The 118,779-nt window shown below is 32.9% G+C and overlaps 1 protein-coding gene across 1 annotated transcript; it reads right to left on the bottom strand.

Moving 5' to 3' along the window:
- Positions 1-40,116: 40,116 nt before the first annotated feature.
- Positions 40,117-116,020, bottom strand: LOC141338972 (lysine-specific demethylase 4B-like). The gene is made up of 17 exons (XM_073844583.1): positions 115,948-116,020; positions 110,353-110,456; positions 103,389-103,526; positions 81,046-81,242; positions 77,371-77,606; positions 77,099-77,289; positions 76,894-77,017; positions 69,216-69,394; positions 68,845-69,046; positions 57,443-57,519; positions 57,212-57,267; positions 57,021-57,129; positions 49,477-49,662; positions 49,237-49,404; positions 46,503-46,622; positions 45,327-45,419; positions 40,117-41,539 (listed from the first exon to the last, which is right to left on the bottom strand). The coding sequence occupies exons 1-17, from the start codon at positions 116,018-116,020 to the stop codon at positions 41,195-41,197; spliced, it is 2,598 nt and encodes an 865-aa protein (XP_073700684.1). The 3' UTR covers positions 40,117-41,194.
- Positions 116,021-118,779: the final 2,759 nt, after the last annotated feature.

The raw sequence follows: 118,779 nt of genomic DNA, 5'->3' as shown, positions 1-118,779 counted from the left end.
ATAGATGATGTGTTTAGTTTAACTTGATGTGCTAAAAAACTAAAACTAAAATAAAAATTAAGAAAAACTAAGAGATAATTTACTAAAATATACTAAAATTACAACGTTTTGTAATTTTGTGCAAAACTCACAATAAAAGCACAAAACTCACTCTAGCAGAAATAATTTAAACTTTATTAGTTAAAATTCTAATTTTTTATAAAACAGATGATGTGTTTAGCTTAACTTGACGCACTAAAATAAAAATAAAACTGAAATAAAAATTAACAAAAACTAAATTTAACATGATAAAAATACTAAAAGCGACAACATTTTCTAAAAGTCACAACAATTTTGAATAAAATGGAAAATAAAAATAACTATTATATATTTATATATATATATATATATATATATATATATATATATATATATATATATATATATATATATATATATATGTATGTATATATATATATATATATAAAAACAGACACAGGAACGTACGATTTCTGAAACCGTATATAAAAATGTTTAACTTTTTTTTTTTTTTTTTTTTTTTTACAAATTATGAATATTGTAAATTATATTGTATAATTTTTAAAACATTAAACAACAACAAAATCAGGACTTCATTTCAGCTAAGGTTATTACAGTTAACCTAAAATTATAAAAACCTGAAAGAAACTTAGAGCCCGATAATTTCCGTATTTTTTCTGAAACTTTCCTTTTGGCATTTTTACTTTTAATGCCTTATGAGATTTGGTTCCAGAGATATTGGTATTTCATTATGGCTCCAGGAGTAAATTGTTCAAATTTGCACATTTTCAGTGGTCAAACTCCAAATGTGGGTCAGTTTGAAAAAAATCATTTCTTTTAAAGAGGAATGTCTGAAGAACAAATAATGTTGAAACTAAAGATGTATCTCGTTTCCTTCTGTCAACTGCATTGAACATACCAGTCTGAGTGCCATACTTATTATTTTTCCAAAGTCTGTGTGCCTATAACTGAAGAAATATAAGAAATCCTTATTTTCAAGGCCAACTACATCTTTCAGTCCAAGAGATGTGGAGAGATTCCAAAAGAAAAGTTTCTTAGGAACCAAAATCGAAAATCATATTTTACTTTAACACTTCTTGCGTTACTGCCACACAAATTCTGGAAAAGTAATACATTTTTGACTCAAACAGGTTTGTTCTATGCAATTGTTTTGATAGAAGGAAACAAGATGCAATTCTAATTTCAACATTATTTCTTCTTCAGACATTGTTCTTTAAATAAAATAAGTAACAGCTGTATACAAAGTGACAAACATTTGGTTTTTGATTGGAATAGGTAATATTCAATAATCTGGACATGAAGCCTCATTGAGATCCCCATTTCTCTGGGACTAAATGATGTAGGGTCTTACAAATTAGGATTCCAAAATAAAAGTTTTTTTAACATCTACAATCTAAAATCACATTGTGATATCTATAATATTTTTGAGTTATAGGCACACAAACTTTGGAAAAAGATTATTTACGGCACTCAAACTGGTATGTTCAATGCAGTTGTTTTGACAGAAGGAAACAAAATACATCTCTAGTTTCAACATTATGTCCTCTTTAAAAGAAAAGAATCATATTGTTTTCAAACTGACCCACATTTGGGTTTTGACCGCTGAAAATGCGTGCATTTTAACAATTTACTTCTGGAGCCATATTGAAATGTAAATATCTCTGGAACCGAATCTCATAGGGATTTCAAAATAAAAATGGCAAAAGGAAAGTTTGTCAAGACCCAATATCTAAAAGAGCATTAAGATATATTTAATACTTCTTGAGTTACAGGCACGCAAACTTTGGAGAAGAACTTGAAAAGTGCCGTTTCCCCATTTTTGAATGGTCACCATTGGCACATAATGCAACAAAGATGGCTAAAGTCAACAGATTTTACTAATATAACTTACAATCTCTGTGTAAAAATAACATTATGATGCTGCCATCTTTCTGAAGTCATTTTTAACCCCCTGTAACTTGACTCTGAATCTAAGGTAAAAATTGCCATTTTGACCTCCCTCTACAAAATAGTGGATTACTCAGTAAATATTAATCCACAACATTTAATACTTTGGCTTTCATCACTATACATGTCTATCTTTCTTTCTTTTTGAAATTTGGTTGATTTGACATGGAATGACCCATCCTTTAGACATTCATCTTTAAAAGAAAAATATCATCATACTTTTTTTTTTTTTCAAACTGATCCACATTTGGTTTTTGACCACTGAAAATGCATACATTTTAACGATTTACTTCTGGAGCCATATTGAAACTTCAATATCTCTGGAACCGCATCTCATAGGGAATTCAAAATAAAAATTCTACAAGGACAGTTTGTGAAGACCCAATATCTAAAAGGACATTAAGATATTGTTAATATGTCTTGAGTTACAGGCATGCAAACTTTGGAGAAAAACTTAAGAAAAGTGCTGTTTCCCCATTTTTGAATGGTCACCATTGGCACATAATGCAGCAAAGATGGCTAATTTCACAGATTTTACTAACATAACTACCAATCTCTGTGTAAAAATAACATTTTTCTTCTGCCATCTTTCTGAAGTCATTTTTAACCCCCTGTAACTTGACTGAATTTAAGGTGAAAATTGCCATTTTGACCTCCCTCTACAAAATAGTGGATTGCTCAGTAAATATTCGTCCATGACATTTAATATTTTGGCTTTCATCACTGTACATGTCTCTCTTTCTTACTTTTAGAAATTTGGTTGAAATTACCCAATCTTCAGACATTCCTCTTTAAAAGAACAGTATCATATTTTTTTTTTTCCAAACTGACCCACATTTGGTTATTGACACTGAAAATGCATACATTTTAACGATTTACTCCTGGAGCCATATTGACATTTCAATATCTCTGGAACCGAATCTCATAGGGAATTCAAAATAAAAATGCTAAAAGGACAGTTTGTGAAGACCCAATATCTAAAAGGACATTAAGATATTGTTAATACATCTTGAGTTACAGGCATGCAAACTTTGGAGAAAAACTTAAGAAAAGTGCTGTTTCCCCATTTTTGAATGGTCACCATTAGCACATAACGCAACAAAGATGGCTAAAGTCACAGATTTTACTAATATAACTACCAATATCTGTGTAAAAATAACATTATGCTGCTGCCATCTTTCTGAAGTCATTTTTAACCCCCTGTAACTTGACTGCCATTTTGACCCCACTCTACAGTGAATTTTCATCGTTGACATTGAATTATTTGGCTTATCACTAAACGTCTATCATTTTTTCAGAAAAAAAAAATTGGTTGAGTTGACATGGAATAACTGAAATGCAATTCAACAACTCAAGAGGACAAAAGGTATTAAACGCAAATGCAAATACCAAGACAACTTGTGGTTTCTTAAAAACCTGCTGTTGCTAATTATGTTAAAATTCAATGTGGATATTAAAATCAAGAATGTAAAAAGAAGAAGACCTGAAACATGGCAAAAAAGGATGGCAAAAGTACGATAAACTTGTGCTTATTAAAAGCTCTTTTAACTTAAACATTAATTTATTTTTGCAAGTATTAAACTGCCAAAAGCTATATTAAACACTGCAACTTCCAACAAGCTATGAATCCGAATTATATTTACCACAGGAAGCAACAGGTCAGCATTTATTCCTGCAGCAACATCAAAAACCACTCAAAACAGACCAGCAAGCAAAGTGAAATCCCAGAAGCAGTTCAACACAGCTCTGCAAAAACAAACATTTCCATTTCATCATTTTTTTTCTGGTAAATATCCAACCAGCAGTTGCAGCAACAAAACTTTGATAAACTTGTCTGCTGGATGCTAACTACCTCATAAACAAGTGGTTTTAATTTACACGTCAATAATAAAGCAGCTCAAAACACACCAGCTAGCAAAGTACAATCCCAAAAGCAATTCACTACAGCGCTGCAAACGCAAACATTTGCATTGAAAACAAACCAGAACCAGAAATAAGTAAAGCATCTATATTTAACAAAACAATCAAGCTCTACTTGACCAATGTATCAATAGTGTTTGTTAACAGGACACATGCTACATGTTAACTACTAAACCAAACTGGGGTTTATTATTTACCAATGGTTAATTCATCACCGCTGGTTGATTTGCCACACAATTCAACAATATAGCATTTATTTCAGAAGCAAAGCCACAAAAACGCATAGCTTGCCAGCACAATAGCATACAAACTTAAAATGTTCACCATGATGCACCTTCTCCATTAGATGGGTGTGGCAGGAAATCCTTTCTGATTAGTCAAATCAAAAGTCACATGCTGGTCAGTGTTGCCAATATTTAGCCCCGCTAATGCTAATTTTAACAGAGGAACCCCACCACAAAACGAGTATTTCACCCCCTGGAACACAATTTTTACTGGAGGACCCCCCCTCAAAATACAATTGGGCTACTTTTGGGCTAGTTTTGAGTAGCAATTTGTTCTGAAAACCTGGCAACCCTGATAATGGTGGGAAAAAAGGAGACTGGTTAACAAACCCCACAACTTTACTCTTCTTTACTGATGGTCAATAGTTTTGCGCTAAACACTTTCATATGGATGCCACTGCTTTACTCAACGCTGAGAGGCTTGAACCAATCACATTCATAGCTGAATGGTTAATTACTCTTGTCAAATGAATGAACCCTCTACAATGGGAGTAGATCACGCGCGTATGCGACTAATTCTTCACTCTGGGTGATTAAATTATGTCTAATATTATCCATTGGATAATAAATTATATTTACTCGCCAGTGTGTGAGTTGGATATATTTTGAATCACCAAATACTCAGACTGGGCGCCTTCATTTGTTCGGATAACTGCAATCAAATAAATGCAATCGAAGATGTGAAATAGTCCCGGAACTTCTCAAAATATTACGAATTTAATCATGTAACCTTATTTCTTTAGCCATTTTTGTAATTTTTTTTTTTTACAGGTACATGGCTCTAAAATGCCATTGTAAATCTTGGGTGTTTAACTGCAGAATGTTGTTTCTTGCGCCACCTGCTGGGTATTGTTTGAAGCAGAACATTTAAAAAAAATTACAGGGATCTCCATGATCACACGAATTGCATGCTTCCGCGAGAAAAAATAATGGCATTTTTAATGGCCATATCTGTACGTCAGTAAACAATCAGCATACTAGTTTTAATATTACCACCCTGATGGAAAAAAAAAAAAAAAAAAAAAAAAACGATAGAAACCATTACAAAAATTGCATTGGTTTCCACTACAAATACCATTACAAACATTACAAACCGCCAACTATTAACATTTAAAACCATTTTAAATCTCGCTACAACTTAATTCCTGTAAGTCTGACTTTATTCTCAAAATATTTAGACTTTATTCTCTTATTTCTATGACTTTATTCTCTCTTTTTTTTCAAATATTAAGACTTTAATCTCTTAATCGTAGATTTTTTTAAATGTTTTAACATGGCTCTAAAACACTGTCGCATAATGCTACGCCTTTACTCCCAACAATATGGCTATGACTTTATTCTCGTAATTTGTATTTTGTTCTCAAAATATTAAGAATTCAATCACATAACCTTATTTCTTTAGCCGTTTTTTTTTTGCATTTTACAGGTGCATGGAGTTAAAAAGCCATTGTAGATCTTCTCTGGGTGTTTAACTGCAGAATGTTGTTCCTTGCGCCACCTGGTGGATATAGTTTAAAGCACAGTAATGTAAAAAAAAAAAAAAAACGGAAAACGCCTAAATGCCATGATCACACGTGACGATTTGCATGCTTCCACAAGAAAAAAACGTGCATTTTTATTCATTATTAATCTTATTTCTACGACTTTACTCTCCTATTTATTTATTTTTTCACAAAATATTACGGCTTTTATTTCGTAATTTTAAATTTTTACAATTTTGGCACTAAAACTAAAAAAAAAAAAAATAATGCGACTTTACGACTTTATTCTCATAATTGTAGCTTTGTTCTCAAAATATTATGAATTTAATCTTGTAATCTTATTTCTATACTTTATTTGTTTATTTTATGTGGCTCTAAAACGCCATCGTAGATCTTCTCTGGGTGTTCAACTGCAGAATGTTGTTCCTTGTGCGGATATTGTTTGAAGCACAAAAAAATTCAAAAAAGCGCCGAATTGCAAAAAAAAAAAAACATTACAAAAACTGTATTTGTTTCTGCTACAAATACCATTACAAACATTACAAACCACTAACTGTTAACCTTTAAAACCATTTTAAAGTGTATTTTAATGGCCACATCTTTACACCATTAAAGTTTACCACCCTGATGAAAGAAAAAAAAAAAGATAAAAACCATTACAGAAATTGTACTGGTTTCCGCAACAAATACCATTACAAACATTTCAAACCACCAACTATTAACCTTTAAAATGCATTTTAATGGCCACATCTGTACACCATTAAATAATCAGCATAATAGTTTTAGTTTAAAAAAAAAAAACGATAGAAACCATTACAGAAATTGTATTGGTTTCCATTACAAATACCATTACAAACCACCAACTATTAACCTTTAAAACCATTTTAAAATGCATTAATGGCCACATCTGTAAATCATTAAATAATCAGCATAATAGTTTTCATTTTACCACCCTGATGAAAAAAAACCTAAACAATAGAAACCATTTTAGAAAATGGATGGCTTTCCGCTACAAATACCATTACAAACATTTCAAACCACCAACTATTAACCTTTAAAACCATTTTAAAATGCATTTTAATGGTCACATTTGTACACCATTAAATAATCAGCATAACAGTTTTAGTTTTACCACCCTGATAAAAAAAAAAAAATAAACAATAGAAATTGTACCGGTTTCCACTACAAATACCATTACAAACATTACAAACCACCAACAATTAAAATGTTTGCCTTAGTGTGTTTTGGGACACATTCCACCAATAAAAGACAAAAAAAATACCAGTGATTAAAACCAGCAACCCATTACAAATTCAGTGATGGTTTCTTTAGTTTTTTCAGCAGGGTGTTTACTTATGCAGCATGCACAGAAACGTCCGAAATGATGCAATAGTGCATCATGGGTAAGTCGTGCTGTGGGGAAACTCCGCTTATTTCTGGATTCCGGCTCAAAACTTTTGTTTATAGCTGAATCATTTTTTCCAGAGACAGGTTCGCCCTTGCAAGGACAGTCCTGACTTCGGGGGAAACTTTAAAAAGCTAATTATCTGCAAACTCCATGACGAATTGCTCAGATAACCTTATCCCTGGTGTGGGGGAGAAAAAAAAAGAAAAATAAGGCCATCAGCAGTTCTTAAAAAGGGCCAAAGCTTCCCTTTTCGGGTGAGGAAGCCCAGCCGCGCGGAGGGCGGGAACGGGGGAAAGCGCAAACCATCCGTAATGTTTTGTGTCAACCTGGCAATTAGGAGAGATAATGTGCCTAACCAATGTCATCATCACCTGTGCTTTCCAGAGCAGGGAACATGACTAAATGGACTTCGGTTAAAGGAGGACCGGAGGCCAGGTGCTCGACTGCGGGAACCTGTAATTTGGCCATTATCCTCATGAATAGCACGCTTTTTATAGCGACGCAAGCGCATCCTAGCAAAGAGAGCGAGATCCGACTGCTATCATATCGCACGGACACGGAAGCAAACAAAAAGCAATCTCTTTCACTCGGCCTCACATCGCGACATGATGGATTTTCAATCACGATGCGAACTGTAAATTAAAAACACGTTATTGGCATAACCAGCGGCGTGTTGCTGGAAGACTGACAGGAAATAGTGCATCAGCAAGCAAACATCTCCCCAAAAATGCTCGATATTGAATAATCATCTGCGCTCACACGCAGAGGGAAAATGATTTAAATTCGTTTTATTGACCGAAAGAGAGGCGCGACCGTTATCCGAACAAATTAAGGGCGGGAAAGCGCCCGCTTTGCCCTCGGGCTGCGGGGACTTCAATTACATTTGAGTGCGTGTTTGCAGAACTGTCTGCTGGATTTTCCCTCTTTCCATCTGAGTTCGCACAAATCAATTTGTCATATGCAGGAACATGTATGAGAGGCAATTTATTTTACACGTGCGTGAATTAGGCGTTCCCCACTCCGCTTGTTGACATTTGAGAACTGGAGTTAACGATATTCAGCCTCCGCGTAACGGTGAGCGGCTAAAGGTCAATTAATTATCCCAAAATATTTGAATATGAATCAGGTACAGCGCTCGCTTCGTAATCTCTCCTGGTTGTTTACATGAGGCTTAGTGAGATGAGAGAATTGGTTGGGTATTGTGTTCCTAACGTCTAACCGGATAACAAATTAGGTTAGAAAACAGCGTGGGAACATTCCGGTTTTCTTGTCATGATTACAGTGTTATTTAAAGGGTAGACAAACGTTGCACTAACGTTATCTGAATATTACAAATTTATAAAGGTTACAAAATCTTTGTACTAGCTTTATTTTCTCCCTAAATATTTAGTTATTTGAACATTTTTTTAATATTCTAAGAACGTTAAAATGTCTTTTTCTTGTCTTGATTAGAATGTTATTTAAAGGTTACAAAAATGTTGTTCTAATGTTATTTTCACCCAAAATGTTACATTATTTGAGTGTTTGTTTTTAATATTCTAAGAGTGTAAAAAAATTTCAATTTTCTTGTGATTAGAATGTTATTTAAACGTTACAAAAACGTATTAACATTATTATTGTTATTTAAAGGGTACACAAACGTTGTACTAACGTTATCTGAATATTAAAAATTTATAAAGGTTACAAAATCTTTGTACTAGCTATTTTCTCCCTAAATATTTAGTTATTTGAACATTTTTTTAATATTCTAAGAACGTTAAAATGTCTTTTTTTTTGTCTTGATTAGAATGTTATTTAAAGGTTACAAAAATGTTGTACTAATGTTATTTTCACCCAAAATGTTACATTATTTGAGTGTTTGTTTTTAATATTCTAAGAGCGTAAAATTTTTTCCATTTTCTTGTGATTAGAATGTTATTTAAACGTTACAAAAACATATTAACATTATTATTGTTATTTAAAGGGTACACAAACGTTGTACTAACGTTATCTGAATATTAAAAATTTATAAAGGTTACAAAATCTTTGTACTAGCTTTATTTTCTCCCTAAATATTTAGTTATTTGAACATTTTTTTTTAATATTCTAAGAACGTTAAAATGTCTTTTTCTTGTCTTGATTAGAATGTTATTTAAAGGTTTCAAAAATGTTGTACTAATGTTATTTTCACCCAAAATGTTACATTATTTGAGTGTTTGTTTTTAATATTCTAAGAGCGTAAAAAATGTTCCATTTTCTTGTGATTAGAATGTTATTTAAACGTTACAAAAACGTTGTATTAACATTATTTTTACCCACAATATTAGATTTGGACATTTATTTTTAATCTTCTAAGAAAGTTAAATTGTTACATTTTATTGTCGTGTTGAGAACGTTTTTTAAATGTTACAAAAAGGTTGTAAGAATGTTATTTTCACCCAAAATTTTATGTTATTTGAACGTTTATTTTTAATATTATAAGAGTGTAAAAATGTTTCATTTTCTTGTGATTAGAATGTTATTTAAAGGTTTCAAAAATGTTGTATTAAAATTATTTTCACCCAAAATATTACATTATTTGGACATCTATTTTTAATCTTCTAAGGTTTTCTTGTCGTGATTAGAATGTTATTTAAAGGTTACAAAAATGTTGTACTAATGTTATTTTCACCCAAAATGTTACATTATTTGAGTGTTTGTTTTTAATATTCTAAGAGCGTAAAAAATGTTCCATTTTCTTGTGATTAGAATGTTATTTAAACGTTACAAAAACGTTGTATTAACATTATTTTTACCCACAATATTAGATTTGGACATTTATTTTTAATCTTCTAAGAAAGTTAAATTGTTACAATTTATTGTCGTGTTCAGAACGTTTTTTTAAATGTTACAAAAAGGTTGTACGAATGTTATTTTCACCCAAAATTTTACGTTATTTGAACGTTTATTTTTAATATTATAAGAGCGTAAAAATGTTTCATTTTCTTGTGATTAGAATGTTATTTAAAGGTTTCAAAAATGTTGTATTAAAATTATTTTCACCCAAAATATTACATTATTTGGACATCTATTTTTAATCTTCTAAGGTTTTCTTGTCGTGATTAGAACGTTATTTAAAGGTTACAAAAATGTTGTACTAATGTTATTTTTACCCAAAAATTACATTTATTTATAATATTTAATGTAACGTTACTTGTCACAAAATCTTTGTACTAACTTTATCTTTTCCCAAAATTTTATGTTATTTCAACAATTATTTTTATTTCTAAGCATGTTAAAATGTCCAGTTGTCTTGTCGTGATAGAACATGTTTTAAAGGTTACAAAATCTTTATACTAACATTATTTCCCACAAAATTGTACGTTATTTGAACGTTTATTTTTAATGTTCTAAGCATGTTAAAATGTCAGGTTTTTTTTATCATGATTAGAACATTTTTTAAGCGTTACAAAAATTTTATAATAACTTTTTTAAAGTTTAAAGTTGTACTAACTTTATTTTCTCCCAAAATTTTAAGTTATTTAAACGTTTATTTGTAATATTCTTAGAATGTTAAAATTTAAAATTTTCTTGTCGTGATTAGAACATTTTTAAAGGTTACAGAAATGTTGTACTAACTTTAATTTCTCCAAAAAATTTTAGTTGTTTGAACGTTTAATTTTATATTTTGTAAAAGGGTTAGAACGTTATTTAAAGGTTACAAAAACGTTGTACGTTATTATTTTGTGAATGTTTATTTTGAATGTTCTAAGAATGTTAAAATGTCACATATTCTTGTCATGTATGGAACGTTATTTAAAGGTTACAAAAATGATATACTAACAATACGTTTACTCAAAATTTTGAGGTTTTTGAACATTTATTTTTAATATTCTAAGAACATTAACATTTTAATCACAACAAGAAACTTAAACATGAATTAAAGATTCCATAAATGTTTCTGTGTTCTACTAAATTATTTTCTCCCAAAATATTACATTATATGTTTCTTTTTAATATTCTAAGAATGTTAAAATATCCAATTTTATTGTCGTGATTGGAACGTTTTTTAAAGGTTACAAAAACTTTGCACTAACTTTATTTTCTCTCAAAATTTAATGTTATTTAAACGTTTACTTTTAATATTCTAAGAATGTTAAAATGTCCAGTTTTCTTGTTGTGATTAGAACATTATTTAAAGGTTACAAAAATGTTGTACTAACAATATTTTTACTCAAAATTTTACATTATTTGAACATTTATTTTTAATATTCTAGGAACATTCATATTTAAATTTCTTGTTGTGATTAAAATGTTAATTGAAGATTCCACAAATGTTTCTTACAGTGTTAAGCTAAATAAATTTTCTCCCAAAATGTTACATTATATGTTTCTTTTTAACATTATAAAAATGTTAAAATGCCCAATTTTCTTGTCATGATTAGAATGTTATTTAAAGGTTACAAAAATGTTGTACTAACATTATTTTCACCCCAAATTTTAAGTTATTTGAACATTTATTTGTAATATTCTAAGAACATCAAAATGCCAATTTTCGCGTCATGATTAGAAAGTTTTTTAAAGGTTACAAAAACTTTCTCATAACTTTATTTTCTCACAAAATTTTTAATTTTAAACATTTATTTTTAATATTCTAACAATGTTAAAATGTCCAATTTTCGCGTTGTGATTAGAACGTTTTTTAAAGTTTACAAAAACTTTCTACTACATTTTTTCACAAAATTTTAAGTTACTTTGAACGTTTATTTTGAATATTCCATGAACATTAAAATGTCCAATTTTCTTGTCGTGATTAAAATGCTTTTTTTTTTAAGTTTACAAAAACTTTGTTCTAACTTTATTTTCTCCCAAAATGTTAAGTTAATTAAAATTTAATATTCTAAAACCATTAAAATGTCCAGTTGTCTTGTCATGATTAGAATGTTATTTGAAGGTTACAAAAACGTTGTATTAATGTTATTTTAATGGTATTAAGTTTATTTTTAATATTCTAAGAATGTTAAAATGTCATTTTGTCAGAACATTACTAAAAAGTAAAGTACATTGTACTAACTTTATTTTCTTTCAAAATATAACATTATTTGAATGTTGGAATATTTGAATTTTCAAAGAACATTACAATGTTTAGGTTTCTTCTTGAAACTTAAAACGTTTCTTATAACATTCTACTAATGTTATTTTTACCCAAAATATAATGTTATTTCAATGTTTGTGTCCAGTTATTTGAACGTTTATTTTTAATAATCTAAGAACATTTTCTCTCAATGTTATAAAAACATTCATTAAGTAAAACATAATATATTGAGGACATTCTGTTGTACTAAGAATGCTTTTTCAATGTTATGAGAACGTTCCATAAACATCGCTTTAAGAACATTTTGTCCTTACATGTATATAACATTTAAAAAACGTTAGTTAATGTTAGCTGGGAAGAACCCAAATACAGCATCTCCACTGCAAACACAGGTCTTCATCTCTCACGGTTATTTACTTGAACTCTGTTTGATAGATTTGAGGTGTTGTGCTATTAATATCTTTAACGAGAGACATGACGATATACGAAAAATCAAGAAGCTGTTCTATCAGCATTAGCTGCTGAGTTGAAATTGAATTTCCAGTGTAAAATGAGGTATAGTGATGTGAATACGATCGTAATGCGAGTTCAAAGTGTTTGCGGCTTGTCTAAGCACACACTATCCTACTGCAGAGCTTTATCGTCTCTGATATGAGTGTGTGTGCGTGTGCGGTGTGTTAGTGCTTAGTGGCACCCCTCCGTATTCTGTGAAATGAAATAGATGGCAATAAGCCGGGATTAGGTTAGAGTCAGGTTTAATTCCAGCTTTCAGAATTACATCCGCTGTGAATCCACGGAGGTGATTGCACAAAGCCGCCACACACAGACTCCAGGTCTGACCACATCCTGGACTACCCTCAATATATGCGTTTGTGGTTTCCTCATCCGTATAAACAGATGTAGTCGATGGAAATGCCACGGTTTTACTGTTTTTTTTTTGTTTGTTTTTTTTGTGGCCTCTAAAGTACCTTGGAGTAGCATCTAAATATTATAATAACAAATGCACTATGGTATTTCAATTTTAAACCAAGGTCCTGTTACATGTCCAAAATTCCTTGGTAGTACCAACATACAATGTCCACAAACATGATAATATCATGTTTTGATCACCATTTATAACCAAATACAAAAATACCATGGTATTACCATGTTTTACAATATCTTAGAAAAAGTGCCATGTTTTGTGAGTACATTTGTACCATGGTATTACCATGTCTTACCATCTCTTACAAGAAAATGCCATGTTTTTGGATATGTTCCATAGAAACCTTATGGTAAGTACTTTGAAAACCATTTAAATACCATGATACATGTTCATCACAAAAGTGTCAAAAAGTACCATGGTATTACCACGTTTTCCCATCTCTTACACTATAAGTATCATGTTTTTTTTTCAATGTATTTATTTATTTTTATATGACACCATGTTTTTTTGAACATTTTCTATAGTATATACCATGGAACATGAATATGGTCATCACAAACTTGCCAAAAAGTACCATGGTATTACCAAGTCTTTCCATCTCTTACAATATAAGTACCATGTTTTTTTATGTTTTTAATTAATTAATTAATTAATTAATTTACTTTTACATGATACCATGATTTTTGGACATGTTCTGTAGTATATACCATGGTACATGAATATGGTCATTAAAATGCCCAAAAGTACCATAGTATTACCATGTCTTATCATCTCTTACAATATAAGTACCATGTTTTTTTAGTCTTTAATTAATTAATTTATTCATGTTTACATGATACCATGTTTTTTGGACATGTTCTGTAGTATATACCATGGTACATGAATATGATCATTACATAAATGCCCATAGTACCATAGTATTACCATGTTTTATCATCTCTTACAATATAAGTACCATGTTTTTTAGTTTTTAATTAATTAATTTATTCATGTTTACATGATACCATGTTTTTTGGACATGTTCTGTAGTATATAACATGGTACATGAATATGGTCATCACAAAAGTGCCAAAAAGTACTATGGTATTACCATGTCTTTCCATCTCTTACAATATAAGTACCATGTTTTTTTATGTTTTTAATTAATTAATTAATTAATTAACTTTTACATGATACCATGATTTTTGGACATGTTCTGTAGTATATACCATGGTACATGAATATGGTCATTACATAAATGCCCAAAAGTACCATGGTATTACTATGTCTTATCATCTCTTACAATATAAGTACCATGTTTTTTTAGTTTTTAATTAATTAATTTATTCATGTTTACATGATACCATGTTTTTTTGGCATGTTCTGTAGTATATAACATGGTACATGAATATGGTCATCACAAAAGTGCCAAAAAGTACTATGGTATTACCATGTTTTTCCATCCCTTATGATATAAGTACCATGTTTTGTAGTTTTTAATTATTTAAGTTGTTAATTTTTACATGATACCATATTTTTTAGTATCTAGTATCTAGTATATAAAATGGAACATGAATATGGTCATCACAAACATGCCAAAAAGTACCATAGTATTAGCATGTTTTTTTTATCTCTTACAATATAAGTGCCATGTTTTGTAGTTTTTAATTATTTTTATTTATTTATGTTTACATGATACAATGTTTTTTGGACATGTTCTGTAGTATATACCATAGTACATTAATATGTTCATCGCAAAAGTGCCAAAACGTACCATGGCATTACCATATTTTCCCATCTCTTACAATACAAGTACCATGTTTTTTTAAATATATATATTTTTTTTTATTAATTTGCTTAATCTTACATGAAATCATGTTTTTCGGACATGTCCCAAAGTATATACTATGAAACATGTATATAATCATTGGGAAAAGTGCCAATAAGTTCCATGGTATTACCATGTTTTCCTATCACTTACAATATAAGTACCATGTTTTTTAGTCTTTAATGTATTTATTTATTTATGGTTACATGATGCCATGTTTTTTGTACATGTTCTGTAGTATATACCATAGTACATTATTATGTTCATCACAAAAGTGCCAAAACGTATTACCATGTTTTTCCATTTAATTATTTATTTTTACATTATACCATGTTTTTGTACATGTTTTATAATATATACCATGGTACATGAATACAGTCATCACAAAAAGTGTCAAAAAGTACCATGCTATTACCATGTTTTCCCATCTCTAACAACATAAGTGCCATGTTTTGTTTAGTTTTTTTTTTACATGATACCATGTTTTTTGGCCGTTTTATAGTATATATACCATGGTACATGAATATGGTCATTACGAAAGTGCCAAAAAGTACCATGGCATTACCATGTTTTCCCATCTCCTACAATATAAGTACCATGTTTTTATTTATTTATTTATTTATTTTTTACATTATACTATGTTTTCTGAACATGTTCTATAGTATGTACCATGGTACCATGTTTTTTGGACATGTTCCAAAGTATATACCATGAAACATGCATATAGTCATTGGGAAAAGTGCCAAAAAGTACCATGGTACTACCATGTTTTCACATCTCTTACAATACAAGTACCATGTTTGTTAAGATTTTAATTCATTTATTTATTTTTACATGATACCATGTTTTACAGTATACAATACAATACAGTATATACCATGGTACATGAATATGGTCATCACGAAAGTGCCAAAAAGTACCATGCTATTACCATGTTTCTCATCTCTTACAATATAAGTGCCATGTTTTGTTTTTTACATGATACCATGTTTTTTGGACATATTTTATAGTATATACCATGGTACATGAATACAGTCATCACAAAAAGTGTCAAAAAGTACCATGGTATTACCATGTTTTCCCATCTCTAACAACATAAGTGCCATGTTTTTTTTTGTTTTTGTTTTTTTACATGATACCATGTTTTTTGGCCGTTTTATAGTATATATACCATGGTACATAAATATGGTCATCACGAAAGTGCCAAAAAGTACCATGGTATTACCATGTTTTCCCATCTCCTACAATATAAGTACCATGTTTTTATTTATTTATTTATTTTTTACATTATACTATGTTTTCTGAACATGTTCTATAGTATGTACCATGGTACCATGTTTTTTGGACATGTTCCAAAGTATATACCATGAAACATGCATATAGTCATTGGGAAAAGTGCCAAAAAGTACCATGGTACTACCATGTTTTCACATCTCTAACAATACAAGTACCATGTTTGTTAAGATTTTAATTCATTTATTTATTTTTACATGATACCATGTTTTACAGTATACAATACAATACAGTATATACCATGGTACATGAATATGGTCATCACGAAAGTGCCAAAAAGTACCATGGTATTACCATGTTTTCCCATCTCTTACAATACAAGTACCATGTTTGTTAAGATTTTAATTTATTTATTTATTTTTACATGATACCATGTTTTGGAGATGTTCTATAGTATATACCATGGTGCATGAATACAATCATCACAAAAGTGCCAAAAAGTACCATGGTTTTACTATGTTTCCCATCTCTTACAATATAAGTTCCATGTTCGTTTGTTTTTTGCTTTTTTGGTACATAAATATAGTCATCACAAAAGTGTCAAAAAAGTACTAGTATTCTTTAACCACATTTGAGCACTGTGTAAATACCACAGTATAGATGAAAGTATAACCAGGGTTATTTTTCTGTGTGGAAAGCAGTTCCGTGCTCCTCAGAAACATTAAATAGGCATTTGATAAATAAGTATAAATAATATATGTTGTTGTGTTTGAGCGATGTCTCTCTGGGTAACTTTGGTTAAGCGCCGCAGCTAAGTGAAGGAAGCACTTTTTGCCTTTGAAGATCTCCGGCTGGAATGCAAATGCAGTTTTTAAGTAAAAAATCTTTAAAACCTCCGATTCGTTTGATGCGAGACGTGTTCTCACGTCGGCGTGGATCTTGGCTGCCCTCTCGTGAGAGGAGCACAATGCAGCGAGGCGTTCGGGCCCTGTCAAGCCGTTGGAGCGGGGCCCTTTCGTGAGCGGGGGGTCGACAGATGGAAGATAATAGCATTTCCAAACTTTCCATTTAGAGGATTAAAATGCAGCAGTGGCCACGACCCCCTTCACATTCAGACAGGAGGGACCGCTGAGGCCGGGAACATATGCCTGCTGCGGACAGCACAGCCAGAGGGGCCAACAACACGCGTCCTTCAGCCGACTGACCCCGCAATCTCTCTGGCAACGTTCCTTCCTTCTCTCTATCTCTGCAAGCTGTTCGCTTCAGAGCAAGGCCGGCCTCAAACCGATTATGAGGTTGTGCGTAGATCACCGGTTTTCAGCTGGTTTGGCTTCTGGGCCCAGATTGAATGTTGAAAATGTATAAAAAAAAATTCTACGTTGAAGTCCGAAATGTCTTCCTATCCTGGTTTAAAAGAATAGTTTACTCGAAAATTGAAGAAAATTGATAATAGATTGGTCTTAACCCTCTGGTTGTGTTCGGGTCAAACTGACCCGGAAAAGATTTTCTTTTTTTCCAAAAATACTACTTAACGGACTCAAACTTCTTGACTTTGTTCACACAGGGTATAAGTACTTCTCATAAATAAATAAAAAAATTTGGTTATTTTTCGTGGGTTTTATTTCACATAGTCACACTTGTGGTGTTCCCGGTCAAAAATGACCGGACTCTGAACAATTGCTTATAAATCTTATAAATCTAAAAATTTTGCTATATTATCACCAGGTTTTGGATTCACTCTTTTTGTCAACTTGTTTTCTTTCATTTAGGACTGGTTCTGTGTTTCCATTTCCATCTGATTAATCGTAGGCCTCATTTATCCGAAAGTAGGTACCTCATTTTTTGAGTGAAAACCACATTTTTTTATTAATAATTTTCACAATATGAGATGAAAATTTGCACTGTTTCTCACACTTGTGTGCTTTAATGTTTAATCAGGAATTTTGCTTATAAATGCTTTTATTTTATATAAATATAATATTCACTGGTTTGAGTGAAAAAATCATTTTTTATGAATAATTTTCACAATATTAAACAAAAAATTATAAAAACGTGCACTGTTTATCACACTAGTGTGCTTTAATGTTTAATATCTGTTGAAAATCTAGCATAATGAGAGATTTATAAGCGATTGTTCAGAGTCCGGTCATTTTTGACCGGGAACACCACTAGTGTGCAATTTTGTACAAAATAAAAGCATTTAAAAGCAAACTTCGTGACTAAACATTAAAGCACACTAGTGTGAAAAACTGTGCAATTTTTTTTATTTATTTTTTTAATATTGCGAAAATTATTCATAAAAAAATATTTTTCACTCAAAAAACAAGGTATCTACTCTCAGATGAATGAGGCCTACAATTAATCAGATGCAAATAGAAACACAAAACCAGTCCTAAATGAAAGAAAACAAGTTGACAAAAAGTTTGAATCCAATATTTGTTGAAAATCTAGCATAATGAGAGAGTTATAAGCGATTGTTCAGAGTCCGGTAATTTTTGACCCGGGAACACCACAAGTGTGGCTTTTTGGAAATGTGTACAAAATAAAAGCATTTAAACGTAAACTTCCTGATTAAACATTAAAGCACACTAGTGTGATAAACAGTGCAATATGGTTCCTCTATAAACATTAACCATCATCATAATTATCCACTTCATCTGCATTGTAATTTACTGACCTATATTTGTGAATAAATTTAAACGAGGTATTTCCACACACTTGAAATGCCACTCTTAACACTTGATGTCCCCCATAGGCTATTCCGATTCATTAAGACGTTTACGAACTGCTTCGAACAGAATTACATTACGCTGAAAGATGCTCGTCTGTTCCTAAAGAGGGCAAGGATTCGCACTTCATCCTTATCGCATTATTGCTTAATGGAGAATTATGTCAGAGCATCGTGGCTTTAATTATCTGGCCGGCAAGTCCATTTATAAAGTAGTGAGACCAGAAGCAGGCCGCATCCGTCTGCCGACCGCAAGCCGTAATGAATTTACAAGCCCCCTCACAAAGCAGGGCTTAAAACACGATTACGAGCTCTCGAAAAGAAAGCAGAAGGAAGGCGTGTGGTGTGTTCGTTTCCTTTCAATTAACAAGGAACATAAAAACAAACTTGAAGAGGATGAAAGTTTGTGTGAAGTCACAGAAGAGCACAAGCTCCAGGGAAATTTTTTTGGGGGCAGAATATTTAATTAGGCGTTAATTTAATTAAAAACGTGCACAAAATGTCCTCTGCAGGAGAGCCAGGATACGTACTAAAACCAGTCACTGTATCTGTGTGACATGGAAAAACTAAATTAAATGGATTTCTACCATTATAATCAACATTATAATCAACATCATCAATTTTATGCAATTAATCTCTTCATATACTTGATACATGGTTGTGGGAACGTTGTTTTGAAATGTTTTCAAAATATTTAAGCGTCCAGTTTTCTTGTTATGATTATAGCATTATGTAAAGGTTACAAAAACGTTATTATAACGTTCTACTAATGTAATTTACCCAAAATATGTTATTTGAACATTTATTTTGAATATTCTAAGAACATTTTCTTGTTGTTAAAGTTTACAGAAATGTTCTTACAACATTCTACTAACGTTATTTTAACCCAAAATATAACGTTATTTGACTGTTTATTTTAACAGCGTTAAAATGTTAAGTATTCTTGTTGTGATTATAAATGTTGCTTAAAGGTTACAAAACAGTTTCTTACAACATTCTAACTTTATTTGCACTCAAAATTCAACATTATTTGAACATTTATTTTTTTTAATATTATATTAAAATATTTTTAATATTTTAAGAACATCCAATTTTCTTGCCGTGATTGTTATTTAAAGTTTACAAAAGAATTCCCAAAATGTTCATCAAGGAGAAAAAACATCAAACTATTATAAGAATGTTCCAAGAATGTTGGAGAGCGTTATGACAACTAAATCAAATAGTAATTAAGTTTTAAGAATGTTCAATAAAAATTACTTGAAAAACGTTTCATCCTAAAAAAAAAAAAAAAAACATTAGTGAAAGTTGTGCGAAAGTTGTGAGAATCCAGCTGGTGATTATAGAAACAATTTTTACTCAGAAATTGCTAGTAAATTTCACACACGACTACAAAGAAATGTCAAGTAACATTGAATTAAATGTGAAATTTTGTATAGATAGAATATTTTTCATGATATATACTCTTTAGTCTTTATTTACAACCTCAAAAAAACTTTTTTACAGTGTACTCAAGGGGGCGATAGTTACATTAATATCGCAAACATTGAACTGCATTATTATTCAGATAAGTTACTAACACAATGACTTTAACTAACTTGTTCAGCAAGATTCACGTCAAATTATTATCAATAGTTCACTTGACAGACAAAACTAACCGCAAAGCACTTTTACGTTAACGTTTTTGCGCAAACTCTGAAAATACGAGGAACGCATAAATTTCACACACAATTAAAAAGAAACACTAAAAAACACTAAAAAAAGACACTAAATTAAATGTGAAATTTTGTAGTAGATAGTATTTTTCTCGTAAAATGTACTCTAATAATCTTTATTTACAACTTCGAATCATTTTTACAGTCTCAAGGGGGTGATAGAGTTACATTATTACTGCTAACATTGAACCAGATTATTATTCACATAAGTTAGTAACGTTGACTTTATCTAACTTGTTTAACATGATTAGATTTAAATTGTTATCAATAGTTCACTTGGCAAACAAAACTAACCGCAAAGCACTTTTACATTAACGTTTTTGCGCAAACTCTGAAAATACGAGGAACGCATAAATTTCACACATAATTACAAAGAAACAGCTAGAAAAACACTGAATTAAATGTGAAATTTTGTAGTAGATAGCACTACATTAATATCACTAACATTAAACCGGATTATTCACAAGTTACTAACATTGACTTTAACTAACTTGTTCAGCAAGATTCACTTCAAACTCTTATCGATTCATTTGACAGTCAAAACTATTTTGCAAAAAGTTAGTGTTTTTACACAAACTCTGAGAATACGCAGAACACATACATTTCACACACAAATACAAAGAAACGGCAAATAACACATTGAATTAAAGTAAAGTTTTGTAGTATATAGTATTTTTCTCATGAAATGTACTCCAATAATCTTTATTTACAACTTTGAATTATTTTCACAGTCTCAAGAAGGCGACAGAGTTACATTAATATAGCTAACATTAAAGCAAATTATTATTCACATAAGTTAGTTACTAACACTTGTTCAGCAAGATTCACTTTAAACTTATTTGTAGTTTACCTGACACAAAACTAACCGCAAAAGATGACTTTTAGGTTAATGTTTTTGCGGAAACTCTGAGAATACGCAAAACGCATACATTTCACACAGAATTGCAAAGAAACAGCAAGTAACACGTTGAATTAAACGTAAAATGTTGTACTAGATAGTATTTTTCTCGTAAAATGTACTTCAATGACCTTTATTTACAACCTCAAAAAATACAGTGTACTCAAGGGGGTGATAGAGTTAAATTAATATCACTAACATTAAACTGGATTATTATTCACATTAGGTAGTAACATTGAATTTAACTAACTTGTTCAGGAAGATTTACTTCAAACTGTTACCAATAGTTCACACTAACAACTAACCACAAAAGACAACTTTTATGTTAACGTTTTTGCGGAAATTCTGAGAACACGCAGAATGCACAATTTTCACACAGAATTACAAAGAAATGTGAACACATTAAATTAAACGTAAATTTTTGTAATAGTATTTTTATTATTGTTATTATTCACAAAAGTTACTAACATTGACATTTACGTTAACGTTTTTGCACAAGTATTTGTATTGTAAAATGTATTTCAATAATCTTTATTTACAACGTCAAAACAATTTTACACTTTTGCATTAACGTTTTTGCAGAAACTCTGAGAATACACAAAACGCATACATTTCACACACAAACACAAAAAAACAGTAACAGAATTACAAGGAAACGACAAGTAACACATTTAATTAAACATAAAATTTCGTACTAGATAGTATTTTTCTCGTAAAATGTACTACAATGAACTTTATTTGTAACCTCAAAAAAATAATTTTTACAGTGTACTTAAGGGGGCAATAGAGTTACATTAATATAGCTAACATTGAACCAAATTATTAGTCACAAAAGTTACTAACATTAAGAATGCACAATTTTCACACAGAATTACAAAGAAACGTAAAGTAACACATTAAATTAAACGTAATTTTTTGTAATAGATAGTATTTTTCTTGTAAAATGTACTCCTATAATCTTTATTTACAACTTCGAAATTTGTTTCCAGTGTACTAAAGGGGGCGATAGCTTTACATTAATATCACTAACATTAAACCAAATTATTATTCACAAAAGTTACTAACATTGATTCATCGGTTCACTTGACAGTCAAAACTATTCACAAAAGACGCCTTTTACGTTAACGTTTTTGCACAAGTATTTGTATTGTAAAATGTATTTCAATAATCTTTATTTACAACTTCGAAACAATTTTACACTTTTGCATTAACGTTTTTGCAAAAACTCTGAGAATACGCAAAACACATACATTTCAGACAGAATTACAAGGAAACGACAAGTAACACATTCAATTAAACGTAAAATTTAGTACTAGATATTATTTTTCTTGTTAAAATGTACTCCAATGATCTTTATTTACAACTTTGAATCATTTTCACAGTCTCAAGGGGGCGACAGAGTTACAGTAATATAGCTAACATTAAACCAAATTATTATTCACATTAGATTGAAGTAAATGTGAAAGTTTGTAGTGGACAGTATTTGTATTGTAAAATTGTATTTCAATAATCTTTACTTACAACGTCGAAACGATTTTACACTTTGGCGGTAACGTTTTTGCGGAAACTCTGAGAATACGCAAAGCGCATAGATTTCACACAGAATTACAAAGAAACGACAAGTAATACATTTAATTAAACATAAAATTTCATACTAGACAGTATTTTTCTCGTAAAATGTACTCCGATGATCTTTATTAACAACCTCAAAAAATAATTTTTACAGTGTACTCAAGGGGGCGATAGAGTTACATTAATATAGCTAACATTAAACTGGATTATTATTCACATAAGGTAGTAGCATTGACTTTAACTTGTTTAGCAAGATTCACTTGTTCAGATGCCTTTTACCATAACGTTTTTGCGGAAACTCTAAAAAAAACGCAAAACGCATAAATTCCACATAAAAATTTCACAGAAACAGCAAGTAACGCATTGAATTAAACGTAAAATTTTGTACTAGATAGTATTTTTCTCATAAAATGTACTCCAATAATCTTTATATACAACTTTTAATAATTTTTACAGTGTACTCAAGGGGGCGATAAATTAAATTAATATAGCTAACATTAAACCAAATTATTATTCACATAAGTTAGCTACTAACACTTGTTCAGCAAGATTCAAACTGTTATCTATAGTTCACCTGACACAGAAAAATAACCGCAAAAGATGACTTTTACGTTAATGTTTTGCGGAAACTCTAAGAATGCAAAGAATGCATAAATTTCAGACACAATTACAAAGAAACGGCAATTAACACACTGAAGTAAACGTGAAAGTTTGTAGTAGACAGTATTTGTATTGTAAAAATGTATTTCAATAATCTTTATTTACAACTTCGAAACAATTTGACACTTTTGCGTTAACACTTTTGCGTTAACATTTTTGCGGAAACTCTTAGAATGCGCAAAACGCAGAATTACAAAGGAACAAGTAACACATTTAATTAAACATAAAATTTCATACTAGATAGTATTTTTCTCGTAAAATGTACTCCAATGATCTTTATTTACAACCTCAAAAAATACAGTGTACTCAAGGGGGCGATAGAGTTACATTAATATCGGCAACATTAAACCAGATTATTATTCATATAAAGTTATTAACATTGATTTTACGTAACTTGTTCAGCAAGATTCACTTCAAGCTGTTATCTATAGTTTATTTGACAGACAAAACTAACCGCAAAATATGATTTTTACGTTGTTTTTGCAGAAACACAATGACGCGTGAAACATGCGCTCAGGCAAATTGCGTTGCTCCCGTCAATAATAAACAAAACTTTCTGCAGGCCAAGGGCGCAAACAAGCGCTCTTGTTGTAATCAACAAAGCTATCTGCACTTACCACACACTGGGCAGAATATTAGATTAGACGTTAATTTGAGGAAAAGCGCTCACAGGACGTAAGCAGGCAGATGTCAAAGAAAGGCGAGAGGGCAGAGAGAGCTAATATTCCCGGAACAGAGTGAAAAATTTGTTCACACAGCAGCAAATACAATTTTGCAGCCCCCTCCAGCTCCACGGCAGCAAACAGGAGAAATATGTTTACTTGTTTTAATTTCTTTTTCATGTAATGTTGACCCTGAGGGCTGCAAATATTTCCCCTGCTCTCGCGCTCTCTACATGGTGATTAAATTCAATTTTATTCAAATGAAATCTCCCACTCCGCGCCGGCACACACACTCTCACACACAGATAATTAAGGAGCGGAAGCGTTTTCTTGCCTTCCTCGCTTTTCTCTAATTACAATCCTGTGAGAAATACAGAAGGAAACGCAGCGAAACACGGAGGTTTCCTCGGAGGGGAACGCGCGCTGACAGACACGCGCCATAATAACTGCGCGCGTGATTACAGTTATGATTACACCATGACCCACAGATACCAGGAATTAAATCATACGGCATATTTATCTACATGTCAGACTGTCATTGAGGTTTATAGCACTACATGTACGCACAGAGCCAGCACATCTGAGGCCACATCAAAAAAAAACAAAAAAAAACAAGGGCTTTAGAGAGGCTTCTGTTCATATCAGGCCACTTTTATATGCTTTAATTATTTACAATAAATGAAGAGATGTATCTGTCCGCATATTTATCTATAAACTAGGGTATGTACTGAATATTCAAAGGTTTCAAAAAAAAATGTTGTTAGAGTTGGTAAGTTCGATTTAATTTTGTGAAGCAGTTGCACATTGTAGGTTTTAATGAATTGGCTCAAGACTAAAGCTCTGATCTGTTTAAAAATTACTAGTTTTTTTATATATCTATCTATCTAACATGGGAGAAAAAAAATTTGTTGGATGTTCGTCTAACATTTTTGAAAGTAACTACTTGTTTCAGAATGTTTCGTAACTTTTCCATATTGTAGAGCATTACTTTCCATAAAAGTAACACACTTAGTAACTTTTTAGGGAGTAACGCAATATTGTAACACATTACTTTTAAAAGTAACTTTCCCCAACACTAGTAAGCAGTAGCACAAAAAAAGTATTGGTTACGTACGTAAACCTTGTTTCATGATGGAGGGAATTAAGACTTTATGTTGTGACTTTATTAAGGGTCTAACTTGGGTGCCCGATCCTCTCTGATTGAAGAGAAAATGCCAATGAAACGGGCTAGTGGATTTTGCATAATGCGCCACTTTCCGTGCACATGGGTATAAATAGGTGATAGGTGCATCCACTTATTCAGGTTTTACGCTGAGGAGTAGAGATCACGTCCCTGGCACGGCGATGGTTCAAGGTTGTGGCATGGGGCCATAACGTCTCCTTTCCTCCATCAGGGAACAAGGGTTATGTACGTAACCGAGATGTTCCCTATCTGTCGGTCACTACCCGTTATTTCGTGATGACATTAGGGGTCTATGGAAAGAGCCACAGCTTGAACCCTGTCAAAGCCCTGTGGTGTTACAAATGTTGGCAAGCCGAAGCATGTCGGACAAATGCAACACAAGGACTGCAACCTTTGCAATGCCTCAGTGAAGATTCGCTGACCTTGGCGCCCAAGGGGACCAAAGGTGAACACATTGCAACTGGAGACAGCCATGCCGCTGTTCCTGTACACAGAAGGCATCTTCTGGCAAAGGGATTTCAACCTCTGTGAAAGGTGTTTCGAGTCTTTCCTGTTTGTAGTACAGCATGACAGAATGATGGGGAATCAAGCTATCCAGAGAAGGGCGCTACAGAGGCCACATCCTACCCATAGGAAGGTAACATTTGGAAAGACTGATATGGACTGACCTAAGCCTAGGACAGTACTACATGTGGAATGGATTTCTGAGGCAGGTCCTACCTGAGAGTAGGGATGGAACGCTGCCAACAGAGCCTGACAGAGTGATCTATCAAAGGGAAGACATGGGTTTACCAAAAGGGAAACCTTACCGTGGAAGAATACACATATGAAATTGCCCGCAGGGAACCTAGCTATATGGACACCTAACCCAGTACAGGGGCTGACCGGAGACCCGGGCAAGCTGACACCTACAGTATACTGGGCCTGGCATCAGACTGTTCTGCCAGTGCTGACTGCCGGAGGTGCTGGAGGATGCTTGCTGGAGGGTTCGCTGTCCAGGGAACTTGACTGTGTGAGGGGGAATGGCGCAGCAAGCATGACACCGGCCAATTCCCACCAATTACCTATTACCCAACACACGGGAAGAAACCGGCTCAACGCAGAGACTGTAGAATCTCGCGAAGGTGTTTGGTGTCTCCCAGCCCACAGCTCTGCAGATGTCTGCCAGAAAGGCGCCATGTGCCAGCGCATAGGAAGAGGCAATACTCCGGGTGGAATGTGCCCTTACCCCTAGGGAGCACAGCTCGCCTTGGGATTGGTACGCCAAGGCGATGGCATCCACTATCCAGTGGGCTAACCTCTGCTTGGAGACTGCCTTCCCTTTCTGCTGACCTCCGTAGCAGACAAACAGCTGCTCAGATCTTCTGAAGCTCTGGGCGCGGTCCATGTATATGCGCAACACTCTTACGGGACACAGCAATGCCAAGGCTGGATCTTCCTCCTCTGAGGGCAGTGCTTGCAGGTTCACCACCTGATTGTGAAAAGCAATGGTGGGAACCTATCTAGGCCGGGGTCCCAGGACAACGTGAGTAGGCCGGCCCGAACACAAGGCACTCCTCGCTCACCGAAAAGGCTTGGAGGTCCCCGACCCTCTTGATGGAGGGGAGCACAGTCAGGAGTGCTGTCTTAGCAGACAGGAATTTAAGCTTGACTGAATCCAGCGGTTTCAAAGGGACCCCTCTAAAATCCAGCCAGGACAAAAGAGAGATCCCAAGATCCTCCTTCTGGCACCCCTCAGGAACCTGACGATTCGATCGTGCTTTCCCAGGGACCGGCTGTCCACTGCATCGTGATTGTGCTGCGATAGCAGTCACATACACTTTCAAGGTGGAGGGTGACAGCTTACACTCCAACATTTCTTGCAGGAAGGAAAGCACTACTCCAATTGTGCATCTTCGGGGGTCTTCTCGGCTAGAATAAAAACCCGTTAGCGAACAGACTCCTATCTATCCATCCATCTATCTATCTATCTATCTATCTATCTATCTATCTATCTATCTATCTATCTATCTATCTATCTATCTATCTATCTATCTATCTATCTATCTATCTATCCAATTGTCTATCCATCTATTTCTATCTATCCATCTATTTCTATCTATCTATCTATCTTTCTATCTATCTATCTATTTATTCAATTGTCTATCATCTATCTATCTATCTATCTATCTATCTATCTATCTATCTATCTATCTATCTATCTATCTATCTATCTATCTATCTAATTGCCTATCTATCTATCTATCTATCTATCTATCTATCTATCTATCCAATTATCTATCCATCTATTTCTGTCTGTCTATCTATCTATCTATCTATCTATCTATCTATCTATCTATCTATCTATCTATCTATCTATCTATCTATCTATCCAATTGTCTATCCATCTATTTCTATCTATCCATCTATTTCTATCTATCTATCTATCTATCTTTCTATCTATCTATCTATTTATTCAATTGTCTATCATCTACCTATCTATCTATCTATCTATCTATCTATCTATCTATCTATCTATCTATCTATCTATCTATCTATCTATCTATCTATCTATCTATCTATCTATCTATCTATCTAATTGCCTATCTATCTATCTATCTATCTATCTATCTATCTATCTATCTATCTATCTATCTGGGAACATTCTCAAAACATTCTGGCAATGTTCTCTCAAATATTTCAACAAACATTCTTCTTTTTTTAAATCTAACTTTTTTAAAAATGTAACTACTTGTTTTAGAACACTCAAAAGTAACATTTACAAAATGTTTGCAAATTGATAAAATAGAATGTTGTGAAATCAAGACAAATGTTTTTAAAATATTTAAAACTTAATGGAACTTAACTTAATGGAAACGTTAGCAAAACAATCTTAAAACATACTTTGTTATCTATCTATCTATCTATCTATCTATCTATCTATCTATCTATCTATCTATCTATCTATCTATCTATCTATCTATCTATCTATCTATCTATCTATCTATCTATGATTTATTAGCTGTGGCTCATCTAGTTGATCTGAACTGGCCCTGGTGCATCATGGGTCAAATATCACCCATTCTCTCATTTGCTTTCAGTGTCGTTCTGGCGGGAAGCTGAACACCTGGAGAAGGCTAATCCTGCGTATGCAAGAACAATTACGGCTAATCTCCTCCAGTCTGCTTTAAGCGCAAAACTAAATTAAATGAACGCCGAGTTTATGAAGTTTGTCTTTCTCTCTTTACAACAGCCTATTTTTTGAAGGTCACAACCAAAAGACGGCACACTTGTGCATGCTAGCAGGCGAGCCGAGATTTGCCACGCGCTATTGCTAGCCAATCTAGATCATATAGATTGGTATTTTCAACTCGGAGAAAGACATTTTGTACGTCTGCTAAAAGTTTCATCAACTTTGACGACCTCGAACGCTAATGCTAACCCACACGGACTAAAAGCCACAAAACTCCCATTTTGATTTCACGGGTCTGTCAAGGCTTTTCACAGGTTAAAGGCTAATTGTATCTGAAATGAGGTTTTAAGCAGCAGAATTATTACAGGTCGGAGGACACGGTCCTCCCGCAGCTGATTTGAGACCAGTTTCCTCTGTCTACTATATAACCAGATGTCTGTGGAGGAAAAAAGTTCCTCATTCAGCCACACTTAGGAATTAGCTGTTAGCTAAAAAGTGGCTTAAACATAAATTACTCAAAGGCTTCTTTTGGGGTTCTGTGTTAGTTACTGCAATTAACTTAATATATAAACAGAACAAATGGCCTCATTTAGGTCGCTAGCATGTGTGTGAGTGCGACTAGCCATTTCGGAGACGCTAATAAATAGAGCCGAGCTCGGCGTATCAGATCTCTCATCTACTTCTGGACTAATGGAGCGTTTAGGAGCTTTTGGAGGAGAGGAGCGATTAGTTTGTCGTCCCTGACTGGACAAAGATGCTTCATTAGCATGCCAGTAACTCACGACGCTGTTTTTCATTAAACTTAGAGGACGGCTTATACGTCTTTCTCTCGCCGTCTGTCACACGCACACACAAACTCCACAGAAGAGACATTTGTATTCAAACAGCGAATGAAAACAACTCTCAAACTGTGCTTATGTTCATACTACCACACTACAAGTACTATTTCTGCAGAATGTTTACCATGAAATTAACCACATTTATTAAAAAAGTCTATTTTTTTTTAAGTTTTAACAAATAATTAGTCAAACAAAATGTTAAAAATCTTAAAAGAATGAAAAATAAAATACAGATGCATCTTTTGGATTTAGAGATTTACAGTTAAAAAAAAACTTAATAGAATTATATAAAACTACAAATCCAAAGTATGTTATCTATTTTGCGCAAAAATTTCTAAATTTTTGAAAGTTTTAACAAATACTGGGTCAGAAAATGATCCTAAAAATAATAATAAAATTTAAATAAAACTCTAAATCTAAAAAAAGACAGGAGACACTTTTGCGCAAAAATTGATTAATTTACACATTTTGGATTTGTAGTATTAATACAATTCCATTAAAAAAAAATTTATATTTTATTTGCACTTTTTTTTTCTTATTTGTTAAAATTTTCAAAAATTAAAACATTTTTGCACAAAAATAGAAATAAAGATGCACCTTTTGAATTTAAAATTTTTAAAGTTTTTATTTCAGGTTTTTTTTGGCACAAAAATAGATTAAAGATGCACGTTTTAGGTTTAGAGTTTTTTTTATTTGATTTTATTATTTTTAAGATAATTTTTTGAGTATTTGTTTTGACTCATTTGTTAAAAAAACATTTTCACACAAAAAATGGGTGAAAAAGTTTCATTTTAATTCTATTATGATTTTTATTGGTGTATGATTTGTTAAATCTTTGAAAATCGTAAACTTTTTTGGCGCAAAAATTGATTAAAAGATGCATGTTTTAGATTTAGAGTTTTATTTAAATTTTATTATTATTTTTAAGATCATTTTTTGATTCATTTTTGATTTTTGAAAAAGTGCATCTTTAATCAATTTTTGTGCAAAAAAATTTAACAAATAATGGGTCAAAAAAATTATGTAAAAAGAAAAAAATAAATAAACATTGGAATTGTTTAAATAAAATTCTAAATCTAAAATGTGCATTGTTAATCATTTTTTGCGCAAAAAAGCTTTAACAAAAAAAAAAAATACATCAAGAAATTAAAACAAAATCATAATAAAATAAAAATAAAACTCTAAATCCAAAAGGTGCATCTTTAATCTATTTTTGTGCAAAAATGTCTCAATTTTTAGACATTTGAACAAATAATGAGTCAAGAAAATTATGTAAAGACTTAATAGAATAAAAAAAAACTTAATAGAATTGTATTAAAACTACAAATGCAAAATTTTAATCTATTTCTGTGCAAAATGTCTGTATTTTCGAAGGTTTTAACAAATACTGGGTCAAAGAATTATCTTACAAATAACAGTAAAATTTAAATAAAACTCTAAATCTAAAACATGCATCTTTAATCCATTTTTGCGCAAAAAAGTCTCAAATTTCAGAAGTTTTAACAAATAATATACCAAGAAAAATCATAATAAAATTTAAATAAAACTTTAAAACCAAAGGGTGCATCTTTAATCTATTTTTGTGCAAAAGTTTCTCAACTTTTGGACATTTCAAGAAATAATGAGTCCAAAAAAGTTATGTAAACGACTTAATAGAATAAAAAAACATAATGGAATTGTGTTAAAACTACAAATCCAAAATGTGCATTTTAATCCATTTTTGCATAAAAGTGTCTCAATGTTTGGAACTTAAAAAAAAATCATGCATGTGCATCTTTAATAAATTTTTGCGTTTTAACAAATAAAACATCAAGAAAACAAAATTAGAATTAGAATTAGAATAAAAATAAAACTAAATTGAAATGTTGCATCTTTAATCTATTTTGGTGCAAACATGTCTCAACTTTTGTAAGTTTTAACAAATAATGGCTCAAAATATGATCTTAAAAATAATAATGAAATTTAAATAAAACTCTAAATCTAAAACATGCATCTTGAATTAATTTTTGTGCAAACAAAAGTTTTAACAAACAATATGTCAAGAAATCCAAAATGTGCATTTTAATAAATTTTTGCGTAAAAGTGTCTCAACGTTTGGAACTTTTAAAAAAATCGTAATAGAATTTAAAGAAAAAAAACTATCTACAATGTGCATCTTTAATCAATTTTTGCATCAAAAAAGTTTTACATTTTGGAAGTTTTAACAAATAAAACAACAAGAAAATAAAACAAAATCATAATAGAATTAAAAAAAAAACTCCAAAAGGTGCATCTTTCATTTATTTTTATGCAAAATGTCTCAACTTTTGGAAGTTATCAAATAAAAAACAGATTAAATAAAATTTTAACAAAATAGAATTTTAATAGAATTAAAATAATAGTACAATTGTGCATCTTTAATCCATTTTTGTGCAAAAATGTCTCACGTTTGGAAAGTAAAAAAAAAATTAAAAGAATTAAATCTACAAATCCAAAAGGTTCATCTTTAGTCCATTATTGTTCAAAAAGGTCTTCAAATAATATGTTGCGAAAATAGTGTTGAAAAACCCTAAAAGCTCTTAATAGATTTAAAATATAAACCAAAAAGCATGCATCTGGAAGTGGAACAAATCAAAATAAGTCAACAAATAAATAAATAAATACACAAACTTCAAACCCAATAAGTCCAACTTGATCTAGTTTGATCAGGTGCCACATAAGTGACTCAGCAAAGCCGTTCATTTCCTGTCACATGACAGGTGATCTCAACTTGGCCGGCACTAAATTCTCCTTTAGTATTTCACTGCCCTGATCCGGAATATCAAAGCAGGCCTCGTCTTTCTCTAAACGCATTTTAATATCTGTAATTGCGAATCTGGCACGATCCCAGCGCCCTGCTCTGGACGTAGCGACACGAGTGGAATATCAATGCAGGCCGCCCAGAGAGAGAGACAGACGGGTCAGAGCGACGCTGTCACTTGCAGCTCCGTTGCGCCGGCAGAATTTGTCTTAGGCGGCGCCGGTCCGGTGCCTGTAATTAGCGGGGAGCGCGTTCACATCAAACGGCCCCGCCGCGGCGACGGGGTCACCGGGGGTCACGCAGAAACCCGCTCTTGACACGCTGGCCCCCGTTTCATCTGCTGACTTCAAAACAACTTTCAGCAGCATCAAAGACAGGGATCGAGATGCTGATCACGTCTAACACCACAGAAAGAAATAAAGAGATATACTGATATAGAGGGAGTGAGATAGATAGATAGATAGATCTGTTACAATAAACTCTATATATAAATATACTATTATAAAGTATACTATAAACTGATACATTCAGATACAATAATAATTTCTCAGATATTTAGTACAATATAAACGGATAAATTGAACATTTAAATTTCTTATTGAACCGTCACCAACTGAACTGCAGTGCTTAAGCCTTAAACTATTTCAAATATAGTGAATTAAGCTACAAACTCGGCCATAAAAGCACAATGTTTACATCTAACATGTATTTTGAGCTCCAGCTCGTCAAATTAATAAAGCATTTTCAACTATAGCTATCAGTAAACCGGTTAACTTACCTGAATATGTTCGTAGATTCTGATGTTGACGTGGAAAGCAAATATTGATTTTTTTTTATGTGTAAACATCATACTTTTTTCACTTAATTCAGTTAATCTCATGAAACTAGCGAGATAAGCCAGTAGTAGTACTGGCAGCGTCGTGTAAACATGGCTGAGGACGCGAAACGCTGATGAACGACAAACCGAATCAATTGAGTGAGACATTTGCGCGGGAGCCGCTCCGGTTGATTCAAACTCAATCTCGTGACGTCAAAATTTGGCTTAAGCGAATGACTATCAAAAAACAGTTCAAAGAAGCCATTCATTTCCGAAACTCCGAATCAGTTTAACCATTGAGTCGCACAATGATTCACTGTTATATATCGTGAATCATTTGATTCAAAACTGGGTTTTGATCGCGGATCGTGGATCGCGAATCATTTCAGATCGGGGCTTATAAGCGTGGATCGCGAATCATTTGATCGGAACTTCAGAGCGCGTTCACGAATCATTTTATTTAGATCGAGGCTTATAAACGCGGGTTGCGAATCATTTGGCATGGCGGCTTTTAAAGGGAAAGTTTACCCAAAAATGAAAATTTGATGTTTATCTGCTTACCCCCAGGGCACCCAAGATGTAGATGACTTTGATTCAACAGTAGAACACAAACAAACATTTTTAACTCAAAGCGTGAATCATTTGATCAGAACTTCGGATCGTTAATCATTTGAACGGAACTTCGGATCATTAATCATTTGATCGGAATTTCGGAGTGTGAATCATTTGATCGGAATTTCGGAGCGTGAATCATTTGATCGGAACTTCGGAGCGTGGATCATTTGATCGGAACTTCGGAGCGTGGATCATTTGATCGGAACTTCGGAGCGTGAATCATTTGATCGGAACTTCGGAGCTTGGATGATTTGATCGGAACTTCGGAGCGTGAATCATTTTATCAGAACTTCGGAGCGTGGATCATTTGATCGGAACTTCGGAGCGTGGATCATTTGATCGGAACTTCGGATCGTTAATCATTTGATCAGAACTTCGGATCGTTAATCATTTAATTGGAATTTAGGAGCGTGAATCATTTGATCGGAACTTCGGAGCGTGGATCATTTGATCGGAACTTCGGATCGTTAATCATTTGATCAGAACTTCGGATTGTTAATCATTTTATCGGAACTTCGGATCGTGTATCATTTGATCGGAACTTCGGAGCGTGGATCATTTGATCGGAACTTCGGATCGTTAATCATTTAATTGGAATTTAGGAGCGTGAATCATTTGATCGGAACTTCGGAGCGTGGATCATTTGATCGGAACTTCGGATCGTTAATCATTTGATCGGAACTTCGGATCGTTAATCATTTGATCGGAACTTCGGATCGTTAATCATTTGATCGGAATTTCGGAGCGTGGATCATTTGATCGGAACTTCGGAGCATGGATCATTTGATCGGAACTTCGGATCGTTAATCATTTGATCAGAACTTCGGATTGTTAATCATTTTATCGGAACTTCGGATCGTGTATCATTTGATCGGAACTTCGGAGCGTGGATCATTTGATCGGAACTTCGGATCGTTAATCATTTAATTGGAATTTAGGAGCGTGAATCATTTGATCGGAACTTCGGAGCGTGGATCATTTGATCGGAACTTCGGATCGTTAATCATTTGATCGGAACTTCGGATCGTTAATCATTTGATCGGAACTTCGGATCGTTAATCATTTGATCGGAATTTCGGAGCGTGGATCATTTGATCGGAACTTCGGAGCATGGATCATTTGATCGGAATTTCGAAGCGTAAATCATTTGATCAGAACTTTGGAGCGTGGATCATTTGATCGGAATTTCGGAGCGTGAATCATTTTATCAGAACTTCGGATCATTAATCATTTGATCGGAACTTCGGAGCGTGGATCATTTGATCGGAATTTCGGAGCGTGAATCATTTGATCGGAACTTCAGAGCACGGATCGCAAATCATTTGATTCAGATGGGGCTTTTAAGCACAGATCGCAAATCATTTGATCGGTATCAGAACGCGGAATGTTTATCATTTGATCGGAACTTCGGAGCACAGATCATTTGATCAGAATTTTGGAGCCTGAGTGCATATCATTTGATTTAGTTCTGAACTTTGGAATGTTTTAAGGAATCATTTAATCCAAACTTTGGAGCGCATTCGCGAATCATTTGATTGAAACTTCTGATTCTCAGTTTCTCTAATCATTTAATTCAGATCGGAAGTTCGAAGCACGGATCGCGAGTGATTTAATTTGATCAGAACTTCGGAGCATGGATCATGAATCATCGGATTCATGAATGGGAATCGAGACTTTGGAGCGCGGATCCAGAATCATTGATTCAGATTAGGACTTTTGAACGGGTTTGCGAATCATTTAATTTAGACTGGGATCTAAATTCTTTTCCTATTTTTTTTTTTTTTTACAGTAGGCTACAAATCATCAAACATTAAGGCAGTACAGTTATAAAAACAAAAGAAAAGAAAAAGAAAGAAAAAAACATACAAAGAAGTGTTTTGACACAGGTTAAAAAACGATAAATTTAAGAGGACAGGGTGAATATACAGATGTTTTGTTTAGAGCAGTTTTGACTGCTTTAGGATGAACAGAATTTTGGATTATTTCCGTATACTTGTCTTGATACATATATATATATATATATACATACAGTAGTCATTAAAACCAAAACAATACCCGTTCTTGTCCTAGGGCAACTTTGATTAACTATTTCGATCCACTTCAAATGCTGACTACTGTATATTGGTTCAGTGCTCTAACTTTGAATCAATTCACTGAAACTGACATTTGAACGATTCGTTTAAATGTATCAAACTCGAACTGATGGACATATGGACAAAAGAACGACTCACTTCAAATCTGAATACGCGAATGAGTCTCAGTCACGCTCACGAACGCTGTCGTGTCCTCCGAACAAGTCTATTTATTCAAAGCGCTTTCATAAGACGCTACTTATGTCTTTATGAGCGGCTTTATTTCCCGCGTCCTGTTCTATTATGATGAGGCGCAGCTGCGCATGCTTGATACGCGTTGGTTTAAGTCATCCGAGCTTGAACTTCCACACAAACACACGGAACTAATGAAGATACGCAGCAGGTAATGAACGCAGGTGTCATTTCACATCTCCTCAGTTCGGCCCCTACGGAGGCAGCTGTGTCTCGAAATATCTCCGAGCGTAAGAGGATTCATAACTTTATGAGCAGAGTTTGTGCGCGGTGCATTATGTGATCTATAGTGGCGCCAAACAAATCCTGACTGACGTTTCCATTTTAGTTGTGCGAAACAATTAGCCGATATTTTAAAAGCCTAATTGGTTTTTAATCAGATAAAGGCACATTTAGAGCAGCTAAATGTCAATGAGGCTTCGGTTTGACAAAACAACTCACCACAAGATTAATCTTTTTGCCTCGGATGATTCATGGCGGTTTTTCATAATGGTTTATTTTTAATGGCTCTGGTCTACGAGAAAAGCTTTTAATCTGTTCGATTGTGATCGTTTGAAATAAATAAACAGCAATTTACTGACCTCTGAACTTCAAGAAAACTACTTTTCAAAAAGCAATTTATAAAAGCCCCACGTTTTCAAGTCAAATCTCATTATAGGCCAATTGATTTTCATGACCTTTACAATCGTTTGTGATTACTGGATAAGGATTTGAAGAACCATTTTGACTTAATTTGGGGAAAGCAGGCAATTTGTAAACTGGGTCAAGTGATTCATTGTAAAAACCAATTCAAAAACATAATTTGCTCACAAATTGGATATCACTACACACAAAACCTAGCCAATTAAATATTTTCGAGAAAAATAAATAAAGTCGACACTATACATTTTGTTCTTTTTATGGGTTTTATTTAAACCAGGCATTTCATTGCTTTCCCAGAGGAATAAACACAGTCAAACACAAAGCACAGTTTCACTTCACATTTTATTAGAATCTTTCCTAGTACTTCTGCACAGATAAACATTTGCCATCAACAGTATGCAAGCTGTGGTGGGTTATTTCATTATACCTGCCTCTCGTGACGTTTCCGTTAATGCAAAGCAGAAACCCCAGGAACAGAGGAGTACAAATGCCATCGACACACTGTGTCTAGTGTCGGAGCGGCCGTAGGCGTCACTGGCGGGCGGAAAACAACAAACGGCGTTGAGATGAGAACGCTGGCACTGACAAGGTAACTTCATTTGGGGACTTTTCTTGCATTAAATTATCCTGCATTTTGAACAATTCTCCAAAATCTTTGGCATGCTAAAGTTAATGATAATTCCATCCGGATATGTGTGGTGGCTCTTTCGGTTTAGGGTCGGAAGAGCGTGGCTTCCCCCAAGGCTCTGTACTCTGTACCATTTTGGCTTGCTCCAAATGTTTGTTTCCAAATTATTTAGGGGAAAAAAATATCACACAAGTACCAGTGAAGGAGGTGTGCCGATTGATAATCTGAGCGGTTTTACAAATTATTTGATTTAGATCTGAACTGAAGTGGTTTTGCGAATCATTTGATTTAGATTAGAACTAGGAGTGGTTTGGCGACTCATTTGATTCAGATCAGAAGTTCAGAATGCAAATCATTTGATTTAGATTGGAACTTTAGAGTGGTTTCCCGAATCATTTGATTAAGACTGGAAGTTCGAAGTGTGGATCACGAGTCATTTAATTTGATCGGAACTTCGAAGCACGGATTGTGAATCAATTGATTCAGATCGGAAATTGGAACTTTAGAGTGCAGATCACGAATCATTGATTCAGATCGGGACTTCGAAGCGGGTTCGCAAATCATTTGATTCTGAGCAGGTTTTTTTTTTTCTGATTTCTTTTTTTTTTAACAGAGATTGTGGGAAGGGTCGGAAGAGTGCGGCATCCCCCAAGGCTCCGTACTGGGTCCGTTTTGGCTTTATCTGACTGTTTGTTTCCGAATTATTTAGGGGAAAATTGCACAAGTACCAGTGAAGGAGGTGTGTGCCAATAATCAGAGCGGTTTCACAAATCATTTGATTTAGTTTGGAACTAGGAGCATGGATAGCAAATCATTTTATTTAGGTCAGAAGTTCAGAGCAGTTTTGCGAATCATTTGATTCAGATCAGAAGTTCAGAACGCAAATCATTTGATTTAGATTGGAAGTTTGGAGTGTGGATCGTGAGTCATTTCATTTAAACGGAACTTCGGAGTACGGATCGTGAATCCTTTGATTCAGGTCAGGAATCGGAACTTCGGAGCCTGGATCACGAATCATTGATTCAGATTGGGACTTTGAAGTGGTTTTGCGAATCATTTGATTCAGATCAGGAGCGGGTTTTCTAATCTTTTTTTCCCTCATTTCTTCTTTTTAACAGGGATTGTGGGAAGGGTCGGAAGAGTGCGGCTCTGTACTGGGTACATTTTGGCTTGATCCAAGTGTTTGTTTCCGAATTATTAAGATGAAAATCGCACAAGTACTCAGTGAAAGAAGCATGCCGACCGATAATCAGAGCAGTTTCATGAATCCTTTGATTTAGATCAGAACTAGAAGCGCAGATAGCGGATCATTTGGTTTAGATTGGAACTTCAGTGTGGTTTCGCAAATCGTTTGATTCAGATCAGAAGTTCAGAACACAAATAATTTGATTTAGATCTGAACTTTGGACCGGTTTCATTATTCATTTGATTAAGATCTGAACTTAGGAGCGTGGACCGTGAATCATTAGATTTAGATTGGAAATCGAGACTTTGGAGCGCAGATTGTGGATCATTTGATTCAGATCAAGAATCTGAACTTTGAAGCGCGGATCACAAATGATTGATTCCAAATTATTTAGCTGAAAATCGCACAAGTACCTGTGAAGGTGGTGTGCCAATCAAATTATTTGATTCGGATCAGGAGCAGATTGGCAAATCTTTTCTAATTTATTTTTTAACAGGGATTGTGGGAAGGGTTGGAAGAGTGCGGCTTCCCCCAAGGCTCTGTACTGGGTCCGTTCAAAGTCCCTCTAAGGCAAGTCATGTCACTCGGCAGCCGTCTTTGAAACGCCTCTCAGGCATGCAAGTGCAGCTCCTATCTCTTTGAATGGGGAAACATCAAATTCTCAAACTGTTCACCAAGCATATGATTAAATTTCATTTTTGAAATCAGCAATGAAATCTGACAAAAACTGCCTTATTTGATTTAGATCAGAACTGTGGAGCATGGATCGTGAATCGTTTAATTTGATCAGAACTTCGAAGTGTGGATCGTGAATGAGTTGATTCAGATTGGGAATCAAGACTTTGGAGAGCCGATTGTGAATCTTTTCATTTAGATCGGGAATCGGAACTTCGAAGTGTGGATCACGTATCATTGATTCAAATTCAAAGGTCGGAAGAGTGCGGCATCCCCCAAGGCTCTGTACTGGGTTCATTTTGGCTTCATCCGAGTGTTTGTTTCCAGATTATTTCGCTGAAAAATCGCACAAGTACCAGTGAAGGAGGCGTGCCAATCGATAATCTGAGCGGTTTCTTGTGTCATTTGGGGTAGGTCAGAACTGGAGCTGTTTCGCAAATAATCTGATTTGGATCGGAACTAGGAGTGTAGATAGCGAGTCATTTAATTTAGATAGGAACTGCGGAGCTCGGATCGTGAATCATTTAATTTGATATGAACTTCAGAGCGCGGATCATGAATCAGTTGATTCAGATTGGGAATCAAAACTTTGGAGCATAGACGATGATTCCTTTGATTCAGATTGGAAATCAGAACTTTGGAGTGCTGATCACGTATCATTAATTCAAATCGGGACTTTGGAGCAGGTTTGCAAATCATTTGATTCAGATCAGGAGCATGTTTGCAAATCTTTTATTTCTGATTTCTTTTTTAACAGGGATGTACTGGCTCCACTTTGGCTTCACTCGAGTGTTTGTTTCTGAATTATTTAGATGAAAATCACCAGTGAAGGAATCGTACCAGTGAAGGAATCGTGCCGATCGATAATCGCTCATGTCAGAAGACAAAACAACAAGAATGGGCAAACAATAAAAAGAAGAAAACAAATCCGAAGCGACAATCAGACCCTTTATTTGAATGTGACATGGCATTTGATAAGACTAGAAGTTACACTGATGAATTTTTTTTCCAATTCGCGAACAGGACGTCTAGTATGTACACCTCATAGTGGGTCACGTGACCCAGATCGCCCCTCAGTAGTCTAAGACCTCTATAGCACCTTGAGAAGGCGGATTGCGCATCTGTTTAACATCACCTATGACTATACGCTTAAATGTACGCCACTTCAACCTCTTGAATAAAAATGATAAATTCAACTTCCTCTTTTTTTTTTTTTTTCATCTTGCAAAGATTCACCAAAATAAAAATCAATAAAAATAAAAATCATAACAACAACGGTAATCATAATAAAAAACAGACAGGGTGAATAGTATTCAATATCAACGTCTACCAAGTATGCTACAAAAACAAATCCTCTGGCGCTGAAAAACATTATCGTCGATTATAGAAGAATACACGAAGACGCGCAAATCTATCGTAACACGGATGTGTACGCTAACTGAAAACTGTAGCTTCCGATGCTGCCATAATTGTGATTTTCTTTATACAAATATTAAATCTATGTGACAAAAGACATTTAAATACTTGTTAAATCCCACAAGCCCCGACTAAAACTCTTCCTGTGACCCCCCCCGAACACTTGAGTAGAGAGAAAAATACCTGAAACTGTACAGATATAGACTGTGTATTTGTTCAGTGACCGGGTAGCATGATATTTTGGCTCGAGTTAGAAAAATATTCAGCGCTCGTTAGAGAAAAAAATTTAGGTATAAAGTAAACAGCACATACAGTGGATGATTATCCCATCTGAAAACGTATGGCGGCTCAAAAGAACCGGAGCGAAGGATCGCGGGAAGGGTCGGAAGAGTGCGGCGTCCCACAAGGCTATGTACTGGGCCCGCTTCGGCTTCAGTCTATAATGACACACATGCGTCCCACGCGCACCGTTCACGGGTGGGAGACTCGGATCAGCACGACAGCGAATAAATGAAACAAAGACATGCAGTGGATGAATCAAAAGTCCGTACGAAGCGTCGGCGAACAGATGGTAGAGCGCGGAGGCGCTTCAATACATCGGCTCGACGCCTTGATCGCCCTCTTCTGGAGGAAAGTCCGAGTTAAGGAGAGACTCCATGTAGGCTATGTAGCTGGAGCTGTGGGTGTAACTCTCGCTGGGTTCCGGGGCAGGAAGTGTGGGTGCTGAAACAGGAAGTGAAGCGGAAGGAGGCAGGCAAGGGGCAGTGCTGGTGTTCGAAGTAATACTAGCGGGCAGGAAAGCGGTCACTATTTCTGGAGGTAGCGCCGAGGGCTCGATGGCTAACGTAGGCGGCGGGGTCGGCAGACGTGGGCGTTTCGCCGCTAGAGGTTCGTCTGACGGTTGCGCCTGAGGTTGCTGTTGGTTCACAGTTGCCTGTTGAGAAGAAAAAAAGACGTTTAGCAACAACAATCTGAACTCTCGAAAAACCTTCTGGTTTGACAACTCACAAAAGCCGTAAAGTGTTAAACCTACACTTTGACTTTACATTAATAAAATCTGTGTGCAGAAACATACAGCACTTGGCCTGAAGCCAATCAAAGTGCTTACCAGATGAGACATGACCCTCTTGGGCAGCTCTTGGTTCAGAGAGAGAATCTCGCTGTGCTTCAGTAAGATCTGACTGTTTTTCTGGCAATTGCAAGTTAATGTCACGCAATTCTGGCTTTTTCTGCCAATCGCAAGTTAATGTCACGCAATTCTGGCTTTTCAGGCAACTGCAAGTTTATATTACATAATTCAGATTTTTTTTTGGCAATCTCAAGTTTATGTCATGCAATTCTGGCTTTTCTGGCAATTTCGAGTTTATGGCCTGGCCCAGACAGGGTTTAGACTAAGCCAGGAATAGGCCATTGTTCAATTAGGACATTTAAGTAATTTTTATAAACATGCCTTAGGAAAAAAAAACATGACTGGTGTGCATCTTGAGACAAAACAAAGGCAATGATATATTTTAAGATCAGTAAGTGCAAGTTTCTTTCAGTTAAAATGGCTCAGACTTACATTTTAGTCTGGGACTAGGCTTAAGCTTAACCTGTGAAACCGGGGGTATATCACGCAATTCTTACTTTTTTCTGGATAATGCCAGTTTATCTTACACAATTCTGACTTCTCTCACAATTACAAGTTTTTAACCACATAATCCTGACTTTTTTTCCACATATTATTTTTTTCTGGCAAATGCAAGTTTATTTCATGCAATTCTGACTTTTCTGGCAATTGTGAGTTTATATCGCACAATTCTGACTTTTCTGGCAATTGTGAGTTTATATCGTACAATTCTGACTTTTCTGGCAATTGTGAGTTTATATCGCACAATTCTGACTTTTCTGGCAATTGTGAGTTTATATCGTACAATTCTGACTTTTCTGGCAATTGTGAGTTTATATCGCACAATTCTGACTTTTCTGGCAATTGTGAGTTTATATCGTACAATTCTGACTTTTCTGGCAATTGTGAGTTTATATCGCACAATTCTGACTTTTCTGGCAATTGTGAGTTTATATCGTACAATTCTGACTTTTCTGGCAATTGTGAGTTTATATCGCACAATTCTGACTTTTCTGGCAATTGTGAGTTTATATCGTACAATTCTGACTTTTCTGGCAATTGTGAGTTTATATCGTACAATTCTGACTTTTCTGGCAATTGTGAGTTTATATCGTACAATTCTGACTTTTCTGGCAATTGTGAGTTTATATCGCACAATTCTGACTTTTCTGGCAATTGTGAGTTTATATCGTACAATTCTGACTTTTCTGGCAATTGTGAGTTTATATCGCACAATTCTGACTTTTCTGGCAATTGTGAGTTTATATCGTACAATTCTGACTTTTCTGGCAATTGTGAGTTTATATCGTACAATTCTGACTTTTCTGGCAATTGTGAGTTTATATCGCACAATTCTGACTTTTCTGGCAATTGTGAGTTTATATCGCACAATTCTGACTTTTCTGGCAATTGTGAGTTTATATCGTACAATTCTGACTTTTCTGGCAATTGTGAGTTTATATCGCACAATTCTGACTTTTCTGGCAATTGTGAGTTTATATCGCACAATTCTGACTTTTCTGGCAATTGTGAGTTTATATCGTACAATTCTGACTTTTCTGGCAATTGTGAGTTTATAGCATGCAATATTTTCTTGCAAATAAAAGTTTATATTGCGCAATTCTAACTTTCTGGTAAATGCAAGATTATATCAAGTCTACTTCTGGAAAATATGAGTTTATATTGCACAATTACGACTTTTCTCGCAATTGTGAGTTTATATCACGCAATTATAACTTTCTATGACAAAAGCAAGTTTATGTCATGCAATTCTGGCTTTTCTGGCAATTGCGAGTTTATGGCCTGGTTTCTTAGACAGGACTTAGACTAAGCCAGGATTAGGCCATAGTTCAATTAGGACATTTAAGTAATTTTTATAAACGTGCCTTAGAAAAAAAACATGACTGGTGTGCATCTTGAGACTATAGTGTATATTTAACAATGATATATTTTAAGATCAGTAAGTGTAAGTTTCTTTCAGCTGAAACAGCTCAGACTCACATTTTAGTCTGGTACTGGTCTTAAACCTAGTCTGTGAAACCAGGGGTATATCACGCAATTCTTACTTTTCTTGCAATTACAAGTTTTTAATCACATAATCCTGACTATTTTTCCACACAATTCTGATTTCTTTTCTGGCAAATGTGAGTTTATATCACGCAACTTTTTATGACAAAGGCAAGTTAATTTCATGCAATTTTGACCTTTTTCCTCTAAATTATGAGTTTTTTTTTTTGGCAAATGCGAGTTGATCTCTCGCAATTCTAACTTTTCTTATAATTGCAAGTTTATATCACGCAGTTATGATTTTTCTCTTTGCGAGTTAATATCACACAATTCTGACTTTTCTGGCAATTGTGAGTTTATAGCACCCAATATTTTCTTGCAAATTCAAGTTTATATTGTGCAATTCTGACTTCTCACAATTGCGAGTTTATATCATGCAATTCTGGCAAATGCGAGTTTACATCACGCAAATCTGACTTGTATGGCAATTGTGAGTTTATATCACGCAATATTTTCTTGCAAATTCAAGTTTATATTGTGCAATTCTGACTTTTCTCGCAATTGCAAGTTTATATCACACAATTCTGGATAATGCGAGTTTATATCACACAATTCTGACTTTTCTCGCAATTGTGAGTTTATATCATGCAATTCTGGCAAATGCGAGTTTATATCGCGCAATATTTTCTTGCAAATTCAAGTTTATATTGTGCAATTCTGACTTTTCTCGCAATTGCAAGTTTATATCACACAATTCTGACTTTTCTCGCAATTGTGAGTTTATATCACGCAATTCTGGCAAATGCGAGTTTATATCACGCAATTCTGGCAAATGCGAGTTTATATCACGCAAACTTTCTGGTAAATGCAAGATTATATCACCAGTTCTACATGCAATTCTGGCAATTGTGAGTTTATATCACATAATTCTGACTTTTTTCTGGCAAATGTGAGTTTATATCACACAATACTGACTTTTTTCTGGCAAATGTGAGTTTATATCACACAAAATATCACAAAGTTCAGATTTTTCTCGCAATTGCGAGTTAATATCACGCAATTCTGACAATTGTGAGTTTATAGCACGCAATATTTTCTTGCAAATTCAAGTTTATATCACACAATTTGTATTTTTCTGGCAAATGAAAATTTACATCACCCAATGTTAACTTTTATGGCAATTGCGAGTTTATATCGTGCAGTTCAGATTTTTTTCCTCAGTTCTGTGTTTATATCTCGCAACTACCTTTACTCGCAAATCTTTTTTTTTTTTTTTTGCAATTGCAAGTCATATTATGCAATTCAGACTTTTTCCTCACAATTCTAACCTTTTTCATAATTGCGAGTTTATATCTCGCAACTTTTTTTTCTTGCAAATCTTGACTTTTTTCTTGCAACTGCAAATTTATATCATAACTCGCAACTATGTTATAAAGTCAGAATAGTGCCGATATAGATTCACAATTCTGAGAAATTCAGAAATGTGACAGACTTCTGAGTTTATATCTTGCAATTTTGAGAGAAAAAGTCAAAATTGCTGTCAAAAGTGTCAATTCTGTGTGTAGAAACATACACTACTCGCCCCAAAGGAAATAAAACCACTTACCAGACGAGACATGACCCTCTTGGGCAGCTCTTGGTTCAGTGAGTGAATCTCGCTGCGCTTCAGCAAGATCTGCGTCTCGTCCTGAAACTCCACCTAGAAAGAAATACAGGCCGTTTAGACGCCTCCAATCCATTTTTGTCAGTTTGCTCAGCTACCGTTTTTGTAACACTCTGGAAGAGCAGAATGGAAGAGCATCCAGCAACTACCTAACAAGCTGCAAACTTTCAACCAGTTTGCAATCAACACTCTATTCCAGATCAATTCCCAACGGCTTCAAGACCTGTCAGACTTACAGACATCCAGTAACAGATCGCCCACGGCGGGTGGGAGAGCGTTTGCCGCGTCTAGCAAAGGTAAAAGTGACGTCATGAAAGCGAGCGGCGCTTGTTACGAGTTCCGGAACTCACACGGATCTGATAAATAATGGAGTCTTGTGGCGGAGGAGAGAATCAAGCGCTTCGTTAATGCTGACAGAGGAGTCTCTCAAGAGTTCAGCCGAGCAATGAAACACTCTGTGGGTGTGTGTGTGTGTGTGTGTGTGTGTGTGTTTGGGTTTTAAAGAGAAAGAATCTGACGTGAAGCGAAACTAGTTCATCCAATGTGTCAAACAATGTATTAACATAGTTTGGTAAGCCAAAATTAAGCTTTCCGGTAGTTTTCTGAGTCACTTTTCCATTCTAATGTGACCCAAATGAAAATCAAAACAGTGGCCTATCGCTGCACAAGAACACAACATCACTTCCTGTGACGGAGTGGCACATGCTAGTGAAACAGCAGATGAATGGCGGTCTACTCTTGCCGTCTGCGGTCCATCACACCTCATAAGCTTCATCTACAGACTCCATAAATCCCCTATGCGCCACATCTGCCTAGTTTTCTCATTTTCCCATTAATCTCGCCTCCCTTCTGCTCAATATGTCCGCGGCTCCTCTGTGTATGAGGAAAGCAAACTTTGCACCAAATGTGGGACTCCTGAAACACTCGGATAGGGCTGGGAATTACAAGGAAGTTGACTTAAAGATTTAGGTTCTAGACCTAAAAACTGAGGGTCAATACTAGTTTAACTATATACAAAACAAAAAAATAATTATATATAATAAAAACAGTAATAATACAATTAACTTGTAAAATGGGCGATGAATAAATACAATTAAAAATGTAAGAAATCACAATTACCTGGTAGTATCGGTGGACGTGCTCCTTGATATAAGACGCATTGAGAACCCGTCCGTCGAGTGTCTTGACCACCACGAGTTCGCCCAGTTCTGGAGGGCCGTTCCTCAGGCAGTCGTGACTCTGAGATAGAAATCAGAGATGATGGATCAAACTGACAGCTAAAGCTAACTGGGAACCATAAAAGCCTACAGGCAGATTTAGCCGATCTAGTTTTTAACCAATTAGCATCCAGAGCTAGAACTATGCATTTTAGACATCAATAAGCTATAAGATGCCAAAATTTCAAGAACTTCATTGGATGAGCCAAATAAATGTGCAGAAGTATGGAAATCCCTTTTCCACCACTGAATAAAAAAAAAAGAGAAAAAAAAAAGAAAAGGTAATTGCAACTTACAATTCTGACTTTTTTCCTCGCAATTTGCTAGTTTATATCACAAAATTCTGACTTTTTACTCGCAATTCTGAATTTCTCTCACAATTGCAAGTTTAAATTATGCAATTCGGACTGTTTTCTCGCAATTGAAAGTTTACATGACGCAATTCAGACTTTTTCCACACAATTGCGACTTTTTTCTTGCAACTGCAAGTTTATTCCACAGAATTCAGGCTTTTTACTCCCAATTCTGACTTTTTCTTGCAATTCCATATCTATATCATGCAATTCAGACTTTTTCCTTGCAATTGCGATTTTATATCACACAATTCTGACTTTTTTTCACAATTGCACATTTTTGTCATGCAATTCGGACTATTTTCTCACAATTTAAAGTTTACATAACGAAATTCAGACTTTTTACTTGCAATTCAGATTTTCTACTCACAACTCTGACTTTTTCCTCGCAATCGCGAGTTTATATCACACAATTCAGACTTTTTACTCCCAATTCTGACATTTCCTCGCAATTCCAAGTCTATATCACGCAATTCTGACTTTTTACTCGCAATTTTGTTTATATCTCACAATTTGGACGTTTTTCTCGCAAATACAAGCTTATATATCACAAAATTCGGACTTTTTACTCGCAAATCTGACTTTTCTTGCAATTGCAAATTTATTCCACAGAATTCAGACTTTTTACTCCCAATTTTGACTTTTTCTCGCAATTCTGACTTTTTTCTTGCAATTTCAAGTCTAAACCATGCAATTCAGACGTTTTTCTCAATTTTGTTCATATCTCACAATTCTGACTTTTTTCTCGCAAATACGAGTTTATATCACGCAATTCTGACTTTTTACTCGCAATGCTGACTTTTTTTTCTTGCATTTCCAAGTTTATATCACAATTTTTTTTTCTCGCAATTCTGAATTTTTCCTTGCAATTGTAAGTTTATTCCATGGAATTCAGACATTTTTCTTGCAATTCCAAGTTTATATCACATAATTCTGACTTTTTACATGTAATTCTGGCTTTTCTCTCACAATTGAAAGCTTTTTCCTCGCAATCGCGAGTTTATATCACACAATTCAGACTTTTTACTCCCAATTCTGACATTTCCTCGCAATTCCAAGTCTATATCATGCAATTCTGACTTTTTTTCTTGCAATTCCAAGTTTATTCCACAGAATTCAGACTTTTTACTCCCAATTTTGACTTTTTCTCGCAATTCTGACTTTTTTCTTGCAATTCCAAGTCTATACCATGCAATTCAGACGTTTTTCTCAATTTTGTTCATATCTCACAATTCTGACTTTTTTCTCGCAAATACGAGTTTATATCACGCAATTCTGACTTTTTACTCGCAATGCTGACTTTTTTTTTCTTACAATTCCAAGTTTATATCATGCAATTCTGACTTTTTACTTGCAAGTTTGACTTCTTTTTTCTTACAATTCCAAGTTTATATCACATAATTCTGACTTTTTACACGTAATTCTGGCTTTTCTCTCACAATTGAAAGCTTTTTCCTTGCAATTGTGAGTTTATATCACAAAATTCTGACTTTACTCACAATTTTGACTTTTATCTTGTGACTGACTTTTTTTCCTCTAAATTCTGTTTGTATCTTGCAATATAGACTTTTCGCAGTTGCACGTTTATCATGCAATTCAGACTTTTTCTCGCAATTCTGACTTTTTTCTCAAAATTGTGAGTTTATATCATACAATTCTGACTTTTTACTTGCAATTTTGTTTATATCCCACAATTTGGACGTTTTTCTCGCAAATACAAGCTTATATCATGCAATTCTGACTTTTTACATGCAATTCCAAGTTTATATCACAAAATTCAGACTTTTTACTCGCAAATCTGACTTTTTCTCACAATTCTGACTTTTTTTCTTGCAATTTCAAGTCTAAACCATGCAATTCAGACGTTTTTCTCAATTTTGTTCATCTCACAATTCTGAGTTTTTTCTCGCAAATACGAGTTTATATCACGCAATTCTGACTTTTTACTCGCAATGCTGACTTTTTTTTCTTGCAATTGCAAATTTATTCCACAGAATTCAGACTTTTTACTCCCAATTTTGACTTTTTCTCGCAAATATAGTTTTTTTCTGAGTTTATCAGAAGACAAATGTCGCAATTACCTTTTTTTTTTATTTAGTGGCAGAAATAGGCTTCCATAACCACTTGGCAACCATTATAACAAAAAAAAGCTAAAAAAGCATACCAAGACTATGCATTTTATAAAGCAATACAGCACAAAAGGGCTCTATGTTAGAGTGGTTTTACCAATTAAAATCCATTGTAAATCCCTAAAAAGTGACTATTGTATTGTTGGCATCTCACCAGCAGGTTCTCTGGGAAGACGTTGTCACAGTAGGAGCCGTCGTCAAAGTTGACCTCGTAGTAGTTCTGCGTGCCGATGCCGGTGATGGTGCAGCGGTAGAACCATCCGTTGCTGTTCCTGCCGATGACCTCCTGACCCAAAGCAAGCTCACGCGAGCTGTTTTTGACCTGCAACCAAGGCAGAGCGTCAGTTTGAGGAACACCTTATGTATTGACATCCCTTGTTTAGCGGCTACGCACCTTCTGATTGGTTTGTTTGTGTTTGTGGCAGGTGACGGACACCACGTACGGCCAATCGGCTGGCTTCATGACCACTCCGGCGAGGAGGGCGCAGGTGACGTGGAAGGACGTGGAGCAGTTGTCCAATGAGCACTGGATGCACGCGCCGAAGAACTGCTTGGTCGTCTTGTGGCAGTAGACGCACTTCTGCAAATCGTAACGAAGAAAACGTAAACATGAAATGTCGGTTAGAGCCTTTGTAATATGATACATTTCCAGAATACTCAATTGATTTTATTCATCAGGAAAGGCGATTGGAGACTAAGCCAAATGGAAGTTCAAGACTATGTGCTATATAGCTATTAGGCTGATGGTAAACGGTTAAAAAATAATGCCATTTCAGAAGGGAAGCAGCTTGCTTTCAATAAAAGATTACAAATGTAAACATTTATTAATGTGTGAATAATAATAGAACGTCAGAAACTTTCACGAAGAGAGTGAATTTTAGAAAATAATAAAAGTAATGAAAAAAAAATGAAAGAAAACTAAAGCAAAACAAAACAATGGAGTGAGAACTGGAGAACAAAGCAATAAAACAAAGTAGATGAGTAAAGTTTGAGATCAAACTTTGAAGCTGGCTTGAGAAAACCTATCCTGAAAGTTTGAAGCAACTGTAAAAGCTTAAAGTTTTAAAGATTGCATTTATAAGACAGACGTTGTTCACGTGTTAACTTAATTTTAGCATGATTAGCATGTCATTAGCCTGTTTTAATGTGATTTGCATATTGTTAATATGTTGATAGCATGTTTTAACATGTTTGCTAACATGTTTTTAACACTATTTACACGGTGCTACCATAATGTTACACATGATTAGCATGTTGTTAGCATGTTTCCAGCATTATTAAAATGTTACTAGCATGTTAACATGTTTTTGAAGTGATTAACGTGACTTTAACAATGTTTTTAGAAGAAGTTTCTTAGCATGTTGCTAATGTTTCTTAACACAATTAACATGTTTTTAGTGGAAGTAGCATTTTGTGAACGTTGTTAACATGTTTCTTAATGTGATTAATGTGTTTTTTATGCAATTATGTTGCTAGCATATTGCTAACATGTTTAACATGCTAACACAATTCAGATTTGCTAATTGCTAATTTGCTAATTGCACAATTCGTTTCTAGCATACTTAACCTGTTTCTTAACGTGATTAACATGTTTTAAACTTGTTTTAATGCACTTAGCATGTCACGATGTTGCTAGCATGATTGGCATTTTGCTAACATGTTTTTTTAACACAATCAAGCGTTGTTAACATGTTTCTAGCATGCTTAGCAATTTGCTAACATGTTTCTTAACGCAATTAATGTTTTTACCGTTAACATGTTTTTAGTGCAATTACCATGTTAGCATGTTGCTAATGCAATTAGCATTTTGCTAACATGTTTCTAACATGATTAACATGTTTCTAACGTTTCCTAATGCAATTAACATTTTTTAACGTTAACATGTTTTTAATGCAAGTAACATCTTAGCATGTTTCTGACAGGCTCAGCATGTTGCTAACATCTTTCCTAACGCAATTAACATTACACTAACGTTTCCTAATGCACTTCACATTTTTAACGTTTTAATGCAATTAGCATGTTTCTAGCATGGTTAGCATGTTGTTAAGATAGTGTTAACATGCTTTTAACACAGTAAGTATTTTGCTAACATGTTTCCTAATGCAATGAACTTTTTTGCTAACATGTTTCTTACATGATTAGCACGTTGCTAACATGTTTCCTAATGCAATTAACATTTAAAGTTGTCAACATGTTTTTAATGCAATTAACATCTTAGCATGTTTCTAGCGTATTAACATTTTGCTAACATGATTCTAGCATGTTGCTAACATGTTTCTTAACATGATTAACATGTTTTTAATGCAATTAGCATGTGGCTAGCATGATTAACATGTTACTAACGTATTGATGACATTTTATTGTTTCATTTGTGCTGTTGTTTTTTAATTGTTTTAACACAATTAACATTTTGCTAACATGTTTCACTTAGCTAGAATGTCGCTAGCATGTTTATAGAATTAGAATGTTTATAGCATGTTTTATTGATTTAACATGTTGCTAACATGAATGAAAAAATCCAACTAAAAATGCCTAAAACCAAGTAAAACCAGCTAATTTAATAAAAAACAGCTTAAAATCAGCTGATTCAGTAAAGAACTAGCTAAAACCAGCTAAAATCTTGACCAGCCAAATATAATAAAGCAAGAAACAAAAGAGAACAGAAACAACAAAACAAACGAAACATCAAGCGAATGAACAAAAATGCACAAAAAGAAGACATCCATGTTGCTAGTATAATTAGCATGTTTTTAACATATTGCTAACATGTTTTTACCACAATTAACATTTTGTTAACATGTTGCCAGCATGCTTAGCATGTTGCTAACATGTTTTAGTGCAATAATCATGTTAGCATATTAATATGATTAACATGTTTCTAATGCATTGTTAACATGTTTAACATGTTTCTAACATAATTAGCATGCTAACATGTTTCTTAATGCAATTAACACGTTTTAACATGTTTTCAATGCAGTTAAAATGTTAGCATGTTGTTAACATGTTTTTAAAAATTAGCATTTTTGCTAACATGCTTTGAATGTTGCTAACATGTTTCTTAACAAGTGTTTAATTTAATTTGCATGTTGTGAACATGATTAGCATTTTGCTAAAGTATTGCTAACATGTTAACACAATTAACATTTTGCTTACATGTTTCTAGCATGCGTAGCATGTTGCTAACAAGTTATTAATGTTTTTAACATGTTAACGTGTTTTTAATGCTAACATGAATCAATTTTGTTAGCATATAACTAAGATGTTTTTAAACACAATTAACATTTTGCTAAAATGTTGCTAACATGTTTCTTAATGCAGTTAACATGTTTTTAATGCAATTAGCATGTTTTTAGCATGATTAGCATGTTAACATATTGGTACATGTTTCTTAACATGATTTTAACATGTTAATGCAGTTAGCATGGTAACATGTTGCTAGTATGATTAGCATATTGCTAACATGTTTTTACAACAATTAACATTTTGTTAACATGTTGCTAGCATGCTTAGCATTTTGCTAACATGTTAGTGCAATAATCATGTTAGCATATTATGATTAGCATGTTTCTAATGCATTGTTAACATGTTTCTAACATAATTAGCATGCTAACATGTTTCTTAATGCAATTAACATGTTTTAACATCTAGCATTTTGCTAACATGCTTAGAATGTTGTTAACATGTTTCTTAACACGTGTTTAATTTAATTTGCATGCTGTTAACATGATTAGCATTTTGCTAACATGTTATGTTTTTAACATGGTAAACATGTTGTTAACATGTTTCTTAACAAGTGTTTAATGCAATTTGCATGTTTTAACACAAGTAACTTTTTGTTAACACATTTCTAACATGATAAGCATGTTGCTAGCATGTTTATAGAATGTTATTAGCATGTTTTAATTACCATGAATGAAAAAATCTAGCTAAAAATGCCTAAAACCAAGTAAAACCAGCTAGTTTATTTAAAAAAAAACAGCTTAAAACCAGCTGATTCAGTAAAGAACCAGCTAAAACCAGCTGATTTCACAAAACACAGTTAACAACCTGTTAAAACTAGCTAAAACCAGATTAGACTGTTTTCTAATCTGAACAGGTTTCATTTGAAAATAGCTAGTTTAAGCTTGGTTTGTCCTTTAACAAGTTTCAGCAGAACTTGTTAAGCTTCGCTATAGCAAGGCCAAAGAACAGAAACAACAAAACACCAAGTGAATGAACAAAAACAAACAAAAAAGTAGACATTCATTAATCAAATTAGACAAAAGTGATTTTATCCATCAAGAAAAAGGGCGTTTCAAACCAGAACGGTGTCTGAGTCAATGCTAAACAGCTATTTGGCTTTTGGCTAACATTATTTCCATGTGTCAGCTGAAAACCAAAGTCATTTTCAGAGCGCAGCAGCAGCTCCGATGAAAGATTACAAAGATGAACCTTTACTATTAGCAAATGTTCACAAAGATGGCCCATTTTGACTTAAATCCAGTAATCAGAGAGCAGATTTTGTGGCATTAAAGAGTTTATTTAAAATACAAGCAGTTTTTTGCTAATATCCTCTCAAAAGGAAACATTCTGAGTCCGTTCCTCCCTGTGTGTCTCCTCTTCTCCTCCATTTCCGCATAAACCGTCTCCAAACGTGAGCGCACACACACACACACACGGGGATATCGACAGGAATAAAAATTCTTTATTAAATTGTCAATACTTCATTTCAGCCCCCTGTGGCCAAGCGGCCGTAATGTACGGCGGCCTTTCGATGCGGCGCCGGCTCGGAAATATTTCATCGGCCGGTGAAAGCCTCTGATTTATCATTCGCCGGGGATTGATCGCAGGACAGGCCAACGGACAAGGCAAGAGAAAAGAAAAGTGTGATTTACGAGCGTCGAGCTGGCAGTTATTTATTCATTCATCAAGAGCCGGTGTCCATTTTGTGCGGCGGCGAGCGGGAAGATAAAGCGGCCTGCTTTTAATCTACAAAACGACGCCGTTTCTTGTTCTAGAGTGAAAGTGTGCAAATAACGAGACTAAATGTTTGATGTTCGTTCGTTACTGGCGTCTGCAAGTTGAGAGTGTAAACATATGAATAGTTTTAGAGGTTTATAGCATGTTTTTCATTTCAACATGAGCTGAAGCGGCTCCGGTTGTATATTTGTGCCGACGCATTGAGCAGCGTTGAGACGTGCGGCGGAGGAGGAGAAACCTGTCTATATAATCAATGCAGTTCATTTAGCACAGTGAGGAACGACACCTGATTATTCAGGCACTCCACGTCATTAATAATGCATCATATCCTCTGAGAAAGAGAGAGAGACTGACAGCGAAACGACAAAAGAAAACATGAACTTACAAATGAAAGGAAAAAGAGACTATAGAAACAGTGAAAGAATGAACAAGACGAAGGGAACGAATGAACAAAAGAGAAAAATTAAGCAAATTAATGAAAAAACTGAAGAGAAATCACAAAAACAGGAAGCGAACATTTAAAATATAGAAGAATGAATGAGAATGCATGAACGGAACAAATAAAAGAATGAAAGGGGAAAGCAAAAATGGATTAAATTTAAACAAAAGTAGAAAAACATTCTACTACAATTAACGAAACTACATAGAAATCAGGAAGACAGGAAGAAACAAAGAATAAAAGAGGGAAAGAAACAAGAACAAACAAAAACAAAAGTAGAAAATGAATGAAACTGAAGAATGAACAAAAAAATGAAATGAAACAGAAATAACGAAAGTATTAAAAACAGCAAAAACAAAAAAAACTAATGGAATGAAAAAACAACTGAAACGAACGACCGAAAAATTTATAAATGAACTAAAACAGATAAAGGAAAACAAACAAACAAACAAACAAACAAACAAGTGCAAAATGTCTGAACTGAAACGGCCAAATTAGAACCCAACAAATTGGCAGAAAAAGAAAAACAATGCAAGAAAAAAACAAATTAAACAAACGAGCTAAAAAATATTAAATGCACTAAAACAGAAAAAGTGAAGACTACAACAAAATAGCAAAAAAGAGAAAAACTGTGTAAGAAAATAACTAATGTAACAAACGAACAAGTGAAACGTTTACAAATGAAATAAAACTAAGAAAAAAAAAGTACAACAAAACAGCAAAAAAAAAGAAAAACAACATAAAACAAAGGAATACAAAACAGTAAAATAAAAAACACAAAAAAGTAAAAAAAAAACACAAATTAAACAAGTGAATAATTTATTAATGAACTAAAACAGAAAATGTACAAAAACTCTAAAACAGCAAAAAAAAGAGAGAAAAACAATGTAAGAAATTGGAATAAACAAAAAACAAATGAAACAAACAAATTAACTAAAACAGAAAAAGTAAAAAAAACACCAACAAAACAGCAAAAAAGATAAAAACAAGAAAAAACAAAAGGAATTAAAAAAACAACTGAAACGAACAAGCGAAACATTTATGAATGAACTAAAACAGACAAACTCCAAGAAAACAGCAAATAAAGAAGAAAAAAAACGTAAGGAAAAAACTAAAGGAATTTAAAAAAAGAACGAGCGAAAAATTTACGAATGAACTAAAACAAAAAGCAAAAAACTGCAACAAAACAGCAAAAGAGAAAAACAACGTAAGAAAAAAAAATGAGCAAAAATTAATTGAATTACCTAAAACAGAAAATATAAAAACTCCAACAAAAAAGAGAAAAACAACATAAGAAAAAAACAAGTGGAATGAAAAAAAAAAACAAGCTAAAAATGTACAAATTAACTAAAACAGAAAAACTAAAAACTCTAAGAAAACAGCAAAAAAAGAGAAAAACAACATAAGAAAAAAACTAAAGGAATGAAAAAAAAAAAGAGAAAAAATTACGAATTACCTAAGACAGAAAATATAAAAACTACAGCAAAAAAGAAAAACAACGTAAGAAAAGAAACTACAGGAATGAAAAAAAAAATGAACAAGTGAAAAATTTACGAATAAACTAAAACAGAAAAAAAGATAAAAACAAGAAACAAAAGGAATTAAAAAAAAAACAACTGAAACGAACAAGCGAAAAATTTATGAATGAACTAAAACAGACAAACTCCAAGAAAACAGCAAATAAAGAAAAAAAACGTAAGGAAAAAAAACGAGCAAAAAATAATTGAATTACCTAAAACAGAAAATATAAAAACTCCAACAAAAAAGAGAAAAACAATGTAAGAAAAAAACAAGAGGAATGAAAAAAAAACAAGCTAAAAATGTACAAATTAACTAAAACAGAAAAACTCCAAGAAAACAGCAAATAAAGAAAAAAAGGTAAGGAAAAAACTAAAGGAATGAAAAAAAAAAAAACGAGAATTTTTTTTTACCTAAGACAGAAAATATAAAAACTACAGGAATGAAAAAAATGAACAAGTGAAAAATTTACGAATAAACTAAAACAGAAAAAAAGATAAAAACAAGAAAAAACAAAAGGAATTAAAAAAACAACTGAAACGAACAAGCGAAAAATTTATGAATGAACTAAAACAGACAAACTCCAAGAAAACAGCAAATAAAGAAGAAAAAAAAACATAAGGAAAAAATTAAAGGAATTTAAAAAAAAAAAAGAGCGAGCGAAAAATTTACGAATTACCTAAGACAGAAAATATAAAAACTACAGCAAAAAAGAACAACAACGTAAGAAAAAAAACTACAAAAAATGAACAAGTGAAAAATTTACGAATAAACTAAAACAGAAAAAAAAAAAAACAGCAAAAAGTGTACAAACTAAAACAAAAAAGTAAAAACAAAAATAAAAGGCCAATGAGAAACAGAAAACAACAGTATGAACAAATATGAACAAAAAGAATGAATGAAACAAACGAAAGCACAAACAGAAGAATGAAAGAAAAGCATAAAAACAAAGCAAAAGAAAGAACAAACAAAAAAACTAATGATTATTTGGTAAGTTAAGGAGGAGGCGTGTCTTGACTCACCAGACTCTTCCTGGTGTCAGGGACGGCCGTCACGTCCACCGGCTCTCGCTCCACCGCGTTAACGAAACGAGCCTCGGCCACAGCCACGGCGCAGATCACGTGAACCCACCTGCGGACGGGAGTTGGTTTGTCAAATTAGCTCCTCGTAATTGACATGCCATATGAGAGAAACAGAGTTTGAGATATTAGACCTGTCATCTGTGGTTTTCTTCAATGCTCCTCCTCTTAAACTGCACAAACAGCAGGCCTGCCACCATAAACAAACACTGATTAACACAATAACAACGCTTTATCACAACAATAAACGTGCCATATTGAGGTTTAGTGCAGAGAAGTATGATGTATGAAGTCGTTAATAACAGAATTGATTTGTAACTAGTTGTATGACAAATTCACGTTTGTTCGTTGGTTTTGACACTTACGGCTGTCCATTCGGCTGCAGTACATCGTGAACACGTCCAGCCCTCCTGTTTCGTGTCGGGACTGACGCCGTAACAACCTGACGAAAACAAGAAAAGAAATTTAGCCGTCTGTGAACCATACTAATAAATGTTCGAATTTAATTTATTAAACAGACCGTGTAAGATTCACCAGTGCGTGTCATTTATGAAGATAAAAATCTTCTGTAATTTTACATAAAAAAATAACTTTGACCTCAGTTTGATTTGACAAAAATGAACGAAGACTGAGAGAAAAATAAGAACAACAGACGTAACAAAAACAGAGATCAGCTAAAACTTAAACCATGCATAAAAATTTCAAATAAAAGTAAAAGTAACAGAAAAGACGTCACCGAACTTGGCACTTTTTGACAACTGGCTTGAGAAAGCCTAGCTTGAAAGTTTAAAGCAGCTGTAAAAGCTTAAAGTTTGACCTTTACATAGATATTAGATTACTAGCATGTTGCTGGCATGATTAGAATGTAGTTAGCATTATTCCAACATTTTTCTAGCATGTTTAATATGTTTCTAACATGATTAGCAAGTTACTAGCATGATTAACAAGTTACTAGCATGTCATTAGCATGTTTCCAACATGATTAGCAAGTTACTAGCATGTCATTAGCATGTTTGCAACATGATTAGCAAGTTGCTAGCACGTTTCTAACATTTTAACAAGTTGCCAACACGTTTCTAATATGTTTCTATCATGATTAGTAAGTTGCTAGCATGTTTCCAACATGATTAACAAGTTGCTAGCACGCCATTAACATGTTTCTAGCATGATTAGCAAGTTTCCAACATGATTAGCAAGTTGTTAGCACGTTTCTAACATTTTTAACAAGTTGACAACACGTTTCTAATATGTTTCTATCATGTTTCTATCATGATTAGTAAGTTGCTAGCATGTTTCCAACATGATTAACAAGTTGCTAACATGTTTCCAACATGTTTCTAGGCCGACTAGCAAGTTGCTAGCATGCCATTAAAATGTTTCTAGCATGATTAGCAAGTTGCTAGCATGTTTCCAACAAGTTTCTAGGCCGACTAGCAAGTTGCTAGCACGCCATTAACATGTTTCTAGCATGATTAGCAAGTTGCTAGCATGTTTCCAACATGTTTCTAGGCCGACTAGCAAGTTGTTAGCACGCCATTAACATGTTTCTAGCATGATTAGCAAGTTGCTAGCATGTTTCCAACATGTTTCTAGGCCGACTAGCAAGTTGCTAGCACGCCATTAACATGTTTCTAGCATGATTAGCAAGTTACTAGCATGTCATTAGCATGTTTCCAACATGATTAGCAAGTTGCTAGCACGTTTCTAACATTTTTAACAAGTTGCCAACACGTTTCTAATATGTTTCTATCATGTTTCTATCATGATTAGTAAGTTGCTAGCATGTTTCCAACATGTTTCTAGGCCGACTAGCAAGTTGCTAGCACGCCATTAACATGTTTCTAGCATGATTAGCAAGTTGCTAGCATGTTTCCAACATGTTTCTAGGCCGACTAGCAAGTTGCTAGCACGCCATTAACATGTTTCTAGCATGATTAGCAAGTTGCTAGCATGTTTCACTGTTACTTGCATTATCATGTCAATAACAAGTTGCAAACATGTTTTTAACATGATTAACACGTTATTACCATATTATTACCATGTTTCTAGCATGATTAGCAAGTTAATAGCATGTCATTAGCAAGTTTCTTACATGATTATAACGTGATTTGCAAGTTGTTACCATGTTGCTAGCATGTTTCTAACATTATTAGTATGTTACTTGCATTATTAGCATGTCATTGGCAAATTGCTTACATGTTTCTAGCATGATTAACACGTTAATACCATGTCATTAACATGTTTCCAACATGATTAGCAAGTTGCTAGCACATTTCTAGCATTAACAAGCTGCTTCTAACATGTTTCTAACATGATTAGCAAGTTGCTAGCATGTTTCACTGTTACTTGCATTATCATCATGTCATTAACAAGTTGCTAGCATGTTTCTAGCATGATTAGCAAGTTATTAGCATGTTATTAGCATGTTTCTAACATTAACAATTTGCTAACACGTTTCTAACACGTTTTTAGCATGATTAGCAAGTTGCTAGCACGCTTTTAACATTAGCAAGTTGCTAACACGTTTCTAACATTTCTATCATGATTAGTAAGTTGCTAGCATGTTTCCAACATGATTAACAAGTTGTTAACATGTTTCCAACATGTTTCTAGGCTGACTAGCAAGTTACTAGTAGCTTCTAACATGTTTCTCGCATGATTAGCAAGTTGCTAGCATGTTTCACTGTTACTTGCATTGTGTCAATAACAAGTTTCTAGCATGATTAACAAGTTATTAGCATGTTATTAGCATGTTTCTAACATGATTAGCAAGTTACTAGCATGTCATTACTAAGTTTCTAACATGATTATAGTATGATTAGCAAGTTGTTACCATGTTGCTAGCATGTTTCTAAAATTATTAGTATGTTACTGGCATTATTAGCATGTCATTAGCAAGTTGCTAGCATGCTTCTAGCATGATTAGCAAGTTGCTAACACGCTTCTAACATTTCTATCATGATTAGTAAGTTGCTAGCATGTTTCCAACATGAATAACAAGTTGCTAACATGTTTCCAACATGTTTCTAGGCTGACTAGCAAGTTCTAATATGTTTCTAGAATGATTAGCAAGCTGCTAACATGTTTCACTGTTACTTGCAATTGTTATTAGCATTAGTAGAATGGTTAACATGTTGCTAGCATGTTTAGAATGTAGTTAACATGTTTCTAACATTTTTCTAACATGTTTTTAACATGATTAACATGTTACTTGCACAATTAGCATGTTGCTAGCGAGTTACTAGCAAGCTTCTAACATGATTAGCATGTTATTAACATGTTGCAAAAATGATTAGCAAGTTACTAGCCTGATTAACATGTTATTAGCATATTTAGAATATAGTTAGCATGTTTCTAACATTTGTTCTAGCATGTTTTTTAACATGTTACTTGCACGATTAGCATGTTGCTAACGAGTTACTAGCCTGTTTCTAGCATAATTAACATGGTATTAGCATTAGTAGCATGATTAACATGTTGCTAGCGAGTTACTAGCCTGTTTCTAGCATAATTAGCATGGTATTAGCATTAGTAGCATGATTAACATGTTGCTAACATGTTTAGAATGTAGTTAACATGTTTCTAACATTTTTCTAACATGTTTTTAACATGATTAACATGTTACTTGCACAATTAACATGTTGCTAGCGAGTTACTAGCAAGCTTCTAGCATGATTAGCATGTTGTAAACATGATTAGCAAGTTACTAGCCTGTTTCTAGCATAATTAGCATGGTATTAGCATTAGTAATATGATTAACATGTTGCTAGCATGTTTAGAATATAGTTAGCATGTTTCTAACATTTTTCTAGCATGTTTTTAGCATGAATAACACGTTACTTGCACGATTAGTGTGTTGCTAGCAAGTTACTAGCTTGTTTCTAGCATAATTAGCATGTTATTAAAATTAATAGCATGATTAACAAGTAACTAGCATGTTGTTAGTCTGTTTCTAACATGATTAACATATTATTAGCATTGTTAGCATGATAAACATGTTGTTAGCATGTTTTACAATGTAATTAGCATGTTTCCAACATTTTTCTAACATAATTAACACGTTACTTGCACGATTAGCAAGTTACTAGCCTGTTTCTAGCATGATTGACATGTTATTAGCTTTATTAACATGATTAACAAGTTACTAGCATGTTGCTAGTCTGTTTCTAACATGATAAACATGTTATTAGCATTATTAACATGATTAACAAGTTATTAACATGTTGCTAACATGTTTAGAACGTAGTTATCATGTTTCTAACATTTTTCTAACATGTTTTTAACATGATTAACATGTTACTTGCACGATTAGCATGTTGCTAACGAGTTACTAGCAAGCTTCTAGCATGATTAGCATGTTATTAGCATGTTGCAAACATGATTAGCAAGTTACTAGCCTGATTAACATGTTATTAGCATTATTAACATGTTGCTAGCATCTTTAGAATATAGTTAGCATGTTTCTAACATGATTATAGCATGATTAGCAAGTTGTTACCATGTTGCTAGCATGTTTCTAACATTATTAGTATGTTACTTGCATTATTAGCATGTCATTAACAAGTTGCTAGCATGCTTCTAGCATGATTAGCAAGTTGCTAACACGTTTCTAACATCTCTATCACGATTAGTAAGTTGCTAGCATGTTTCCAACATGAATAACAAGTTGCTAACATGTTTCCAACATGTTTCTAGGCTGACTAGCAAGTTCTAATATGTTTCTAGAATGATTAGCAAGCTGCTAACATGTTTCACTGTTACTCGCATTATCATGTCAATTGCTAACATGTTTTTAACATGATTAGCACATTATTTACGCCATTAGCATGACTGAGAAGTTACTAGCATGTTTCTAGCATGATTAACAAGTTACTAACATGTTGCTAGTATGATAACATGTTACTAACATAGCAAGTTACTAGCATGGTTGTAGTTGCTAGGCTAGGCTAGTTAGTTAAATAGATTAGAAATATTAAGACAGAATGGCAGTTTGAATGGATTAGAAATAGTTCATAGAAGGGAAGCACGATTTAAATTTAAATTTGAATTTTGACAGTTGGAGTTCGAATAGTGTTGGCTCATTTGAACGCTCGTCAATGTAAGTCTATGGGATTTTTATATTTTTTAATCTTACATTTTAGGAAAACTATAAGTCGGATCAGTCTGAAACGATAGAGCACGGTAAATCAGATCAGTCCGAAGACCTGGGCTGAGTTTGGTGGCTCTAGCTTGAACGCTCCAGGAGGAGGAAGAATAAAAATAAAAAGCTTAAGTAGCAGAGCAGTAGCCAATGGCATCCTAGCACGATTTTTACGAATTTTGAAATCAAGCCATCTTATTGAATGTATTCACTTTTAGCTAGAAACACGTTGCGTTTTGAGTCATTAATCGATAAAATATTACTACTTTTTAGGTTTAGAAAACGCAAACAAAACAAAAACGTCGCATTTGAGTCTCCAGCAGAAAATGGCGTTTGTCGCCGCCGCCGTTCCCCGTAATTACCGCAGACTCCCTGCGACCGTAACCGGAGGTGAAAGCTCACGCGGTTGACACGCTGTCATTAGCCGCTCGACCCGGTCTTATCGAAATCGGCAGCTTTCAGCATCGACGGCAGGTAAACACGAACAGCGGGGCGGCGCATCCCAGCCCAGCCGGAGCCGTAATGGAGGACGGGACACAAACACAGCCTCTGGGCATTAGTTTAATATGCCACACGTGATTGTGTTCCAGCGAGACACTTTCATAAGCGCTGCTTGTGAGTTCAAGCGTACGAGCGTTTAGCAAAACCCCCGAAAAAGCACGGAGAGACAGCCAACGCCGACTAACAAGCTGTCTTTCACTTCACGGCCCTCTTCTTCAAGCCTTTGGAAAGCAAACAAGCTGGAGATGCTGCTGCTGTTGCTGTTTGGTTTTTTTCTTTTTCCCTAGAACGGTTTGTTCGGGTCGGTGGCTCGCTGTCGCCTCTGTAAGAGGAAGTGGAGGGAATCCGAGCGTTTAAAACACCTCCGGGGAGCCGCGGGATCTGCTTTCGGCGGGAAATTCATGGCATGGAGACAGTCAATGAAAGCAGTGAGCCACTTGAGGTCGAAATGAAGTGGTTTTGCTATAGAAAAAGGCCGTTTTACTGTATTAAAAGGGTTTTGATGTAGTTAAATCTCTTTTATATACAGTTTTGAATGGCTTATTGTGACATAAAACCAAGAGGAACATGATATTTTTCTTTAAAATATTTGTGATATTATTTTTAAAAAGTATTATTAAAATGATACAAATGATTTAAATAATAACATGAACAAAAATATTAATGGACAAAAAACCAGAAACAAATTACATAAAACATAAGGTGATATACAAAAATAGAAATGATAATAATAAGAATTATTTTATTAAAGGGAAAAAGGAAAAGCAAAGAATTAATGAAATCATAGGGGGAAAAGCTAAGATAAAAAAGACACAAAAAGAAAGAAACAAATAATGACAGATGAAAAAGACGAAAAAAAATGTCCAAAATATGCAGAAACAAACCAAAAAATTAAAAAAAAAAAAAAATCCAAATTACATATAAAAAAAAGTATATATACATAAATATTATAAGAAAAAATTGATTGAACAAATCAAAAAGACAAAAGAGAAAAAAAAATTGCAACAGCAAAAATCAAAAGTATTATTATTATTATTATTATTATTATTATTATTATTATTATTAAAGAAAAAGACCAAAAAGGAAAATTTTTAAAGAAAAAAAATTAAATATGATTAAACAAAGAAAAAACATAAACATAATAAAAAACATAACAAAAATTATTATTATTATTATTATTATTATTATTATTATTATTATTATAGAAAAAATACAAATAAAAAAAATTAAAGAACAAAATACAGAGGGGAAGAAACTAGTGACAAAAAAGTGATAGAAAAAGACAAAAAAGTAAGAATAAACTAAAGAATAAAGCAACAACAAACAGAAAAGAATATACAAAATAAATTATTAATTTACAAAAACAAAAAAAATTAACAAAGAACTAGTTATATGAATAAAATTATTATTATTATTATTTATAGTATTTAGTTTAGTTTATTATTAAAGAAAAATGCAGAAAGAAAAGAAAAATTAAAGAGCATACAGAATGGAAGAAACGAGTGACAAAAACAAAGGAAAGAATGAAAGTATGAGAGAAAAAGGTAAAAAAATAATTAAATATTAACTAAAGAAAACACAACAAATAAAAAAAAATATACAAAACGAGTCAATAAATGAACAAAAGCAATTAAGAACAATTAATAATAGTTAAATGTATAAAAATGTATTAACTATTATTTTTTATAGTATTTATTACTTTATTATTACTAAAGAAAAAACAAATTAAAGAAAATACAATAATACAAAATATAATAATAATTATTATTACTATTATTGAGTGACAAAAACAGAAAATAATGAATATGTCAGAAAATATTTAAATAATTTTAAAAAATTAAAGAAAAAAACTACAAACAATAAATGAACAAAAGCAAAAAAATCTAAGAAATAGTTAAATGTATAAAATATAATTATTATTATTATTATTTATAGTATTTATTTGTTTATTATTATTAAACGAAAACAAATTAAAGAACAAAAAACAGAAGGGAAGAAACAAGTGACAAAAAAACAAAGAAAAGAAAGTATGACAGAAAAAATATTTAAAATATTAAGAATAAACTTAAAGTAAAAAAACACAACAAACAACTGAAAGTAATATACAAAATGAGTCAAAAAATTGAACAAAACCAAAAGAATAATGAACAAAGAAATAGTTAAATGTATAAAAATATAATAATTATTATTTATAGCAGAACAAAACAACTAAAAACAACAGTCAATAAATGACCAAAAGCAAAAATAGAACAAAAAAAAAAAACGACACAAAAGAAATGAAATAAAGATTAAAAATATAAGAATAAACTAAAGAAAAAAACAACAACCAGACAAAAAAAATACACAAATTAATAAATAAAGCGATAGTTATATGTATACAAATATTATAAATATGTATAGTAATTATTATTATCATTATTAAAGAAAAAAGCACAAAGAAAAGAAAAATTAAAGAACAATCAAACAGTTATACGTACAAAAATATTTTATTATGATTACTGTAGTCTTAATAAAAGTTGCATAAACTCTGCCTCCACTAAATAATACAGTAAGTGTAGGCCGCTGAGCGTACCTGCTGCAGTAATAAATAACGGAGCTGACGTCTGAACACAGGTGCACATTATATATCAGCTATTTCAATCAAGCGTGGGTCAGCGGGTGAGATTTACCAGCCAGAAATATCTGTTTCATAAGCCGTGCTTCTTTGAGAAAGCCTGACAGCGGCGCAGGTAAAATATGAGCCACTACTCTTCTGACACACTGACGACTTCAATTAGTTTGACAGAGTGCAAACAGAGCCACGCTAAAGTGATTAGCGCCGCTAAAAGCAGACTAACACGCCAGAGCGATCGCACTTCATAAATCTGAACAACTCGCCGTAATGAACTTACAAACAGCCGCCGGAAGACTATCTGAGCCAAACCCTAAATCTAATCACATCGCCAGCCCACGGCAAAATATCACGGCCGGATGCGTCCCGAAAACACAAAAACATCACGAAAACTCAAACACTGTGGTCTGAACTGTCATTTTCGGTTATAGCCCAAACGGGCCAATCAGAGCGCGGCGTCACCTCGGCGAACCCGGCTAATTGGCTACGCGGCTTAGAGAGAAACCGCTCAAACGAGCCGCTTTCCCGGCTTCGGGAGTTTTTTTTTTTCCTTCTGTGCTCGTCTAAATAAATAAGCGGAGTTCAGCCTGACTGACGGTAAATTGGCTGGAGTGACGGCCGAGGCCCCGCGACAGATAAACACGCGATCAAAGACGTTTATTAGCAAACGCAGACTGAAATATGCAGATTGGTGTGAAGGAGGTGAACAAACAGCCGGAGACCCTGATGTAGAAGTAGACCGAGAAGACGGGATTTTGAGGAAAACTACTTCCTTTTTAAGAAGGTAAGGCAAGAAACCACTCCAAAATGTAGTTGCAATCGAAACTAGATTTAAAAAAAAAAAAAGTTAGACAAACTTTAGTTTGGCTTGAGAAAGCCTAGCTTGAGAGTTTAAAGCAGCTGTAAAAGCTTGAAGTTTTAAACTTTATGGATTAGATGATTAGCATGTTGCTAGCATGATTAGAATGTAGTTAACATGTGAACATTTTTCTAGCATGTTTCTAGCATGATTAACATGTTACTTGCATAATTAGCATGTTGCTAGCATGATTAGAATGTAGTTAACATGTTTCTAACATTTTTCTAGCATGTTTCTAGCATGATTAACATGTTACTTGCATAATTAGCATGTTGCTAGCATGATTAGAATGTAGTTAACATGTTTCTAACATTTTTCTAGCATGTTTCTAGCATGATTAACATGTTACTTGCATAATTAGCATGTTGCTAGCAAGTTACTAGCCTGTTTCTAGCATAATTAGCATGTTATTAGCATTAGTAGTATGATTAACATGTTGCTAGCATGTTTAGAATGTAGTTAACATGTTTCTAACATTTTTCTAGCATGTTTCTAGCATGATTAACATGTTACTTGCATAATTAGCATGTTGCTAGCAAGTTACTAGCCTGTTTCTAGCATAATTAGCATGTTATTAGCATTAGTAGTATGATTAACATGTTGCGAAAGCTTAGCTTGAAAGTTTAAAGCAGCTGTAAAAGCTTGAAGTTTTAAACTTTATGGATTAGATGATTAGCATGTTGCTAGCATTATTAGAATGTAGTTAATATGTTAACATTTTTCTAGCATGTTTCTAGCATGATTAACATGTTACTTGCATAATTAGCATGTTGCTAGCATGATTAGAATGTAGTTAACATGTTTCTAACATTTTTCTAGCATGTTTCTAGCATGATTAACATGTTACTTGCATAATTAGCATGTTGCTAGCAAGTTACTAGCCTGTTTCTAGCATAATTAGCATGTTATTAGCATTAGTAGTATGATTAACATGTTGCTAGCATGTTTAGAATGTAGTTAACATGTTTCTAACATTTTTCTAGCATGTTTCTAGCATGATTAACATGTTACTTGCATAATTAGCATGTTGCTAGCAAGTTACTAGCCTGTTTCTAGCATAATTAGCATGTTATTAGCATTAGTAGTATGATTAACATGTTGCGAAAGCTTAGCTTGAAAGTTTAAAGCAGCTGTAAAAGCTTGAAGTTTTAAACTTTATGGATTAGATGATTAGCATGTTGCTAGCATGATTAGAATGTAGTTAATATGTTAACATTTTTCTAGCATGTTTCTAGCATGATTAACATGTTACTTGCATAATTAACATGTTGCTAGCATGATTAGAATGTAGTTAACATGTTTAACATTTTCTAGCATGTTTCTAACATGATTAACATGTTACTTGCATAATTAGCATGTTGCTAGCAAGTTACTAGCCTGTTTCTAGCATAATTAGCATGTTATTAGCATTAGTAGTATGATTAACATGTTGCTAGCATGTCTAGAATGTAGTTAACATGTTTCTAACATTTTTCTAGCATGTTTATAGCATGATTAACATGTTACTTGCATAATTCGCATGTTATTAGCCTGTTTCTAGTGTGATTAACATGTTATTAGCTTTAGTACCATGATTAACAAGTTATTAGCATGTTGCTAGTCTGTTTCTAGCATTATTAACATGCTATTAACATTATTAGCATGATTAATGTTATTAGCATGTAGCTAACAAGCTTAGAATGTAGTTAGCATGTTATTAGCACGTTGCTAGCATGATTAGCATGCTATTAGCATTGGTAGCATGATTACCAAATTACTAACATTTTGTTAGTATGTTTCTAGCATTATTAGCATGTTATTAACATTAACATGTTGCTAGCATGTTTCTAACATGTTTAAAATGCAGTTAGCATTTTTCTAACGTCTAACATGTTTTATTATTTTTAACGTTACTTGCATGATTAGCATGTTGCTAGCAAGTTATTAAGTTTCTAGCATGATTAGCATGTTGCTAGCATGATTAGCATATAATTAGCATGTTGTTAACATGATTGACAAGTTACTAGCATTTTGCTAGTCTGTTTCTAGCATGATTAGCATGTTGCGAGCATATTTCTAACATTTTCTAGCGTACTCGTTTTGTGTTTTTCTTTTACACTGCTTTAAAATGTTTTGCAAGTCTTTGGCTGTACATTGCAGGACTTTCTAAGTTGCTCTGATCAAACATTTTATGATTTAGTGCTTTTTTTTGTTCAACGCCCTCAAAGGTTTTCTGGTACAAAGCACTTTAAACTAAGGAATAAGGCTGTCAGCGGTGTCTCTAGGAACTTTTAATGTCTTGGAAATCTTCTTGTAGTCTCAGGCTTTCTAATGGAATAAAACTATTTCTTTTCAGTAGCTTTTGTTAGAGCTCTGTCGACTTTGCCATATTTGCTACTCAACTTCATGGGCTAAATGCATGTATGTGTAACACTCCAAGCCAATTCAGTTTTTGTTTTAAGAGTCTCTAGAGGCTTAAATCCTATAACTCACAATTCTATATTGACATTATCACTTTTAATATGCCAGTAAAAGTCCTGGATCTTCAGAAAAGCTTGTATTTGTAAAGCACTGCAGTCTCTGGGGGGTTGAATAGTTTTGATTGCAACTGTACATGTCAAAGCCATGACAAATCTCTTTGGATCATGAGAAGCACATGTGAGGTGTGTGAACTTACTGGCGTGGACCTGTAGGCCGCAGCTACCGCAGGACAGCAGGACGCTGGTGCCGTCGTCGCCGATGTGGGAGTTCGACGGCAGCGGTTCGGTGTTCTCTGCCCCTGCGCTGAAGCACATCTCTGGGACCAGTGGACGCGTGCGACAGCCGACCCGGGATACAAGGCCGGACGTGTCCGAGATGTGGAAGGCATCCTTAACGGGCTAAACACACACAGACACACATGAGAGAGGAGAATTGATTAACTGGAGAAGTAAAGCAACTTCCTGTCTACTAAAGATAAAAAAATAAAGCGTTGAAGTGGACCAGATCTTGTGCTGATAGTCATAAGTTTTATTATGAAAGGCTCTTTCAGGATTTTTTGTGCATTACCTGCGTGTACGGACAGAAGAGCGTGCAGACGGCGCAGTGCGGCTCGATGGTCCCCATCGCAGCGTTGAACTGTTTCTCGGCCAGGAAGTTCGGCGTGCGGTTTTGCCACAGTGCGTTCTCCTCTGACTTCTTGGCCTCTGGTTGGATGCTGCCATTTACAGGCAGCCCAGAGTATAACTCTACAGAAACACAGAGAGATGACACACAGGTGAGATTCACATATCAGAGGAGTAACATGCTAGAATAATTACTATATATAATCTTACAATCAATAAATAACTTTACCAGGCAGATAGATAGATGGATAGTAGGTAGATGGATAGATGGATAGTATTTTGATAGATTTTCGTTTGATTGATAAATATTACTTCGATAGACAAATAGACAGATATTCGTTTGATAGATATATATTTGTTCAATAGATAGACAGATAGATAATGATTCGACATAAATTCGTTCGATTAATCAATAGATATGGGTTCAATAGAAATTCATCAATAGATATCCATTCGATCAATCAAGACATAAATAGATAGACATTTGTTCGATCGATAGCTATTTGTTCGATCAATCAATAGATATTTGTTCGATCAATCGATAGTTATTCGATAGATGGATATTCGTTCGATAAGATATATATTTGTTTGATCAATTGATATTCGATAGATATCCGTTCAATCATTTGATGGATATTCGATAGACAGACAGATAGATATTCGTTCAATAGATAGATATTCATTTGATCAATCGATAGTTATTCGATAGATAGATATTCGTTCGATAGATATATATTTGTTCCATCAATTGATATTCGATAGATATCCGTTCAATCATTTGATGGATATTCGATAGATAGACAGATAGATTTAGATATTCGTTCAATAGATAGATATTCATTCGATCAATCGATAGTTATTCGATAGATAGATAGATAGATAGATAGATAGATAGATATTCGTTCGATAGACAGATAGATAGACATTCGATAGATGAATAGATATTAGTTAGATCGATCAATATTCATTCGATCAATCGATAGTTAGATTGATAGATATTCGTTTGATAGACAGGTATTCGTTTGATTGATTGCTAGGTAGATATTCATCAAATAGACATATTTGTTTGATCAATCAATAGATATTCGTTTGGCAAATATTCAATGGATAGATATTCGTTCGATAGACAGGTATTCGTTTGATTGATTGCTAGGTAGATATTCGTTCGATAGACATATTTGTTTGATCAATCAATAGATATTCATTCGATAGATATCTGTTCAATCAGTCGATAGATATTCATTTGGCAGATATTCAATAGATAGATATTTGTTCAATAGATATTTGTTTGATCGATGGATAGATAGACATTTGTTCAATAGACCGATATTCTTTCGATTGATCGATAGATATTCATTCAATCAATCGATAGATATTCGTTCGATAGACAGATAGACATTCTATAGATGGATAGATATTTGTTCGATCGATCAATAGATATTCATTTGATCAATTGATATACGATAGATATCCGTTCAATCAATTGATAGATATTCGATAGATAGACAGATAGATTTAGATAGATATTCTTTCAATAAATCGATATATATTCGATAGATAGATAGATATAGATATAGATAGATAGATAGATATTCGTTCGATCAATCGATGGATAGATATTCATTTGATAGACATTCTTCCTATCGAGTGAGATATTAGTTCAATAGATGAAAGATATTTGATTGATCAATAGATATTCGTTCGACAGATAGATAGATGTTCGATAGATATAGATAGATTGATAGATATTCGTTTGATAGACAAATATATGTTTGCTCGATCGACAGATATTCGCTAGATAGATGGATGTTAATTTGATAGATATTTGTTTGATCAATCAATAGATATTAGTTCGATAGATATTCATTCGATATATATCTGTTCAATCAGTTGATAAATAGTTATTTTTTCAGCAGATATTCAATGGATAGATGTTTGTTTGATCGATTGATAGATATTCGTTCAGCAGATATTCAGTAGACATATTCGTTTGATTCGACAGTTAGATATCCGTTCGATAGACAGATATTCGTTTGACTGACTGACTGATTGATAGATAGATGTTCGTTCAATGGATACTTAGATACTTGTTTGATGGATAGATAGATATTCGTTCAATAGACAGACATTCGTTTGACAGATAGATGTTCATTCGATAGATATTCGTTCGATCAATATTCTTTTGATTGATCGATAGATATTTGTTCGATAGACAGATATAGATTGATAGACATTCGTTCAATCAATTGATAGATATTCGATAGACAGACAGATATAGATTGATCGATATTCGTTCAATAGATACATATTTGTTTGATCAATCAATAGATATTAGTTCGATAGATATTCATTCGATAGATATCCGTTCAATCAGTTGATAAACAGATATTTTTTCAGCAGATATTCAATAGATAGATGTTTGTTTGATCGATTGATAGATATTCGTTCAACAGACAGAAATTCGTTTGACAGATAGATGTTAATTCGATAGATATTCGTTCAATCGATATTCTTTTGATTGATCGATAGATATTTGTTCGATAGACAGATATAGATAGATTGATAGATATTCGTTCAATAGATACATATTTGTTTGATCAATTGATAGATATCCGTTCGATCAATTAATAGATATTCGATAGACAGACATACATACATATAGATAGATAGATAGATAGATAGATATAGACAGACTGATCTATTGATTAGGATAGACTTTTGTTCAATAGAATGAGCCCTGAAACCGATAGGAGAATATCGGAAACCATGTGATTTTTTTCCTGTTTACACAGGCGTGGGCCAAATCCGATCTGTGCCACATGGGAGGAAAAAAAACGAAATTGGGTCACTTGAACCATGCAGTGTAAATGTGTCCTTAGATGTCTAGAGAAATGCAACAATAATTGTAAAGTGCGCAGAAGCTAAATAATACTTTTAATACGATTCTGCCTGATAGTATACACAGGTTACAGATGAATAAATGATATAGAAGTGAAACAGCTCAGTAAGAGTGCTGTCCTCTTTCTCTGAGCCGTGACTCTACAGACAGCAGGGGAAGCAGGTGAAGATTATTTTTGGAGAGGTTTGATGCCCCTCTGTCCTGTATTTTGCCCCCTACAGTGACAGCAGGCGGTGCGGGTTTACAGCTGTCTGTTCATAACACACAGCACAGACAAATCAATAACCGTCTTTCAGCCGCCCGTCTTATAAAGCGCTGATTGTTAGTGCCTGCTTTCTTTCATACTTTATTGCTTTTGCTCTTTGTGCTCGCGAGCGCACACTTTCACAACAAACAAACAAACACAAAACAACATCTCGCCATCAAACCAGAACACTCCGAAATGAAATGTTCTAGAAACATTCATATTGCAAAAACAGATCCAACTTTTAACAACTTTTTCCCTCAGTGGAAAATCTGCCATTAGACATTTATCTAGGATGGCAAGTTTCTGCTGTTCTCCTGAACTCCGTGTGATGACAAAAGTAGAAGATTTCTCATTTTACTCCATGAAAACAAAAATACAGTGTTTCAAAAAACATCAGAAATTTAGTAATAAAAAAAAAAAATCACATACAAATTAAAACAAGCTAATAAAACGTCACTTATTTAAATGTGAAAATGCAAGTTTTTTACTAACAGTTCTACGAATGTCATTCGATTTTATGACATACATTTGTCAAAATGTCATTCGACTGAATGACTTCGCAATTTAACGATTTTATTGTTTAAATATCAACCTAGAATTTGAACACTTTAGCTATTTTCATTAATGAAACAAGCTAAATAAATTGTAAAACGTAAATTCAACAATTTAAGTAAGAACTGTTTCACGAATGTCATATAATTTTTTTATGGCTATTATTACTGACTGCATTTAAAATAAAAACACACGCAAAACATGTCATTCAAGAACAACTTAACGATTTTACTACCGCCATTGCTAATGCGCTCTATGATTTTTTTTTTTTTATTAAATGTAAAAAATTTCATAAAAATGGTTTTACGAATGTCATTCGACTTGACAGACATTACTACAAACTGCACTTCTAAAACACAAGCAAAACATGTCTTACAAACAATTTTTTTTTAAAATATCATTACGATCAACCTTCAAAACATAATTTTTCTAAAAACAAAGTTATTTCGAACGTAATTTTTCAAACATGCCAAAAACTAGTTTCTGTGCACGCAAGAATTGCTTCATAAACAAATTTACATACATCATCTGATTTTACAAACATGAACAAAAATGTAGGTACATTTATCACAAAACTACACTAACGCAAATTTCGGCATTAAATTCTAACTAATTACACAAGAATAATTTACCATTATACTTTACGGACAATATTACAAACTAAATATTACAAAAAAAAAAAACAAGCAAAACATGTAAATTAACAATAGCTTTCAAAAAATATATCATTACAAACAACCTTTCCTGAAATTTCTAACACACTAAACGCAAAAAAAAAAAAAAATTAACAACATTTTTATGAACAACTATTACGAAAAACCCTCAGAACATAATTTGATTTTCAAACATGCCAAAAAGTTTCTGCGCATGCAATAATAGTTTCAATAAACATATTTACGAACGTCGTTTGATTTTAAGATTGCCACTACAAACTTGAACCATGATCAGAATCACAAGAAAATAGTCTAAAAATAGTATAAAATTAGTTTTTATTTTTCGCCGAACATTTATATTTTATTACGAACAACCTTCAGAAATGCGTTATTATTTGGAATGTAATTTTTCAAACAAACAAAGAACTGCATACGAAAAAAAAAAAAACACACAAAAAAAACGTGATTTTAAGAATACCATTACAACCTTGAAACATGAACAAAACAAATTCAGGTAAAGTTTTAGCGAAAGTATACTAACGCAAATTTCTGCCTTAAATTGAATGAATTATGCAACAACAGTTTACGAACAGTCCATTTTACGGACATTTATAATCCGCATTAAAAAAAAAAAAAAACGTAAATTAACAATACCTTTACGGGGGAAGAAAATCATTACGAATAACCCCAAAAAAATATTTTTTAACGACCAAGTTATTTTGAAAGCAATTTTTGAAACATGATAAATGAGTTTCTGTGCATGAAAGAATTGCTTTAGAAACAATTTACACATGATTTTAAAAACGCCATTATGACCTTCATGCACTTCGTAAAAAACCAAGCCAACGAATAAATTATAGAACAACAGTTTACATTCTATTTTACGGACATTCTTTTAAACCCTCAGAACATAATTTGATTTTCAAACATGCCAAAAAGTTTCTGCGCATGCAAAAATAGTTTCAAAAAACATATTTACGAACGTCGTTTGATTTTAAGAATGCCACTACAAACTTGAACCATGAACAGAATCACAAGAAAATAGTCTAAAAATAGTATAAAATTAGTTTTTATTTTTCGCCGAACATTTATATTTTATTACGAACAACCTTCAGAAATGCGTTATTATTTGGAATGTAATTTTTCAAACAAACAAAGAACTGCATACAAAAAAAAAAAAAAAAACGTGATTTTAAGAATACCATTACAACCTTGAAACACGAACAAAACAAATTCAGGTAAAGTTTTAGCAAAAGTATACTAACGCAAATTTGTGCCTTAAATTGAATGAATTATGCAACAACAGTTTACGAACAGTCCATTTTACGGACATTTATAATCTGCATTAAAAAAAAAAAAAACGTAAATTAACAATACCTTTACGGGGGAAGAAAATCATTACGAATAACCTAAAAAAAAAATTTTTTAACGACCAAGTTATTTTGAAAGCAATTTTTGAAACATGATAAATTAGTTTCTGTGCATGAAAGAATTGCTTTAGAAACAATTTACACATGATTTTAAAAACCCCATTATGACCTTCATGCACTTCGTAAAAAACCAAGCCAACGAATAAATTATAGAACAACAGTTTACGAACATTCCATTTTACGGACATTCTTTTAAACCCTCAGAACATAATTTGATTTTCAAACATGCCAAAAAGTTTCTGCGCATGCAATAATAGTTTCAATAAACATATTTACAAACGACGTTTGATTTTAAGAATGCCATTACAAACTTGAACCATGATCAGAATCACAAGAAAATAGTCTAAAAATAGTATAAAATTTGTTTCTATTTTTCGCCGAACATTTATATTTTATTACAAACAACCTTCAGAAATGCATAATTGTTTCGAATGTAATTTTTAAAACAAACTATGAACTGCATACAGAAAAAAAAAAAAAACACGTGATTTTAAGAATAACATTATAACCTTGAAACACGAACAAAACAAATTCAGGTAAATTTTTAGCAAAAGTATACTAACGCAAATTTCTGCCTTAAATTGAATGAATTATGCAACAGTTTACGAACAGTCGATTTTACGGACATTTATAATCTGCATTAAAAAAAAAACTGTAAATTAACAATAGCTTTACGGGGGGGAAAAATCATTACGAATAACAAAAAAAAAAATTTTTTAACGAGTAAGTTATTTTGAAAGCAATTTTTGAAACATGATAAAACGAGTTTCTGTGCATGAAAGAATTGCTTTAGAAACAATTTACACATGATTTTAAAAACGCCATTATGACCTTCATGCACTTCGTAAAAAACCAAGCCAACGAATAAATTATAGAACAACAGTTTACGAACATTCTATTTTACGGACATTCTTTTAAACCCTCAGAACATAATTTGATTTTCAAACATGCCAAAAAGTTTCTGCGCATGCAAAAATAGTTTCAATAAACATATTTACGAACGTCGTTTGTTTTTAAGAATGCCATTACAAACTTGAACCATGATCAGAATCACAAGAAAATAGTCTAAAAATAGTATAAAATTTGTTTCTATTTTTCGCCGAACATTTATATTTTATTACGAACAACCTTCAGAAATGCATTATTGTTTTGAATGTAATTTTTCAAACAAACTATGAACTGCATACAAAAAAAAACACACAAAAAAAAAACACGTGATTTTAAGAATAACATTACAACCTTGAAACACGAACAAAACAAATTCAGGTAAATTTTTAGCAAAAGTATACGAACGCAAATTTCTGCCTTAAATTGAATGCATTATGCAACAACAGTTTACGAACAGTCCATTTTACGGACATTTATAATCTGCATTAAAAAAAAAAAAAACTGTAAATTAACAATAGCTTTACGGGGGGGAAAAAATCATTACGAATAACAAAAAAAAAAAAATTTTTTAACGAATAAGTTATTTTGAAAGCAATTTTTGAAACATGATAAATTAGTTTCTGTGCATGAAAGAATTGCTTTAGAAACAATTTACACATGATTTTAAAAACGCCATTATGACCTTCATGCACTTCGTAAAAAACCAAGCCAACGAATAAATTATAGAACAACAGTTTACGAACATTCCATTTTACGGACATTCTTTTAAAATCTTAAGCAAAACAGAAATCAACAATAGGTTTAAAAAAAATAACAAAAACGTTTTACGAATAATTTACACCAAAATATGCTTGTGTTTCATGAATCTAAATTTTAAATTTATTTCAATTTCATAGTGAAAGTTTATCGCACTTAACGAAAATCGTTGACTCGGTCATGAAAGCAGTACTCACCCTCATCGCTGGAGCCTTCCTGTTTGACTATGGAGTGAGGCGAACGCATGGGAGGCTTGCTGAACGGATGTCTTCGGCTCTTCTTCACCTCTACTTTCTTCTTCAGCTTCGTGAAAGGATTCGCCTGAGAACAAAAACATTGAACGATAATTTACTTTGATGTGTAAAATCCCTAAAAGCCCTTGTGACTGGAGAAAGCTCTCACCTGAAGGCCGGGAGCGGCTCCGTTACTCTGGGTTTGAGCGTCGTTGGAAGCGAACTGCTCAAACACTTGCTGGAAGGAGAGATCGTCCGGATGCTTCGGCTTCTTCTTTTTTTTCCTCTTCTTCTTCTCCTCCTCCACCACTCCGTTTTCCGGCGGAGGATCCTGGGATTCTGTTTTTCTGTCTTCAGCTGCTGAACGACAACAAAGATGAAGCTATCTGAAGTAAAAAGTACCATCACACATTCAGTGATAAGCCAGTTTCTAGGGTTTACCTTCTTCACGAAGTGCTGCTTCCGCTTCCGCCTGCTCCTGCTCCTCCCTCTCCAGCGCCTCCAGCGTGAGGAGCGCCTCTCGAGCCATACGCTCATCCTTCTGCTGCCGCCGCTGCTGCTCACGCTCCTCCACTTTAAGCAGGTACTCGCTCATGTCCAGCTCCACTCCCTCCTCCGCCAGGGCCTTCACCTCCTCCAGCTTCAGACGACGGAACTGTTTCACCTTTGCCTGAGCTCTGCCATGAACAACGTAAAACAGTAAAGGTCAAATGTCAAGAAAAACATTGTCTGGGCTCTACGAAAAAAACAACGCAAATGGATAAAGTTTTATTTCAAACCTAACATTTTCCCATTTGATCGTTTTTGTTATAAAATAAAACCGTAAACGTCAAACATCAATAATTAATAAAACGTCTACTGCCAAAAAAAAATTATAATAATTTGACAAAAAATTGACAATAAAACATCAAAAATAAAACTTTTTACGATTCAAACAATAAAGGTCAAAAGTCAAGAAAAACTTTGTCTGGGCTCTACGAAAAAACAACAAATTTTTGTTTTCAACCCACATGTTTCCTATTTAAATTTTTTATTACGATTCAAACAGTAAATGTCAAAGGTCAAGATAAACATTTTCTGGGCTCTACGAAAAAACTATGCAAATGGATAAAGTTTTATTTCAAACCAAACATTTTCCAGTTTTTGTTAGGATTAAAACCGTAAAGGTCAAACATCAATAATTAATAAAACGTTTACGGTCAAAAACAAAAACAAATTGACAATAAAACGGCAAAAAAATTAAAATTAAGATTCAAACAATAAAGGTCAAAAGTCAAGAAAAACTTTGTTTGGGCTCTACAAAAAAAAACAATAAATTTATTTAAACCCAAAGCTTTTTTGCTTAATTATTACGATTCAAAGGTCAATAAAAAGTTTTCCCGCCGACCCTTTCCCGCTTGATAGTTTTTATTAAGATTCGAACAGCAAACGGATAACAAACTTTATTTCAATCCAAATGTTTCCCACTTGATTATTATTATTATTATGATTTGAACAATAATGGACAAGGGTCAATAAAAATTCCGCTTAATAAAACATTTTACGATTCAAAAAGTCAAGGTCAAAGATAAAAAAAAAAAAAAAAAAAAAAACTTTGTCTGGGTTCTACGAAAAAACAACAAATTTTTATTTCAACCCACATGTTTCCTATTTAAATTTTTTATTACAATTCAAACAGTAAAGGTCAAAGGTCAAGAAAAACATTTTCTGGGCTTTACGAAAAAAAAAATCACAAATGGATAAAGTTTTATTTTAAACCAAATATTTTCCCAATTCATAGTTTTTGTTATGATTAAAACGTAAAAGTCAAATGTCAATAATTAATAAAATGTTTACTGTCAAAAACAAAAACAAATTGACAATAAAACGGCAAAAAAATTAAAATTAAGATTCAAACAGTAAAGGTCAAAGGTCAAGAAAAACATTTTCTGGGCTCTACGGAAAAAAACAACGCAAATGGATAAAGTTTTATTTCAAACCAAAAATTTTTCCATTTAATAGTTTTTGTTAGGATTAAAACCGTAAAGGTCAAACGTTTACTGTCAAAAAAAAAATATTGACAAAAAATTGACAACAAAACATTAAAAATAAAACATTTTACGATTCAAACAATAAAGGTAAAAAGTCAAGAAAAACTTTGTCTGGGCTCTACGAAAAAACAATGCAAAAGTTTTTGTTATGATTAAAACATAAAAGTCAAATGTCAATAATTAATCAAACGTTTATGGTAAAAAAAAAACAATTGACAATAAAACAAAAAAATAAAACATTTTACGATTCAAAAAGTCAAGGTCAAAGATGAAAAAAAAACTTTGTCTGGGCTCTACGAAAAAACAACTCATTTTTATTTCAACCCACATGTTTCCTATTTAAATTTTTTATTACGATTCAAACAGTAAAGGTCAAAGGTCAAGAAAAACATTTTCTGGGCTCTACGAAAAAAAAACAACGCAAATGGATAACAAAGTTTTATTTCAAATTTAACTTTTTCCCAATTTGACAATAAACCGTCAAAAATAAAACATTTCACGAATCAAAAAGTCAAGGTAAATGATAAAAAAAAAAAAATGGGGCTCTACGAAAAAACTATTTTTTTTTTCAACCCACGTTTCCTATTTAAATTTTTTATTACGATTCAAACAGTAAAGGTCAAGAAAAACATTTTTTGGGATCTATGAAAAAAACAACGCAAATGGATAAAGTTTTATTTCAAACCAAACATTTTCCCATTTAATAGTTTTTGTTAGGATTAAAACCGTAAAGGTCAAACGTTTACTGTCAAAAAAAATATTGACAATAAAAAATTGACAACAAAACATTAAAAATAAAACATTTTACGATTCAAACAATAAAGGTCAAAAGTCAAGAAAAACTTTGTCTGGGCTCTACGAAAAAACAATGCAAATGTTTTTGTTATGATTAAAACGTAAAAGTCAAATGTCAATAATTAATAAAACGTTTATTGTCAAAAAAAACAATTGACAATAAAACATCAAAAGTCAAACATTTTACAATTCAAACAATAAAAGGTCAAAAGTCAAGAAAAACGTTTTCTGGGCTCTACGAAAAAAACTATGCAAATGAATAATGAAGTTTTATTTCAAACCAAACATTTTCCCATTTGATAGTTTTTGTTAGGATTAAATCCGTGAAGGTCAAACATCAATAATTAATAAAACGTTTACGGTCAAAAACAAAAACAAATTGACAATAAAACGGAAAAAAAAAAAAAATTAAGATTCAAACAGTACAGGTCAAAGGTCAAGTAAAACTTTGTCTGGGCTCTACGAAATAAAAAAAACAATGCATATGGATAGCGAAGTTTTATTTCAAACTCAACGTTTTATACAACACAGTTTTTACTTATTACGATTCAAACAGTAAAGGTCAATAAAAACGCTTCCCGCTAAACATTTCCCGCTTGATAGTTATAATTATTCGAACAGTAAAGGACAACAAAAACTTTGCCTAAGGTCTAAAAAACAAACAATGCAAATCGATACACTTTTATTTCAAACCAAACTTTTATTTTAATCCAAAAATTTTTTGCTTGATAGTTTTTATTCATTATGATTCAAACTGTATAGATCAATAAAGACTTTTCCCACCAAATGTTTCCCGTTTGATAGTTTTTACTACTATTCAAACAGTAAAGAGCAATGAAAACTTTGCCTAAGCTCTGAAATAAACTACGCAAATGGATCAATTGAATTTATTTAAACCCAAAGTTTTTTTGCTTAATAATTATTACGATTCAAAGGTCAATAAAAAGTTTTCCCGCCGACCCTTTCCTGCTTGATAGTTTTTATTAAGATTCGAACAGCAAACGGATAACAAACTTTATTTCAATCCAAATGTTTCCCACTTGAACAATAATGGACAAGGGTCAATAAAAATTTCGCCTAAGCTCCATTTTTGACTTTTGTATTAAAAGCGCATAGCATACTAAACACCTACACAAATTTTCGCAGTGGCACGTTGTTAAAATAAAACAACGAATTGGCGCAAAGCATGTTTTTTTTGTTCGGTTATGAGAGATAAAAATTAGGTTCTAAAATCAACAATAAAAATTGCCGCAACAAGATATAAAAGCCAAAGACTGAAAATATTGGGCACCTGCGCAGGAGTTTCTCTTTGTATGTGACTCTGGTTTTCCTCCAGTGCTCCAGCTCAGGACTAGTGAGGGTTGTGGGTTTGAGGTGGTCCAGGACCGTGTTGTCTTTCCCCTGTTTCCAAAGGCTGTAGCGGTCAGGCTGTAGACAGCGAACGAACACATCCATGGAGATCTTCACCATGTCCTTACGGCACGAGCACTGCAACACACAAACACAAACCAACCACAATTTAACAACTGAAAAACAGACACCTCAGTCTCTCATTTCTGATTGGACGATATGTGACACAATCACGGAATCGATTAATCGCAACTAATCGTTTTGCAGCTCTATATTAATTAATATTAATAATATTTAAATAACTAGATTAAAAAGTTGGCTTGAGAAAGCTGGACCAGAAAGTTTGAAAAAGTTTGAAAAGTTAAAAAAAAAAAGTGTAAGATGTTTAAAACGTTTTAAGTTTGACGGTTTTAAGTCAGAAATCATTTGAAATAGTTTTAAAATAGTTTTAAAAGCTTAATATTTGATAGATAAATAGATAATATGTAAAACAGTTAATAGCATGTTTCTAGCATGACTAGCATGTTGTTAGCATGTTTCTAACATGATTAGCATGTTACTAGCATTTTGTTAGCACTATTCTAGCATGAATGGCATGTTTCTAGCATGTTGTTAGCATGTTTCTAACATGATTAGCATGTTACTAACATGTTGTTAACACTATTCTAGCATGAATGGCATGTTTCTAGCATGTTGTTAGCATGTTTCTAGCATGACTAGCATGTTGTTAGCATGTTTCTAACATGATTAGCATGTTACTAGCATGTTGTTAGCACTATTCTAGCATGAATGGCATGTTTCTAGCATGTTGTTAGCATGTTTCTAACATGATTAACATGTTACTAGCATGTTGTTGGCACTATTCTAGCATGAATGGCATGTTTCTGGCATGTTGCTAGCATGTTTCTAACATGATTAGCATGTTACTAGCATGTTATTAGCACTATTCTAGCATGAACGGCATGTTTCTAGCATGTTGTTAGCATGTTTCTAACATGATTAGCATTTTACTAGCATGTTGTTAGCACTATTCTAGCATGAATGGCATGTTTCTAGCATGTTGTTAGCATGTTGCTAACACGATTAGCAAGTTACTAGCATGTTGTTAGCATTATTAATATGTTGTTAACCTGTTTTTAACATGATTAACAAGTTACTAACATGTTGCTAACACGATTAACAAGTTACTAGCATGTTGTTAGCATTATTAATATGTTGTTAACCTGTTTTTAACATGATTAACAAGTTACTAGCATGTTGTTAGCATTAATAATATGTTGTTAACCTGTTTTTAACATGATTAACAAGTTACTAACATGTTGCTAACACAATTAACAAGTTACTAGCATGTTGTTAGCATTATTAATATGTTGTTAACCTGTTTTTAACATGATTAACAAGTTACTAACATGTTGCTAACACGATTAGCAAGTTACTAGCATGTTGTTAGCATTATTAATATGTTGTTAACCTGTTTTTAACATGATTAACAAGTTACTAACATGTTGCTAACACGATTAGCAAGTTACTAGCATGTTGTTAGCGTTATTAATATGTTGTTAACCTGTTTTTAACATGATTAAGTTACTAACATGTTGCTAGCATGATGTTAACCTGTTTCTAACATGATTAGCATGTCACTAGCATGTAGTTAACATGTTTCTAGCATGATAAACAAGTTACTAGCATGTTGCTAACACGATTAGCAAGTTACTAGCATGTTGTTATCATTACTAATATGTTGTTAACCTGTTTTTAACATGATTAACAAGTTACTAACATGTTGCTAACATGATTAACAAGTTACTAGCAAGTTACTAGCATGTTGTTAGCGTTACTAATATGTTGTTAACCTGTTTTTAACATGATTAACAAGTTACTAACATGTTGCTAACATGATTAACAAGTTACTAGCAAGTTACTAGCATGTTGTTAGCATTACTAATATGTTGTTAACCTGTTTTTAACATGATTAACAAGTTACTAACATGTTGCTAGCATGATGTTAACCTGTTTCTAACATGATTAGCATGTCACTAGCATCTAGTTAACATGTTTCTAGCATGATTAACAAGTTACTAGCATGTTGCTAGCATGATAAGCATGTTAACATGCTTCTAACATGTTAGTAACATTTTACTAACATTGCTAGCATGATTAGCATGTTAACATGTTTCTAACATGATTAACAAGCTACCAACATGTTGCTAGCATTATGTTAACCTGTTTCTAACATGATAAGCATGTCACTAGCATGTAGTTAACATGTTTCTAGCATGATTAACAAGTTACTAACATGTTGCTAACACGATTAGCGAGTTACTAGCATGTTGTTAGCATTACTAATATGTTGTTAACCTGTTTTTAACATGATTAACAAGTTACTAACATGTTGCTAACATGATTAACAAGTTACTAGCAAGTTACTAGCATGTTGTTAACGTTATTAATATGTTGTTAACCTGTTTTTAACATGATTAACAAGTTACTAGCAAGTTACTAGCATGATTAGCATGTTAACATGTTTCTAACATGTTAGTAACATTTTACTAACATTGCTAGCATGATTAGCATGTTAACCTGTTTTTAACATGATTAGCATGTCACTAGCATGTAGTTAACATGTTTCTAGCATGATTAACAAGATACTAGCATGTTGCTAACATGATTAACAAGTTACTAGCATGATTAGCATGTTAACATGTTTCTAACATGTTAGTAACATTTTACTAACATTGCTAACACGATTAGCAAGTTACTAACATGTTGCTAGCATGATGTTAACCTGTTTCTAACATGATTAGCATGTCACTAGCATGTTGATAACATGATTAACAAGTTACTAGCAAGTTACTAGCATGATTAGCATGTTAACATGTTTCTAACATGTTAGTAACATTTTACTAACATTGCTAGCATGATTAGCATGTTAACCTGTTTTTAACATGATTAGCATGTCACTAGCATGTAGTTAACATGTTTCTAGCATGATTAACAAGATACTAGCATGTTGCTAACATGATTAACAAGTTACTAGCATGATTAGCATGTTAACATGTTTCTAACATGTTAGTAACATTTTACTAACATTGCTAACACGATTAGCAAGTTACTAACATGTTGCTAGCATGATGTTAACCTGTTTCTAACATGATTAGCATGTCACTAGCATGTTGATAACATGATTAACAAGTTACTAGCAAGTTACTAGCATGATTAGCATGTTAACATGTTTCTAACATGTTAGTAACATTTTACTAACATTGCTAGCATGATTAGCATGTTAACCTGTTTTTAACATGATTAGCATGTCACTAGCATGTAGTTAACATGTTTCTAGCATGATTAACAAGATACTAGCATGTTGCTAACATGATTAACAAGTTACTAGCATGATTAGCATGTTAACATGTTTCTAACATGTTAGTAACATTTTACTAACATTGCTAACACGATTAGCAAGTTACTAACATGTTGCTAGCATGATGTTAACCTGTTTCTAACATGATTAACATGTCACTAGCATGTAGTTAACATGTTTCTAGCATGATTAACAAGTTACTAGCAAGTTACTAGCATGATTAGCATGTTAACATGTTTCTAACATGTTAGTAACATTTTACTAACATTGCTAACACGATTAGCAAGTTACTAGCATGTTGCTAACACGATTAGCAAGTTACTAGCATGTTGCTAGCATGATTAGTATGATGCTAGCATGCTAACATGTTTCTAACATAATTTGTGTTAAATAAAAACATACAAATATATATTTAAATCAAAATGATATAATCTAAATTAAAATATAATTAAAATATACTATATATTATTTTTTTTTTTAAATCATGTAAATGATTTAAATGAACTTTATATTAAAAACTTTTTTACAAGTTGCTTCAAGCAGATTTAAAGTAAACCGAAGTAGAATATTTCAATAGCAAATATTCTAATATAAATGCAAATTCACTGAAAAATCACGGCAAAAAAAAAAAGAGGTTCAAACAGATGAAACTGTATAAGAGACGCGACTCAAATGAACTGCATCGTGGGACTGGCGTCTGAAACAACGACTGAGAGGAAAATGAATGCGATGGAGACGAGACGTGATTAGATTGCAGGTGCGCAGACGGGAGATTATTAAATCATCAACGTAACAACGACTGAAGAGGGAAAAAAACACGCTTTTAAAGGCAGAGTTTGCACGGGCCGAAGTGAAGAAGGCACAAATCAACATCTCTCAATCAACAGCCAGAGAAACCGAGAGAGAGAGAGACGGATGGAAATAAAAGTCATTTTCCTGCGAGCTGCTGTTGGCTGTATTACACGGAGCCGTTATTTCCTGCGCCGCGCCGGAGCTGCTGTTCAATTACCACAAACATTCTGCAGCTGAAGTCAAGACAAACACAGAAAACCCTGTGTGTCTGAGAGAGAGAGAGAGTGAGGGCGTAATAACGGCAACAAGCGCTATTCTTCACTCCGAAATGTCAATGTCTCGCAGCGTAACTCCAGGGCTTGCCATATTATGCTCAGAAATGCAATTCCAGCTCAACTGGAAAGATCCGACTCCACCTGGAAAACAAGAGGAACCAACTAAAACTAAGTACAATCATGCTGCCAACATTTTTCAGGAGCGGAACTGAGACTCAGCCGTTTTCAAAATACTTCTGCTTATTAGAATTTATGTTTCCTTATATCATTTAAATGAATGCGATTTAGAATTAAATTAGTAAATGATAAATAAAATATATTTTAAATAAATAAATAAATAATACTATATATTAATAAAAGGTAAAAAAAAAAAAAGTGAAACAAAAATGTTAAATAAAAAAATTAAATACATCTTTAAACAACTCCAGCTGCAAAGTATTTAATTTAAATTTGTAGAATACTTTAATAATTTACAAAAATCTAAAAAAAAAAAAAAAAATTAAATATAAAATATATATAAAAAAAACAATAATAAATAATACTATAAATTAATAAAATGTAAAAAAAGGAAATGAAACAAATGTTAAATAAAAAAAATAAATACATCTTTAAACAACTCCAGCTGCAAAGTATTTAATTTAAATTTGTAGAATACTTTAATAATTTACAAAAATAAAAAATTAGATATAAAATATATAAAAAATAAAATAAATAATACTATAAATTAATAAAATGTAAAACAATAAATGAAACAAAAATGTTAAATAAAAAAATAAATACATCTTTAAACAACTCCAGTTGCAAAGTATTTAGTTTAAATTTGTAGAATACTTTAATAATTTACAAAAATAAAAAATTAAATATAAAATATATAAAAAATAAAATAAATACTATAAATTAATAAAATGTAAAAAAATAAATGAAACAAAAATGTTAAATAAAAAAATAAATACATCTTTAAACAACTCCAGTTGCAAAGTATTTAGTTTAAATTTGTAGAATACTTTAATAATTTACAAAAATCTAAAAAAAAAAAAATAATAATTAAAAAAAATTATATATATATATAAAAAAATTAAATACTATAAATTAATCAAATGTAAAAAAAAGAAATGAAACAAAAATGTTAAATAAAAAAATACATCTTTAAACAACTCCAGTTGCAAAGTATTTAGTTTAAATTTGTAGAATACTTTAATAATTTGCAAAAAAAAAATTAAATATAAAATATATAAAAAATTAAATAATAAATAATACTATAAATTAATAAAATGTAAAAAAAAAGAAATGAAACAAAAATGTTAAATAAATACATCTTTAAACAACTCCAGCTGCAAAGTATTTAATTTAAATTTGTAGAATACTTTAATAATTTACAAAAATAAAAATTAAAATTAAATAATATATAAAAAAATAAAATAATAAATACTATAAATTAATAAAATGTAAAAAAAATAAATGAAACAAAAATGGTAAATAAAAAAAATAAATACATCTTTAAACAACTCCAGTTGCAAAGTATTTAGTTTAAATTTGTAGAATACTTTAATAATTTACAAAAATCTAAAAAAAAAATTAAATAATAAATAATACTATAAATTAATAAAATGTAAAAAAAAAAAAAGAAATGAAACAAAAATGTTAAATAAAAAAAAAATACATCTTTAAACAACTCCAGTTTAAATTTGTAGAATACTTTAATAATTTACAAAAAAAAAAAAATAAATAAATAAATAAATAGAAAAAATATAGTTTTTAAACAATAATGAACAAAAAACTATGAAATTCCAATTTATATGCATAAATATATATATAATCAAAAATCATTAAAAAAATTGTGTATACAGTACAGTTTAAACATCTGACGCAATTGTTTATTAGGCAAGTGTTTTTTTGGACATTGAATAACATTATTATTATTATTATTATTATTATTATTCAGTTATTGAAATGACTTTAAATCTGCTCTTAGCAACTTTCAAAAAAAATTGTATATATGTCAATAATTTACATTTGAATTTTATTCTATTTAAATATTTGTAATTTTAAATGATTAAATGCATTTTTTTGAAAGAAGTCTCTTCTGCTCATAAAGACTGCATTAATTTGACCAAAACAATATACACTGAAAACAGTAATATTGTTAAATATTATATATAACAATATTACTGTTTTAAATAAATATATATTTACAATTTCATATAAAAATAATTTTAATAAATAGTTATAATAAATTATAAATTATAATAAATAGTTTTCTATGTGAACATATTTTTTAAAAACAATTTATTCCTGTGATGAAAAGCTGAAATTCCTTTGATAAATAGGAAGTTCAAAACAACAGCATTTATTTAAAATAATCTTTTGTAACATGATAAATGTCTTTTCTTTGATCAATTTAATGTGTCCTTAGAGAAAAAAAAAACAATGCCCAAATGTTGCATGGTTAAAAGAAATTGAAAATAAATAAATAAATAATAGACAAAAGTTTACACACTATAAAAAAAGGAAAACAAAGAAAAAAAAAATATTTTGACACTGAGCTCTTGATCTTTTTCACTGTTGTATTTCTCACTGATAAACTAATAAACACAAATGGAGTGAGAATCTGAACGGAGGAAACAATCGCAGGTCTCTGAAGACAGCAGAGCGATAAAGCGGTGTCTCATATATTGTAGAAGATGATGTTAATAACTCTGTAAACTCATCCTGTCTCTCTCTTTAGACCAGATCTGGCCATTACATGAACCGCTGCAGGTGGTTTATTACCGCTTTCTCTGAGATCACACCCATGATTGAATATCACAATGATTTTAATGTGCTTTTCTCTCTGATTCAAGGATTCATTTGCAACATATACATTTTTCATGGATAGTATTGTAAATACACATGTGTAGACTAAATAAAATGTGTTCAAATCAGCAACACCATTACTGCATATAAAACATTGTGTAACGGTCCAGAAATCAGTGTTGTTTTTTCATGAATGTGCAGGTTTAAAGCTCTGTGACTAATGAGGCGCTCCATCAAACGCCTGTAGAAGAGGAACTGAAATAATGAGTGGGACTGCGAGCGACTCGAGAGAGAATCAAACCCAAGATCCGCTCGTGTGCTTTAATTAGCCGCGAGTCTGTGACCCGACATTCAGCACATCGCTAATCATTACAATACATGCAGATCATCCGCCGCGTGACGAGAATCGCTAAATGCCAGAGCGCAACACGACGGGGAAAAACGACTCGAGTGTGTGTAATATAAGTGAGAGATTCAGATCGAAAGAAAACGGAAAGAAAAATGGACAGAAAGAAAGAACAAACAAAATGAAAAAACTAATGAAAAGAGAAAAGCTAATGAAAAGGACAAAGAAAAGAAAGAACAAATGAAAAGAACAAATTTAAGGACATTTAAAAAAAGAAAAAACAAAAAAGGACAAACATAGAATAAGCAAAAAAGACTAAACAAAAAGAACAAACAAAAAAGGACAAATGAAAAGGAAAAACAAAAAGAAACATGTAAAGGATAAATAAAAAGAAAGAACAAATGGAAATTACAAAAAAGGACAAATGAAGGAAAAACGAAAAAAAGGGTAAATGAAAAGGACAAACGAAAATAAAAAACAACAGACAAAAAGAACAAAAAAACAGGACAAGCGAAAACAAAAAACAAAACAAAAAGGAGAAACGAAAAGAAAAATGTTAGGAAAGGACAAATGAAAAGAACAAAAAAAGGACAAATGAAGGAAAAACAAAAAAAAGGGTAAATGAAAAGGACAAACGAAAATAAAAAACAACAGACAAAAAGAACAAACAAACAGGACAAGCGAAAACAAAAAAAAACAAAAAGGAGAAACGAAAAGAAAAATGTTAGGAAAGGACAAATGAAAAGAACAAAAAAAAGGACAAATGAAGGAAAAACAAAAAAAAGGGTAAATGAAAAGGACAAACGAAAATAAAAAACAACAGACAAAAAGAACAAACAAACAGGACAAGCGAAAACAAAAAAAAACAAAAAGGAGAAACGAAAAGAAAAATGTTAGGAAAGGACAAATGAAAAGAACAAAAAAAAGGACAAATGAAGGAAAAACAAAAAAAAGGGTAAATGAAAAGGACAAACGAAAATAAAAAACAACAGACAAAAAGAACAAACAAACAGGACAAGCGAAAACAAAAAAAAGGAGAAACGAAAAGAAAAATGTTAGGAAAGGACAAATGAAAAGAACAAAAAAAGGACAAATGAAGGAAAAACAAAAAAAAGGGTAAATGAAAATGACAAACGAAAATAAAAAAACAACAGACAAAAAGAACAAACAAACAGGACAAGCTGAAAAAAAGGAGTAACGAAAAGAAAAATGTAACGAAAGGACAAACGAAAAGAACAAAAAAGAAATGAAAAGGATAAACAAAGAAAAAAACAAACAAAAAGAGAAAAACTAATGAAAAGGACAAAGAAAAGAAAGAACAAATGAAAAGAACAAATTTAAGGACATTTAAAAAAAGAAAAAACAAAAAGGACAAACATAGAATAAGCAAAAAAGACTAAACGAAAAGAACAAACAAAAAAGGACAAATGAAAAGGAAAAACAAAAAGAAACAACATGTAAAGGATAAATAAAAGAAAAAACAAATGAAAATTACAAAAAAGGACAAATGAAGGAAAAACAAAAAGGATAAATGAAAAGGACAAACGAAAATAAAAAAACAACAGACAAAAAGAACAAACATACAGGACAAGTGGGAAAAAAAGGAGAAACGAAAAGAAAAATGTAACGAAAGGACAAACGAAAAGAACAAAAAAGAAATGAAAAGAATAAACAAAGAAGAAAACAAACAAAACGAAAAAAAAAACAATTGAAAAGGACAAGCGAAAAGAAAAAAAGAAAAAATGAAAACAAACAAAAACAAAAAACTAAACTACAAACTAAAAGAAAAACAAACGAAAAGGACGAATAAAAAGGACAAATGAAAAGAAAAAACAAACAAAAAGGACAGACAAAAAGAAAGAACAAACAAAAAGGAGAAACGAAAAGAAATGTTAGGAAAGGACAAATGAAAAGAACAAAAAAGAAATGAAAAGGACAAACAAAAAGAAAACAAACAAATTAAACTACAAATGAAAAGAAAAAAACGATTGAAAAGGACAAATAAAAAGGACAAACAAAAAGAAAAAATGAAAAGAACAAAAAAGGACAAATAAAAAAGGACAAACGAAAAGAAAAAATGAAAATAACAAAAAATGAAAAATGAAAAGGACAAACAAAAAGAAAATACAAACGAAAAGAAAAAACAATTGAAAAGGACCAACAAAAAGGACAAACGAAAAGAAAAAATGAAAAGAACAAATGAAAAGAACAAAGGACAAATGAAAAGAACAAACAAAAACAAAAAAACTAAACTACAAACTAAAAGAAAAACAAACGAAAAGGACGAATAAAAAGGACAAATGAAAAGAAAAAACAAACAAAAGACAGACAAAAAGAAAGAACAAACAAAAAGGAGTAACAAAAAGAAAAATGTAACGAAAGGACAAACGAAAAGAACAAAAAAGAAATGAAAAGGATAAACAAAGAAAAAACAAACAAAACGAAAAAACAATTGAAAAGGACAAAGAAAAGAAAGAACAAATGAAAAGAACAAATTTAAGGACATTTAAAAAAAGAAAAAACAAAAAGGACAAACATAGAATAAGCAAAAAAGACTAAACGAAAAGAACAAACAAAAAAGGACAAATGAAAAGGAAAAACAAAAAGAAACAACATGTAAAGGATAAATAAAAGAAAAAACAAATGAAAATTACAAAAAAGGACAAATGAAGGAAAAACAAAAAGGATAAATGAAAAGGACAAACGAAAATAAAAAAACAACAGACAAAAAGAACAAACATACAGGACAAGTGGGAAAAAAAGGAGAAACGAAAAAAAAAATGTAACGAAAGGACAAACGAAAAGAACAAAAAACAAATGAAAAGAATAAACAAAGAAGAAAACAAACAAAACGAAAAAAAAACAATTGAAAAGGACAAGCGAAAAGAAAAAATGAAAACAAACAAAAACAAAAAACTAAACTACAAACTAAAAGAAAAACAAACGAAAAGGACGAATAAAAAGGACAAATGAAAAGAAAAAACAAACAAAAAGGACAGACAAAAAGAAAGAACAAACAAAAAGGAGAAACGAAAAGAAATGTTAGGAAAGGACAAATGAAAAGAACAAAAAAGAAATGAAAAGGACAAACAAAAAGAAAACAAACAAATTAAACTACAAATGAAAAGAAAAAAACGATTGAAAAGGACAAATAAAAAGGACAAACAAAAAGAAAAAATGAAAAGAACAAAAAAGGACAAATAAAAAAGGACAAACGAAAAGAAAAAATGAAAATAACAAAAAATGAAAAATGAAAAGGACAAACAAAAAGAAAATACAAACGAAAAGAAAAAACAATTGAAAAGGACCAAAAGGACAAACGAAAAGAAAAAAATGAAAAGAACAAATGAAAAGAACAAAGGACAAATGAAAAGAACAAACAAAAACAAAAAAACTAAACTACAAACTAAAAGAAAAACAAACGAAAAGGACGACTAAAAAGGACAAATGAAAAGAAAAAACAAACAAAAGACAGACAAAAAGAAAGAACAAACAAAAAGGAGTAACGAAAAGAAAAATGTAACGAAAGGACAAACGAAAAGAACAAAAAAGAAATGAAAAGGATAAACAAAGAAAAAACAAACAAAACGAAAAAACAATTGAAAAGGACAAACGAAAAGAAAAAAGAAAAAGAAAAAATGAAAAGAACAAACAAAAACAAAAAACTAAACTACAAACTAAAAGAAAAAAACGAAAAGGACGAATAAAAAGGACAAATTAAAGCTGCGAGCAGCGATGAACGGGCCCTCGCACCCGGGCTCACCGCCGACCGGTGGCTTCAGGAAAACAGCAATCGGTGGGCAGTATGCTTTTAATACAGTAAATATAGAAAAAATATGTCATAAGTCATTTAAATGTGCCAAAATTGCTGCTGCCAGCTGGTGGCGCTATGCCTATAACTGATTATTGACATGTAGATGTGTTCAGGCCAGCACTATTATCAAACATATGAAGTTTGGTGCAGATTGACCTTGGTATGTTTGAGTTAGTGAAATATATGAGATATCCTGCTGCCAACAGGTGGCGCTATGATAATATCTGAATATTGGTCTTTAGGTGTCTTCAGGCCAGGACTCTTACCAAACCTGTGAATTTTGTGGCAGATCAGACATTTTCAGGCTAAGTTATAACCACTTCTATGTCTATGCAGAAACATCAAACTTTGTCAGGCCACCACGGACATGCCCTTTAATGAAAACTCAAGATCTTCACAATTTAACATCTCTAAGGCCTCAAGATCAGACTGACCAAATATAATGTTGATTTAATTAAATGCAATCAATGCAAGGACTTCAGATAGATGCCAACTGTGAACCAGTATGCTACAAATAAGAACATGTAATTCATGATGATAGCAAAATGTTATTATTGCTTCCTTTATATCCACCACTTCTGCTTAAATGTCATTGTTACCTACCTATCTGTAAAATTTTTGTATAATATATTTTTGTATAAAATCAATTGTTGTCATAACTAAGAATCGATAAGGAAGACGGTGCCCAGTTGGCACATGCATTCACAGTAACCATCTGCTAGTTTGGATTTTAAGTTTACAGAATTGAAAGGGTTACACTTTAAAATCAACACACAGACACATACACACAAAATATAAAATGTTGCCATCCAGTTTCATTTGTTAAAATTAACTATATCAGTTAACATGACCAATAAATAAATAGCATTTATTAATGTTAATTAATATTAAGCTAAAAAAAGTATTCATATAAAGTTTATGTACTGTGAATTAACATGAACATGAACACAGTTCATGTGGGTGTACAGCAATACACAATAAAGTGCTCTATAAACGCTTCATTCTTTCAAAATATCTTTAAAAATCAAGTTGAGTATTTTAACGGGGTGATACATATATATAACTGATCTTAAAATTATGGTTTTCAGATGTTTTGAAGAGATAACAGTAACGTTTGTTTTGTTGTCAAAGTTTGTCTTAATTTTTTATTATTATGATTTTATATTCAATAAATAACACTATGTAAATATTGTCTATCAATGAAGATAAATTGATCATGCTAAAAAGTTGTATTTTTTAAAATCTTTTGCTATGTGACTGAATAGGACAAGTTCATGGTACAGTTAAGTAAAAAATAAATAAAAAACAACAACTGCAAAAAATGAACAATGAAAGACTTAGTGACCCTTTATATTTTCTCAAAATATCAGACTCTCAAAGATCAGACATATTTATGTAATTACACTACATACAGTATGTGCATTTTGTTCAAAGATGGTCTGTAGGATGGCTCTCTACTCTGTCACCCTCTCTGCCTCTCACCCCTCCCCCCTGCAATAATGAGCTTCTCTGTGCCTGACTGAACGCACATACATACAGTAGAGACATTCACCAGAGTGACAGCAGGTTTCTGAGTTCTTTTTTTAAATTTTCTTTAATTCATAGAAGCTTGTATACATTTTTTATTTCCAGCACTTGCTCAGAATGATTAGATCTATGTGTGAAAAAAGTTTTAAAGAGTTTGGATGCTGCACTTTAAAGATATAAAAATATTTTTTACTATATCTTTAAAAAATCACCACGTCCACACCGTTCAAGATATCCAAAATCCGCTCGCAATTTAACATCTTCAGAATATTCTCTTCATGTTAAAAAAGTTTGGTGTGAACAGCTGGTTGTTCTTAGAAGTAGTGTGCATTTGTTTACAGCCTGATTTTTCCAAAAATCCACATTCAAATCAAAATAGCCGGCCTTCTTGTTGGTCTTAGCTAATGAGTTTGATTTAGAAAGTTGTCCAAATTGATGAGATTAATATATGTACAGAGTTTAGTGACTGTAGGAAAAACTAACCCCCCAACTTTTGTCAAAAGATGGCGCTATAGAGTGCCTGCTCCACGCCCATTTATGACCTTTTGCCAGTGTCTAACTATCATAAATATTGATGTGTGTGTTGAGTTTCATGAAATTCTAAGCATGTTAACTGCCTCGAAAAGACAGGAATCTAATTTTAAAGTTTGACATGTTGCCATGGCAACAGCATTCGATTTATCATCGACCCCTTTACATATTCTTATCGGCCGTGTTTTGACATGATTTTGATGAAGTTTAAAGAAAATCGAGTAAAATTAAGAGGCTGATATCAAAGCATTTTGAAAATGACACACTTCCTGCTGCCAGTTGGTGGCGCTATAACTTTGACTCATAATAGTCACATTTATGGAATCGGCATCATACAACGAACAAACTGGTGAAGTTTCATCAGAATCAGGCAATGTGGTCAACAGTTATTAGACACTTCCTGTTTCTCATTTCTCGCCATAACTTTGTCGCCTTGCCACGGCCAAACCGTTCGAGATATCAAAAATCTCCTCGCAATTTAGCGTCCCCAATGTCTTGAGATCATGCTGACCGAGTTTGGTGACAATCCCATGGAATTCCTGGGAGGAGTACGTTAAATTCCAGAGCATGCGCTTTTTAAACAGCCCTAAATATCTCACTTCCTGTTGCGTGGAGCCCGTGACATAGAGTACAAAAGTTGTTTGGCTCAGTGAGATCTATATGTGTACCGAGTTTCATATCAATACATGCAAGTATGTGTGCGCAGTACATCAAGTTTTCAAACTGTGTTCCAGGGGGCGCTGTAGAGGCCCTGAACCACGCCCGGGTCCCAGCCTCTTTGGCGTCCTGATGGCCGCAGATTCCGACGGGTGTGCAAATTTTCAAGAGTTTTTGAGTATGTTAAGGCCCCCAAAAGTGCCCGGAAGGTTGAAAAAAAAAAAAAAAAAAAAAAAAAAAAAAAAAATAAAAATAATTAAAGCTGCAAGCAGCGATGAACGGGCCCTCGCACCCGGGCTCACCGCCGACCGGTGGCTTTAGGAAAACATCAAACGGTGGGCAGTATGCTTTTAATACAGTAAATGTAGGAAAAATAGATCAAAGTCACTTAAATGTGCCAAACTTTCTGCTGCCAGCTGGTGGCGCTATGCCTATAACTGATTATTGGCATGTAGATGTGTTCAGGCCAGCACTTTCATCAAACATATGACGTTTGGTGCAGATCGACCTTGGTATGTTTGAGTTAGTGAAAGATATGATATATCCTGCTGCCAACAGGTGGCGCTATGATAATATTTGAATATTGGCCTTTAGATGTCTTCAGGCCAGGACTCTTACCAAACCTGTGAAGTTTGAGGCAGATCGGATATTTTATGGCTGAGTTATAACAACTTCTATGTCCATGGCGAAACGTCAAATTTTGTCAGGCCACCACGGACACGCCCTTTGACGAAAACTCAAGATCTTCGCAATTTAACATCTCTAAGGCCTCTAGATCAGACTGACCAAATATAATGTTGATATCATTAAATCTCTAGGAGGAGTTTGATACAAGTCATTTCCTGTTGCCAACAGGTGGCGCTGTGATTATAATAGAATATTGGCCTTCAGATGTGTTCAGGCCAGGACTCTTATCGAATATGTGAAGTTTGAGGCTTATTGGACATTTTATGGCTGAGTTATAACAAGTTTTATATCCATGGCGAGAACTCGAAATTTGTCAGGCCGCCACGGACACGCCCTTCAACGAAAACTCAAGATCTTCGCAATTTAACATCACTAAAGCCTTTATATTAGACTGACCGATTTTGGTGTTGATCTGTATAAATTTCTAGGAGGAGTTTGTTGCAGAGTACAACATGACACTTCCTGTTGCCAGCAGGTGGCGCTATGACTAAAACTGAATATGGGCATGTAGATGTCTTCAGGTCAGGAGTGTTATCACACATGTGAAGTTTGGGACAGATTGGACATTTTATGCCTAAGTTATAGCAACTTCCTTTTTCATGGCGAAACATCGAAATTTGCGAGGCCGCCACGGACACGCCCTCCGATGAAAACTCTAGATCTTCGCAATTTAACGTCACAAAGGGCTTTAGATTAGACTCACCAAATTTGGTGTTGATCGGAATAAATCTCTAGGAGGAGTTCGTTCAAGTATGACACCTGAAAATGGCAAAAATGACACAAATTTTGCTGAGTAAATTAATAATAACCGACTTCCTGTTGGGTTTCGGATTTTATCTCAAGAGGCTTTTTTATAGGTATTGGTGTGTTACATGTGTGTACCGATTTTTGTGCATGTACGATAATCACAGCTGAATGCGCACACCGCGGAACGTGTAAAGGTGGCGCTATTGAGCCATTTTGCCACACCCACTTCTGCAACCCATATCAAACGTCCATTTTCGCCAGGTCTGATGTGTGTGCAAAGTTTCGTTAGTTTTCGGGTATGTTTAGGCCCTCAAAAATGCGATTCATTCCGGATAAGAATAATAATAATAATAATAATAATAATAATTAAAGCTGCAAGCAGCGATGAACGGGCCCTCGCACCCGGGCTCACCGCCGACCGGTGGCTTTAGGAAAACAGCAAATGGTGGGTAGTATGCTTTTAATACAGTAAAAATAGGAGAAATATGTCAAAGTCACTTAAATGTGCCAAATTTCCTGCTGCCAGCTGGTGGCGCTATGCATATAACTGATTATTGGCATGTAGATGTGTTCAGGCCACCACTTTCATCAAACATATGAAGTTTGGTGCAGATTGACTTTGGTATGTTTGAGTTAGTGCAAGATATGATATATCCTGCTGCCAATAGGTGGCGCTATAATAATATCTGTATATTGGCCTTTAGATGTCTTCAGGCCAGGACTCTTACCAAACATGTGAAGTTTGAGGCAGATCGGACATTTTATGGCTGAGTTATAACAACTTTTATGTCCATGGCGAAACATCAAACTTTGTCAGGCCACCATGGACACGCCCTTTAACGAAAACTCAAGATCTTCACAATTTAACATCTCTAAGGCCTCGAGATCAGACTGACCAAATATAATGTTAATATCATTAAATCTCTAGGAGGAGTTTGGTACAAGTCATTTCCTGTTGCCAACAGGTGGCGCTGTGATTATAATAGAATATAGGCCTTCAGATTGGTTCAGGCCAGGACTCTTATCGAACATGTGAAGTTTGAGGCAAATCGGACATTTTATGGCTGAGTTATAACAAGATTTATATCCATGGAGAGACCACGAAATTTGCCAGGCCGCCACGGACACGCCCTTCAACGAAAACTCAAGATCTTCGCAATTTAACATCGCTAAAGCCTTTTTATTAGACTGACCGATTTTGGTGTTGATCTGATTAAATCTCCAGGAGGAATTTGTTGCAGAGTACAGCATGTCACTTCCTGGTGCCTGCAGGTGGCGCTATGAGTAAAACTGAATATGGGCATGTAGATGTCTTCAGGTCAGGAGTGTTATCACACATGTGAAGTTTGGGGCAGATCGGGCATTTTATGCCTGAGTTATAGCAACTTCCTTTTTCATGGCGAAGCATCGAAATTTGCGAGGCCGCCACGGACACGCCCTCTGATGAAAACTCTAGATCTTCGCAATTTAACGTCACAAAGGGCTTTAGATTAGACTCAGCAAATTTGGCGTTGATCCGAATAAATCTCTAGGAGGAGTTCGTTCAAGTATGACGCCTGAAAATGGCAAAAATGACACAAAATTTGCTGAGAAAATTAAAAATAACCGACTTCCTGTTGGGTGTCAAATTTTGCTCCAAGAGGCTTTTTTGTAGGTATTGGTGAGTTACATGTGTGTACCGATTTTCGTGCATGTACGTGAATCACAACTGAAAGCGCACACCGCGGAACGTGTAAAGGTGGCGCTATCGAGCCATTTTGACACACCCATCTCTGAACCCCATATCAGACGTCCATTTTCGCCAGGTTTGATGTGTGTGCAAAGTTTCATGAGTTTTCGGGTATGTTTAGGCCCTCAAAAATGCGATTCATTCCGGAGAAGAAGAATAATAATTAAAGCTGCGAGCAGCGATGAACGGGCCCTCGCACCCGGGCTCACCGCCGACCGGTGGCTTCAGGAAAACAGCAAACGGTGGGCAGTATGCTTTTAATACAGTAAATGTAGGAGAAATATGTCAAAGTCACTTAAATGTGCCAAACTTGCCGCTGCCAGATGGTGGCGCTATGCCTATAACTGATTATTGGCATGTAGATGTGTTCAGGCCAGCACTATTATCAAACATATGAAGTTTGGTGCAGATTGACCTTGGCATGTTTGAGTTAGTGAAATATATGAGATATCCTGCTGCCAACAGGTGGCGCTATGATAATATCTGAATATTGGTCTTTAGGTGTCTTCAGGCCAGGACTCTTACCAAACCTGTGAATTTTGTGGCAGATCAGACATTTTCAGGCTAAGTTATAACCACTTCTATGTCTATGCAGAAACATCAAACTTTGTCAGGCCACCACGGACATGCCCTTTAATGAAAACTCAAGATCTTCACAATTTAACATCTCTAAGGCTTCAAGATCAGACTGACCAAATATAATGTTGATTTAACTAAATGCAATCAATGCAAGGACTTCAGATAAATGCCAACTGTGAACCAATATGCTACAAATGATGATAAGAACATGATTCATGATGATAGCAAAATGTTATTATTGCTTCCTTTACATCCACCACTTCTGCTTAAATGTCATTGTTACCTATCTGTACAATTTTTGTGTGGATATTGCTTTGCTGGTGACTCCTGTTATAAGACATCACTCTTAAGTGCTACATAACTAAGAACCAATAAGGAAGACGGTGCCCAGTTGGCACATGCATTCACAGTAACCCTCTGCTAGTTTGGATTTTAAGTTTACAGAATTGAAAGGGTTAGACTTTAAAATCAACACACAGACACATACACACAAAATATAAAATGTTGCCATCCAGTTTCATTTGTTAAAATTAACTATATTAGTTAACATGACCAATAAATAAATAGCATTTATTAATGTTAATTAATATTAAGCTAAAAGAAGTATTCATATAAAGTTTATGTACTGTGTATTAACATGAACATGAACACAGTTCATGTGGGTGTACAGCAATACACAATAAAGTGCTCTATAAACGCTTCATTCTTTCAAAATATCTTTAAAAATCAAGTTGAGTATTTTAACGGGGTGATACATATATATATATAACTGATCTTAAAATTATGGTTTTCAGATGTTTTGAAGAGATAACAGTAACGTTTGTTTTGTTGTCAAAGTTTGTCTTAATTTTTTATTATTATTATTTTATATTCAATAAATAACACTATGTAAATATTGTATATCAATGAAGATAAATTGATCATGCTAAAAAGTTGTATTTTTTTTAATCTTTTGCTATGTGACTGAATAGGACAAGTTCACGGTACAGTTAAGTAAAAAATAAATAAAAAACAACAACTGCAAAATACGAACAATGAAAGACTTAGTGACCCTTTATATTTTCTCAAAATATCAGACTCTCAAAGATCAGACATATTTATGTAATTACAATACATATGTGCATTTTTTGTTCAAAGATGGTCTGTAGGATGGCTCTCTACTCTGTCACCCTCTCTGCCTCTCACCCCTCCCCCCTGCAATAATGAGCTTCTCTGTGCCTGACTGAACGCACACACATACTGTAGAGACATTCACCAGAGTGACAGCAGGTTTCTGAGTTATTTTTTTAATTTTCTTTAATTCATTGAAGCTTGTATAAAATTTATATTTCCAGCACTTGCTCAGAATGATTAGATCTCTGTGTGAAAAAAGTTTTAAAGAGTTTGGATGCTGCACTTTAAAGATATAAAAAATTAGGGTTATGTTTTTTACTACATCTTTAAAAAATCACCACGTCAACACCGTTCGAGATATCCAAAATCCGCTCGCAATTTAACATCTTCAGAATCTTCTCTTCATGTTAAAAAAGTTTGGTGTGAATAGCTGGTTGTTCTTAGGAGTAGTGTGAATTTGTTTACTACCTGATTTTTCAAAAAATCCACCTTAAAATCAAAATAGCCGGCTTTCTGTTGGTCTTAGCTAATGAGTTTGATTTAGAAAGTTGTCCAGATTGATGAGAACAATATAAGTACAGAGTTTGGTGACTGTAGGAAAAACTAACCCCCCAACTTTTGTCAAAAGATGGCGCTATAGAGTGCCTGCTCCACGCCCATTTATGACCTTTTGCCAGTGTCTAACTATCATTAATATTGATGTGTGTGTTGAGTTTCATGAAATTCTAAGCATGTTATCTGCCTCGAAAAGACAGGAATGTAATTTTAAAGTTTGACACGTTGCCATGGCAACAGCATTTGATTTATCTTCGACCCCTTTACATATTCTTATCGGCCGTGTTTTGACATGATTTTGATGAAGTTTAAAGAAAATCGAGTAAAATTAAGAGGCTGATTTCAAAGCATTTTGAAAATGACACGTTTCCTGCTGCCAGTTGGTGGCGCTATAACTTTGACTCATAATAGTCACATTTATGGAATCGGCATCATACAAGGAACAAACTGGTGAAGTTTCATCAGAATCAGGCAATGTGTGCAACAGTTATTAGACACTTCCTGTTTCTCATTTCTCGCCATAACTTTGTCGCCTTGCCACGGCCAAACCGTTCGAGATATCAAAAATCTCCTCGCAATTTAGCGTCCCCAATGTCTTGAGATCATGCTGACCGAGTTTGGTGACAATCCCATGGAATTCCTGGGAGGAGTACGTTAAATTCCAGAGCATGCGCTTTTTAAACAGCCCTAAATATCTCACTTCCTGTTGCGTGGAGCCCATGACATAGAGTACAAAAGTTGTTCAGCTCGATGAGTTCTATATGTGTACCGAGTTTCATATCAATACGCGCAAGTATGTGTGCGCAGTACATCAAGTTTTCAAACTGTGTTCCAGGGGGCGCTGTAGAGGCCCTGAACCACGCCCGGGTCCCAGCCTCTGTGGCGTCCGGACGACGGCAGATTCCGACGTGTGTGCAAATTTTCAAGAGTTTTTGAGTATGTTAAGGCCCCCAAAAGTGCCCCAACGGTTGAAAAAAAATAAAAAAAAAAAAAAAAATAAGAATCCTTAGAAGAACAATAGGGCCTTCGCCCTTTTGGGCTCGGGCCCTAATAATAAGAAACGGAGCAGATCCAATAGGGTCCTCACACCATCGGTGCTCGGGCCCTAATAATAATAAACGGAGCAGATTCAATAGGGTCCTCACACCATCGGTGCTCGGGCCCTAATAACCCTTAGAAGAACAATAGGGCCTTCGCCCTTTTGGGCTCGGGCCCTAATAAAAAGGACAAATGAAAAGAAAAAACAAACAAAAAGGACAGACAAAAAGAAAGAACAAAAAAAGGAGAAACGAAAAGAAAAATGTTAGGAAAGGACAAATGAAAAGAACAAAAAAGAAATGAAAAGGACAAACAAAAAGAAAACAAACAAATGAAACTACAAACGAAAAGAAAAAAACGATTGAAAAGGACAAATAAAAAGAAAAAATGAAAAGAACAAAAAAGGACAAATAAAAAAGGACAAACAAAAAGAAAATACAAACGAAAAGAAAAAACAATTGAAAAGGACCAACAAAAAGGACAAACGAAAAGAAAAAATGAAAAGAACAAATGAAAAGAACAAAGGACAAATGAAAAGAACAAACAAAAACAAAAAAACTAAACTACAAACGAAAAGGACAAATAAAAAGGACAAACAAAAGAAAAAAATTAAATGGACAAATGAAAAGTAAGAACAAATAAAAAGGACAAATGAATGGAGCAAACAAAAAGGACAGACAAAAAAGAACAAACAAAAAGGAGAAACGAAAAAAAGGAGAAACGAAAAGAAAAATGTAAAAAAAGGACAAATGAAAAGAACAAAAAAATGAAAAGGACAAAAAGAAAAAAAACAACTGAAAAGGACAAATGTAAAGTACAAACAAAAAGGACAAATGAAAAGAAAAATTTTACAGAAAAAAGGACAAATAAAAATGACAAACAAAAAACAAAAATACAAGCAAAGAAGAACAAATGAAAAGGACAATTAAAAGGGACAAATGAAAAGAAAAAATGAAAAGAACAAATAAAAAGAACAAAGGACAAATGAAAAGAACAAACAAAAACAAAAAAACTAAACTACAAACGAAAAGAAAAACAAACGAAAAGAACAAATAAAAAGAACAAAGGACAAATGAAAAGAACAAACAAAAACAAAAAACTAAACTACAAACGAAAAGAAAAACAAACAAAAAGGACAAATAAAAAGGACAAACAAAAGAAAAAAATTAAATGGACAAATGAAAAGTAAGAACAAATAAAAAGGACAAATGAATGGAGCAAACAAAAAGGACAGACAAAAAAGAACAAACAAAAAGGAGAAACGAAAAAAGGAGAAACGAAAAGAAAAATGTAAAAAAAGGACAAATGAAAAGGACAAACAAAAAGAAAAAAAACAACTGAAAAGGACAAATGAAAAGAAAAAATTAAGAAAAAAGGACAAATAAAAATGACAAACAAAAAAACGAAAATACAAGCAAAGAAAAACAATCGAAAAGGACAATTAAAAGGGACAAATGAAAAGAAAAAAGAAAAGAACAAAAGAAAAGGACAAACAAAAAACAAAAAGAAAATAAAAAAGGACAAACGAAAAGGACAGATAAAAAGGAAGAACAAATGAAAAAAGAAACAAAAAGTACAAAAAAATAGACAAAACGAAAGAACAAACAAAAAAGGACAAGGGAAAAGGACAATCAACCAAAAAACAAACACAAAGGACAAACGAAAAGGAAAAACTCATTGAAAGAAAAGACAAACTGAAAGGACAAACAAAAAAAGACAAACCAAAAGTCAAGCTGTCACCTGTGTGGCCATCTTGCCATAGTCGATCCAGCGCAGAGTTGCGAAGTTGGTGGACTCTGCACAGTTGAAGCCGTGGTTGAATCCGGCATGATATCCGTAAGGAAACGTGATCATGAACTCGCCCTCCTCCTGCGTGATCTACAACAGAACCACAATTTAAATTAATTTTAATTATACTTAAAAAGTCAGGTACTAAAATAAAAAGTCAAATTTAATGGAACAAATGGAAAAAACTATTTATTTATAATCTGTAATAAATTAATAATACTAAAAATAATAAATAAAAAAAAATCACAAAGTAAACTTGATGTCTTAAAAAAAATTATGAGACCAACTTTTAATTATTATATATGCAAAAAACTTTAATAATGTGAAAATAACGAATGTAAAATAACAAACTAATTTTTTTTTATTTAAAAAAAAGAAACTACGTATTTTGTCACTTTTATGCTGTTTAATGTTTTAATGGTTGAATAATAAAAAAATAATAATAAAAAATAATAAAAACGAGAGTTATGTAAAATAAAAAAATAAAAAATAAAATAAAATGATCCAAAAAATGCAAAAAAAAGTCCAATTAAATGCAAATAATATAATGAAATTATATTAATTAAAAATAAATAAAAAAAAGATTAACAGCATCACATAGCAATTAATAAATTAATAATAATAAAAAGTAACTTAATGTCTTAAAAATTAATTAATGAGACTTTTAACTTTTAAACTTTTAAATTTAATTAAATTGAAGACAGGTATTAACTGTAAAAAGTGCAGCATTTTGTTACCCTAAAGAAACAGCTAAAATATTACATATGCAAAAAAAAAAAAAAAATTAAAGATTTTAAAATAGTAAATAATGTGAAAAACAAAATAAAAAATTATAAACAATCCAAAAAAAAAAAAAACTAAACATATGTCTTGTTACTTATTTAATTTTTTATTAATAAATTAAATAAAAAATAAAAAACAGTTACAAGTTATGTAAAAGAAAAAAAACAATAGACAAATTAAAGAAAAATTATGAAAGAAAATAAAAAAATGAATCAAAACAACTAACCTATTTGATTCGACACTTTTATTGTGTTTAATTTAAAATGAATTAATAGATAAATAATTGTAAAAATAATAAAAACGTCAACTAAATAATAATAATAATAATAATAATAATAATAAAAAAAGTAAGAGGAAAAAAATATAAAAGTGATCGAACAAAATGAAAAACGATTAACAAATCAATATAAAAAACGTAAATGGTGTAAATTAACATTAGAAAACAATCAGACTGCAAAAATATGACATTTTTATGTAAAAACCCAAGTGTCTTTGTGAATAACTGTAGTTTGTAGTTCTGCACATGTGCTAATAATGAGGAAGCTGTGGGCTCATCCTCACGGGACGCATGTGTCTCAGAAGAAGACGGAAGCGTTGGTCGTTTCATTTTTCTCCAGCTACTGCTCCGTTAGCCCACATATTATTAATTTGAGCCCAGCTCTACAGTAATCTGGGCGAAGGCAACATTTAAAGGACTCGGTGAACTGTACTTTGATGAAAGAGCCAATAACCGCCGAATTAAGCTGCAAACGACACTTCAGAGGGAGCGGGAAAATCAGCCGAGACCCAGACACACGCCGGCTTCCAGCGCTAATATCTGGAGCCATTAGCGGCTGATGGGAAAAGAAATTTGCTGTGAGAAATCTGCAGCCTCCTCTCTCGTTTTCTCCATTCATTCGTCGTCTCCTTCAGGCCTCGGGCTGCCGCCGCCGGCGGACACACCGAACGAACGCCGGAAAGACATTTTCAGACGATACCAGCGCAATTAAGGCGGAGGCGAGGAGCATGGAGGAGAGTTAGCCGGCCTTAGCTAATGAATATTTTCATTTCGCTCCGTTTTCTCGCTTCAGCGTCACGCTGGCGTCCATTAGGAAGAAAGTCAGATTCACTAATGTCCTTTTGAGTCGTATTTCAATGCTACGTGAATAGTGTTTTTGTAGCATTAGTGTAAGCGTGTTTGTACACTTAACGAAATTAGATTATCGCGATATCATAGTGTGTCGTTTACAGCTCAGACAAAATAAAAATACATTTATTAAAAGAAATATTTTTAAATCAATATATATATATACACATTTAAAATGCAATTTTAAAATATTGTAAATAAAATATTTAAAATCTTAGTTATTTAAAATAAACATTTAAAAGAAATGAATACATTTAAGATTAATAAATGTTTTATAATTAATAAAAATTAATGTGTGTGTATGTATGTATATATATGTATATATGTATATATTAGTTAATTATTAGTTATTTAAAAAACATTTAAAAGAAATAAATACATTTAAGATTAATAAAATGTTTTATAATTAATAATACATACACACACACATATACATACACATTAATTTTTATTAATTATAAAACATTTATTTATTTTATAAATAAAATTTTAAAATTAGTTATTTAAAAATAAAACATTTAGAACAAATAAATTATTTTTTTCACATATTTTTTCTGTAATACAAATAATATATATATGCAATATTAAATTATTGTAAATAAAATATTTTAAAATATATTATATATAACAATATATATAAAATGCTATTTTAAAATTTTGCAAATAATATAAAATAAAACATTTCCTAAAAATCATATTTTTCACATTAACTGCATTCATTATAGCAGAAAATCTTTATAATTTCACACAATTAATTAGATAAAGTTATATATATGCATATATATACACGTGTGTGTGTGTGTGTGTGTGTGTGTACATACAAAATATTTAATAAATAATAAATATATTTGAAATTTGCAAAGATGTATATAGAAGTATTACTTATTTTAAATAAAAGAATAATTTTAATATGAACTGAATTGAAGGAAAAAGTCAAGTAATTAATAAAATTAACTTAAAATAAAATGTAATTTTTATTTAAAAAATAAAGTTATTTTTACAAAAAAAATTTGACTGCAAAAATTACATTTGATTATAATAAAAAAAGTCATAACATTGGTGAATGTGTAAATCTGATATTATATAAATATATGATACATTTCAGTAAAAACATAAATAATTGAAATATGAATAAAAATAATTAAATAAAAATATACAAAATATGTAATTAAAACACAAATAAATTGCATTATAGCTTTGCTTAAATGTATATACATGTATTTTGTCTTAAATAAAACAAACATATAAAATATATAAGTTAACAATGTAAAATAAATAAATAAAAAATAATTTAAAATAAAATCTTAACTTAAATGCATATTTATACAGTGTTTAAATGTTTTTTGTTCAGGTTTTTCTCCTCAAATATAAGAGAGAGGACCAAAAACAGGAACTGAAAATCACAGAAAGAAAAATATTGATCTCACCTGACAAAAAAAAAAAAATATTTAAAATCTTAGTTATTTAAAATAAACAATTAAAAGAAATAAATACATTAAGATTAATAAATGTTTTATAATTAATAAAAATTAATGTGTGTGTGTGTGTGTGTGTGTGTGTGTGTGTATATATATATATATATATATATATATATATATATATATATATATATATATGTAAAATGCAATTTTAAATGTAAATAAAATATTTAAAAATGACAGTTATTTAAAAAAAACATTCAAAATAAATAGTGTCACATATATATTTTTCCATTAATACAAATAATATATATAAGTTATTATTAGTTATTTATTATTACTTATTTAAAAAAAATATTTATTATCTAAAATATTATTTAAAATATTTAAGATTAATAAAATGCTTTATAATTAATAATAATAATAAATATAAATATGAATATATATATATATATATACACACACACACACACACACACACACACACACACACACATATACATGTATTTTGTCTTAAATAAAACAAACAAAATGTATTTATATTAAAATATATAAATTAACAATGTAAAATAAATAAATAAAAAATATTAATTTAAAATAAAATCTAAACTTAAATGCATATTTATATATTTACATAAACAAAAAACTTTTTTTTGGTAATGTTTTTAAGGCAATATTCCTGGATTCCAGATTTTCTCCTCACACTCTCACCGATTGTTCACTAGCAGGTGTTTTGGAGCTGAAGCTCTAATAACGTCCCCAGACACACAGAGAGAGACAGACAGACAGGAAACCTGCTGAGATCAACACTTCAGCCGTCTCCCTCTCCGTTTCATCTGGCTCCAAACCCAGCGAGTGTCAAGTCGACTCAAAAGTGACAATAACATCCATCGCACAGAGAAGCCAACATCAGGATTGCAAGGGTTGAGCGTAACGTATAGCTGCACTGAACTTTATCTAGCCTCATTACAGAGATTTATACCCAGTTTAATCTCTCCGCAAGGGGCCTGGCTCCTAACAATGGGAATTATCCATGGAGAAGAAAAAAAGAGACTAATTTGCGGCGGAGTAAATTGAAACGTAATCCGTGGCGCGGAAGCTAGCAGGGGTTCATGGTTGGCGTATAAAGCGTGTTTGTTGCGTAAAAACGCATAAAATGATGTGCGAGGGGTCACAGTGCTTTAGTTTACCACTCTCGTCATCTTTGTATGCGAAGCTAAGCGCTAACGCTACAATTTCTGCCCACTGATTGCCCGTGACATTAGCGCAGCAGCCTATATTAGCATTAGCATGCTAAATGCATTTTCAAGAACTTCCTCTACTCTGTGATATAACTAAAATTTGCTATCTAAAACATGTTTTTTTCTTATAAAAAATAAAATTTGTAAACGAAAAAGTGTGGTGTTAGCATAGCTAACACGCTATGCTACCTTACAAAAGATGCTTTTTTTAACAAAATATATACTCTCAAAGACTAAAGTGTGTACTGTTAACATTTGCGTAAATTGTTCGTAAAAGTATTCTAATGAAAATAGTCGTTAATTTGCCATAGAGAAACTAGCAAAATTAGCTTTGTTAGCATCTTTTTACTGCTGTATTAATGAAACACGAGCTGAATGTTTGTGTAAATTGTGCATTAAAAACATATCTAACGAAAGCAGTTGAAACAATTTCCACAGAAAGTTAGCTTTGTTTGTGTTTTATTAACAAAACGATGAGAGAAGCTAATAAAATTAGCATTGGCGCTTTAGCATTAATATGTATTACAGTCAGGTACAAAACTGGAAAACAGCGAGTTAAGCTAACTGTTCGCAAAAGTTTGATACTTTGCACGCAAAAAAAACATTCGTCATTCGTTAAACGTTCGTTAAATTCGTAAACTTTAAGTATTTGTAAAAAAACAAAAAAAGTAGATTACTAGTGACTGAATTTATGTAAAACTGTCTAAACAATTTTCACAGAAAATTTACTTTGCTTGTGTTTCTTTAACAAAACAACGAGAGAAGCTAATAAAATTAGCTTTATTAGCTTTTTACTGGTGAAAACGAAGTTCAAACATTTTCGTGAAACCATTGACGAATTAGCATTGACGCTTTAGCATTAACATGTATTACAGTCACATACAAAACTAGGAAACAGCGAGTTAAGCTAACTGTTCGCAAAAGTTTGATACTTTGCACGCCAAAAACGGTCATTCGTTAAACGCAATATTTTTTTAAAGTATTTGTACAAACAAAAAAAGTCTTGTTTATTAGTGTTTATAAACCAATTGAATGAATTCTGTAAAGTGTTTAAAAAACGTAAATTGTTTTTATTTTAATAGTTTTACGAACAACTGACAGAGAAAATTGTTAATTCAATGAGAGAAGCTAATAAATTAGCTCAATTAGCTTTCTTTTACTGGCATATTAATAAAACACAAGCAGAATGAAGATTTTCGTAAAACCATTGTTGAACAAAAAAAATTGTCATGCTTAAGACGAATTAGCATTAGCGCTTTAGCATTAACAAGAGTAGCATAGTCAAATACAAAACTGGGAAATAGTGAGTTACTCTAGTTAACCAGGACGATTTTGAAATTTTTGTTCGCACGCAAAAACGGTCATTTGTTAAACGCAAACTTTTTTTTTTTAGTATTTGTAAAAACAAATTTTTTGCGAAAATTGTTAGTCAATGAGAGAAGCCAATAAATTAGCTCTATTAGCTTCTTTTACTGGCATATTAATGAAAGACAAACAAAACTCAAAATTTTCGTAAAACCATTGACGAATTAGTATTACCGCTTTAGCATTAACGTGTATTACAGTCAGATACAAAACTAAGAAACAGCAAGTTAAGCTAACTGTTCGATACTTTGCATGCAAAAAAAGTAATTCGTTAAATGTTCGTTAAATTCGTAAACTTTTTTTTTTAAGTATTTGTAAAAAAAAAAAAAAAAAAGTAGAGATTACTATTGACTGAATTTATGTAAATTGTTAAAAAAAAACATTCGTAAATAGTTTTTTTAACGATTTCTAGGAACAATGTACACACAGTTTCAGCCGTCCTGGGGTGCGTTTCCCAAAAGCATCGTTAGCTAACTATGGTCGTTAGTTCCATTGAACTCTATTGGTAACGATTGAACTTTCGGGAAATGCACCCCTGGTAAGTTTAAGCAGCGTTTTGTTGATCTGGGCTTGAGCTCGCTGATATGAACATATCCAACACTCACGTAAACAATATCTGATGTTCTCAGTGATCTTATACGGCTGCTATAGATTCGTTCTTTAATAGTCAATGTAAATGGCTCTGTTGGGTTGCTATGGATGCGCTGATCTCTATAAGTCCCATCAGATACCGTTACTACGGCAACATCACAACACACTGACTTATATAAACTGAGCTATATTTACATCAGGACTGAATCAAACTGTAAGAAATTATGTTTCTGTAGGAAAAATAATTATATATAAACTGGCATTTGTAAGAATTACTATTGGTTCATTAGAGTTGTTACAAAACTATGAGAAAACTATGAATAATTGACCAGCTATATAATCTAATGCTGTTTTCGAGTGACAGGAAGTGATGTAATGTGCGAATAACTCACTCTGTCGAAGGGGATGCTGTATTTCTTTAGGATGGACGGAGAAATGAGGGTCATCTTGTGACGGAGAAACGCGTCGCAGCCCTGAGAACTTCCTGGGAAAAATCCTGGAGAAAACGACAAACAGGAAACAGAGAGAGAATCAGAAAATGTCAACGGAGGACCACTGACAATAACAGACTGATGATCTTCAGAGGACATACTAACAATAACATTCATATAATTTATGTTAATAAATAATAATAAGATTGCAAATTCATAATGGAATTTGTTTATATTAATGTTGTTCATACATAAATTAATTCCATAAATTATCTTTAACAATAATAATAAATATAGCACAATCAGCGGCAAAATAGGGAGCTAAGCATGGCATGGAGCACCAGACTAACTGCACCAATACGTAAAAGAAACCATTTTAAGAAGTTTTCAACATAAATCAAAACAGTGGACAGGAAGTTCGGCCAACTATGGCATAATTGGTATCTATGTTGTTGGCATGACCCAAGGAAAATTTTAAGACCAGTTTCATTACAATAGGCTAATGCATTCAAAAGGTATTAGCATTTCTGGAACTTTCATAATTAAATGTTTAACGAAGGGTTTATCACTCTTGACCAATAGGTGGCGCTGTTATCAAATTGATGTGGTGTGATCAGTGTGAGGTGACAATGGCACAAGCAAAATTTAGTGCAAATATGTCAAAGCTTTGCAGAGATACAGCCTCAGATGCAGTTTGTCATCTTTCCAGCAAATTTGTTGATGTGTTAAATGAAAACAGTTTCATATATCGACACAAAATTCCTAACTTTTTGGCAGCATGGTCTGAAGGTGATGCGAGTCAAATTTGGTGAAAATCAGACTAACGGTCTAGGAGGAGTTCGAAAAAGTAGGTTTTCTACAGTAATCAAAATTGCGGACAGGAAGTTCGACCGATTTTGGTATAATTGGTATCAATGTTCGCAGCATGACCCAAGGAATATTTCATTACAATAACCCGTTTTCATCAGAAGTTATTAGCATTTTTCAAATTTTCCTTATAACTTTCAATCACTTTTTGAGTACTGTCAGGGCATGGTGCCGAAGACTCATACCGAGTTTCGGAACGTAACGTCAATCCGTACATTATATAGCATTTTATGGCAGATTTCAAAATGGTTGACATGGGAAAACATGGGATATGGTTAGACTCGGCATGCTTCTCCGAATCTAACGAGACCAATTTTGAGAACTTTGGCCAAACCATTGAGAAGTTAAGCTAAAATAGCCATTTTTCGTATCTTCTGACCACTACAGGCCTGATAGTGGAAAAAATTCCTGAGCCTGAACTTTTTTTTCCCTTGCCCCCGAGGTGAGTGGGGTGGAGGTACTATGTATGCGACGCACTTTTACACATAACTTGTTGGTTCAGTTCAGTCAGATAAAGGTTTTTCACAAAAAAAGCTTATAGATTGGCATTTCAGCCTTTATCCCATTAAAATGAATAAATCAAGTATATAATGCATAACATTTATTTAAAACAATGTCCTAATTGTTTAGATTTTTAGAAAGCACATTAACTTCTTTCACATTTACAACTCTGTGTTTGCATAAAAAACATTGGTCGAGATTTGCAATAATCTGACCAAAAACAGCTAAAAATTTGGACGTGCAAATTAATTCTATGTCACGAGGGGGCGCTTTAGGAGCGCTGAAATATTACGGTTTCCCTAAGAATGGCTGAAAGCAAAGCAGCATTAACGCTGTTTTATCAGTCATGAAATGAAAATGCCAACGACACGTTTCTGAGGACAGTCGGTTCCCTTCAGATACATTCATATAAAGACAACAGTGCCGCGTTTTGATTTTGAAACGTGCAGTGAGCATATTTATTCAATGACATCATTGCCTCTTAAAGTTTAATCCAGCTCTATCGCGATTCTCGTCTTTCCGTCCCCAACTGTAAGACCTCTTAAAATAATTAATCCTCTTCTTTTACTATTTAAAATATTTACCACTTTTTATGGCCTTAAATTTGATACAACTAAACTGAGGAGTTTTAAGGACCCCATGAGCCCTCTACTTCAGGATAGCCCGTCGGGCAGCCGGTCAAATAATGTTGGTAGCCCGACTGGAAAACCCAATAGCTCCGGGACGTCGGGCTAGCGATTTTGCGAGCCCTGTAAATATGCCTTTATCGAAATCCTTAATGTCTTCCCCTGGCTTCATAAACATATCCATGAATTACGGTTTGAGTTGCCAGTAGGAGACAATTGTACAGTATGGGAGCTAAAAACAACTTCGCGCATGGAGCATTGCCTTAACCTGTATCAATCTATTTGACAAAGACACAAGGCCCGCCCCTTCCCTACTTCTGATTGGCTCATCGGCTAGAATGTGACTTGTTTGAGTCGTTGAGCGTTAAAGCTGCTCTCTGACCTGCACATCTCAGATTTAGAGAAATGACAGAGCAATATCCGCGAACCTGATTTTTTTTTTCCCGCAGCCACAGTACGCCGGAAATCCGGCGTGGTGCCGGAACGCTATCACCCCTGCCACTAGGTGGCATTGTGCCGAAACACTGCAGGTAGCCTCAGGTCATGCTTGTTATAACACACACCAAGTTTGGTCTCAATACGCCAAACAGTTGTAGAGATATAGCCTCACATCCATTTCTGCATGTTTTCCATAGAATTTGTTTTCACGTTATTGGAGAACAGTTTGACTAATCAACTTAAATTCCATAACTTTTTGCCAGCATGGTCTGAAGATGATCTGAGCCAATTTTGGTGAAAATCAGACAAACTGTGTAGGACGAGTTCACAAAAGTAGGTTTTTGAAACAATTAAAAATAGAAAAACAACGAAACCTTCCGACTTTTGAATTTTGGTGTGCATTCAGAGATAAAAAGAATTTTGATTCTGTGCCTTACAGTTCAAAAGTTATTAGCATAAATAAAGTGAAAATTTGGCCAAGTGGTGGCGCTAGAGAGTTTTAGTTAGAGACTCCAAACTTAAGGTGGTTAATGTTGAGACTGTCCTCTATCAGTGTGCCAAATTTTACAACTTTCCTACAAGCGGTTTTATGGGCTGCCATAGACTCAAGAGCAAAGGTCATGCTTGTTATAACACACACCAAGTTTGGTCTCGATATGCCAAACCGCTGTAGAGATATAGCCTCACATCCATTTCCATGTTTTTTGTAGAATTCGTTTGCACGTTATTGGAGAACGGTTTGACTAATCAACTTGAATTCCATAACTTTTAGCCAGCATGGTCTAAAGATGATCTGAGCCAATTTTGGCGAAAATCAGACAAACCGTCTAGAACGAGTTCGAAAAAGTAGGTTTTTGAAACAATTAAAAATAGAAAAACAACGAAACCTTCCGACTTTTGAATTTTGGTGTTCATTCAGAGATAAAAAGAATTTTGATTCTGTGCCTTGCGGTTCAAAAGTTATTAGCACAAATAAAGTGAAACTTTGGACAAGTGGTGGCGCTAGAGAGTTTTAGTTAGAGACTCCAAACTTAAGGTGGTTAATGTTGAGACTGTCCTCTATCAGTGTGCCAAATTTTACAACTTTCCTGCAAGCGGTTTTATAGGCTGCCATAGACTCAAGAGCAAAGGTCATGCTTGTTATAACACACACCAAGTTTGGTCTCAATACGCCAAACCGTTGTAGAGATATAGCCTCACATCCATTTCCATGTTTTTTGTAGAATTCGTTTGCACGTTATTGGAGAACGGTTTGACTAATCAACTTGAATTCCATAACTTTTTGCCAGCATGGTCTAAAGATGATCTGAGCCAGTTTTGGCTAAAATCAGACAAACCGTCTAGAACGAGTTTGAAAAAAGTAGGTTTTTGAAACAATTAAAAATAGAGAAAAACTAAACCTTACGACTTTTGAAGTTTGGTGCTCATTCAGAGATTCTGTGCCTTATGGTTCAAAAGTTATAAGCATAAATAAAGTGAAACGTTGGACAAGTGGTGGCGCTAGAGAGCTTGAGTTAGAGGCTCCAAACTTGAGGTGGTTAATGTTGAGACTTGCCAAATTCCACAACTTTCCTGCAAGTGGTTTTATAGGCTGCCATAGACTCAAGAGCAAAGGTCATGCTTGTTATAACACACACCAAGTTTGGTCTCAATACGCCAAACCGTTGTAGAGATATAGCCTCACATCCATTTCCATGTTTTTTGTAGAATTCGTTTGCACGTTATTGGAGAACGGTTTGACTAATCAACTTGAATTCCATAACTTTTTGCCAGCATGGTCTAAAGATGATCCGAGCCAGTTTTGGCTAAAATCAGACAAACCGTCTAGAACGAGTTTGAAAAAAGTAGGTTTTTGAAACAATTAAAAATAGAGAAAAACTAAACCTTACGACTTTTGAAGTTTGGTGCTCATTCAGAGATTCTGTGCCTTATGGTTCAAAAGTTATAAGCATAAATAAAGTGAAACGTTGGACAAGTGGTGGCGCTAGAGAGCTTGAGTTAGAGGCTCCAAACTTGAGGTGGTTAATGTTGAGACTTGCCAAATTCCACAACTTTCCTGCAAGTGGTTTTATAGGCTGCCATAGACTCAAGAGCAAAGGTCATGCTTGTTATAACACACACCAAGTTTGGTCTCAATACGCCAAACCGTTGTAGAGATATAGCTTCACATCCATTTCCATGTTTTTTTGTAGAATTTGTTTGCACGTTATTGGAGAACGGTTTGACTAATCAACTTGAATTCCATAACTTTTAGCCAGCATGGTCTAAAGATGATCTGAGCCAATTTTGGCGAAAATCAGACAAACCGTCTAGAACGAGTTCGAAAAAAGTAGGTTTTTGAAACAATTAAAAATAGAAAAAAACTAAACCTTACGACTTTTGAACTTTGGTGCTCATTCAGAGATTCTGTGCCTTATGGTTCAAAAGTTATAAGCATAAATAAAGTGAAACTTTGGACAAGTGGTGGCGCTAGAGAGCTTGAGTTAGAGGCTCCAAACTTGAGGTGGTTAATGTTGAGACTTGCCAAATTCCACAACTTTCCTGCAAGTGGTTTTATAGGCTGCCATAGACTCAAGAGCAAAGGTCATGCTTGTTATAACACACACCAAGTTTGGTCTCAATACGCCAAACCATTGTAGAGATATAGCTTCACATCCATTTCCATGTTTTTTGTAGAATTCGTTTGCACGTTATTGGAGAACGGTTTGACTAATCAACTTGAATTCCATAACTTTTTGCCAGCATGGTCTAAAGATGATCCGAGCCAATTTTGGCGAAAATCAGACAAACCGTCTAGAACGAGTTCGAAAAAAGTAGGTTTTTGAAACAATTAAAAATAGAAAAAAACTAAACCTTACGACTTTTGAACTTTGGTGCTCATTCAGAGATTCTGTGCCTTATGGTTCAAAAGTTATAAGCATAAATAAAGTGAAACTTTGGACAAGTGGTGGCGCTAGAGAGTTTGAGTTAGAGGCTCCAAACTTGAGGTGGTTAATGTTGAGACTTGCCAAATTCCACAACTTTCCTGCAAGTGGTTTTATAGGCTGCCATAGACTCAAGAGCGGAAGAAACAGAAGAGGAGGAATAAGAAGAACGCCAACAATTTCCATAGGTGCCATCGCACCTTCTGTGCTTGGCACAAACGCAAAACTACTGAGATCAACTTTAACTCGAGTTTCCTGTTCCACATCAGGCATTTAGCATGAACGTTAGCGGTTAGCATGGCGTCAGCAGCACAGAGTCGATGTAAAAGCATCAGACTGAACTCATCTGTAGATCCAGTAAAGCGAGAGTCACTGATTACGCGCGTCCCGTCTAATCACAGGTTTGGAGGTTGTGGGATAAAAGCTGTGCGCGTCAGGCGGTTTTTCCGGTTTTTCAGGGGTCACTACATCAGCCGCGCGCTGAATCACGCTGAAAGCCTTTAATTATTATAATCGTCTCCTCATTCCTGCCCACAGACTACAATAAGGGTCATCACCACACGACCCAAACGTCTGATAAACGCCACAACAACGCAAACACCACGTTTGAGACGCGGGATTCAGACGCGCCCTCTATCATTAGCCAACAGACCATTAAGTGGCTTTACCGGATTAAATATGACACATTTGGGGTAATTTTCACTTAGCGGACGACTTTTGCCACACTAACTTGACGGTATGTCCATCTGTCAGCCATTTTCCTTGGTTTAGCACACTATTGTTTTCAAGATCTTGCTAAAACAAGTAAAGCTTCGTGTCTCTTCTTTCAATGTTCTTCGGTAACGTTGCGAATAAGTGTGTTTGTGCACAAAACCTGTGTTTGAACAGTTTTAGACAGAAATCAGATGAATCAACATCATGTTACCACTTAAATTCACTGTAAATGTTCAATGTAAACAAAAATGCTGTATTAAAAAATATTAAATATGTAAAAATATTTCATATGAATAATCCTAATAATATTTAATAGTATTATTTTATATATATATATATATATTAGGGCCGGGACTCGATTAAAAAAATTAATCTAATTAATCAGAGGCTTTGTAATTAATTAATCGAAATTAATCGCATTTTAATCGCATATAAATATTTGACCTGAGAACAGTGAGAAGTAAGTTTTTTCATATGGATTTTTAGTATACCATTGAATAATGACTGAATACATAAACTTAAGCAACAAAATATTGTTTATTTTTGTTCCACCAAGTCCAACAGACCAGTGCAATATTGCCATTAAGTGTAGCAATAGGATACAGTGTTTCCCCTAGGTTTCCATACTTTTTTTTCTCGGTACTTTACCCTACTTTGTGTAATAACGTTTATTTAACATAAAACATTTATTTCAGTGAAAAAATAAATCCAAAACTCTCTATTTTAACATTTTGAACAATAGGGCTTTACAATCTTTTGCTATTTTTTTTTTAAAGAAATTCTTGTGTTTTAATTTTCTCATAATCAAATGAAAGCATAAACATTTATTTATTTTTAATCAAATGAAAAATAAACCTTTTTAATTTTTGGCAAACAAACAAGAGGTTTGCTGTTAAAATCAATAAATAATAATAATTTAACATTTAAATAATAATCGTAGTATTTTTTTTCTACAATTAAGTGGTTAATCTTGTTGTTATATTTATTTTTTTATAATATATATTGTTTTTTGTTAATTATTTAAATAGGAATATTGTTCTGTTTCAAGTTAAACCGTACTTTTATTTTGACAGGTTGCAGTGAAGTTTCTGTGTGTAAAGTATGATATGATGCTAGTTTTCTCAAATGAAACGGTAAAAGTGACACTGACAGTAGCTTTGGAGATTGAGTCTATCTGTTTATTTGAGATGCAAATGCAAAAAATTAACGGGAGCATCACGCGTGCAGTTAAAAAAAAAAAAAAAAAACGCGTCACTGCCATTCTAACATACAGAGGCAAACCGTACATGCAGGATTCATATTAAAACGGTCTTTTTGCATTTCAGTTTTCACAGACACTAGTCCATATCGCGATTTGAATTAAGTGACAGACCAACTTTTGATTTATCAATAAAAAAATCGACGAATTTACGTGGTATTCCGCGCTATAGTAAATTCGTTTTTATGAATGGAGTCCGCGATCCAGTCTGTGTTTTCTTGGAGGAGACATTGTAAACGCGCACCCATAAGATAATGGTAGGGGAAACACTGGGATATTTAGAAATATACTAGCCTACATTTCAGAAATTCAGATACCCTATAGGTAGGTAGACCTTCTGTAAAAGCATTGAGGTGATACCTGAGGCTCGATGTGCTGCGGTGATATGCGCATTCCTTCTAAACGCTAGTTGGTGCTCCAGTATAATCGGTCCGCTGAAACTCATCCAGTGAGAAACGTTCCGCGGTGCAAAATTAAGTGCGATTAAAATGCGTTAAAAAATTTTAACGCGTTATTTTTGTGTAATTAATTAATCTTAATTAACGCGTTAAAGTCCCGGCCCTAATATATATATACACATATATACATATATACATACACACACACACTTATATCTACCTGTATAATGAATAAAAAATAAAAATACATATATATTAAGTATTTATTTTTTATTCATTATACAGGTAGATATAAGTGTGTGTTTATATATATATATATATATATATATATTAATGTATATAATACATATGTATAAATACATAGTACAAAGATTGTTATACATTTATAAAATAATTAATAAATACTAATAAAATGGAAAAATAACAAATATAATTTTAAATAAATCTAAGTATATATATAAAAAAATATATATATATCAAATAATATTGGATTTATATCTACCTGTATAATGAATGTTCAAAAATATATTATAATATTCAAAAAAAAATTAAAAATATTTTTATATATACACAAAAACAAATAAAAGCTTTATATTTACATATAATTATAATATTGGGTTTATATCTATAATGTATGGATGTAAAACAATTACATAGTACAT

The sequence above is a fragment of the Garra rufa genome, chromosome 7, assembly GCF_049309525.1.
Source record: "Garra rufa chromosome 7, GarRuf1.0, whole genome shotgun sequence".
NCBI lineage: Eukaryota > Metazoa > Chordata > Actinopteri > Cypriniformes > Cyprinidae > Garra > Garra rufa.
This window is presented reverse-complemented; position numbering and strand designations above follow the sequence as displayed.

Bases quoted from the DNA above. Each gene is read 5' to 3' on its own strand.
- LOC141338972 (XM_073844583.1), bottom strand. From the start codon at position 116,020: ATGCCTGATGTGGAACAGGAAACTCGAGTTAAAGTTGATCTCAGTAGT. The intron at 77,290-77,370 runs GTAAACCCTAGA...GTTGTCGTTCAG, and splicing joins AGCAGCACTTCGTGAAGAAG to CAGCTGAAGACAGAAAAACA. The intron at 77,018-77,098 runs GTGAGAGCTTTC...TTTTGTTCTCAG, and splicing joins GAGCCGCTCCCGGCCTTCAG to GCGAATCCTTTCACGAAGCT.